At 44.1% G+C, this 133,775-nt stretch overlaps 4 protein-coding genes across 8 annotated transcripts; all 4 read right to left on the minus strand.

Annotated features, from left to right (window-relative positions):
- Window positions 1-16,315: 16,315 nt before the first annotated feature.
- On the minus strand, window positions 16,316-17,898 carry LOC133627517 (forkhead box protein D4-like). The gene is made up of 2 exons (XM_062013267.1): window positions 17,536-17,898; window positions 16,316-16,386 (listed from the first exon to the last, which is right to left on the minus strand). The coding sequence occupies exons 1-2, from the start codon at window positions 17,885-17,887 to the stop codon at window positions 16,316-16,318; spliced, it is 423 nt and encodes a 140-aa protein (XP_061869251.1). The 5' UTR covers window positions 17,888-17,898.
- A 1,470-nt stretch (window positions 17,899-19,368) lies between these two features.
- On the minus strand, window positions 19,369-43,810 carry TMEM201 (transmembrane protein 201). 3 transcript variants are annotated; one of them, XR_009820187.1, is made up of 12 exons: window positions 43,666-43,810; window positions 38,768-38,888; window positions 38,065-38,259; window positions 37,349-37,525; window positions 36,415-36,806; window positions 35,823-36,026; window positions 25,894-26,111; window positions 25,723-25,794; window positions 24,600-24,890; window positions 24,006-24,137; window positions 23,158-23,566; window positions 19,369-20,900 (listed from the first exon to the last, which is right to left on the minus strand). XR_009820187.1 is itself a non-coding variant. In XM_062012845.1 (11 exons), the coding sequence occupies exons 1-11, from the start codon at window positions 43,767-43,769 to the stop codon at window positions 23,469-23,471; spliced, it is 2,004 nt and encodes a 667-aa protein (XP_061868829.1). In that variant the 5' UTR covers window positions 43,770-43,810; the 3' UTR covers window positions 19,369-23,468. The 3 variants fall into 3 exon arrangements, 1 of the variants encoding a protein (XP_061868829.1); XR_009820186.1 differs by having other exon boundaries at window positions 19,369-21,164; XM_062012845.1 differs by having other exon boundaries at window positions 19,369-23,566.
- A 3,775-nt stretch (window positions 43,811-47,585) lies between these two features.
- On the minus strand, window positions 47,586-64,263 carry SLC25A33 (solute carrier family 25 member 33). 2 transcript variants are annotated; one of them, XM_062012879.1, is made up of 7 exons: window positions 64,162-64,263; window positions 56,742-56,921; window positions 53,132-53,209; window positions 51,566-51,666; window positions 50,389-50,455; window positions 48,815-49,098; window positions 47,586-48,143 (listed from the first exon to the last, which is right to left on the minus strand). In XM_062012879.1, exons 1-7 carry the CDS (start codon window positions 64,209-64,211, stop codon window positions 47,941-47,943), a joined length of 963 nt encoding a protein of 320 aa, XP_061868863.1. In that variant the 5' UTR covers window positions 64,212-64,263; the 3' UTR covers window positions 47,586-47,940. The 2 variants fall into 2 exon arrangements, with proteins under 2 accessions (XP_061868863.1, XP_061868862.1); XM_062012878.1 differs by lacking the exon at window positions 64,162-64,263 and adding an exon at window positions 62,264-62,483.
- A 37,485-nt stretch (window positions 64,264-101,748) lies between these two features.
- On the minus strand, window positions 101,749-132,676 carry SPSB1 (splA/ryanodine receptor domain and SOCS box containing 1). 2 transcript variants are annotated; one of them, XM_062013118.1, is made up of 3 exons: window positions 132,508-132,676; window positions 107,388-108,216; window positions 101,749-103,868 (listed from the first exon to the last, which is right to left on the minus strand). In XM_062013118.1, exons 2-3 carry the CDS (start codon window positions 108,079-108,081, stop codon window positions 103,741-103,743), a joined length of 822 nt encoding a protein of 273 aa, XP_061869102.1. In that variant the 5' UTR covers window positions 108,082-108,216; window positions 132,508-132,676; the 3' UTR covers window positions 101,749-103,740. The 2 variants fall into 2 exon arrangements, with proteins under 2 accessions (XP_061869102.1, XP_061869103.1); XM_062013119.1 differs by lacking the exon at window positions 132,508-132,676 and adding an exon at window positions 131,282-132,464.
- Window positions 132,677-133,775: the final 1,099 nt, after the last annotated feature.

Consider the following 133,775-nt stretch of genomic DNA (forward strand, 5'->3'; position numbering starts at 1 on the left):
GTTGGGGTGGGTTTTTTTTTTTGGCAGCAAGACCTGAAATAGCATCACAGCCATGTGAAGGGTACAACACTGATCCACACTGGCTGTCAGAGGTGAGCGGCAGAGCTCACCCGTGTAAATACAGCCACAGGACACATCCTTGGCTGAGAAATGCCCTTGCCCAAATCAAACAGTACTTCAGGGTCTGAAGATCCCCATTTCTTTTTGCATCTTACCCCAAGGGTCACTGTGCTATAGCATAATGCTACACTGCTACAGGCTTTTCATTCATTGTTGGGGTTTCTTTAAACCCCAAGCTCTTGAAACACTTTAATTCCTTGACGAAATTTCCTTACATATATATGTATATTTTGGGCTGCCCTGCAAGCAAGAAATGTGCACACTGAAGGGAAGTTAGGGTAAACTGTACTAAGTATTTCAGCTGCACCTTCTATCCTCCAACTGCTCTACACACTCATTTTCACATTATGAACTTTCCAGTTCTCCATCTTCAAACATCCAGAGCTCTCACAGCCTTACCAGTTACCATGAACTTCATAAACAGCTTCATATTGCTGTGTTTTATGGGTGTTTCTTCAAGCATGACACAAGACTAGACCTTCATCACTTTGAAAATCAGCGTTAGTGCTCCTAGGAAAGCGCTGACTAATCTAAACCAACTGCACATCCAAACCCTCCTAAACTTTGTTGAGGAAATTCGGGTAGGAGTTCTCAATTTTCTTGTCACAAGGTGGACACATGGTACACAAACCACTCAACTAGCCAGAAGTGTTATCAAAGCAAACACTCACCCCAGGGAGACCAAGTTCTGATGTAGCCCAACCTAATTTGACCTGAATTTGTGTTGGACGGGAATATGGCACTACTGCTAATAAAGAAATGTTGTTAATCTGTTCAGAATTCATACACTTTCCTTTGTACTGCTTAAAAAACTTCAGCAGTATGTACTGTAAACTCTGCATGGCCATGCTCTTCCTCCTTGGTTCTTGACACGCAAACAAACCAAGGCACAGAAATTAATTGACCAGAAGTTACATAGAGGGGTGGTAGAAAAGTCAGATTAAATCTCTGGTGTCCTTCCTAAAGGACTTTTGTTAGGATAATGTGAACATACTTGTGGAACACCTACATATTCAGTGAGGAGAAGAAGAAATGGAAAGAAATAAGAAGAAAAGTGGAGGAAATGTCAACTTAAAAATAGTATTAGGTCCAGAATAATTCTAGTAGGTTGAGATGTACCAGGACAGCACGTGCACTGGGAGCCACAGCTGGTGGAGACGTAGAGATGATGGACAACAGCTACCCAGGAAAGAGCTGCAAGGAAGATGACTCCACAATCCCTATGATAATGTTGGCTCCTGCCAGGGCTGAGGAAGGGAAGGAAGGGGGAAGGAGGCTGTGAGGGCACAAAGCATTTCTCTGGGCAGAGCAGCACAGTCAGGAAACACAGACTTGCTGTACCAGCAGAGCACGGAGTGCAGGGCAGTAGCCTCTGACATGGGTCTCGGGAGAGAACAGAAACTAGCAAAAGGCTGTGTTGAATAAAACTGAGAGGAGAAATTCACCAAACCACCTTCTTAAAACAACGACAAGAAACTACCACCTCTCTCAAGAGGTCACCATCACATCTCGGGTTCCACTTTCTCCCAGCTCGAGTCCCACAACAACAGCATGTGCCCTGCTAAAGACAAGGCAGGGGACAAACACCAGGCAAGGATATTTAGGGGAACAAACCCCAAAGAATCCCAAACACATTTTACCTGGCCTGGGCTACATTAACCCTAGGGGACCACAGTAGGACAAGGGTCCTGCTGAGCACCCAGCTCTCTGCCAACCATGCACTGCCAACCTGTCACACCCTGAAGCACATACCCTGACCCAGCCCTGAAAACAGATGCTGTTTTTCTCCTGTGCTTCATCTATGCTTGAGCAGCTTTCCCAGGAGGAGGATATTTCTCAGCAGAAGAATGCAGCAGTTATTTCATAGCTTGGACTTTGGGACAGCTGAGTGTACCGTGGTTATAACACATTGTTTTTCTTTCAAGAACAAGGCCACAGTTTGCCTGTTGATGTTGTCACAAGAGATATTTCAGAGAAAGCCACGACAAAGCCTCAGCACATTTTTCTTTCTGTTTGTGGGACATGCATTCAAATGAAAACTCACTAAGTGAAATCATTCCATCAGCTGTGCAGGAGCTGATGGTGAATTATTAGGGGGGTGGGATTCAGGGTCCTGAGCAGTCTGTTTGTTCTAAAAGCCTCTGAACAACAGAGAGAAGGGAGAATGATGACAAGGATACTCAGCTCTCGCACTCAAGGCCAGAATGGTGTACTCTGGTGTCCTTGCACAGACAAAAATACTGGTTTATTTGTGTGACTACGCATTTAAATGAAGGCTATTGCAGACTCGAGAACAATGCATTCCTCCACGATTTCCCCATAAATGTTTGCAGAGGAAAAATAAGCAACAAGAACTGACCTGAGTTAGCTGCAGCAAGCAGCTGAGATCTCTATCTTGATCAGCAGCAGCACCACAGGACTTGTAAAGGAGAAAAATCCCTGGAGGTACTTCTCCTTAAGAAGTTGTCAAAGTGAACCAGGAGGTTTTGTCTGAAACCTCCTCAGTTGTTGCTTCATCAGAATTTCAAAGTTCCAACCCCTGCCCGTGCCAACATATTGTGTTAAGGAAAAGAGCAAGTTCTCTTAATTGTTGGTGTCACAAGCAGCACAACATCCCAGAGAACAGAGTGGAAGGTATTAGTCAAATGCTAGAGAGGAGGAGATGCTACTGACCCAATTCTGCAAGATATGAGGGATACAGTTTGAGTTACTGCCTGCAAAAACGTAAGACAAAACAGTTTGGGGGAAAAACACACGAAAACAAACCAACACCAACAAAAATCCCCACCAAAATTACCCAAAGCTTCACGCTTTCAAGGACAGGACCTGGAGTAAGGTACTCATGTACTCCTCTTCATAGTGGCACTGATGCCACGGCTTTTAATCAGTTGTTTCACCTGTTTCTCTGTATGCAGAGTCCAATGGTATTACTGCTGTGCTCCATGGGGCATTTTGTGAAGAGCTGCTGTTTGCACAAGTCGGTTGAGGTCTTTAGCCAGTGGTGCTACACGAGTTCAAAGCACTCCTGTCTCAACACAAAACATCCTTCGCTTCTTATCACTTCAAAATATAGCTGCATACACACACACACACAGCATTTCCCCCCACACATAGGGAATGCCTCTCAAAAACACACTTCTCTCAAGGCTTGTTTGATGGATGCAGCACCAAAGGATGTCCAAAGCAAACGGACAGGGGCTGCATCCCTTTTCTGGCTATCAGTTCTTCAAGTGGGACAAACAACTTTCCTCTTTGGTTTTTTTCTGCAATACCTTTTCTTGGGAGTATTTTTTTTTTCCTGGCAGAAGGTGAGTGATTTATAAACCCACAAATTTCCATGATGAGCTGTAACTGCCCGTGTAACTAAAACGTACCATTTGATTGTGAAATTACTGTGAGGGGATTCTGGATCCTTTGCTGCCAGCAAAGAAAAAAAGCAGCACTCAGCCTTCCCACACTCAGAAGTACAGTTCAAGCTCACATGAGTGTTGGATTCTCAAAAAAACCATAAAACTAGACTTCAGTGCTAAAATCAGAGCACTGAAATAAGGTCCTTCATCCAGTTTGGGAATGGCAGGGGTCCTTACTGCTTCCAGTAAGACTGGATCTCGCAGACCCTGGCGTGGGTGGCTGTCTGTACACTGCAGACACTCAGATGCAGGTGCTTGCCTGCACTAAATATTTTGCACAAACTCATGAGTTTGCTATATTTGGGTCAGTTTTATTTGTTTAGTTTCACTCCATGCTTAAAATGCTTCTTCCAAACCAAGCAGCATTCAGAACCCAAACAGATGCACTTTCTGCATAAAAAAACCCCAAATTGTTACAAAATGAGGCAGATGCCAGTGACAAATGCTTTAAGAATTTTTTAGCAGCCACCTGAAAAATCACTTAAGAGTCAGAAATAAGTAGCAAAGGCCATGGCATGAGTCATCAATGACAACAAGGAGAGAAGGAATGGGAAGGGAAATTTTTCTTCTTCTTTTTTTTCAAAGTGAGAGATGAGTTTGGCTGAAAGAAAATTATCATTTCTGCTGTTACCAGAGTGAAATTTCCATTTGTGAACAGGGGAATTTCCACCTGAGACATGTTGATGAAGAATCATTTACATAGCTGGAGGTAAAACTGCAACTTTTACCCTGGGAACAGTGTTGGAGGAAAAACAAACTCTTTTCAGTAGCAGGAAAGTGCAAAATTTTTGTCCTCAAATTTTGGTCCAGAAATAGATAATGTTTGTTTTCATTAAGTCTTTAAAAAAATACTTACAAAGAAGAGAAGATGTATTTCACAGAAGCAAACATTCCAGCCAGCCTAAACAGGACTAAGACTGGGAAACTACACTGAACAAGTATGAGCTATGGTTAATATATACTATATACCACAAGGGTGAGTGTGCCTCAACAGAAAATGAAGCACTTCACTGCTTATTGTTACAGCATCATGATGTGAAAATGTGGCAGCAGCCAGGATTTGAGTGAGGCTGGTCTCCCCTCACATCAGCTAGATGCACTTCAGCAGCTAAATTTGCTGCCTCAAAGGATTTTTGCAGGTCTCCCCCCGCTCTTTTTGATGACCCTGTCCCTGCTGCAAGCTCACTGCCTTGATTTCCCCTTCAGGACAGTGGGAACAGCAACATTTGGTACTGGATTACGCTAGAGATTGGCTTCTTTATTGTTCCTCCTGTCTTAATTTCTGGCTTTTCTGTTACCCTCACACAATGGGAAGCAGCAGAGGGTACTACAAACTGGCAAAGTCTTTGGAATCAGTGGCCTCAAACCAGAGAGATACCAGACTCTGGGGAGAAAGAGCTTTCAGGAAAGTTCTCCAGCCCCCAAATTCCTGTCCCACTCATTTAACTACAACATTAGCTGAGTCTAGAACATAGTCACCTACTCCTAAACAGATAACAAACCCATCCATACTGGTAAACAACATTGAATATTCATTCAATTACTAAATGATGGCAATTACCATGTGTGATCTTAATTGCTTACTAGAAGAGTTTGCAGTCTGTCTTCCTATTTGTACTTTTCTCAGCCCTGAGCAATGAGGCTTCATCTAAGGGATTTTTCCATTTTAAGAGAAGTACAGTGATAGAACACAAATTCTAGTCCAGCTTTACCCTGGCAGGACTAAATCAGCAAGCAAAAGCAGTCATAAAGCAGCTTCAGCCTGTGCTGCTGGCAGGAGCTCAGCAAGATGACATCTTTGCACTGAAGTTCCTATTTTATTTCCTTGTTACCTGCAACAGGGAAAAAAACTCAACTTCTCATTTCCTTCCTCCTACACACTTTCTGTTTAGTGCTCTGAGTGACTGGTGTAAATCAGCTACAGTCAGGAGCCAAATTCTCAATTTACTCTTCTTCTAAAGGCCACAGGTAGAAAGTGAAGCCTCCTGGATAAAATGGCAAAGTGACAGGGTGAGGAGAGGACAGAGACACACACAGGGTTAGCAGAGCTCCCAGGCAGCAAGAGATATGATGCTTGGATGCCTACAGGAAGAAATAAGGTGCATGCCACTGTCAAAAAGGAGATGAATTGTGCCACAGAGTTGGTGCATAACTGTGGCAAGGTATTAGGTCTGGAAATGTAATGGAAAAATTGGGTGAAATCTGTGCATTCTCTTTGTAGGGATAAGCACCAGCTTCACAGGTATGTGATACCATGTACAGTAACAGTGCCAAAGCACACTGCAAAGCCACTCTGCTTCGTGTGACTTGAAGTTACCTGAAGTTCTCACTGGAGATATCAAGAAACACAGAAACCACTTGACAACAGACCAAATACAGCCATGTGCAAGAGTACCACAAGAGGGGATGTAGCTTGTTTTCAATGGCCTGACCAGAAAACCCCTCCTTCTAGAAAGAAAACTTGAAAAGAATTAGCAACAAGAAACAAGGTACCACAAAAGGGAACTATTCCACTTATGCTACAGCAGCAGAGTCTCTCTTTACCATCCCAAGTCAAACTGCTGTATTATCAGCCAAAGAGCAGTATTCTGGAGGTATATGTTTTATATACCTGTGAAAGTAAAACAGGACTAACAATGCCTCTTGTTGTGGTTAGCTACCTGCTAGGTGTGTGGCTCACCAGTCAGATGCCCAATGAGCCTCCTGCAGACATATAGCAGGGCAGCCCAATGAACCCCCAAGGGCAGCATGTCCTACCTACTTCTGTGGCAGCCACCCACCTGCTGATCCTTGGGATGCTCTGGGGAGCCAAGATGCTTGCTCAACTCTCCAAAGAATAGTTTGCAAAGAAAAGAGGCCTTTAAAGACGTTTCCTCACAGCTTCAAAAGCCCCAGCAAAAATATACCCAGCTACTACAGATGTGATTCCTTCTGTGGCAAAAGCAACAGAAATTTGCAAGCCTTTTGACACTAAAAATACATCCTTCCTCCTCCTCAGACTTCTCCTTTTACAGAGGCATTTCTTTCTGTGCCGTTTCCCAGGCTGTTACACTTGTCTCTTACTCTCACCCTGGGGCCAGAAGAATGCTCTCTCAAAGCACAGAGCTCCTGATGATACCATCTGGGCTTTGAGCCACAGCACCCACTTACAGACCATTCAGTGCTCACAGGTCATGCCCTGACTATTCCTCCATGCACATTATTTATTTACCACCCTTGTCTTCCCTCAATGCCTTATTGATTGCTGCTGCACTCTGCTTGTGGGTTCCCTGTGCTGGGAGGTCACATGCAGCAGCGAGGGAATGGAAGCTGGCACTACTTTCTATTCCTGTTCCTGAAACACCAGACAGTCTTTTCCCTGTGATCACATAAATACTCACATAGCAAACTTTAAGATTGGAACATGTCCCTTGGATTAGCAAGTGACAAAAACCCAACCAGCTGACCTCTCAAAACCCACACCTGGTCTTTTTTCCTTGCTGAATCAGAACCAACAACAGCCCATAGAGATTTGAAATGTATTTTGCCAAGACAGATGCACAAGTTCACTCATCTGATCTCATTTATCAGAATGGCTGAGCTCCTGGCCCCACAGCTCCTTTGTCTTCCCTTATCTCTGATAACAGGCAGCCCAGCATGTTTGGTGGCAACAGATACTGCTCAGTCCAGAGCATCACAGCATTTTTTCCTACTCCTCTTCCTGAAACTCTTTTGTGAGATCCAGCTGACCAAAGGAGGGAAGGCAGCCAAACATCTACTCAAATTTACAAACTGCTAAAAAAATAGCAATATATCATAACTGCTAAAACAATCATAACTGCTAAAAAACAGTGAAATCCTGCTCTGTTGCAAAAAAAAAAGATAAGGACACTTGACAAACTTGCACAGAAAAGAGAGCTCACAGAGCAAAGCCTTTCCCCTTCAGGCACTTCAGATAGCAAAATGAATAGTCATGGGGCAATCAAACCCTGAAGAACTTTTTATCACCTTCTTGAGGATCAGTATTTCCAGCTCATGGACACACAGTGCTGCCTGCTATCTTGTCTGTGCTTTGGAGATCTTGTAGCTACAAGCTGGCATGGGTAAACACATGTCCTGGTAGTTCTGCCCACATATTAATTAGCAAAGACTGAAGGAGCCCAATAAACTGTGCTCCCATCATCTGGGCCCAGGGGAAAGTGGTCTTCTACTCACCAAGTGTGAATTGTCCAGCAGTACTCACCACTAACTCCCTTGGGATCAGTTTTATAGCAGAACATTAAAACCAGTCACACTGCTGCTCTTATGTGGCACAAAATAGAGGAAGAGGTCATTAAAAAAACCCAAACATTAGCATAACTGATTCTTAAAATGATGTTTTTCTGGGCTCTGAATGAGGAGTCATCAGCTCTGATTGCATGTGTGCAAATTCCCCCAAAGTTACCCTGAAACTTTCCATTACAGAGAGACAACTGAGCTCTAGTAAAGACAACCATTAAGTTTATGCTGATACTTGTTTATTTACTTCAATGAAGATATCAGTTAGATCTCATCATGGGTGACTGAATCACCCTCTGGTACATCTGTGTGTAGTCAGCTCTCCCTGAAGGAGAGGAACACACCAGCAGCTGTACAGAATGCAAGTGCTCTGAAGTCTGGCTGTCAGGGGGCTTCTCCTGCAGTGCTTTCCCCTCCTTTTTAGCTGATTGTCTTAAACTAAGAACAATGTTCTGGTGGGAGGTCTGGGAACTGCCAAACTGCTGTTTCCTTTCATGTACAAGACAGTTGTAGCTTTTAAGCTCTGTGCACAACACAGGTTTTAAATATATATATATATATATAATCAGCTTAGGTAATATAGAAATAGATCTCTGCAAGAGATTGCACAGAGACAGGTGAGACACCAGTCAGATGCAGCTCTCCAGGAGAAGAAAACACCTGCTAAATTCTAGACACAAGTGCCTGGAAGAGTTGTTATGGGAATCAATTCCAGGAGGATAACGACCAGAGGAATTAACCTGGATGACACAGACGGGCATCACCGTGAAATCACCAGCGACAAAGCTGCATTCATCAAACAGTAGAGACTCACTGTTAAATCTTATTAGCTACACTATATCACAGCAGACAGCTCTGCCCACAAATCAGAGCCCACAGCATTACAGGGCACAAATGGTTCCTCTGCTTGCTGGTGGCTCTGGAGGGAACTGTAAAATGAAGGAGAAAATGGAATCCTAATGGAAGCCTGTTCCTGTCACTTGGGAACCTGGGCTAACCAGCATTTTGGCCATTTCATGTACAGCCCTGGTACCAGTTGATATGTGGAAAAGCCAGGTAATCCTTCTCAACAAACCTTTGTAGAAGCTGTTCTTGTTTCTCTCCTTATATCACTGGGCATAGCTGGTACCACTGGTTTGAGAAGCCTTGAGAACAGCATTTAATCTGCTTCCTTGGTGAAAGCCAAGAGCAGACACCTGCAATGAGGGGACATCCCCTCCCTCCTTGCCCTGCTCTAATGTGCATGCAAAGCTCACACATTAATTTTTCATCTCTCTCTCCCCAGCTGCTGATTAAAGGGATGCCTTACCCAATTCCCTTTCCTTTTTTACCTCCAGTGAAGTCCTATCTTTCCATGCTTTGGCAGCTGTTTTTCTCCTCCTCCCTGCCCATTTGCCTGCTGTTGTCTCGCTAATTATTTTCACAAGGCTCCATAATTGATGTCATCTTCCCTATTTTTCATCTCCTTCCTACAGCACTGTCTGGAACTCAACAGGCAGCTGTGCTCAGCTGGCTGCCCATCCGCCTCCTGCAGACAGGAACCGCTGCCAGAACAAGACTTTGCAACCTAATCCTCTATTTACCTTTTGCTGGACTCTGCAACTGTTGTCCCGAGGAGCAGCTTTTGAAGTCACTGAGGAACACAAACCCATAAAACAGCATCTCAGAAACACCCATTTGTCTCATGCCTTGAGACAGCTGCCAGCAGCCATCTAGCTCCAGTCCTCAAAAAGCCTTTTCTTCTAGAGAATTTACCTTTGACTCACCAGCAGACAGGGTAAAGTGGTCTCAGATGATTGTTAATCTCCCATTCTGCAACAGTCCCACTGACTAGAGCACAGGACTCCTCGTGACTCTCTCTAAAATGTGTGGCATTGAAGAAGAGATGCCACAGATCAGATACTGAAATGAACATGATACTGGTCCTACATGGCAGGCACTGTTTGCAGGTCCTGTTGGGAGGACTCTGCTACAGGTCTGACTCAAGCAGGACCCTTCATGGTGCAGCTCCCTCATCCTGATGACATCCTAGAAAGAGATTTTCCACATTTTGCCTTTTACTGATGGCCAAACAAACCATTTCCCCCTCTCTTAAAACAGAGGGGAGAAAACAAAGCAGCAAATACAGGAATGACACCAGCAGCCAGGTTCCTAACACAGCTTGTTTCCTACGAACCCCATCAGGCCTCTGAAAAACAGAAGTCACAGTTCTCAAGAATTCTGAGCTCTTTGCAAGCCATTAGCAGTTGCTGCCTGCCTCACAGTTTGAGAATCACTTCTCTGAGCTATCACTATCCTCCCCAGCCTTTGGATAAGCTGCCAGCTGCCCAAGGCTGTGGAAAGGCAGGGCAACTCCTGACTGCTGCACTCCAAGCTACAGGCTTGCTCATCACACACACAGAGCAAACTTGGACTGCATGGGGTCCTTTTGAAGCACAAAATTCCACAGGAGTCAGCCCTGGGGGTTCATCTTTCAGCATTATTCTGACACTGACATCTGACTGATTGTCACAAGATGCTTCAGTATAGGACAGATTCTGGTTTTGTCCACTCAAGAGCAGCTGCCAAAGAGGAAAATTAACGGGCAGTTCTATTGCTACTGTGCCAGACATCAGTCACCCCTGATGAGTGCATGTCCCTCAGCACCTCCTCCCCAGAGAGCCACTTCTGGGGAACACAACGGTGGGATCACACAGAGAGAAGCCCATGAGCATATAGCGCCTTTCCCAGAGCCTGCACCCTCTGCAAGGGTTGCCAGAGGGATTCTTCCAGTCTACTAACCTCCACCCCCTGCCCTCCTTGCTTGCTTGCAGCTTGTTGTTTCAAAGAGCAGTGGTGTGAAAAAACAGGAAGCCATGCAGAGAAGAGAGAGAATACAGATTGAGGCCTGAAAGTGCAGCAGCAACAGCTCCCCCAACACGCACTCCACCCCCTCTTCCCTTCCACCCCCTTACCACAGGCCACGTTCTTTGTGAGAAACACTGTACTTGCTCTTGACGGGAAACTGGTTACAGAGTGGCACGGCCAGAGAGCCACTGAGGGAGGGGAAAGCATCAGCATGAAGGGAAACACGTCTCACTTAGCCTCTGCTGGTCTTGGGGAGTGCAGCAAGAGAAACAAACTGAACCCAAAGGTATGAGAGGTTCCTGGAGCACTCACTGTGCCTCACCATGATCACCAGTCCTGGCACGTGCTGCCAGCTCCTGAGTGGTGGGAAAGGCAGATGAGCACCAAGAACTGCCTTCCTTGCACTCCCTTCTTGAGGAGGCTGTGCTGATGGGTGAGGCATCCAACAGCAGCCCTGCATCTTGCAGACAGGTTCTGGCCAAGGGTCTGTTGCAGATCTGCGTGGGGGCTGGGGGGTCCCTGCCACACTCAGGGAGATGCCAAACTGACTGCAACCAGCAACTGTCCTCCAGTGCAGTAAATAATGACTGAGGGACTTTGTGGAGGGGAAACCAGACTGGAGAAGGTGCAGGACACCCAGAACAGCTGAGGGAATGAGAGTCGTATCTTATCTCCCTCCAGACAATGAATTGAACATGATTTCCTATACATCCCCCTCTCAGACCTCCCTTATTGCTGTCACTGGGAACTGAGATTGCTGCTCACCTCTCCTTCTCATGCATTGCTTGCCCCTTGCTAAGGCACCTCAGCCTTTCTAACATCACTGTGAGCACACTGGGCTCAAGAAGTTCAACAAATTTTGCTGCAATTGTTGTGGGCTAAAGCAGGATTTTTGAAGGGAGACACGAGACTGAACTGTTGCCCACCTGTCCCTTTCCCAGCCTCTGCAGCAGGCCACTCACACTATTACCTCGCTTTTAAAAGCACTGCTTTCTTTTCAGCTTGAATAAGGTATTCTTGGACTTTCATGCATAGGAAATATCCTAAAGCTAGGTTAGCTTTGGGAGCTAACACAATGTTAATTCCTGCTCTGAAGGTCCCAGGGCCATGGAGCAAAAGGAACAGGTCAAAACAGACACTACTCCACAGCTCTGCATTGATATTAAGCTCTAAGCTTCAAGGAGAAGTATGTTATCCCCTTATCCCCAAGAGTTCAGATTTGTGGCTTTAAATATCTAAAAAGGACCATTCTACAGACTATTTGAGCTTTATCTATGACTTGATGTATTCAAACAGCTCTTAGCACCATTTTTCTGCCCATATAGAACCTGTTTAAGGGATAAGGATTGAGACACATCTATCTCTTGAAGAGGTACAGTGGGTCAGCTTGTCTACAGCTCTCAGAGTTCACAGAGCTCCCAACTCAACCTCTGGTGTCAACTTCTGACAAAAAAAGTCTCTATTTTGCAGGAGTCTTCATTGCTCACATCCTTATCTTTTCAGTCTTCTGCATAAGGCTCAGAGATTAAAAGGGTGGAGATGAAGAAACAACGGTTAGGGGCAAAAACACTCATAGGGGATGGAAAGGCCAAGCCAACTAGTGACAAGCAAACACCCTGGCTTCTATTTCAGATAAAGTATTTCCAGCTTTATCTCTGCAGGAGCCACGTCTGTGTTTCTGTCCACCAACTAAGTGGATGAAACAAAAGGAAAAGGAGGAGTGTCACAGGAATTCTGGTGATGGCGAGAGCAAGGGAAGAAGCCAAACATGAAACACAGCTCGGCTAATGCTTCTGGAGAGCAGTGCCCCAAATTTAAAGCTAATGCAGGCAGGATAAGTGTGCAAAACCTGAGCCATAGTGGGAAATGACTTACAACATGAACCCACAAAATGACTTCACGTATCCCACCATGTGTGACAACTCAGGATCAGTTATAGGCCTTAACAAGCACCAGCACAGCATCTCCCCACCCTGTACTTAGCTGGGATTTTATCACTCAAAAGCCTTTTCCATCTGTACAGATTCGGCACTGTGCACAGGTGAACTGTCCTTTTCTACTGTTTACAACATAGAAACCCATTTTTCTGTTTAATTGCTAAAGCCAAAACGGGAAGGAATGAAGACAGATGTGATGTGACACAATGGAGAAGAATTAAACGGTCTGATATCTACTGGTGGGAAAGGAGAATGCAGTATTTCCTCAGTAACTTTCAAACCCTCTGTGTTTCTTGCAAAAGGATATGCTGTGCTGTGGTTTATTTATAAAAACCCTATAAGAATGTTGACCTAAGGCTATAAATTGAAGAAAAATAAGCAGAGGTCAAGTTTTCTACATGCAGTCCCAAACCCAAGAGCCTTACCCATAAGACCCTCTGCTGTTAGAGGGATGCAAAACACAGGAGAGGCCTCCGGACTCGTGAGGTGTAAAAAAAGCTGTGCAAAGCATGAACAATCCCCCTGCTTTAAATGCAGCCAACACTGCAGTTTTCTGTTCCAGTCCCAGAAGGCAGGGAGGGGAGGGGGTGCGAGGGTGCCTGAATGAGACTGAGGAGGCTTCCCAGCACCTCCCTTGGTTGGCAGAGCTAGCCAGCTCTTAGGGGTTGTTTTGTTTCTCTTTTTCAATATCTGATGAAGAGAGATGGTCCTACGAGCAGTGACTCAGAGCAGGGCCTTCATCTAAATGCTTTGAATCATTCTTTGGAAATGACCATCTCTGCTGACAATTGAAGGAGCCTCTGGAGAAGGCAGACAGATATGATTAACCCTTCTGTGGCATTTACATCAAGCTACCCATGTAAGAGACCTAGCTACTCACTACTCGGGCTGTGGCTTGTTGTCCAAAGCTGCCTAAAAGAAGGACAAAGCAGGTGCAATAAAGAGCATGAGAGGAGGAAGAACAAGGCACCTTACAGTGTGGTCTGTAATCCAGATACTGGAAGCACAGACAGCTCAGACACGTGCATCCTTACTGTTCTAACAAGGAATACAATAAATTCCCCCTACACCTGGGGGACCTGCCCACAGGCTCCATCACCTTAAGAAAAATTAATCAAGCCCAGCATGATGGGTGATGCTTCTGGCAGGGGGCAAGCGAGAGAAACCACTGCGGGTGAAAATGGCAGCTGAACTCCTATTCTCATCTCCATTTGCAGACTTTTAGAACGTCCCTTTGACATTGCTCCAAGGTGCATCCAGCGTTTCATTTTCCAGAGGGGATGGAGGTTACCAACCATCCCTCCCGTTGGTGCTGGCACCATCGCACCATCTAGCGGCCATCACAAGGAGAAAGTGCTGGCAAATAAATCACCTGCCAATTTAAACAGGTTGCTAAAGGTAATGAAGGGCAAACATAACACGTGAACCTGCTGGAGAGAGAAGACAAAGCTCTTCACTCTTCCAGGTGTCCTCAAAAGCTCAACAGGCCTGTGCATTTTTTTAAGAGAGATGAAAATCAACATAACCAACATAAAACTCCTGCATCTGTAATTACCTTGTATAATTTGACAAGTATTTCTTAATGCACAGAAATCTTGTGCCTGTTTACTCACAATGTTAAATCTTAAACCAAGATGTAATGAGAAGATGACACTTCTGTCTTATGCCTGATCCCTGCCTTGGGATCGTGCAGCACAGCTACTCTGCAACCAAAGCCCTGCAGATGCAGTGAAGCTTGTAGTAGCTCTACACTGATGGTGCTCAAAGATCAGGAAACAAACTGTATCTCAGGAATTGCTAGTCCAGTTTGTAACACACAGTACAGGATTTAACCCCACCCGTATCTATTTCCTATTAGTCAGGAACCTGACGTATAAACACAGCTCGCACAGCTCCCACTATGCATTTGCAATTATATCAAGCTTGAAATGTCACTTTGAGTGTCTATAATGCAAGTTTTGAATAGAACAGAGACTTTTATACTGACCACACTTTCCCTTTCTAGACAGTAACACTTTTTTTGGATAGAAATGCAAGGAGCCTGAATGCTGTAGCTGTGAAGACTATTACACAGGAGTCTGCTGGTAAACTACAGCTACAATTAAATACACCCAGAAAAAGTGAAAAACTACAACTGCTTCAGGAAATCCTGAAGGCTTAACAAATAAACCCTATAAAACAAAAATACCCCACCCTCAAACACTAAGAACACCTCCTTCCCTCATCCCCTTTAAAAGCCAAAGTTAATTGGGAAGGTCATTTATTTACTCAATCACAAAGATGAAGGGTGGCCCACTCTCTGAAAGGATTCCAAACATACAAAAGAACCTACAGCTACTGAATCAGCAAAGGCAGGGGACTGATAAATTAGTTATTCCCACAATGAAGTACAACTCTAGATGTCCAAACTGAAACACTTGTAATGCTTTACATGCAAAACCCTTGAGAGTATCATGTTCCCGGGACCCACGTTCACTCGTTAGCTTTGAAAGCCAGGTGTAGCTAATCATTTCCACTGTGTTTATGTCTCTTGTGTGAGAATGGATCCCTCAGACAAACAAAGTCACAGTCGTGTGAAATTTGAAACAGGAAATAACAATAAACAAACAAAAAGCCACAAAACCAAGAATGACATCCCCTTTTGAGTATGATATGTCTGTGTTTCCCCACGCGGTATTACACGAGCTGGACAAGGCCTGCAGTAAAGCACTTGCTTCGATGCAAGTTGCTGTAAATGGTTCAAAATATAAACCATATTTTATTCCTCTTCCTATCTCAGATGGATCCTGGCACAGGAATGAAGCCTGAAACTGCTACAACACCACACATGAAGCAGAAACTAACAGCATCTCCCTCTGGACCCACACAAAATCAATGCTCGTGAGGGACAAATAGGCTGTGGGCACGCAGGCCCCTCCCTGAAAATCACCAGGCCTGCTTTCTCCAGCCCACAAAATTCACTTTATACACTTCTTATAACCTCATATTTTCAAAAGAAATAATGGAGGCAGGAGTGATCTTGACTTAAAGGCACACAAAAGTAGCATTTGGTAGGAGAACACATAAGGCAACACCCACAATGGGGAGGGGAGGGAGCTTACCTCATGCAGTCCTCTGCGGGTACTGAGTCACAAAATAGGCCACTGTGGAAGAAATTACCATCATACCAAACCATCTCCTGCCAGGCAACTTCTGGGGTCATGGGCAATCCCTGGTTCAGATCTGGTTTCCTTGCAGAGGCAGACACCTCGCAGAAACCAAGAGCAAACTGGAACTCACGGGCTCAGGCCAACAGCTGATCCTGCACCTCCGGGTAGTGTGGGGTTACCTCAGAAAAATAATGAACTGGCCCTTCAGAAAGCAGAGGAGCTGTTGTCTCTCATGGGTATCCCACGTTCAAAAAACATGAGAAGTTTTCTCAAGAAGTCCCCTCAGGCCGTGGCTTTGTGGCCTTTACCGTGTTCACACAGGAGGGCACCATTCCCTTAAGAGACTCTAAGAGAAATGACACCAAAAAGAAAACAAAAAGCAGCCTGAAAACCCCCTGACACTGCAGTATCTTTAATACATCGTGTCATCTTGTAAGAACAACTGTGAAGTCATTGCCCCAGCTGACTCTAACAGTTTTCCCAGCATTGTTTATGTCACACTGCCACAATTTAAAGATGATATTTAGAATCACTTTGCAAGTGTAAGGAAGCATAAAAGAACAACTACAAAACTGGATTTGAGTTGCACCTTCTTTCACGGATCATCAAGACGGTATCTAAACGGTTTAAGCATCATCTGAAGCCACAACTCTTTAGGAATGAGTACTGTTTATTAAACAAATAATGAAAGACAACATTCAGCAGGTGCTGCTCTTCACATAACGGTATGGGAACTCTCATCTCCCTTAAAATACACTTCTTATTAGAAGCATATTTCTTCTCTGAACCCTCAGTTTGAGCACAGAAACTACTCCTTCTTAAATCAGAAGGGGGAAAGATCCTTATGTTGTAATTGTAACATCATTTATAAGAAACAGGTTAACAAGGAACATATGTAAATGTATATAACAGGCAACACTAGAACACTTTGCTGTATGAAAAATCCCATATAGCTTCAACCTTAAAATACAAGACTAGAAGGTTCTCAGTGTTTCTCTCCAAAGATCTTTGGGTAACGTGTTTTATTGTCAGGTTTTTCTCCCCCAAACCAAATCCCACATATATTGCTTTTTCACAAACCCTGAAAGAAAGGCTCCAAAATCAGATTAAGGACACTTGAGAATCATTTTTCCCTGCTGCATAAACCAGGTTTCCCTTTCTCTGGCATCTACATGACTCTTCGTGTACTTTGGAGAAGACCCGAGATGCTGGTTCACTTGCTCGAGTTCTGTAGCCTCTATTCAGCCTTGCCTGAAAGGGAGTCACACCCCCTCCCACATCCAAACGGATGAAGCAGGACAAAAGCATAATTCAGTCTCTTCTGAGCACAAAGAAACGAGGTGGCACATCGCAGTCCCCGCAACAGGAACTTTTCAGACCAACCCCCCTCCAGCCATTCTTTTCCCCCGCAGTTGCCCGTTTTTAAGTGTCTTTCTCAGAAATCCAGTCGAGGTGGAGCGGCACCCCGAAATCCACACCAGCACCCCAGGCTGTGCCAGCGCACCTCACGCCGCCGGGTCTATTTGAAAGAGAAGGACGGCTTCGCCTCCGGCTCGCAGGTTACCCCCAGCTCCAGCTCCGCCGGGCGCACAGCCGCCCGCGCCCCGCCGCCCGCGGCCAGCGGCCAGGCGGTCAGCCCGTGCGGCGGCCCCAGGCAGGCGGGCGGGCCCCAGGCGGGCAGCTCGGGGCAGCGGCAGGCGCGGGGCAGCGGCAGGGCCGGCGGCGGCCAGGGCCCGTGCGCGCAGGCGGCGGCGGGCGGCAGCGGCCAGGCGGCGGCGGGCGGCGGCGGCGCGGGCGGCGGAGCGCGGCGGGGGCGGCGGCGGCGCCGGCGGTAGTCGCCCCCCGGGAACATGTCCTGGAACGCGGGGTCCAGCGCCCAGTCGCCGCCGCGGCCGGAGGCGGACGGGCCGGTGCGGCGGGGCAGGCGGCGGAAGCAGGGGTTGAGGCTGAGGTTGTGGCGGACGCTGTTCTGCCAGCCCTTGGAGCCGCAGCGGTAATAAGGAAAGCGAGCGGCGATGTAGGCGTAGATGCCGCTGAGGGGGAGCCGCTGCTCGGGGCTGTCGCGGATGGCCATGGCGATCAGCGCTACGTAGGAATAGGGCGGCTTCTCCAGCGCCGGCGGAGCTCCCGCCGCATCCCGCGGCTCGCCGGGGTCCGCCTCGCCCATGGCCACGGCTCCCCTCCTCCCACGGCCCCTCTAAACCCTCTTCCCCCCATCCTCCTCCCCCCTTTCCCCCCTCCGCCCCCCGGGCCGCTCGGGGTCGCGGGAGGGTCAGGACGTCGCGTTGGCATCCCGAACCCAAACACTGCGGAGCGGGTCAGAGGCGGCGCGGGACGCGAGCGCAGAGCCGCCGGGGCTGCGGTGGGGCAGCCGAGGGTGAGGGCAGCCAGGCCGCGGCGAGGGCAAGCATCTGCACAAAACCAGGCAATGAGATCGATTCTTACCGTGTGAGTGAGACTCGGTGCTCAGCTGCACCCTTGGTACTTAGGAGAAGCAAATGAAGCTCGCAGTGATGCACCACACACCATCCTCCTCCCTGTGGCCGCATGGGAAGTGCTGGCCTGGCACATCCTTGCAGGTACGGAGGGGGAAGGCAGCAGAGGAAAGCTCTGGGCTGCAGAGATCTTGGTTTTATCACTGTCACAATTGTGTGAGCACTACAGCTCACCCAACGCTTCAAAAGACATCCATGTGTAAAGAATCGTTAGTGGGATCGTGTCAGTAATGAAATTAAAACACATCCTCCCTTCAAAAGTGTTTCTTTGATCCACTCTTAAATAATTTATTAAAAGATAAAACCCCAAAACTCATCACCAACCCTTAATTAAAAATCCATCCTAACTCACTAGTCTAGAAGGAATTGGTTCTTCTTTACCAAAAGTTGTTCAGAGCTAAGAAACATTGGTGACCATCGGGCTGTTGTTCCCAGTTTACAAAACCTACCAACATTAGCTCAACAGGGGTGGGTCAAACAATGCTGTCACTTCTCACAGTTCAAAAATAGCACACAGATCTTTGAATAGAAAACTTTCACTGGGCTAGATGGGAATATTTCAGTGATTAAGAATGGAACATCCTACTGGTAATAATAAATCTCCCAACAGCAGAAGGAAGCTCTTTGATGGAGCACAGGAAGCCTCACTTGCATGACCACAGCTTAGTTCTTTTTTCTGCTAGCCCTGTGTAACGGAAAAGAAAGGAAACATGAAAGCAAAATCTTGGAGAGCCTCTCAGCCCTTAAATCCCTTAATCCCTTAAGTGCCAAACAGACACAAATTGTAAGCTGTACATGTAACTGGACCACTCTGACACTTTGTGGCGGTATCTTGGGATGAATTTTGGGGCTTCACTGAGCATCCCTAAGTGTGTCCAGCCCTTACCCATATAAAGAACCCTCTTGCTGACACACGCACATTTCAACCGATGGAAAGCCTTCAAAGGAGTCTACTTCCCCTTCCATCTCAAATCGTGGTCATGAGCTTCTCCTTGCTTCGGGGAGGCTCACAGAGCTTTGAGCTTTCTCTTGCTCTCTTTAAAAGTGAAGAGATCAAAGTTCATTTGACCAAACACACATGCACAAACACACATACCACCTCCCTTTTCCCCCCAAAATATTCAGCTCCCCGAGAAACAGAATCACACAAAGGTGAAAACTTACTCATTTTTATTTTTTAAAGAAAAATAATCCTCTTTAAACACAAAGCATGAACTAAAAACCTCTGAGGAACAGCTTCTCCTCCTTTGGAGCGCATTTCACTAAACTGAACAGTGTCAGAGCTCCCCAAACAAGTACACACACATGATATACAGTATTTCTTTCACAGGAAATAAGGTTTAGGACTCAAAATTGTCCTTCTCACACTCTCTAGATACCCGCTCCAGAAGTACTCTGTCCCTTACTCCCACCACAGGACACAGTGATGATCATTTCTGGATGCAACATATATTTAAAAAAAACCCCTAAAGTCTTGGCCAAGCTGACCCTAACAAATGTCTGTGAGAGAGGTTAAGACCATAGTTATTTCCAGGAATGGTGCTTGGAAGAGAAAATGTAGCAGCATCCACAGGCCACAGAAGCTGTTGATTCCAGCTGCCCTGTTTTAAGGAACCCAGTCAGTTCAGCAGCGTTTTACAGATGCTCCCATCACCCAAGGAGAGAGAGTGGGAATAAAACATTCACAGGCCAAACTTGTTGCTTGAGCACACAGCCTAAAATTCAGTGAATCTGGCCTCCATATGCCAGCAATGAGGGTTTTTTTCCACCTTGCCACAGTGACCAATTTCATGCCCAAGATCCTCCATAAAAAGATATGATGGCCTTCAGAAATCAGCAACTCGTTCTACCAGTTCCCTCTATCCCATCAAATAGATATGTGCATCATATTTGGCACACCTGCCAAGCTACACAGACTGTGGAACTGGAACCAGATTAAATTTAGGAACAGCAAAATCACTGACAGTGTCTGCAAGGTCTCAGAACGTGCCCAACAAGCTGAGAGCCAAAGAAAACGTACCAGGGTGTATTGAAGGGAAGGCAGGTAATGGAAAAGGTTTGGGAACCTTTTCTCATTTACATAGCCCTCCTGATCATTAATTGTTGGTAGTATCAAGCAGTGCTCGAATCTTTACCAGAACACTCAGTAAAGATCTTTTCCATTCCATACACTCCCAACAGTTTTAACAGTAGGAAAAACATTAGAAAAATAAAATGTCACCCCTGAACAACACTGTATGGACATCAACAGCATCAGCCACGAAGACCTTTACAGGGGGACCAGATAATCTTTTGTTTCCTCCAAACCAGCTTCATACAGGAAAGAGCAGCAAGATAGACACAGTATTTAAGAGCTAGATTAAGGCTAACAATATAGAGACAAATATGGGCTCAAGTTACTTGAAATGAAGAAACCCTCCAAGTGTTTTGATATATCTGCATGTACATGCACACACACACACACATATATATATACACTCGTGTGCACTATTCAAGCAAAGGCTTCACAACTGTGAAAGCACCACTGGAGAGTGTTCTAGCACCAGAATGAAAAAGTTGGTGGTCTTTCCTCTTCAGCAATAAAATCCAAAGTCTTTATATTGCTTTGGACAAGGTGAGCAAAATACCCTTCCATCAACAGTTTCAGGGAGCAGATTCAGAAGTATGGTGACAGGTTGAAGTGTTCTGGAATACAGGCAAGAAGAGGTGTGTTGAGAGGCTGCAGCTCCTGGGTTGCCAGAAAGGAGAAGAAAATTTTGTATTGCAATCTGGTAGAGACCAACATGGACTCTGGGTGAGCATGATGGTAAAACTCAGCACAGACTGGGAGGTGGAAGTGGGAAGTTTGCATACATGAAGTCACAGTGCACATCTGTTGGCATCATAAAGACAAGCAAACCCACAGTATTCTCTGGCAGGCTCGTCTCTGCATAGGAGGCCCCTGGGTAACTGGAAGTTAGGACAAGGATCCATGAATGGGATGTCACACACTGCACAAGGACATCATCAAACTCAAACAGCAAAGGTTTAAATAGAAGCTTGTTAAGTTGATCTGCTGGCATCTTGCTTACACGCAGGTACTCAAGTGAGCCTGCAGAAGCTTATAAAAGGGACAAAAATCTCTTAATAGCAAGGTTACGGGAACAGTTGGACTACAAGGAACAATTCATGCAGGTTAGAGAAGAATTAATCGTCAGCCTGCAGCACATTCTTCTGCTGTGGGTCTCCATCCTGGATCTAAGGCTTTGTACAAGGTGCTGTCTGTGCAGCCCATTACTGACCCTCTATGGAGGCTGAAGCAAAGAGGCAGAGTCAGGAATGACATCTCCACAGTCTCTCAGATCAGCATGTGTGGGCAGAGGCCTGTCCTCTGCCTGGAAGATGCAGAGCAGGTGATGAGGTCTCACTAACAAGGGAGGGTGGGGAGCAGCAGCTGGAAGCAGGCTGCTAAACCATGCAGGAAAAAATGGAACAGACAGAGAATTTTTCAGTGCTTGAATCACCACTAGTAAAGCCCTATTTAACCTGTCATATAACATGCTCATTATCACTCATGGTGCACTAAGTGAGGCTGTGTTAGTAACTCAAATCAAACATGCAAGAAAGAAAATGAAGTGAAAAGAATGGTGATCATAACTCTGAGGTGTGAGTTTCAGGTCCAGAGCAGAGAATTATCAGCAGAGATACATTTTGTTCCTGTGCACATGCAAGAGTACAAGAGAGAGAACAGCAGCAGAACTGAAAGAGAGGAAAAGACACAGTAAGCATAATTCAAGATGCAAACATGGGGCAATGGGGTGAGGAAAAGAAGAAAGAAGGTTGAGGTAAGGGAGCCCAAAGGAAGAAACAACAAACAACTCATGAGCCACTCCTGCTTCAGGAAATACATAGTTAATGTTAGTCATCTCTCTTTTCACTAGGTATCCTTGACACACTGGTAAACCTTCTCTCTGCACTTGGGATTTAAGAATCAAAGGACAAAGACCAAGATTTTTTATTTCCCTAAGATGTACTAAATGTTTTTGAGTATTCAGCACAATGCTCTAAATGGCCCCTGAACTGCAAGCAATGCTGAAGACTCACCCAAAAGCAGAAGTGCCCAAATGATACACTGCTTTTTAAACTCTTGGGCTACTTCTGTTGGGTTACAGAAGAGGAGTCTATTCAGAAGGCAGAATTGTCCAGAAGCAGGTTTGGTGTTTCTCATTGACAGCACCTTGGCATTTAACTAAGAAATAGTTGAAATGGTTACTCAGCAAATCCCAATATCAGATTGAGGTGTCAGGTTTGTGGAGAAATACATAGAATCAGACAGCTCCTTAGGCATCTCCTAACAGAACAGGATTTGTGCGATGTACAGCAAGAACAAGCCGAGCCACTGGCTGCTGCAGTCAACACATCAGCAATCAGAGCTGGGAGATGAAGCCCTTTGACTATGGTGCAAATCACATGGGGATCCTTTCTTATTACAGAATTAATTGTCACAGAATTAATGCCTCCTGGGTAAAGCAAAGCACAAAAGGATGTCTGTCCAGGATTTGTGCATACCTACAGCAGCAGTGCTAGTTGGAATATATACAGTTTCTGAGAACCAGCACAACCACAACAGCAACTGGTCGAAGTGGCCTCAGGGCACAGCCCAGGTGAAAGCACATGGACATAAAAGATGCAAGAATATGACAGAGCAGCCAAGGTCACCTATGTGCTTAGGCAAGCTTAAGGCAACTAAAGAAAATTCACTGATAATTTAGAGGAGAGAGTCAAAGGGAAAAGAGGAGCCACTGGGAATACTGTTACAGCAGCCGAAGCCCAGCATCAGTTCCTAAGCCATCCCTCTTCTCCAGCTCATTTGTTCTAATTCTCCTCATTTTACCAGCAGCACAGCATGAGGTTAATATGTCAGAAAGAAGAGTTGGGACAGGTTTCTCCAAACGTAGCTTACACATGTTCAGGCTTGTGTCTGAGGTGAGCTCCTTGGAAAGAAAGCGAGGGGGTGTTTGACTGGCTTCTTGCTTTCAACTGGAGCTTTCTGGGAATTCTGCCTGTCACATCCAGGGACAATCCTGTGAAATGTTCTACCTGGAAGGGATGGCAGCAGACTCCTGGGTTCCTTGTGCTAACAGCTGAGTATACAGTAGTTTTGTCAGAAACCACCATGTACCAGTGGCACAGCCATCAGGTGTGAAGCTGTGGTTGAATTCTCATCTCCTCAGAAGCGGGTGGGACCAGGAAGCAAAGGAGTGTTGGTTCAAATCAACGCAGGCTCCGGTAGACATAGGCTGATGTGAAGATGGCATTGAGAGTCAGGCTCAGGGCCAGCAGACCTCGGAGAGCAGAGCTGCCAAAGTGACCTTAGAAGAAGAGGACAACATAAAGGAAACAGAGAATAGTAGAAAGAGGTTATTAATGAGTTGATGAGATAAATAGCAATGAACACTGTTCTGCTCTTTCACTCTCTTTGCCTACCATTTTCACCAGAAGCAGAAATTGCTGAAGCACTTCTCCTGTCAGGAAAGATTCCAGTTCTCTTTGGTTCTATTTTCATCTCATTGCTCTTACCAGCCCCCACATCCCCACCCCTTTCCTTCTGTCTCAGTTTAACACTCTGTGAGTATATTTCAGACAGTTCAAAGAACAGGAATAGGCTTACTAAGGTCTTAGAATAGCAGGCAGAAGATCAGTTTTGCCACTGCCCATTTATTTGATCTCAAAATCAGATCAGGAAAGATCTCAGTTACCCCCATAGAAATGCTCCCATGTACATGTAGCACTCACATGACTTGCACCTACCTCTCCAGCCTGCCAAATCTTCCCCTTTGGTAGTTGTGTCTACCACACAGGTAGATGAGTGTGATGAGTGATCCTCCTTTTTGATGGAATTATCACTGCAAATACTTCCTCCTTCCACAGCAAATCTCATATCTGCAAGGAGAAAAAGACAGGGAAATTCAGAAAGCAGCACTGAAAACCAAAAGTAGCAGAAGTTACCAGACTAAAACTAGACATGAGTAGTGAATGGTTGCCAGGTAAAACCATGAAGCAATTTGAAGGCAGGAGCTAGGAACAAAAGGCAAATTTCCCTGCTGCATGCTTATCTCACACACTGTCCATATCAGCATCACCACATCATGTTAAAGGAGTTATTAAACAAGCGTGAGGCAGTGTCAGCAGTATCCCTTGGGCACCACTACAGTGAGAGAAGAACCTCTGTTTTGGCAGATAAGAGGCTCTGCAGGCCAATAGATTCTTAAGGGAGCTTTGGTAGCCTAACAATGTTTACCACCTGTGCTTTTCCTGATTTCCCATCTATTGTGTGGCCTTTGCTGGCAAGCCAAGCCCTTCCTACACATGCATTTCCAGGAGTGCAGCAGGCTGCCAGCATACCGTGCATTCCCCGCTCCCTGAGGTTCTTCTTCGGAAAGGAGGAAAACTCGGTGGCAAAGATGTTGCTGTCTGAGTGGGTGTGCTCCTCTGAGCTGGTTGGGGTGAGCAGTGCCTCATTCTGTGATGGGAAAAGCAGCAACTTCTGTCCTTTGAGGTTGAGGCGGGCAGGGCTGATGAGTGGCCGGCGGTACCGCAGGGAACCCGAGCTGGAAGTCACAGAGCCAGCGACCGACGGTGCCGGGGAGGGGATGCGGGAGGGAGCAGAGCTGCCTGACAGCAGGGAGAAGTGCTCTGAAATGGAAACATCCCCCAAGAGAAAACGAGATTACAACCCCCAATACAACAGGCACAGTTTCCTTGAACGATTCTACATGAAAAGGTAACAGGAGTTGCAGATGTCCACCGTATCTTGTACTAGAAGTCTTTATTCATTCCATCCTCACACTGCAAAACACGAAGGAATTCCACTTTGGTACACTCAAGGTTGATTTAGACTAGAGGTGGGTTTATGGGGTGAGCTTTCCTGCTGCTCCAGAGATGGCATGACACATGCTGTTCTGCAGGTAAATTAACTGTTCTGGCACATCCTTTTAAAGGCTGTTGGGAAGGTGTATTAGGATTCAAGGAGGTCTGCATTTAGCCCAGGCTGTGACTACATTTCCAAGAGCAAACACTTCAGCAGCACAAACATGATCCATTTGGGGTCAGAAGGGCAACAGACAGGTCACTGGAGGACAGGGGAGCAAAAGGGCAGAGCCGACAGGGCAGCCAAATTTGCAGTTCCTTGGGCTGGGGAAGAAAAGTGAAAAGAGCTGCCCTAGGAACAGTTTAAAGTCTCCTATCAAAGCAATCTCGACTGTAGAGCAGGGAATGGGATCCTTGCTTTGTCTTACGGACTTCACTGTGAGCTCTCCCAGGGAGAAAACATCCAACACATACAGCACCTTCTTTTAATGCAAACTCACTCTTAGTTGGAACTCTCCCTGCAGCATTTTTAACGGTAAAACTGCCACTGTCACTGGGATGTGAGCAGGGTGGAAAGAATTAAGCTTGGACCATGTGTTTCAACCCCCTCACTGAAAATCCTGCAAAGACAGTCGCTCTGGAAGGTTCAGTGCATTACCTGATGTGGGAGATTCCTTGCATTGAGAGGACTGTGAGGCTGGTCGACTTCCACTGAATAAATAGCCAGAATCTAGAAATCGAAAGAGAAACAGAAATGATCTTCCTCTCTGAGGCCCTGCATCACTCTGTTGTCATTTCCACTGAGGCAGAAAGTTTCACACACACTTACCTGCTCTGGCCAAGGAGGGGATGGTACCCAGTGAGAGTGCCCTGTTGAGACGGCCGGGAAGAGAGGAAGAAGAAGTTCTGTGTGGAGATCTGAAGAGCTGTTGGGCTGTCAGCTGGAGAATACTGGGTGGTGTTGGGACAAAGAGGGACGTAGCAGAGGAAGGGAAGCCAGTCCCAGAGCCAGTGGGAAAGAGAGTAATGGAATCCCCAGAAAGGTACCTGCAAATGACACGCATCACAGACACTTAGCAATGAGCACATTCTAGTAACTCGCCCTCTCAGTTGTACTTCTTGCATGAACACTTGCTTTGTTATCAGGTTTATACTAATCTTTCAGTGCAGGAGTGCAAGATGCAGAAAGCTTAAGAGTTTAGGAGAATGTTCTTTGAAACTGGGGAAGGAAGAACTGTTCAAACTTACTTAATGTGCACCAACCTGTCCCCAAATACAATGTGGAAAAAATGGTGGAACAGTTTAGGAACTTGGGTACAAACAGGCACAGTACCTTGGTTCCCGCCCTGAAGAGTTCCCCGAGACCACCAGAATGTTTTACAAAGTCCAGATACACACAGGGCCAACAATAGGTTACTTCTTGTTCTGTGCACATGCAAACACCATGCTTAGATACGTCATGACTGTGAGAAGCAAGTAGTCACCTAGTAGTCTTTTTTTCTAGTCTTTAGAAACCAGAATCAACATCTTTCCTCTGATGCCAGCACAGAGAAAAATGTTTTTATGGGTACCTAGATAAATCTTTAGGCACAAGAGCTCTGTTTCAAAACTAACACTCAAACCTTTGCTATGCTTGCCTTTATTATGTTTCTGTGAGGAATGAAGACTTACTACCCTCATTTTACAGATAGCACAGAGAAGCAAAAAGTGACTTGAGGGTCACATAAAAATCCTATGATTTAACAGAGACACAAACCTGGGTTTTCCAATCCTAAACTGAGGCCTAAACCATTCCATTGTCCTTTCACTGCATAATTAGCCACAAATAAGTACTAGCATAGCTGTTCAGAGGGAAGTGTGCTCCTGTAGCTTACACTCCAGGAAGTCAAAAACAATCTCTATTACAATGCCTGGAAGCAATTTAACTTGGCAATAATAATAGTAATTGTATTTCTAGGTGTGTGGGTTGTTTCCAATGGGTTCTTTCCAAGGGAAGGAGTGGAGCTGTAGTACAGCATGTGCAACTTGAGAACACAAGACTAGAGATAACAGACAAAACATGCTAAAGGTACTTGTACCAGTTAGCTTCATTTTTAAGTGCTACAGACAGACTTGCACTCCACTGGTAAAACAACAGTAAAGGGGGGATTTGTATTTTAAGCAGTTTTTGCAGCTAGTACTACCACAGTATTTCCCACTCAATTACTATATGCAAACAAAATATGCAATTAGTGTCTGATATCCCCATTTCATCACCTGCCTTTTCAAGTGGCTTAAAAATTAACCTAAGCTAAATGATCTGTCAAAAACTTAGTCCTATTTTTACCTTCTTTCTATTCTTCCTTGCAATCTCAGCCTGATCTTAGTCTACATGTATGGTTTAGTTGACTACATTGCTTCAGAAACGAGGAGTCAGCTTTGGAGTCTCACTTGTGTCCTCACAGCATCAGAATAAGCAGAAAGGTGCAATGGTGAAAGCACAGGAATTTTATAGTATTTGCAACAATTGGATAAAATATGTTTGTTACCTAGAAGTCTAAAGAATGAATAAGATCTCCCAAGGACTTTTGTTTAGTTAGAAACAGGTAACACACTTGTCAAGTAAGTCACGATGAAGTACTAACAAAGTATGAAGTGTGTGTATTTCAAAATGGAGATATCAGACTTTGCAGCACAAAATCAAGCTGAAACATTTGGAGGTTTAATCTCACTTCTGGTGAAAAGAGAGACAGATGAGAGCTTTTTCTTCTGTCAGAGGAAAGCCAGTAGTAAATCAGAGCGTGAAGGAATGTGTCTCAGTCTGTGAGGTGGTTTATGTGCCATTCACTCTTGGAGATTAAAGAGGTGATGCAGCCATATTATGCAGTGCTAACATACCCAGAAGAAGCAGTCTAAGAGTTAAGATTACAACTTAAAATATCTTATAAAACTACTTATCTGCTAGTACGAGGCAGACATCAACAATCCCGACCAGCTTAATCAGGCTGAACAACATCTGAGCCACCCAGCTTCCTGGTGCTTGCAAGCAGGACATGCCTTTAACAGCAGCAAGGAACTCATCAGTCTTGCAGCAGAAACTGCCCAACCTCTTCAGGTTCCAGAGGACCTGGGAAGGGTGTCATGCTTCGCAAACGTGCAGAGTCCTTAGGTGCACATACATAGACACATTTGCCCCACCACACACACAGGTGTATACAGCAGATGTACATGTCCATCTCAGCTTTGTAAGAGAAAACGAATGGGAAAGGAAATTAGAAGTGTAGTTCAGGTCTATGATATGTACCATAGCAGAAAGAGTGATACCTACCACTCACTGTGCTGTGGCTGTGAAGGGCCAAATCAGAGCATCACCTGTGAACAACACAGCTAGTTTTTCCTAACTTTGCATCTTTTGTGTCTTTGGGCTAGGAACCAAGTTTTCCATCTCCTTGCTGCAGTGGAAAACAGCTTATCTCACTTAATGGCTTTTAGTAGTTCTTCACTTAATGATCTGGAAGATATTATAACATTTTATCACTCATAACCAGTGTCTGTCCTGGGATTGTAGTTTTTTTTGGATTGGATTTCTATGAGCTCTGCTGCTCAGCAGCCCCACTGCTCATCCTCACCAAGTCAGTGCAGTCAGATCCTCTGAGCAGTTGATGAATCACTTATCTTGCCCCATCTAGAAAAGGAATTTTTCTGGGTAGCAAAGAAGTGCTGAAGAATTTTAAGTATAACCTTACTAATGCCTTGGGACTGAGTGCTGACCAAAGAATGGCTGAAAATACTGATCCTTTCTCAGCAAAGTAACTTCTGCAACGTGCAAAATCGTGTTCCCTTTCTCTGTGTTCTTTAGTGTTTGGCACTGTCATTTTAAGAGGACTAGATGCTGCTAAAAAAGCACAGGTGCTTCATATCTGAGACGCTGAGTTGAACTAAAACCTCTTTCACAAACAGACTAAAGAAGGTGAGGAGATCAAGAGGATCATAAGACAGAAAGCAGCCACTTCACAGCCCTGGAGTGGAGCAGTGCAGCTGCGTCTTGGCTCTCAGACTACTGCATTGCTCCAAGTCACTTGTGCATGTGATAACAGTGGGTCTGGTAACAGCAAAGAAAAAAAAAGCAAACAAAAATAAGGAAGAAAGAGGGGGAAAAAAGGGAAAAAAAAAAAGGCTCTGGAGTCAGACAGTTTGTGGAAACAGTCAGGGCCCGGAAGCCGTTTATTTCAGAACTTGATACTGAGAACATCAAAAACTGGGTATGTTCATTAGTGTTTACAACGATCACAGCGTTACGAGACAGCTGGGCACAACTCTGCTACATTGATACTTTAAAAATAAATAATTAGAAGGTTAAAGAAGAGTATTACATGGTATGGGACTGTACACTGTCCTGAAGAAACACCTCCTGCCAGCAGAGCCTCCCCTCCTCTGTCCCAATACCTCCCTTTTCTCCACAGACATCACCATCTGTGACTGCCTTTTTGATTCACATTTTAACCAGAGATGCTCTATCACCTCTGGGATGGAGACATGGAAGAGGGTAGACTACAGGGCTGTAAGATGGACCAACTCCTACTATCAGACAATTCAGGACATGAATAAAAAGGTAAGATGTGGCTGCAGTCAGGCAGCTTGCTGCGTGTGCCCACGTTCCTCTGACTGGAGGCAGCCAGGGGAGTGTGTGTCAGTCAAGTGGTAAAATGCTTCCTCTGGTCTTGAATCTACTGCCTTACTGCTGGCTGCAAGACAAGCAAGCTTCTGTGAGCTCACATTCAGCTACTTCTCTGGCCTGCTGCATCACACCAATCAGAGGCTTAACCTATGCCTCTGGTCAAGTTGACAAAAATCAGGAGAAAAGAGCAAATAAAAAACAGGCATAGGGAGAAGGGAGAAAAATGCTAAAAAAGGGCAGAGGTCTTGGACACATTAAGACTGTGAAATGTGACTTAGAGTTAGAAACTTCATCTGTCAAGGCTAAGAATTGTTTTCTCCTACATGTTGCCCTGCTTCAGATTAAAAAGGAGGGCTGAATTATAGTTGAAAATGCTCCAGCTGCCAGGTCCTGCACTAATACCTTCTAGACTACAGAAGGATGTTTGGCATCAATTTTACCTTCCCTCCTAGTTGGTAGCACAAAGGTGGTGTGTGTGTGTGTGTATGCACATCCCATGTCTGCAAAAATACAGATTTGCTGGCATGACAAAAACATTGCAAGGACCTCTTCCCTGCCTGTGCACTCAGCTGTGGTCCCAAATGAGGCTTTACAGGGGATGACTCAAGGTACACTTCAGGACTGAGTACTGCCCCTTTCATATGAGAGCATCTGCTACAGCTCAGAGAGGCCCCAAGTGTGGCTGCAGGTGACAGCACGCCTGGAACCAACTGGCAGGTTGCATGTGACAGCACACGATTCCAAAAGCATCTCTTTAAAAACCAAAGCAAAGCCATATATCACAGCTCTCTGCTTTCATGAGTGGAGTCAGTCTGGAGCAACCATCTGGCTATTAATGATATTAATTTTTAAAAGAGGATAAATAGTTTGCCCACAGTACATCAACACACACTTTCTATAGTATCTAAGCAGGATTATTAGCTTCACATAATTCCAGCATACTTGAAAAATAGTCATAAAGCCAAAATAAAACACCACAACACCATTTTTACGTTCCCCTCTTGTCCTCACCCTTTGACACACCCCAGTTCAGCTCACTAAGGCATGCAAAGCACGGTACTGGGAAAAGAGGAGTTAATAGAAAGAATGGGATATAAATATAGCAATTCAGAACCATAAAGGGCCACAAAGGTGTCAGTTTGCATGCAGTGATGTCAGTAAGGGCTTCAGGAAGACCAGGAGTAGCAGCAGCAGAGATGCTTACTTGGTTGCTAGCTCTGAGCTCTCCCTCAAGTCCCCTGTAGGCTGCAGAGCTGCTCAGAAATTGAAGAGTGCAGCCCAAGTATTCTCTTATTCCCAGCGGAAACAAAAGACAAAGGCTCTGGCCTAGCAGACATACAGGTACCCCTGTCCCAGGCTGCAGCTGTGTCAGTTCCACTGAAGCAGAGTGACATAGTGTTGTTAAAAAACTCATCCAGTGAAAGGCACTTAATGAACCTACATCAGGCCCTTCACACACCCAGCTCTGCTGGGCAGGGCACCAGATGCTTTTGAGCTGGTACATCAGCCATGGCCACTGTGAGAGCAGATCAGAATCAGCCACTTTGGGTTGGAGCAGGTTTGATTTCAAGTGACATACAACCCTGCTAACAATCCCTCCTGACCTCAGCTCCGTTCTGTAGTACCACCCTCTGGTCCAGACACCAGCATATGGCCAATGTTAAAAAGCAGCACCTGAAATTAGAGGCTTTGGGGCTAAAATCCTCTAATATTGTTCAGTTAAGATGTTTGTATGCTCTGGGCTGCATGGCTGAGAGAATCCTCAGGCAGCAAAGCTGCACTTGGCGACCACAGGTTACCATGTGTTCCTCTGTCGCCTCACACAGGAGTCCAGTCAAGTGAAAACAAGGACCTCAAAGCACCAATCAAGTGGTTCTAGATTATTTTTGTGTCAGCTGTGTGAGTTACCAGCCCTTTGTTAGCTATTAAACCCCTCAGCAGAAGGAAACGTATACCAATGTGTCATACAAAATAGCACCTCAGATTCATAAGGGTAGTGGCTTTGTGCTCAGATGTTGGACTTGCACCAAAACACCTGAGCTGGAAGCACACATTTCCCTCTGCTGGACTCACTGTGGGGGGGAAGCAACCAGAGAGTTAGATGGCATCTCTAACTACTGAGACACTTCTTGACTGAATCTCAAGTGAAAAATGCAAAGTTGTCAAGAGTACCTTCCATACAGAACCCACAGCATAGCACAGTGTTGAGAAGAATCTCTTTGCCATATAAATCTGGTACTGCAGGAACAGTTGCAGTGAAGGCAGTGGTGGTTTAACTGATTTTTTTTTCCAAGAAGAGTAGACAGTAAAATATTGGTAACTTAAAATTGATCTTCTTCCAGCCTAATTGTCTAAGGAGACACAATTGGTACAGTTGAATGCTAGTGGTTTATACATCAGAACATCTCTGGAAGACAACACCTTTCTCCTTCTTTCTTCCCTCTCCTCAATCAATCATCATCCATCATCACCAAAAGCATGTGAGAAGAGCAGAAAGAGAGGAGGCTGTCAGCATCAGAGTCTCTAGAAGATGAAAAATTCAATTGTTTTGAGTTTGGTTTTGAGGCTCTGAGGTTCTTTGTTGTTTTTAAAAGCAGCAGCACAGACATGCTGAGGCACCACGAAGTGGGAAAATAAGCTGACACCTGAGCAAAGACAAAAGCTTCTTTGGCATTAAAACTGAACCACACTTCATTAGGTGTTTTGTTAGTTTGTTCTCCCCTTGAAAGTTTTCCAATTACAAGTCCAAAATTTCTTTCAACTATAAGTTTTAGACAAAGCACCACAGAACCCAGGGCTCCAGTTGTAAAGTTTGGCTATAAAACAATGTAGCTTTCTGATGTTCTGACATATAAAATTAGTGCAACTTGTAAATATACTGCATTTGGATCAATCTGCATAAAGCAAAGGTAAATGGATTTCTTGCTTGCAGGTTAATGACAGTTAACACATCTCCCAGATGAAAAGATTTTCAGCTTTGTATAGTTTTGCACTTGCTGTGCAAACAGAGCTAAAATATTTCCTAACAGTATTATTCAGGCTTCACAGTGTAAATCCCACTCCTCACAGTTCTACCTACTGCCTGTTCCTGATATCTAGTGTGTATCCTCCCCATTCCAACACAGAATTGGCCAGGAAAAGAGACAAGAGAAAAGAAGAAGAGGCACAGAAAAAACAACATAACACTTCACAGCAAAACAGCATAAAAGGCACCAGACCCCAGGGAGCCCAGAGATGGGGTATGTTTAAATTGAATAGAAAAAAAACCATGCTACAAAAAAGAGAGGAAAACAGCAGCTCAGAAGAGACAGGAGGCCACATGAAATAGGACAAAGTGAAACCTAATACAGCCTTGACTTTCAGCTCCTGAAAGCGAAACATCTGAAGCTGTTGCCACTGAAGATGTCCTAGACGTACTAGATTCAGTTCCAGTGTCCATTTCATTAAGTGGCTTTGTCCACTTTATCAGTAGATGGGCTGCAGGACAATGCTGTTGGAAGGGTCACTGCAGTGAGGAGGTTTCCAAGGGTGAAATCACTACAATCACTACACTGAAAGGAAAGCTGCCTAGACAGGGGTAGCATGCCCATACACAAAACTGTTGTGTTCCCACCCCCCTTTTTTTTCCCCCCCCGACACTTCTTGTCCTTTCACCAGCTTACTACTGCCTGGCTTAGCACTGCTCCCTGATCCAACAGGGTGACAGGTACAGAAGTGAGACTGGATTTTGAAAGGAACGTTTCCCACTCCATCTCCTAACGGAGGGTAGGAAAGATGCACCAGAATGACTGTGAAACTCTAACCCAGAACCAAGGGCCCTGCACACTTCTGCTGGGTTTTTCCCTGTTTTGCTGCAGTCATGGGGCTCTTGCAGTGTTTTCTCTGAAACAATTCTCTAAATTTAACAAGTGTTCCTATGGAAAATGGGACATCTTGGTTATCATGTGGCATTTGGAAAGTCTGAGGCTGGAACAAGCAACAATCTGTGACTCTGAGCTGGAACACAAACTGTTTTTGGGGTCAGGATTGATAAATGATGGGAACACAGAAGAGTGGAACCAGATGCTGCAGATGCTGGATTCCTTTTGTGGACAAGTAAATAAACAACCCTCAGAGCAGTGTCATTCACAAGCACCAGAATGCAGAAGGGTGTTCTGTTGGCTTGGAGGTGGATATTGCATTTATCTGAAGGCACCAGAGAAGAGCTCCAAAGCAGAGCACACATGGGAAGCAGGTTTGTGTGCCTCCTTCCAATGCCAGCTGTTAAGTTACAGGCACATGGTCCTTCAGCCAGGATCTGTATGTTCCTGGGCACACTCAACTCAGTTTGTTAACAAATCTCTATAGAGCTTTTGGCAGTGCAGTCTTTCTGCTTTCACAGTGAAAATCGGCTTGAAGAACAGTAACTGTGAAAACCTAGGGAATAGCTTTTGTTTCCTTTAAAAAAGCTTCTATATTTTCACTAGCATCTGCAGCATCCAGTAATGCCTGAATTTGTCAGCAGGAGATGCAGATACTTCACAGTGAGAGCTGCATTCTGATTATTTTAGAGCTTATACGCAGGAAGATGGAGACATCCAATTAACTTCTACCAGACTATTAGTGTGGCAAGTTCCACTGCTCTACTCTCAACAGAGGAAAACAGCACATCTTCTGTAAATGCCATTTCCTCTTGAAAGCACCAAATCCGGACGTGAAACTCAGCGGTGTGCCTTGCAAAAACCAATGCAGGATAATCAGGCTGCTTATCCTAAGAGGCCCCCCGTGAAGTTAATCCTACAAAAAGCCAAGCAGCTGAAAGCTCCTTCCTCCCCACACAGTGACATGCAGTCATCCCAGCTTTCAGTGGAGGCCTGCCAGGCACTCAACCCAAAGTCACAATTTCCAGACCTCTTTCCTCAGCAGCGTTAGCACCAGTGCCAGACTTCAAAAATGAACCCCTCCAAGCAACAACAAAAAAATCCATCTCTCTTGCCACACAGCACCAGAAGCTCCCACCCCTTCCTGTAGCACATCCTTCTTAACCTGTGTTCTCAACATTGACTAAGTAGTGATGTACAATGAAAGCTGACCATATACCACGGCATGATATTAGTCCCACCTTTGCTCTCTTTCTAAGGCTACAGGAACATATGCATTGTCATGCAGTTGTGTTTTTACACAGATGTTCCTTGGGCCAGGAGATGGGTAAAAAAGAAAACCAGCACTGGAAGCAACAGCCACTGGTAGATTTGAAAACTTAGCCTAAAACAGCGTTCAGATATTCAATCAAGACATCCTGAGCTACATAACCTTTTAAAGCATCCTTCTCAGGGCATTACTGAAGTTGCAGTTAAAAGCACTTAAGGATGCCTGTCCATTTAAAGCAGGAGTCATCAGAGAAAGGCAGAGCAAGAGAGCATGCAGTGAAGTGATGCTACACAGTGGAAGGCAAGAACCACCAGGTTATGGACCACGTGTGGTGGTCTCCTCACGTGCTTGCACACCATGCAGTGTTACTGCAGCACACGTTATGAGGACGTTACGAGGACTCGGAATCCAGAGGCAAGTTCCCATCAGTTCAAGATTAAAATGATCAGCACCATTAGAAAACTGAAGGTGGCCTGGGCCCCATGGAGGATCAAGGCAGAGGATTCCTCTGTGACTGGCTAAGGATGGACAGGCAGTGAGAAGAACCCGAAGGACAGGAGAAGCCAGAATCTCTTTGGCTGGAGGAGCAGAATGGGGAGAAGGCTGCATTTATGGAGCAGTTTGTGAAGCGGCTGCTGGAAGAATTTGCTTTGGGGAAGCTGGATATTTGCACTGCTGACGTAGGATGCAGGAGGAAGGGAGAATGGAGGCAGCAGGAGTAGCTTCCATGGCTAGCACCAGCAGTGGAAATGCTCCAAGCAACCAGCACAGTGGGAAGCAAGGATGGGAAAAATTAAATATATATATATATGAGGAAGAAAAGATCTTCACTGCTTATCTAATTAAGAAAAACAAAAGAAGAAGAAACAGAAGTGGGAAAAATAAAAAGAGGAGAGAGAAGCACCAGTTGCAAAGAGTTCACAAGGCTTTTTTTTTGCTCCTTCCCCCAGCGTCACTGCTCTGGCTCTGACCTTCGGGGCCGGAGTCTCCGATGGCCCGTTGATTTCCGCGTGGCCACTGCTGCGGTGAAGCCCACCAAGCAGCACAAGGACGTGGTGCCAAATTTGGCTGTGTCAAGCCAGTTGGGTGTTTCTGTCTTCAGGTACCTCTCAGCTAAATGCAGAGTCATCACTACGAACCACAAGACTGAAGCAAATGCATCGATCCTCCGGAGCCTGCAATGCCAAAAAGAAACCAAACAAGAGACAAGGTAAGAGTTTAAAACATCAATAAATCCCCTTGGTCCTGAGGAAGAAGAGGGAAGGTGGGGATGGTACAACACACTGAGCAGGTTATGTACTATCTCTTACTATGGTTCTATCATCTGCAGCCTTTCCATTCACAGTAATTCAAGCTTAAATTGAATGAATCAAGGCACAGATCCAAAGTAAGCTCTGCTGTCTCCACCCAGCTGGCTGGCAACCCAAAGAGTAACAAGGAGAACTGTGCCACTCAGTACTACATGTGCTAAACATTTATCTCCCAGCTCAGTGAATCAAGACAGGGCAAAAGACCTCAAAATAATGCAGTTTTCTTCTGTTTCATTTAACAGAGCACACCCACCTGATCCACCCAGCCAGGAACATGGCCAGCAGGCAGGTGAAGAGCCCAAGGACAGCGACTGCCATCTGATGATTCTTCCCATAAGCCCATGCAGCACTCAGGTTCTCCACCACCTGCTTCGGCAGCAGGCGGAGCAGCTCCCGCCAGCTTGCCACCACCACGGAAGTGTCATTGGCCAAGCCTGCATGTGAGCTTGTGTCAGTCCTGTTCCAAACAGACGCTGGACCGGAGGAGACCGGAGCAGGGACTGCAGCACTGAGTGAGAAGGGGTCACCTGATCCATACACGGCCATCAGAACCAGGAACGCGCAGCTGAGGAAGGCCAAGAACCGCAGAAATATCACCTGAGTCGGTGTCGTAATGGAAGCAGAAGAGGATGATGAACATAAATTCTGCAGAGGAAGGGAGAAACACTTAGAAGCTGACTGAGCCATAGCTATGTTTTGAAATGGTGGTTTATGAAACATATCCAGACTGTATTGTTTACTGACCAGTTTTGCTCATTTAAGCCTCCACACCAGGCTGACACGACACCACACGGGATGTTGCAGAACAGCAAAAGCAACAGTGGAGCTATGAGCAGAAGCCAAGGGCAGGTAGAGCAGTGAGGCAGGGAGGGTCATAACTCATTTCCCGTAGTTCTTACTTCCTCTTCCTACCCTGTACTCTGTAGTTTCTTGCACCTTACTCTTCCCTTCCTCCCCTTTCCTGCCTGTCCCACTGTTTTCCTTCCACAATGTTCTTATTACATTAGACTAATCTTCTGGCAATTGCACTGAATGACATCAACAAGAGGAAAACCACAAACTAACATCAGAAACATCTGTGGCAGCACAGAAAATGCCAAGGCTGCTGCCTTCCCTTTCCAGCAGTAAAGCCAGGTGTAGAGGTACCTAGTTCCCTCTCAATTCTCTCATCCCCCCCCAGCAGGTACCTGAGTATAGTTCTTGTCTGTCTCACGGCGTTTGAAGTGGTGGTTGAGCAGCAGTGCCCGGAGCTGCCGGTTCTGATGTTTTATGTAATACTCCACCGCAGCCTGGCATGGACGGCACAGCTTGTAGGTCTGTTCTAGATGATGCTTATACACCTCAATCTCCTCATCATATTTGCCCTGGTGAGAGAACAAGAGAGGAAAAGTAGGTGAGGACTGCAGGTCCCTCAATCAGTTATACTTGCTACAGACACATGAGCGACGTGTGCTTCCAGTCTCAGATGAGCAGCTCCCTGAAACCAGGCTTGAACAGTGACCAAGCTGGAGGCCAGTCATACAAGTCAACTTCACATAGAGGTAGACTCAGCTCCCATGTCCCAGAGGAGACAAAATAGCCTTTGGAGAAGGCTGCTGTGGCCCAGCTTCAGGAAGCTGAATCTCTGTAGCCTGATTTCGCTATCTTTGTCAAGACCTTATGAACTCAACACAGAAGATCAGACAAACAATTAGAATTGCTTTTCCTCTCCTCAAACGAGGGGACACAAAAGACTTGTTGCCCCTTTACACCACTGTGCTGGAGAAAGAGACTCAGCTCCATGCTCGAAGGCTGTCAGTGTCTGAAGACCCTGGTGAGAAGAGCTCAGGGAAGACAGCAGGAAGAGCAGATAGACACATGGACAAACATTCTCCCGTGATGCCAGGCCCTAACAAACACTTACCTCCTCCCTTGGTGAGAATGAAGCCAGCTGTTTGATCTTCGTGGTCTGATGGTTGTTGCACTTCTTGCAAAGCAGAACTTGGCTGCTCACCCACTGCTGTGGTTTGGTAGGATCACAGAAAGTCGTACCACCTGATACAACATGGTTAAGGTGTTCCAGGTACTGAGCTGGGATGGGCTTGTTGTAGTCTCCATTCTGACAAGAAGCATGGAAAGCAAACATGAGATGACAAAATCAAAGCTAAGTTCGGAGCTTTATGCTTCTCATATTCATCTACATACAAAAGAAATAGAGATAAAATGCTTTAAGTCTTCTTCCCCTCCCCTGTTCTGTGCACCTACTGCAAGCAGCTGGTGCCGATAGATTTTGGCTTAAGGCAAGCTTTGTTATTTAATACTCTAAATACAGCAATTTGCTACTCCAAAATACAAGACCAGAGAAGAATCATTCCATGTATTTAAAAACCAGATTCTTAAGACATACTGGTGAAAATGTCATTTTTGCACATCCCAATAGATTGGGCTCTTTCTCAACTTTGATCAAGTGAACAGCTCCTGAGTTTACCAGTTCTCAGTAGAGACCTGCCAGCAGTCAAACTGCTGAGTCTGGATCATCTCAAAAAGAGAAGCAGGGTTCTCCACTAAGCACCACTTCACAGGGCATGCACCCTCCCAGCCACCCTTCAAACAATTTGTCACAGTACCTCTTGGAACCCGTTGTACTGCTCACAGTTGGGGCAATCCCAGCAGTTGCGATTCCCATATGGCACTACCGTGTCCTGGTTGCAGAACCAGCAGTTCACTGTCACGTGTGTGGGCTTCTTCCTGTTAGCAAAAGAAACATGTCAGACATGAACACTGAGTTCAGTTGATGTAGAGAAAAGCAATGGCTTTCAAAAAGGGAAATGCAAGAGAGGCTGGAATAACAATCAATTGGTATGAGTCAGAGTAACAACTGTAGCAATGAAAGGATGGACTATTAAAGCAGAAACAAATTCTGCCTGATGCTTGTATTCTTTGTGCTAGTACTGTGAACATGCCAAAACTTTAAAACCACCCTTGTGAATAACCCACTTAATTGTTTTTCAGGGGCATATTTGCAGATGTAAGTCCTCTCCATAATCAGCAGTCTTAATGTACGCAAAGGGTGCAGGTGAGTCGCTGCTTAATACACAAAATTATGGGAAGAGAGGTTACAATCCACAAAAACTGTATATGATAGTACATAGAAACTCAGGGAATGGGCTCATGGTTATAGTTTTATCTGCTCTGCTTGTTAGAAATCTTTTCAAGGACAAGTGCATGTTGAACTATCCCAAGGTTCAGTCACTATACCTTGTCACAGATTCAGATACGTAAGAAGGAACTGAGGAATCAACACATCTTCACCAGTTTTTATGCACTAGAAGTGAAGGGACAAAGACTAATGACCTGGATCCATGAACTCCTTTTTAAAAATCACTTCAAGAGAAACAACTGTGACAGACCCCCATTACAATGGGTTGTGAGAGACGTTTGAGTCAAGAACTTCAGCAGCCTGGCCTTTGAGCTTGCCTGCTCAAGGTATGCATTTGTCTTGAAACTCAGCGCAATATCTAAGAGGAAGCTTCCTGGCAGGTCAAGGCAACACAGCCCTGCTGTCTGGGTTTATCAAAATGTGTCCCAATCACACCTCTGAGAGAGAGCAGCTGTTCAGGCAAAGCCCAGGCAGGGACTCGCTATGGCAGCTATGCAGACAGACAGACCCAGCTGCCACCAGCTCTGTTTGCTGCCTAACCCCACCAAGCAACCAGTGTGAATCAGCTGAACAGCTTGGAAAGCAGCACTGACAGCAACTGAGCAGCACAGAGGCTCACTCAGGGCCTGGAAAGCAAATAACATTTAGCCAAAGTGCTCACCAGTTGAGAGCAAGTTCTTTCTGCTCTAGGAAATGTTCTCTGCTGCTACGATGTTCTGTACCAAAGCGTCTTCTGAATGCTGTAGAAATGTTGTCTGGCACCTTACAACCAAACAGGCAGGTGGTTGTCCCCTAAGATAAGGTGGCTTCTCTCTCAGCCATCACCTTTCCAGTTGGATGCCTACCATTAAGGTTCTTCCCACTCCCATTTCTAATGACAATGTCTTGAAACTTGATTTATAAAAGATCAAACCCCCAAGTGATGCTTGGGCCTCCTGTTTAAGTACTAATGATGAGGATAAACTTTAAATGAGGTATCAGAAAGGAGCCTAAAAAAGCTAGAGCACACAGAGGATTCCCTGCCAGATGCTGAAAGAAAATGGCTTGAGCTATCAGGGTGACAGGTTCTCATCTCAAAATAGATGTAAACACCCACACCCCTCTTAAAATGAATATTCACTGCTCAACTTTCTTCACTGCCAAGAGAGCTCAAAGCAGTAAGTGATCCGAGCTAAAAATACCATCATTGAAACTGACAGGCAAAAAAGGAGAAATTTAAACCAGACAGAAACGTAGGTCCCTAGGCCAAGTTATCCATGAGCCACCACTGTGTGAAAGCCGAGCAAACCACAGGTCAAAACAGCCATGTGAAGGATGGACAGCAATACCTGTTGGTGCTAGTTTCATCTCACTATCATAGGTGTAAAATCTATGAAAACACAAGTGCAGAGGCTTCAGCACATTAAGCACCAAAATACAAATCCTGCTTGACAGCAAGCACAGCCTAAACTCTGTCCTCTGAAGCAGGTTATTGCACTGTACTGCATCAAGTGCAACGATCCCACCTTCACACTGCTGTGGCATCATCCTCTGGCACTTCACACACTTCAGTCTAATTTCCATGGCATGACAGAGTAGGTAGACACACTCATTTCAAGGATAATTCATAAAATGAGCAAAGCATGCAGGCTATAAAGCAAAATAAGAACAAATGCCAAACCCTGTTTGAGAACTTGCTAATATCAGAGACCAAATCCCTGGTATACTCGAGACCTTTCCATCTTTCCCAAACGGGATTCCATTTCTCATTCTCGAGGCTGAGGAAGCGCTACCAAGCGTTAAACGGCAGCCCTTCATTCTCACAATATATGCAAAAGTAATTGTTAAGTCCTGGATTATTTAGGCTAAAAAGCAATAATCCTTTCTTTTGTGAACCTGTAATCTGTTGCCATGGAAATACAAGCAAAAAAAAATCACAGGTTCCCAACCTGCTGGATGAAAAAGACAATAAAAGGTCATTGGAGGCAAGAACATGTAGGTAGGGCACTAGTTTTCTAGTAATAGGGCAGGACTTAAAACCAAACACAAGTGCTGCATTCAGAAAGGCTCTCAATTACAGATTTAATGACTTTGGACTATATTGTGAGTGAATTCAGGCAGCAGCTGAAGGTAATAAGCTAGAGCACACATTGCTACTGAAGCCAGACATTCTGATATGAGAAGACAGACAATGCAAAACCCATATAAGTATTTGCCACGTGCTCAAGCCCTTGTAAAACACCAGGCAAATCATCTCTAAGAAGTTTATAATCTAACGCTGTATTAACCTGAATTAGGACAAAGAACCACCCTGCAAAATAAAGCCTGAGCAACAAGAAGTGATTGAATTATTGCATACAGAGATCACATCACCAGCTGACTTGCTGTGCAAACCCGATATGTAGCCTGAACACCCAGAAAAAAGCTAGGAAAAATTCCCAGGTCTGGACAAACTGTTTTGGAGGTAGAATATCTTTGCTTAAGATGACACTGGGGGGACATAACTGGAGTAAACTCAGTTATGAGTTCAACACTTAACTGTGACACTGCTCAGTCAATATGAGAAAATGTTCCTTTGCAAGAGGCTATCAGCCTCCTTTATTTTGCTAACAAACGTCAGCCTGCAGGTGTACCCATTGATCAACACTGTTTTAACAACTATTTTGTGCCTCTTGTGTAACATTAGAAGGAACTCTCTTTCCTTCCAACTCCCAACACTCTCCATTATTCCCATTTATACACACATTTAAGGTCATGCTCAAGCCCACAGTTTTAATGGACTGTCATATCAGTCTCTCCAATATGTGCTGGTCAAATCACTCACCTAATAATAACAAACTGGATTTCTAACTATTTTCATAGAATCATAGAATGATAGGAGTTGGAAAGGACCTTTAGAGATCATCTAGTCCAACCCCCCCTGCAGAAGCAGGTCCCACCTAGATCAGGTGGCAGAGGAACACATCCAAGTGGGTTCTAAAGATCTCCAAGGAAGGAGACTCCACACCCTTCCTGGGCAGCCTGTTCCAAACACACTCATTTAGCAAAGTAAGAAATTAGAGAATACCAGAAGAGTATTGAGAAACACAAATGTGAAGCCCCAAAGAATTATCAGGGTCACTTTTTGAAAACACTTGCAGCTCACCAGCAGTTCCAAAGGAACTCGGCAAGAAATGCTTTCCATTCCAGAGATCTTTGGGTAAACTTAAGCAAAATAAATCCAGTCTCTTACCTCAAAAGGCAAGTCAACCTCAGATGGGTCAAAGAAATGCAGCCTGTTTCACTGGAGGCTGCTTTAGGCCACTAGTATTTCTTAGGTGTCCTAAACATGCCATAGAATTGCCAGGTCTTGAATATGGGCTAATATACCGCTGACAATTTATTGGTTCTATAAACAGCAAACACTTCAGAGCAAGCCTTAAGTATTTCATTGTGGATGTAGAAATAGGCTTCTGTTTGAAAGGCTAAACTTGAAGTGAACCTTAACACAATGAGCCCTTGGGGATTGCCTTTTTCTCCAACAGAAGTACTCAATAGATGAGCAGACTGCTCAAGTCTGTTTTGCTATAAGGTCTGAAGTGCCTCTTATTCCATGTATTCCTACATTCACAGCAAGCTAGGATAGAGTAAAACCTGTCAAATCAAGCCTTACTCCTTTTATGAAGTCTGTACCCTGACTTTTGCCCTGATGCTTTGCAAACCTACCTTTCAATTGGTCTGTTTAAATCTGTTCTAAGGTCAGAAACATTCTGTGCAATTAATAGAAAAATAATGACCAAAGGACACTAATAACCCTGATCTGTCTGTAGTCTTCCCAACTTATAGCATTGCCCTAAGAGCGCTCTTATTTCTATGGAATCTAAATTGTGCCCCCTGCAATCATGCTGTCACCTGCAAATCAATCAACACCAGAAGCAAAATACTCTCCTTCCCTGACTCAAAAGCGCCAAGAAACAAAAGGGGAAAGCCGCACGCCTTCGGCAATCTGTAACGCGCCAGCAGCACCGGCAGCTTCCAGACTACTGCCGGGAAACGCTTCAGCTTCCCTAAGCACAGCTCCCACAAGCCCCTGATGCTCAGTGCTGGCACACAAAGGCACCGAGCGGCTCCAGGGGATACGGAAAGACGTACGCAGCCATTTACCTACAAGTTTTTGTTCCCGCTGATAATTCGGGCGGGATCCTTTCCTAGACACGCGCCTCACCGCTACCACCACAGGGACAAAACCCAACCCGTCTCCGCAGCCGGACCCCGATCCTTCTCCACACGCCACCGAGGCCGCTCCCTCGCCGGCCGCGCAGCTCGGCGTGTCCCGCGCGGAGCCTCCCCGCCGGCGCGGCCCACCCCCACCGCCAGCCCCGACCCGCGGCCCGGCGCGGCCCCTACCTCCGCGCAATGCGGTAGAGCAGCAGCCCGGCAGCGGCGGCGCAGACGGTGACGCCCAGCCCGCCGGCGGGGCAGCGGGCCAGCAGCGCCGCGGTTCCCTCCATGCCGCTCCCCCCAGCACGGGCCGCGGCCGCGGCGACTGTGGCGGTGCCGGCGCTTTGTACGCGCGCGGCGGCCGCTCCGCCCCTCAGCCGCGGCGGGGGCGGGTGAGTCACGCCGCGCGGGGCGCCGCGTGAAAGGCCGGAGTCGTGCGGCGGCGCCGCCGTGAGTCAGCGCCGCAAAGGCCGAGATCGTGGCCGCGGGGGCGGGGGCGGCCCGCCGGGCTCCCTGCCCTTCCGGGGAGCGAGGGCCGGGACGCAGCCCTGTCGTGCCTGGCCTGGCTCCCGACTCCACACGCTTCGTTTCGGGCTTTTTTTTCCTTGTTTTCTTTCTTTTCCTAAATTTAGACGCGGGACGCTCAGTGTTACAAAAGCAGCCTCAGCCCGTTTAGGTGCTGGCCCCGCCAGAGCGAGAGATGGAGAAGCCCCGGTGAAGCGTGGCTGCAGCACCCAGGGCCTTAGAGTCACAGAATGGAACGGCCCTGCAGAGCTCCTCCAGCCCAACCCCCTGCTAAAGCAGGTTCTCCTCGATCAGGGGGCACGGGGACGCGTGCAGGCGGGTTTGGAAACCGCCTGAGAAGGAGGCTCCAGGGCAACCTGGGCCAGAGCTCCCTGACTCTTGCAGTAAAGACTTATACACTGCTACCGGCCCAGGCGTGGGGCAAGGCTTTTCAAAACCACACCTCCATCTGAGAGGATTTCCTCCCCAAGGCCCAGGTGCACACACAGGAAACAACAGGGTCTGCAAGGCAGAGAACTGGCAATTAATGTACATTTTTGAGGAAAATGGATAGCTGTTCAGAGAATTGTGGAAAGAACAGGCAGAAAAAGAAGTGACAGTTCCAAGAGAAGAGATTTGCTACCAGATTTTCCTATGAAACCACCTAGTTGTAATAGGGAAGATTCCCTAGTTACACTACTGTAGCTCCCCACCCCCACCAATTTTAGAGCACAGGTTATCACCCTTTGGTGGTCACTGATCAGCTTTACCCAGTAAACCACATGCTGCAAAGAACATCTGACTTGAGCCAAGGGGTAGTATGGCAAGTAGAGCAGGAATTCAAGTACAGGGCTTTAGAGGCACTTGGTTACCTGTGAGTCAGAAGTTGAAGACAGCTGCTCTAGACTTTTCCACTCTCTGGATAGACTGATAACACAATTTTGCAGAAAGCTCTCAGGTTTCTAAAGGGAGCAGCTCCCAGGTCAGACCTATTCAGAAGCTTGCTCCTAGAAAGCAAAACAACACCCATTTATGCTCTTCTCCTCTCAGCAAGCAGGGGTGGGATTTACCGTTCTTGGAGAACAAGCAGCAGGTGGTAGTTTGACAGCCATGCCCCTCTTTAATACAAGAAGGTAAGAGGTATGACCTTAGCTTCCAAAGCTAAGCTTGCCAACAGAAGCAGTTCATACTATTCTCACAAGTGTGCACCTGTAATTTCAATTTAACTCTTAATTTATAAGCAGGAACAGACTCAGTCCTGGTAAAAGTTTCATCACCGTACTGATAATTAAGCCACAAAGAGTCTAGTAATGAAGTCTAAACCTAAAGAGAAATTGCCCAGGAAATTCTAACCAGTAACAAGTTTACCTGCCTTCCATGAAACTGACTTTCTGTGGAAATTGAATGAACAGTGAAAAATGCTTTTAGGTTTTCTTTCAAAACTAAAGGAAGGTTATATTTAAATTCAGAAATCCCTTTGCTAAAAGCTACTTCAAATTCACCCCTCTGGTAACAGGCTTATTCCATATTCAGGGACACCAATGGGATTGCTCACAGAGAATCACCTAAAAATGTTAACTCTTTACAGGGTTAATCAAGGGCTAGGGAATTTTCAAGAATCTAGTAGAAAGAGAAAAGGAGTAAGTTATACTAACTCAGAAATTCTGTCTCCCAATGTAGCTTATTAATCTCCTATCAAATGATTACTAATTCTGTCAGGCAGAATGAAGATTTGCTCACTTCCTCATGCTGTTCCTCTTATGAACTGGAGTTCCCTCCCCTCATTCTCAAGAGTTATCAGCAGTCTACACATTTGGCTAACATTTTTAAAGTGCAGAGGAATACTAATTTAAGAAAGCAAATCTCAGAAAATGTTTCAAAAGTAGCAGCACAAGTGTCCTAGTTCTCAAAAATAGAAACGGCAATGTGTGGCAGTTTAGACTCTATAAAGAGACTAAAGCTTTTTCTGTCTCCACAAAAAACACATGCCACTTTTTAGATACTCAACTGTTTCCTATTTTAGCTTAGGGGTAACGTGATACTTTCTTTTCACTAAGACATAATAGAAATCAGTTATTTTTGCAGTTTTGTCTCATAATGAGGTATACACACATTCTGCCCTCTTTATGCTCTACTCCTCCATCACACTGATGTCAGGTATGATCTCAAGTACCAGTCATCAGCTAGGTTCTATTCACAAACCTGAAGGTTTGAATGCAGTTATCAACCCCATTATATTTCTGCAAAACAAAATACTAGCCTGAAAACTTTATCTAAGGCAAGACAGCCCTACTTACTACTAGGCTGTTTCTTAATGCTCTGCACAATCCTTCCAAGTCTAAACACGACCTCTGCTGTATATAGTCCTTGATGTCAAAGATGTCCATAACCACTTGTTTATGCTCATAAACTCAACACCTGCTCAAGTAATGAGAAGCTCATTGTTCAGTTCAACAGCAGGGAAGACCAAAGCTGGGCTCAAATGCTGCAGTGTTTGTCTCAGCTGTCAAAGCAAATAACAGTAGTGAACAGGAGAGCATAGGATGGCCAATGCAACACACACATTTAGTGCTCTGGGCTACTCCTCTGCAGATATTTTATCCTGCACTATCAGTAATAATCCATATAGAATACTGTAATACAAGTGGTGAAGAGACTACTAAAATTAAAGGCATATTCTAATATTTGTGAAAGGACTAATCTCAAGTATACAGGGTATTTGATTTATAACTGAAAGGTAAGACTCCTGTTGAAAAAATACCCCTTGGATATTGTGACTTTGAAGGCAAAAAGGAGATATTCTATCTACATGAAACATGAGAACTGTTCAACAAGCTCCATTAAGCTGAGGAATCCTTATTTCCTTCAGTAAGCAATTAAGTAATGACATAAATAAACTGTGGATTCTTTTTGTATTAACTCCAATGACGTGTCTGTGAGATAACATAGTATCTCATTTCCATCAAAAGCATCACTCTACAAGGGCATCAAATAAATCAGGACATATCACTGAGTGTCATGTTGTCAAGCAGAATCCAGAACTGCATTTCTAGTCTACAGTGTTTATGACTTATCCTTTCTTCTGCTCTACAGACCCCCAGTACTGAAGTATAAGGCAAAAAGCCCTATAGCAGTAAAAGGCTGAGATCAGGACATGTGACTGTTACTGCATCTCACAGAATCACACAGAGTCTTAAGGTTTGGAAAGGACCTCGAAAGGTCATCCAGTCCAAACCCCCTGCCAGAGCAGGAACATCTGTAGAGCAGCCAGGCCACAATCACTGACTCTCCTGTGTGCACTACATGCACATGCAGTACTGTTATTTTTTACCAACAGCCTCCAACAATCATATCCCAGCAATATCACCAATGTAAGTGGCTTTTCTAAGAAATTCTGGTGTGTGTATTTCACACCATCCAAACAGAAATGTGCCACAAGACTGTCCTATTTGAAAGCTCTAGGATGTTTCACTTGCAATAAATGGTGCACCCTGAACAAACTAGAAGAACTTTCAAAGTTATTGGGACATTAGGCTATTAGAGGGCTAAGAAGTTACATGACTCCAGTGCTAAGAAGACAGAGTTTCAGATTTCCAAACCAGTTCTTCTCCTGTTTTAATACAGTTTTAATGAACATCAGTCCAAGAGATCACTTGATAGTATGAGGTACATTCTTCGACCACATATGGCTGTGCTTAAGGAAAAAGACAAACATATACTTAAATTAAATAATGTAATTTAATTTAGTAACAATTTAATTATCATTAAGTTAAAAAAAGTTATAATTAACTATTAACGTTAATGACTTGAGACCTTTCAGAAAGCACGAATCCAAAAGGAAATATCCAGCAGGTGGTCACAGACTTGTAGTTAATCTCACCAGCATTCAGTCTCTTAAATGACTATTTGTTCAACAAAGAAATTGGTGTAGAGTCTGTAACAGGAGCCTCGGCTCTGCTACTTTGCATGGTCTTCTAAGAGATACACGATTAACTCATAGGTGGACAAGACAATGGCTGTGTTTGGTATCTGTCGGATGAGCTGGGCAAAGAGTCCTCTATAGAAGGCGAGATAACCTTCCTCCCGTGCTACCAGACGTGCTGTCTGAATGAAAGTCTTGTATTTAGTGCCTTCTTCTCGCAGCCGTGTCCGTATGACCTCTGCAGGACAGTAAAAACAGAGCCCAAAGTTAGGAGGACAAACTTTCCCACTGAGAAACATGTCATTACCAGGAGAGAGTATGCAAAACCCAGGGACATGAAAACCTTCCTGTACCAATTGCCTGCCTGTACTTTCAGACACGGAATCCTGTACACATTGCCCTTCAGGCAAGAAACAAAGCTAAAGATGAGTTCCTTTTCATGTGGAATAAATGGTTTATTTGCTCATTCAAGCTACTACAGAACTAAATGCTTCATTGATGCTCCCATAATCAATAGTGCTGTTTCTATATCACCATGATAACATTCACGTGTATCCAAACAGAACAACACTGCTCAGCCCACAACTTGGTGTGGTGGCGTTTCCCACCACTTGATCACAGAATCCCACAGGCCGTGGGCACTCAGCTAGATGAGGCTACTGGTGAGAAGAGAAGCATTAGACATTTTGTGAATTGTTTTTAAACTAGGGGGTCTCAATCACCAACCATGTGACTAACTAGGAATGGTGGGACCAGTACTAAAAACACCAATGCAAATGCACACTCCACAGTAACGTGCATTTGGCCATTCCAACAACTAAGTACTTTAGAGCCCTAAACCCCACCATTCATTTTGGATTACAGGCAACAGCTGTTCTACTGGAGCCACAAATGGAAACGTTAACATACCGTGTGGGTAAGCGATACAAGAGGCACAGCCCTTGGAAACAGCAGCAGCAAACATCAGTCCAAAGAAGTTTGTTGTGTTCCTTTCAGTGCCATTAGGAGGAGAAGAGGGCAGTTGGACTTCCTTTATGTGCTTTTTTAAACTTTCATAAATAGCAAAGCAGATAATGGTCTCAGAGATCCCAGCATAGGAGGCAGTCAGGCCCCTATAAAAGCCGCGGATACCTTCTGTCTGGTAAACATATCTAGCACACTGCAAAGCATTCATTGGTTTTGAACCTCTGACTCTGCAAAGCAAACAGATCAGAGCATATAATGAGCCTAGAATAAGAATTAATATTAAAGAAATGTCATGGCTTTCAGTACAGAAATGGTTCTACCACAGAAATGTTTTTTTACTCCAAAAATCTTCTAGGAAAGCTGCATAGAACAGGAGTATCATGGCACAGTGCACACTTGGCTTTGCTAATTCACTAATACATCCTCATAATAATTATTTCAGCTCAAGTTCTATCCAGCCTGTCACAGTTCACACTAGTGCTTTAAAAGACTGTAAGCACTGAAGAGACGTGCCTTTATACTAAATTAGTAATTGCACTTAAATCCATCTTCATCAGGCCAAGAGACAGAGGTCTGCTACATGAGAAATGATCCTTCATTTTAGGAAACAGCACTCAGTTCAAAGGTGCCACCCTGTGAAGTGCCAGAATTAAGTCTTATAAATTATGTATAAGTTGTGGTGCCTTAAAGGAACCTTCTTATATGGCCTAACATGTCCTTGCAGGAAGGATTTTCCATTCTAAGCAGTCTTGTTACTAGCAGACTCCCTCATTGCTTCTTTATCCACCAGTGACTGTGAATCATTCAACTAAAATATATTACTGTCAAATTCCCTCTTTGTCTTCAGGAGGTAGAGTTAACAGTAATACAATGATGAAGGAAACAAAAGAACATTAAACCACTGCAATACATTTTTTTATTCCCTCTAGAAGGTTTTATGAAACTAAACCAACATTACAATTTAAAAACATCACCCTGCCTAGCTGTGTATCTGTGACCTTGGTTTGTTGCAGTCACACATCTGTACAATCTAGGATCAGTACAAGTGATGTTGCCAAACAGGACAGACTGAAACCTCATGCTCAGCCTTCCCTCTGACCTCTTCTGATCTTTCCATAGCCTGTATTATTGCTGTATCAAAGCATTTCAGTCCTTGATGTATTTATCCTCAATATCAATCAATATTCAGAAATACAGAAGACTCTTATAAGCAGCAATCTGGGAGAAAAAGAATGCTATGCCAATTTTATTTAAGATCTACAGTGAAACCAGAGATTGAATGTAACTCAGCACTTAAAGCAACTTCCACGTCCTTCTCGATAGTAACTGTCCATCAAATTGAAGGAGGACACCCAGAACCTTAACCTCTAGTCTGAGCAGGCAGAAGTATGGTGGCTTGAAAAGTGGATTTGAGAGGCAGGGAAACAACCAGATAAAATCTATCAAAGTACAAAAACTTGCATTTTCCACAGGCTTCCTTAACCACTCAGTGGAGCTACTCTCCCTCAGTTACTTACTTCCGTTCCAGCTGCATTCTGGTTTTCACCATCCATATAGGATTCATCAGGGAATTTGTGATAAAGGCTAAAAAGAGAAAAGAAAACTGAAAGTATAGTTGAATCCAGGCCAGTGTATTGCCATTGCAAATGTGAAGTTCATACACTGTGCAGTGAAACAGTTCTAGTTACTGGCTCTATCTGAATGTTTCTACACACATGCAGGAGTGTAGCCTACAACCACTCTCTTGCCAAAGAACCATCACATGTTAAACTTCAGGAAGCATCAACCAATGGCCTTGGAATTTCTTAAAGGGCTCTTCCTTTTTGCATCTATTTTAATATGTACTTCATGTTCCTAAAGACTCCTGCAGACAAGATTCTTTACTTACTGACTGGGTTTCAGAGTAACAGATAAAAGGAAATCTGTGGGGAAAACACACACGTCTATTTTCCCCAAGGCTCTAGGGGGTGCCATTGAGCCATCTCATTAACAGAATCCACCCATAATTAAGGGAAAGATTATTTTTAATGATCACTCTGATGACTGATGCTTCAACTAGTGAAGCTCTTCTGCAGTATTTTTCCTACAAGAACGAACAACTTTGCCTATCTTGGTAGGAAAAATACAACATCCTAAAGCAATTTGGCTAAAACAGTACCAAAGTTTTTTGTGTCTACGATTTTTTTTCTTACATTAAAGATAACATTGCAAAAAATGTAAACAGCACAGAAAAAAGTTCATCTCAAGTTAATAAACAACAATCTAGAATGATTTCAAAGTGCTGAACAGAAAACAGTTCCTCTGTAGACAAGGTAAGCTTGAAGCTAGCAAATGTTTGTTTTCTGGCATTTAACACCTCTAAGTGTACATATTCAGAATATGCCACATTCTGGCCTCTGTGCTCATTCATATACCACAGTTATCCAGAGCTGTCAGCCAAGACTGGTGAGTTAGCCTAGGTCCTGTACAGACAAAGTCCAGTCCATGCCTTATAATTGACTCTGTTGGTTTCCTAACTATTGAGAGAGACAGAAATCGTCTCGTGGAAACAACAGCTTGGAATAAATATGTTAAGAATTAAGGTGCATCTCAGAGCCACGCAGACACCAATGCATGTATTGCCTGTCATTGGTGAGGGGCTGGACACTGGGGTATTGCTGCAGACCATACAGATGATGAACTGCAAACACATACCTGCAGAACCTGCAGAACAGATGTGCACAATGTTGCTGTTGGGCACAAAAATGCCATTAAACCGCTCTTTGGCTTTGGAGTAGCATGCAAAATAAACAGCTCTGTGGGGAAGAAATCCAAGAAATGCAAGGTAATACACAATATCAAATTAGACACATTGCTATTCTTCCCCCTACCCCCTGAAAAAAAGAGATTTCTCTCCAAAGAGGCCTCCACATGACCACTTCCATCTACAAGGACACGGGGTTGAGTGTAGGGTTTTTTTCCTTACGCTACAGTGCCACTATTTGACTTGACACCCACAGAGTAGAAACATTTGACTTTCACACCAAGTCTGAGATGGGAGGCAATATGGTCTTGCAGACCAAGCAAGCTAGACTGGATACTTACACCAGCTCTGGCATTAAACACATTTAGTCAAGTTGGGAATGCCACTTTCCCATCTGGAGCCTATATTTTCCATGAATTTATTGCATAAGCAGCACCTCACACTTTAAACACCGAACCGTGGAGTGAAATGGAAAAGTTTTATACACCTCAAATCCCTACCTAATGCATAGGAATAGAGGAAGCTCAGCTATCTGCAACAGTTAATACAAGAATCTGTATGAACCAACTATGTTCAGATCACAGCTCCTTGAAGTGAACTGCTAGAAGAAGGTAGAAGGCAATCTGAGACATTCCATAATGTAAATTATTCCAATCTTATGGAAGAATACAAAGGAATACAAGAGACAGCATGAGTGAGCTGAATGAAAAAGCAGGCAGTTGTGGATCCAGATCCCTGCTGCAAAGATTATCTGTAGAGAAACAGGATTTCCCACTTCAGGAGGGAACATCCTAATAGGTATAAAGCCAGGAGTACACCACTCTTCAAGTTCCTTTTTAAATGATTTGATTTCAGGCAGAGAACATCTGCCAACTGCTAACAAGTTTTAACATTTGCTGGCACAAAGATCTTCAGCTCTGCCAAGAATGGGTCAGAGGTACATGTGGAAACCATTTAGGTGTCCCTAAGACTTTCAACTACAAACTTTTTAGCTACTTTTGTTGTAGCTGTTTCAGACTGAAAGAAGAAGGGACATCCCCCCTCCTCTTCAGGATTATGTGGCAGCAATGCAAGTCTTTCCCCCATAGCTGCAGTTTTCCATTTAAAATGAAATTAGGCAATCAAGGATCAGATAGGTACCAATCTCCTCTGGCATCCAGCTCCTGCTCAGTGTTTGGCAAGCACTTTTATATATTCACAGGGAAGTAGGAGGTCATATTAGAAAAATGTAAATATTAATCCTACAAATTCTTCTGCACTACTTTCTCCTGCTTTCTAAGAACATGATAAGTAGCTCTTGCAATGACTTGGAACTTAAGCATCTTAATATCTGCACCTTCCAGTGTCAGACAAGTGTAAAGCAGGTTTTCAAAATTATTTCTTGGTATGTGCACTGTGTAGTATACAGCACAAATCTCAGTTTACAGGTGGGGTAACTTCATGACCTATTTTTTTGAATCACAAATACACTGCAACATTTGGGTTTGTACCTTAAATGTGTCTGGTTAACTATTTACCTTGATGGTGCAACTCCAACCAAGTTTGGACCCAGCCCTCGGAAGAGTGACCTTGGTCCTTCTTTTTCCAGAATTGACCTTAAAACAAAAACAAACAGGAAAAAAAAAAGATAGTATTTGGGTTAAAAAGTTATGCTTCTTCTGGCAGACAGTCAAAAACATACACAAAACCAATGAGTATTAACTGTGAAGCTGTTAACTGCTAAGCTACATAATGTACTTGAAAAGTCACAGATCTATCAGTACAGAATAAAAGTCACTATACCATAGAACTTCTGTGCACTACAGGCAAAAGTGTGTCATATGGCACAAGGTTAAAACTTCCATTCTTTGAAAGTTGTCAGGAATTCAATTAAAGTTGTATGGAGAATACAGTGATGAACAAAGAGTATTTCTGGCATTCTCTGTATCTAAGCAATGCACGGGTTTGCTTCCTGTATAGAGACACATCAAAGAAGAAATCCATTTCCCTTTCACAGTTACCTAGTGATATGTTTTTTTCCCCTGAGAGTGAAAGCTGAATGTGGCAATCATATTATCAGGTAGTTCAGGGACATCTGGTTTTGAAGGCGTTCAAAATTTCCTAAGTTAAACTACAGAGATCCTGCTGTGAATCACTGTCTGGATTGGACTTCACGATCAGGTGTAAAGCAGACAGATCACCAAATGATGCTTTCCTGCAGCTCTCCAATTGTTCCAGTTCAGATTTCCAAAGCCATTTCCACCCATCTTCCCTTACACCTTTGGAGGCATGCTGGGCCAGGCCTTCTCTGCAGAAGATGAACTGTTTGGACAGCTTCCCCTGCAGTTGCCAAGCTCTGTACAATTCCTTGCTGAGGTCCCTCATTAAAAAAGAATTATCTTAAAAATTTCTTGCACTATTAACAGCAGACATATTTAGAAGGGCTAAAACAACAGCCAAACACTAGTAAAAAGCCAAGTGTTTACCAGTGAAAGACAGAACAGTCCAGTAATCACTGGGATTTCAGTGCACAACCTGCTAGCCCACTTTAAATTCACCATGTGAAAACCATGCATGAAAATCCAGACTCCAGCAGGCTCCAAGGGTAGTTCATGTGCACCTGCTGCAAATGCCAACTTCTCAGACTTCATTTTCTAGGTTACAACAACTGTTGAAAAGGTTGCCCATAGATTGCAAACCCAAGCTCATTAGACAGGAGAAGTTTTAGGAGCTTCTGAAACACTTTTTCTGCAGCAGAGTTTAACTTTCTGTGTAAACTCCCAGGCTAAATGTCTCCAAGGAGACAGATCCACCAACTAGTTGTTCTTTGTCACTTAACAGTCACGACTGCAGATTCCAGCTGGGATGACTCATTAGAATCTTAAATGGATGAGACAAAACCAGCCTGTCCTTCTGGATTGCTTTCTACTCATCTGCAGGATTAACCTACCCTCCAGAATACCTATTTTCTTTCTATTTACAGCACTTCAGAGGCTTTCATATTTAACATCTTTAACCCTTACAGAACAATTTTATATGTAGGGCTCTAATGGTTCCTTCTTTAGCTACACAATTTTCCTAATCCAGAAGGTTCAAGTCATAGGCAGTCTGGCAGTACATGTATAGCCAGGATTAAGAAAGGTATGCAAAAGTAAAAGCAAGAGACTGAACTTTCTTCTACCAGAAAGATCATAAGCAATGACATTATCTGTTCTTCATAGATGCAGCCTGCAAGAGAATGAGAGTATAAATATTTTGCTTTCACTTCTCAATTCTCTGAAGCAGGTCAAAACCTTGGTGATATATGCAGCTGAGCAATTCCTGAAGTGAAATGAAATCCAGATTGCAGTCACCAAATTTAATGATCTTAATAAAGGTATTAAAAGCTTGACCTAATTTTAATCTATTTCTTCTTTCCCTTAAAAAAAAAAAAAAGAAAAAAAGACAACTCTAGAGAAAGATGAGCCAACAGGATGAACTGACAGCTTACAAGTTTACACTTCCTTCAGTTTCAGACACTTGAAGTCTAATGCTGCAAGGTGAAATGATAGCAAGGGAAAACAACATGAGAAATCAAAGGTAACTGGCACTACCTCACATTTTTAGTCACGAATTGCTATAGACTCACCTCTGAATAGACAAAGAAATGTTTGGCAGGGGAAAGCAGCACTGTTTACAACAGAAACTCAAGTCCCAGAATGACTCTAGTCAGACAGATCTGCAGAGAATTTGAATTAGCACTGTACTGTTATATAACTGTGCAGCTTCTCCCCAGGCAATCTGCCAAGCGTGTTGGCCTTATATAAAATCATTCAACTTACTTTGCTAGTCATTATTTCCTTTGGCATTTCTGCTACCTGATCTAAACAGAACCTCTCTGCATCACCCTGGGGTGCCCAATGATCCAAATAAATTCAATCCATTTGCATGAGGTCTGAACTTTAAGCTTATGGTGCTTTGATTTGAAACACAGGAGCAGAGATTTGGACTTCAGAGTTGCTGGGAAAACTATTCAGCAGTTTTAAGCTAGATAATTTCACATTTTCTCTTCTTTATGAAAACACATCTGAACAGGGAACAGCTGGAGCATCAACTGCTGCAGTCTGAACCACACAGGAGGCTTTTATAATTAAGGTCATAAGTAATATAAATGTAGACAGGTTTGATGCATAATAACCAACAAAGACAACATGCAGTAGCAAACAGAGGAGGGGTCTAAGTCAGCTATAGCTGAGGAAAAGAGAAAAGCTTCCAAGAACTAAGTTAAGACATTACATTTGAGTGAGACAGCTTTTGCAAAAGTGTCCTTCCCCTGCTTCCAGAAGTTTCAGTTATAGATCATCCACACAGACTGCAGACAAGCATAACTTACAATATATAGGACCACAGAATTGTGGAGGTCATCTGGTTCAAAGTCATGCTCAGAGCAGTGATGCTGACATGCATCACTAAACATACAGATTCAGAAACCGGTCCACAAAGGTGAAGGAAATGCTACAGGTTCACACTTTCATATGATGCTCCAAAGACAGAGCATTTCAAGGAAGGAATTAGAGCTTCCCACCATTAAACAGGTGAACAGCATGGGCAGCAATAGCAACACATATTTCTGCTAGATACCCAAATTAAACTGAGGTGGCTCCAGGAAAATACTGCATACATGGCTTACTCAGTCCTTCAATCATTTGCAAAGGTTTGGCCCTACCTAGTAAGGATTACCTGTTCCAATACTCAAAGGAGACATGAAACACGATTAGTCCCAGTAAGAGACAAAGACCACACTTCTCAGTGTAGAAAAAGAGAAACCTCCCTTCCCTCCAGAAAATTTTATGTGACAGTTCCCAAAACCTAAAGCACATCAAGAGTTTGTATGTCCTCTGTATTGATACCTAGGAAGTCTCAACTACCAAAAACCCCTAAATGTGAAGAGACAGTTTAAAAATGACACCTCCAGACACTTATTCAAATCAATTAACTTTGAAAAGTAATGGAAACAAATTTCTGTACAAGTTCAACGGAACACTGAGGAGTGTCTAGGTGTTTTTAAGAGAGTAATTTACCATTCTACTGCTGAAGGCAGAAGCCCAATCAACATGAATCCTGTTCACTGGTGTCAAACACTGAAATGATAGGAGGAGCAGTACTCACTTAAGAACGCTGAAGAGCCCAGGTGATACAGATGTTGGCCTGACCATTCCTTCACCACTGATGGTCCCCAGCTGGACTTGTGGGTAGTAGACAGTCCGGAAGGCTAGCTTTGAAGACTGGAGCCTAGTCTTTATTACCTCTAAAGGACATGTAAAGATAGCTCCAACTGTTCCTCCGCATCTGTAAAATGCAATTTAAACAGAAGACAGAGTCAGGGAAACATAGCTGCACAGATGTGTCAAATCATAGCATGGCATATAGATAAAAACCCAATATTTTTGTTCAGTTGCATCACATTGTGGACAAATTATCAGGAATCAGGGCAGTTCTGGCATTAGTCAAGGGAGACTCTTCCCAAGACCTGGGCAAGAGGAGAGAAGGTTGAGATACTGTTGTAACGATCACGTGTAGTAACAATATTGGTAAACACAAGATGATACCCAGCAGAAACAAAAAAAATCCCTAACTGATCATCTGCTGGTCCCATGTTCTGCAGGACTTGGAATTCTGCCTGTAAAAACTTCAAAGGCATCCCTGTTTCAGAGGTTGTTGCCCTAAAGCAAACATAATCTTGGATGGATTTTTCTTATGGGAAGCAGGAAGCTGGCAGACAAGAACTAATCACTGGGGATTAGGACACTGCAGACTGAAAACACAGCAATATAATTGTTCACCATTTCGGTATTTATGATTAAAACAACTGTCTATAGAAGCAGCGAACAGCAAAACTACACTAAGCTAGGCCCTCTTAAAAACAATGGATATCAACTTTTTTGGAGGTGGAAGGGGAAAAAAGCTGCGAGGACGAGAGAGAGGGTGGGAAAACAGGAGAGAAAAGCTACTAAAGAACATGTTGCACAACTCTGGTAACAGAAGCACAAAACTAAAATATTACAGACACATATATAGGCACCCCCATATATAGAAATATATAGAGAAAGAAGAAATAGATACCTATAATAGGCACATACTCAATGCAGCTGACTTGAGTCTCAGAAAAAACACATCAGGCCAAGAATATAAAGTGTACGTGTCCTAAATTTTAGTCAGTGATCTGGAAAGTGGCTGGTCAAACTCCTTCTCTGCTTTGGTAACTTCTGTCAAACTTCACAATTAAACATAATGCTGAGGCTGATTAAAATATCTAAATCTTACTAATTAAACACTGGGACTTAAAGACTTAACTCAAGATTTCAGTTTTTTTCCAAAGTCATTTATTACAACTGAACCCACAGATAAGGAAACATTTCCTTTGTTTACACAAGTGTCAAAACACGATTCCTTCAAAAACCTGTGATTGTGATTTTCCTTAGAAAACACCAAAAGTCAACAACTTAACTCTCTCTTACGTTCCTGTGAAACAGTAATTTCAATAGCTTTCCACAAAGAAGAGATGAATTAAATAATAAATATCCTCTCCTTTGTCTTGCACAAAAACATTGCTTGCTGGAGTAATGAGAAGTTTACATGCACTCATTTGGAAACAGATATCCATAGAAGAGCATAAATAAAGGTACAAGTGCATACTTTCAAAGCCCCATACATACATAAACTATGTTACTAGTGGAATCTCTTTTTTAAACAAAAGGAAAAAGGCAATTACAGAATAATAGAAAATTCTAAGCTGTAGATACATACTAGTTTATAAATGCTTTACCACTTATTTTCCTAGGTGAAACTGCATGTCCATGTCTTATAAGAAACAACTATTCTTTGCCAAAACCCTGAAGCCCTCGCACTTGCATTTGTTTCACAAAGTTCAAAAGGACACACCAGAACACGTGGGGGGGGGGGGATACAACTTCCTCACTACAGTTATCATGTTCTGCATGATTCTGTCCAAATACATAATCCCACACACTATGCTTTTCAGATACAAACATGTACAGCATCCAACAGAAGAAACTGTGTTTTCACTGAGACTGGCAACATGATTTAACAGCACGCTTTAATGAGTTCCTCCTCTGAGTTCTTGCTTCTTCCTCTGCTGAAAGTGGAAAATTCTAGTGACAATCCATACATCTGAAGCAACAGATGCTATAAGAAAGATTTGCCTTCACCCCTTTTAAACTACCTTTGCTTTGACGGTTGAATAAAGGCATAAATTTGTTCATGAAACTAGGCACCTAGCAGCTGAAGTTGTGTCACTTGGCTGAAAAACGACATTGTTTAGCGAGACTTTATCAGGCCTCTGATTATTTTGTGTACTGAACTAGTGCCTGGACAGGAGCCTTCTGTTGTTTCAATACTTCAATGCAGGACATTACTTCTGTTTATCCATCTCTGTTTTGTCAGATGCATCCCATGCTGCTCACATTTCTCTGAATTTAGATCTTGGGGGGAAAGAGAGAGGTCATGAACAACTTTTCCAGCAAAACCTTTCCTGTTCCCACAGCTCATGCTTGTAACTCAGAGCAGGAGGTGTTTTGGGGATCCCTCTTGCAGATCCCTGCTGCCATCTTTCCTATTATGTATATCCAACACAGAGACATGTATGTACAATTAACGTCTGACTAATGGACATACTTGAGACAAATTATAAAGTCTATGAATAGAATTTGATTGCCTTAATTCCCAATCTGTTTATCTACCAATGCTCCACTACTGTGCGTTCCAACTTCAGTCCTCATTTCACATTTCTGAAGGTTAAAACAATACTTTCACGGTAATAATTCACAAATTCAAAACACTGAAACTCCATTTGCTGTTTATGAAGTACCAGCTGCTCAGTCTAGAGTGACATTTTGCCATACAATGCTTCAGTCTCTTTTGCTGACGGCCTCCTGCATCAGCTGTCTTGCCTCTGTAACCCTCTCATTGCTTTTCATCCTTTTAGTTTGACAAGCCAGTTAATTTATGGAACCTTTAAGTACTTCTAATAATGCATATGTAATGCTCTGATATTCAACCCAATGAGTCGATATGGACATCACCAGTTTCAACAGCTCAGAGTTTACATTGTCAGTGTGACATTAAAAAAAAATCCTATTATGTAACAGCAATTCTCAGAATGTCAACAGGGTGCATACATTATGTCCCAAACACAAATAAGCAGCCGAGAGTTCAAGTGAAGGACTTGGATGTAAAGGGCAGCTTTTTCACACAAGCTGGTTTTCCTCCACATGGGAATTCTACGCACCATACCCTGGTGTTACTCTGTTTCCTGGAAAGACAGCTGATAAACAACACGCTGTGCAGAAAAGAAACACTTGGTATTCCAAAGGCATTCCAAATGCCTGCATGTGGGAAGAAAGGAGAAACAACCAGCTTTCCTCAACTACATAAACAACCACAAACCCTGAAAGTTTTAGATCGTGGATATGCAGCCAAATAAATTGAATTTGGGAAATGTTATGCTGCATTCAAGACAAAACCTCCCAAGTCTTTATCCTGGTTTGAGTAAAGGGGATTTTTTTCTTTATACATCAGTGCAGAACTACAGTTCCAGACACATTCAACAGCGTTTACTGCATTAACCTCTTGCAAAAAGACCCAAACCCAACATCCAAGTTTGTCCTTCCTCAAAAGGTAGAAACCTCCCTAGAAATAAAAGACTGCGGTAGAGTATGTTCAACAGGTCACACAGCAAGCATGTAACAAGAAGCTCCCACCTTAGTTCTGCCCACACTAAAGACACAAAAATCTCTTCTATGTGGGAGACCACCCAACAATTCACCAGCCTATCACGTACTGCCACTTAAACAGCGTTTGTACTTCAAGCTTTAAATGCCCTTTCTAGTTAGATGATGGACCATGTGTGTATCGCCACTGTAGCAGTCAAATACACTTTTTAGGAATAAGGAAACTCTTAGTCTGGGAATAAGAAATATACTTTGTATTTAGAGAGATATGTAACACACTATACATTAACAGCTGCAGAGAAATCATCTACTTTTGGAAAATGAAAAGACACTTTAAAAACCATGCCAAGGACGCAAATCCCAAAATCCAATTCCAATTTTTCTCCTGCTGCCAGCTTTCTATCTTTACAAAGCCCAGCCCTAATATACTAATGATTTGCATTTGAAATAAACTCCACATCCATTAGCAAATTGACATAGACGTCATGAAACTTAATTAAGAGTAGGGCTTACTTCATCTGTCCAAACAATCACTGAGCAATATCCTAATACAAGTAACACCACAATGTTTAGTGTTAAAAGAAGTTCTACAAAAGAAAAAAACAAACAAAAAAAGCATCCAAAACTGTAATGATCTTTCACTAGACTTCCACTGACTTTATGAAGATCACAAGCTGCTTGGTTAGAGCAATTGTAACTTAGAACCCCATCTGATACATTTTGCTATGTGAGCATTTGAAATAACCTCCTCCCTCCCCAAATGGCAGCAGCTACTCTCAAAATTGAACAGTGAATTTTTGATGAGATAGAAGTCAAATGAAATACCTATAAAAGAAATTTTAATGCAGTCTCATCCACAGCTTTTCCCAAACAAAACCAAGCAACAACTGCACTGACTGCAGCAAAGCAGGAACTCAGATTTGTAAACATGCTCACACTTGCTGTGTAATTCAAACACCACTCTCTTTGCCGCTTCTGAAATCTTCCCTGCCCTCAGAGTCATCTTCCCATCAAAATGCCAGGGCCCTTGGGTTTGTGAGCTTTAAAAGGAACTAACAGAAACAAAAGGAAGCCAGGAAGTCTGTCTGCCCATCATGTTAGCTACCAGGAAGCCACCTCTTTCAACAACTGGAGAACACTTTCTAATACTCAAGTGAAGTGCATCACTCCTAGCCTCCAAGTATTAAACACTTCTGTTCTGGCCATTAAGATGATCTGAGGCTGGCCTGACTTCTGTACACATACAAGGATACTGCATTACGTCAGTTTCAGCTTACACCACACCCCATCTTGACCTTCACAGGAAGGTATAACACCAATAATGTCTCTTATCAAAAGTACTTCAAGTACTTCACCTGTAAAAATTACTTTGCACTTGAACAAAGGTTAGCATCTTACACAACTTTATAAAATATTCTGAATTTCCAACACTTTCTTTTGCTGGAGAGGTAATTTTATCCAAGGTCCCAGTTCTGCAAACAGCTTTGGGTCCCAATACAACCCATTTAGTATAGCAAGGCTCTCTAACAGAAAGTGCAACAGTAAAGCTATTTGAAGGACTGAGGAAGGGCCTCAGAGACTATCACTCACACACTAACAATTCTTTCTAGAATTCTTTTGATGACCTCATAGATGTAGCAAAACATTATCACAGCTGAGCTTCTTGAATCAGATTTTATTGAACAGACATCCTTTATCACTACTACTATTAAAAATCAAACTGTGTCAGGGATGCACAGCACAGAGCCTCACATCTGATATGATTTAGGTTTCTGCCTTGCCTATTGACTAGCTGGTCCAGCACCTTTCCACATCACCTACTTCCTACTGCATTTCTTACACGTAGAGAAAGACTTGAGCAACAGGTTCTATCCAGTGAGCCCTAACAAGTCTGCATTTCTCTTTTGAAAAGTAGAGATAGTAGCATTGGTAGATACGTACACACACAGGATGCTGAAGTTCAGGGCCTTGAACAGGGAAATAACCCATTGGGATGGTGTGTGGGCGAGTGGTGAATCAAACACTTCCAGCACTGGCTGGTGCATGAGAAGATAAAATTTGCCGTCGCATTTTCCTTTATCATCACAACACGATAAACTATGGTACACTTTTCCATGTCTCTGTAAATGATAAGATATGCAGAACAAGAACCAGGTCCAGCAATGAACCTTTAAAGGCCTGTATACCCTAAAATACCATCTCTTTCCTCTGTGTATTTTCATTACTGCTTTACAAATAGATCTTATTGTACCAGAGCAGTCAGGGGACATTCCCTGCTGTGTGTCTGTTCCTTCCCCTCATGTTCTCTCAAAAATAAATCAGAGCTGGTGACCTCCTAAGGCTGCTGCAGAAAACAGTTGTTCACTAGGATCCTTAGAGAAGGCAGAGGGTACATTAAATGAGTAAGAAAGATGTTGAACACCCAGTACTAGATTAACACGATGATGAGCTTAAAATCGTTAATACCCAAACAAGTTGCATGTGTATATTCAGGTCCAGTTTCTATCACAGGCTCAAAGTACTACTCTAACGCAAGCAGGAGAGACAGAGGAAAGAGAGAACTTAAGCTAACACACAGTATCCACGTCAGCAGAATCAAGGCAGTGTCTCTGGAAAAACTCAGCTTCATTTGGTTTAATATTATATTAAATGAACTTGCTGCTCTAAGGACACGTCAGAGACTCAAGTTCCTCACAGAACAAACAGTGGTCTGTTATTAAACAGATTTAAGCTAGCAATAGATTTCATGTTGGTTTCCTAACTATTATCAGATGACAAGCGCTACAGGATACTCTACTACATAGTTTAAGCCATTAAAAAAGACTAAACCAAAAGATTTCTGGTAAGAATAGAAACCCATACAACAGCATTTATCAGAAAAACAGATGACCTGGGTTACTTTTAAAAAAAAATTATTCCATAAAATGCTCTGACAGGATTACTATTAAAGTTACCACAGCAAGTTAATTAGTGTGGCTTTTGGGGAGACTTTTTGGTTGGTGGCTTGTGAGTTGGGGTGAGTGGGGTTGTTACTTCAAGCTTCTAACACAATCAAAACCCAGAATTTTACGACTCCTGACAAGAATAGAAAAGCAATAGCCTGGCATGCCAGGTCCCTTACTCAGAAGTAGCTGGACGTTCTCTCTTTCCTCCTATCCCTTTTCTCTCTTTGGAGTACTTGCTTTTCAGTATAAGAATCAGGCAGTTACAGAGCCTCCACTATCAACTGTCACCTAAGCAGAGATTATTCAAACATTGTGCGTATCTATTCTTTTACAAAATCAAGTTATGCTCCATCAAAAAGCAAAAGCCTGCTGTTTGGACAATGCTTTCTGGATGCACTTCTGAGTTCCTGCATGACTGCACAGGATTTACAGTAAAACGTTTCATTTAACAGACCTGGATACCACAGCTATGTAAGATTTTGAAATTAAATATAGCTAAATGTCACAGTAGCCCAATTAACTGCCCAGCACTGACCTCGTTGCTCTGTGATCCCTTCTCACCCTTCCTGCCAGGCTTGCTAAGGATGTATTTTCTAATTCTGGAAAGGCGAGCTGCCTGGCCTCCTTTACACGGCCAGCGAGGCGAAAGCTGCCCAGCTGCCGCTATCATGCCACTATCCCACTACCACTATCGGAAGGCAAGCAGCTCTGTGAGGGGGGAGAAGATGCGGGCCGCGCTCGGCATCCTCAGCCGCTTTTCCCCGGGGAGGGAGGCCTCCGGTCGCACCGCAGCCACTCGCACGCCAGCCCAGCTCTCACCCGAGGCAGCGGCCCAGCGGCGGGGACTCTCCACGCGCGCCCTGCCCAGTCCTCTGCCGCAGCAGCCGCACTCACCCCCCGGCGAAGAGATGCAGCAGCGTGTTCTCCTGCCCGGCACCCGCCATCCCGCTGCTGCTGCCGGCTCCGGCTGCGCGGACGGGAGCTGGAGGCGGAGGCTGGGCCGCGGCGCCGCGTGACGCGTCAAAGGCCGCCTCTGACGTCTCACGTGGGCGCCGGGAGCTGGCGGCACCGCACGGGCGCTGCCGGCTCCGGCCCCTCGAGGATGGGGCCACATGGGGAGCGGCTACACGCGGGCGGCTGCCGAGGACGTCACTGTTTATGGGCCGGTGCCTCGGCGCTGCTCTAGAACCGCCTCATTCTCTCCCCGAGCGTTAAATAAGATGGCGTTCTGAGGCGCCTATTGCCACGGGGACGAGCTGGGTTATTCATGTGGTGTCACCACGGAGAAGTGGTGGCTGCTGTGCTCACACATGTGGCCCAGCGTTGTCACCACTTTTTGTCTGCTTCTAATATAAAAATCCAGAGGAAAACATTAACATCAACGAAAAGGCCCTAGGTCTGCTTATTTTCCTGATACTTGAATTTTCCAATGTCCTCGACAATGGGCTTGAACAAATGGCCTTCTGGCTTAAATTCAGATCCAGACATGAACTTCACTCCTTATGGCACAAACCAGGTTTCCCAGTCCTAACACAGCAAGGTGCTGGAGTGTGAAATTTGAGTGTGCACATTCCCATCCACACTTCAGCCTACTTGGAGGAAAGGACATGAAGTGACACCTGGGTTCGTGCTGGGGTCAGAGCTGTTGGAGTTTGCCTGTCCTGGGTCCTCAGTCTCCAAGGAACAGCCCTTCTAGACCTTTCTGTATTTTTATGAGGCTATGGTGATAAACCCAAGGGAGCTATCAAGAATGATTGCCTTGAAGTGATCTTATGTGGTGGTTGAAGGGTAATGATTTACTGAAGTAGAATCAGTCTAGTGGACAAGGGTGATGAGATCCCGTTACAGAGTTTTCTGAAACTAAGGAATGAATAGAGCATTAGGTGCAAATAGGACCTGAGGCGAAGCTACAGCTCTGACCACATGTACATCTTGGGATCCTGAGAACCCTGAGTTATTCTATAAGGTTACTCTTTGTAATGATATAGAATGGATACCAGAGATCCAGTCAGTAACATGGATTTGCTAGTTGTAAATGTATCAAATCTGTCAAATAGTGAGCTAAATCCCATCAGATCATGCAAACAAATCTAAGAATGAAAGAATGCGGAGAGGAGATTACTCAGAAGAGAGTTGGTAACCATTGGAGGCTTATCAGAATGTGGATGAGTATTGTTTTCTAAGTTATTGATTCAACCACTGTGTAATCTTTGGAGGCCCACCTTGTTTATGATGCCTCTCACTAGCCAAAATCTTATCACAATGACAAGAACTTCCATGTAGGCATTAGCATTGAGAAAACATTGACACAACGAGAAATTGCTGTAAGGACTCCTTTGCTAAGACTTTCAGCTCAACACAACAGTGGTATACATTCACCCTTCAAATAGGTAAGATTCATATAAACACATATATGTACACAGTGAAAGCTGGACCAAATATTCTTATTTGTACATGTGTTTAAACTGCAAATGCACAAAGGCAGGACTGCTAGCTCTTCATATTCACACACACAGGCTTGGCCTAGTGTTTTCACTCATGCCCAAACAAAAAAGCTCCACATACATATCAAAACCTGTTTTGAGCCTCAGTCTTTTGCTCCCACTTCCACAGAGGCAAAGCAACCTTTCTTCCAGTGCACAAATGTTTTATTTTGGTAGCTGGGCAGTGGGCTTTTCTGCAAGGCGAAGGGCCAGGCAGGAGCAAAGGCAGCTGGCAGCCAGGAGCCAAGTGCCAGGCACTTGGGTGGCAGCCCATGCTGGGGGTGTGAGGGAGGCGTAGGCTCAAGACAGCCACTCATCAAACAGCTTCCCAGAAAACCCTCTGGACACAGGATTCTAGCAGGACTGCCTGTGATCTGAGAGCTGAGGGAAGATGTGTGCAGAGCTGTGTTGTTTTTAACCACAGCCATTCGGAGTCGGTTCACTGACTGGCATGGCAGGGTTATGAATGCAAGAGGCAGGTCATGTTACAGTTCTCAGCATTAAAGCTGTAGGGTCTCGTTTCCACTTCATTTCCATGTGAGCTATGCTGAGGCAGGACAGATGAAGGTCAGCAAACCTTTTATACTCTTTATAACTTTGGTCTTATGTACTCTCAGTGTCTTATAGCCCTGTACAAAAGCAAAGATGGGCAGCAATAGAAAATAGTCCTAAGGGCATCCTGCATCCCAGCACCTCCCCGTCTGCCCCTTCTGGGAGATTTACCAGGCCTGGGATGACTTCTTTCAATACTCAACTCACACACTTTATGCCCCTTGGTACTGCCAGAGACACATGCAGCAGTCGTTGAGCTCTCATAATTCATGTAGAAGGAATTTAGGAGATATCTGACTGTGGGCAGTAGAACTGCCAGAACTGGCTCCTCAGCCATTGCATCTACAGCCCAGCATAGCAATGCCTTTGTAGGTTGCAGTTAAATTGAGTATATTGCAGCAGCTAATGTAGGTTTCTCAGGCAATTACCAAGACTGTCTACCTATGAACATTTTACTGCTTAGTTTTCTATTTGCTGTAGGATATGAGACCACATATCCCAGTTTATCCCCACTGAGAATGTTTAGGAACAAGTTGCAAGCTTTTGAGGGTTTTTACAATGTCAGTAAAGTAGTTACAGGCTATTTATGGACAGCACTGCCCCTAAAGAATACTAATTTAAGGGGAAGACTCTACTGCAATGTAACACCGTACTGGTTGGTACCAACATTTTGGTTAAAACTGTAACCAGAACTTTTCACCCAATTGCTCATCTAGATGGGAGGCACTAGGATGACAGTCAGCATAGTGGAAGCAGTAAAGGACAATAATCTAAGACTTGCCAAGCTTATTAAGGAGCCTGTTACACAGGAATCCAGCTGAGTTTCTTGACTGGGCAGCCTGAATGTGCTCCAGGCTGCAGGAGAAGCCCATTGGCCAGGGGACCACTGTCACACCAACAGAACAGCAACAGCTTACTGTCTCCAGATATTTATGCTACCTGCTTCTGCATTGGCTAGAAACTTATTCCTGGAGCACAGTTCAGTCTAGTTTGTACGAGTCGGCCAGAGGTTGTTGTATACCTTCACTGGAGCAATGCATGTGCTAAACTTACACATCATTCCGTAGCCTGCGATAGTTGTCTGTCTGCCTTCTAGGCTAAATGATACTTGGAGCCATGCTTGCCTCTGCCTCTCCTTCCCCAGCAGAGAGCACTATAAGAGCAATGTTAGAAGCAGAGCCACCTTAGAGCACTGAGGAATTAGGCATGTCAGGTTTGATCTTTAGCAGATCCTACACATGTTCTCTTACCGCACTTCCAGTTTTGCCTGTATATGCCTATCATCTGCCCTGGACACTTTGAAGATAATCTGACTTGTGGCTCCTGTTTCCCTTCACAAAACACATCTCAAAGAGGAGATTGGTTCTAAAAAGCTCAGGCATTGATGACTTTTTCTGAAGCCTTGGGAAACAAAGCCATTGGCACTGTTTTGAGCGCCTCAGTTGCTTAAGCCAGACAGCAAAAGTTATTACCTGCTTCCTGGCTGACATCACCTTGACTTTCATTTTCCTCAGCCAGGTGGAACAAGGAGGTTTGTTTGCCTGTGTCTGCTTGCTTCAGCAGCTGCACAGATGGTCTGCACAGTGGGCTGCCTCTGCTTCTCCATCATCATTTTCCAGTATTGATCTCTACTTGGGAAAAATACCAACTCTCAAATCTCCTGCACTGCTTTACAGGCCCACTAGTATATTGTTAGAAAGTCACTCTCTCTTGCTTCAGCCACCCACTGAATTTGAGCTCTTGGGGTAACCCACACTATGATGCATCTGCTCTTCCATAATACAGTGCACTTCACCTATATAGGCTGAAGGAAAGAGCACTGCAGAGTGTAGGTGTTCAGTGCAGGAGATGCAGCTACAGGCAGGGATATCAAAGAGGAAGAGAAGTTTCATAGTTATGACATGAGCATATCACAACACCAGGAGACTGGGCCAGATCTGGGAGAGCACTATGTTCCAGACACTGTTTCTACAGCATATTGAGTATTTCCAGGGAATTTCATGAGGATAAACGTGCACAGAAGCATTGTGACCTGCATAGATCAGACACCACAGGAGCCACATCAGGGGAAGTTCCTAAATTACCCCCTTGCCAATACAGCGTAAACCCATCCAGGAAAGGCTTGAGCTGGCTATTCTTGGGATTTGTTTTGTCTGGTGTCTTCTGACAAACTGTAGTAAGGACTCATCAACTGGTTCCACATCATTAGCAGCTGGAAGCTTCCCAGCTGTTACCAGCATAGTCTGGATTTCACCCAGCAACTTTGAGATGAAGGACGTTGCAGCACCAGTGTACTCACTGTTTCAGTACCGAGTCCAGCTCCCTCTAAGTCAGCTATTCCCACTGAACGCAGCTGGAGCTGGGTCTGACATTTCTGTAGCAGTTCTGTTTCAAGTCCTCAGCTAGCTGAAATATTAGTAAAATAGTCCAACACAACAGATAGATGCCTGCAACTCAGCTATTTTCTGGCATTTTAATTAAAACCAGCAACACACTTGCTGAGCATGAGGTGTTGCGTTTCTTTCCTGAAAACACTGAAAGTCTGAGCTTAGAGCAGCCAAAGCACCTGGTGAAAGGAATCTAGAAGCCTGCATTAAGTGGGTGTCTGTCAGGAGGCTGTTAACATCTGCGAAGCTCTGTTCTCTTTTCCAAAGTGTATCCCTGCCAGGAGCATCATCAAAGACATCTCTCTGGTGGTGATGAAGGTACTGATAGCACTCAGCTGCCTTAAGAATGGATGAGGTCACTGATTAGATTTTGCGAGGAGCCTTGGGAGAAAAGTATGTCTAAAAGAGCATCTAAAGTCCAGGGGTGTAGGGCCATGCAGGATATATATCTGTATTTTTACAAACATAGTGAGGAGATGCCTCACTTGGCTATTCTGTCAGCAAAATTTTGTTCAGAGTACCTGGAGTGATTTAGTGAACATCCTAAAGACTGTAAACTGTACACACATAATTTGCATTCCTTCTATCTATCTCATTCTGCAGTGAGTGATTATTGACTCCTCCTGTTTCACATGTGGAAAGCTGAAGCACAAAGACAGCAGACAGAAAATGAGCAAGCAGAGATGAGGCCAGGACAGAGACTGCCTTGCCCAAAGGTCAGCAGTTGTCTGTCGTAACATGTACTGCCTCCCAGTCAGCTGTGCTCAGATGCTACAGATGGCAGGGCTGGGGTATTACAAGACTTGGCCACTGTTACTAAACATCTTGTCATTGCTAAAGTAGGCTTAGTTCCACTTTCAGGGCCAAGAAACCAAGAAGCAGCTACCATTTTAAATACTGTGTCATGCAAGCACTGCAGGGCTGATCCAACAGCAGGAGCAGCAGGCTGCCAGGGCAGGAACCAGAAGGGTATTCCAGGGAATGAGCAACTGGGTAAAATTAAAATTGGCAAATTAAATTTTTTCCACATTAGCATGGAACTAGATTCAGGAACTTGTGATAAGAGGATGACACTGAGGCCAAAAAGTTAATCTTTTGGTTTTGCTTTCTAGAACAATAGGAGGTGCAATCAGTCAGAACAAGTGACTGAGAACCCTGAGAGCCCTTGGTTATTGGGAGACTGTTAAACGATTGCCTGACAACAGCCTGGCTCGGTGCCAGCCACTGACCGTAGGAAAACCAGCTCTGCTTCTTCTATGAACTTAAGAAAATCCTGGTTACTTTATGCTGTAGGCAAGGATGACCTGTAGCATAATGCTGAGACACCTCAGTAGTTTTCCCTCTAAAAGATACATGAAACTCATGGGGGTCTGTGAGAAATACCAGGAGCCCATGAGAGCCTTTTCCCAAGGGGCAGGAGTACTGAAGTACAATAGATAAGAGGAGTTTCTCCACCCTTGGCAGTTCAGTGCAAATATAGCCTATATAGCCAAATACAGGCAGAAAGAATCCTCATATCTGGAGAATGAAAAGGGGAGCAATGGAAAAGAATGGCAGCAACCCTCTCAGACAATCCACTTCCCTCCATCCTCATGGCAATCCTCTCTGCAGGCAAGACTGGGTTTAATAGGAAAGACACAGGAGGAGAGTCTGTGATCCAGGGCTCTAGGATGAGCAATAAGGAGCTACCTGGACCCCATTCAGGAGTGAGCTCAGGGATCAAACATCTCATGAATGGGGAGTGGGCTGGGTGGGGAACTTAAAAGGTACAGGCTCCAGTTTGGTGTTTCCCACCCTCCCAGGGCAACACGCCAGTCTGAGAGGAACATTCCAGTTCCAGCACAACAAAGCATGAGAATCACTATTCATCTTCCACAAAATATCTCTTTCCTTCCCTACCCAAATTAATTTATATTAGGCCAGTAGGGTTCAAGTTTGCCAGTCTGTTCTGTTCTCAAGCTCCGAAGCCTTAAGGTGCTTCCATAAAGCAACACTGCAAGCAATGGACTGATAGCAAAATCAAATGCCCTTGCCCTTTGGTGAGGCTGAAGACTGAATTCAGAGGCTGTAGCTCATCCTCTCTATGGAATTTGGTGGAGGCAGATTCCCTACCTCACTGAGGACACAGCCAGGGCTCTCCACTGATTTACAGTGTGTATGTATGTACAAATAAACCGTTATCCTCCCTTCTGATCCATTTTTATTTAACCCTCTTTCTTTCTCTTGGAATTTTCTTCCTTTTGTCTGTCCCAGGAACAAAGCAACCATTGTCAAAGCTCATCACTCTACACTTAAATAAAAACCAGTTAAATATCTGACTTAACAAGCAAAGGACAGAGGTAGAATAACTGCTGGAAAGAGTGAAGAGGTCTGTCCTGGATACCAAAGAACTGGTCTGAAGTATCAAGGAGAGACCCTTAGACAACGCAAAGCAATGATGCAGTTACACCGTATTATACATCGACTATGAATCTTGTCTTTGAGTGAAAGAGGAGAAAAAACAGCCACAACTACAATCACTGAATAACATAACTGGAATTACAGCAGAAAAAAAGGTGGGGAAAATGTTTAATATGATAATGATCTGAATACCTTTGTTTGCTCTGTTTGGGCTTCTCTGCAGTAAAACAAAATACCTGCAAGAACTGAATGAAATATGCTTTATTTCAACAATACCTGTCATCTCCCTGGATTTGCACATAACAACTTGATTCAATCTTTCCCTTAAAAGTAGTGGGTTTTTTTAAGAGGAAAAAATTAATTGAAGTAAGGGTGGTTTGCACAGAGGAGATGAGCTCAGTTACGAAATGCTCTGCTGTTTTATTAGCTGACATCAGCATAAAGTGCTTAGCAAAATGGCTGCCCATCCCATCAGATTTATTACCTTCCATATGGGCTCTTTTATTATCATTAGCTTAGCTTTAAACAACCCTTTCCAACCTTTCCTGTCTCTTGATTTTTGCTGTCCTCACTCCAGAATTAAGTAACAAGGTTGTAACCAACATTTTTTCCATGCCTTACTGTACAAGGTTCACTGGGTTATTCCAGGACTACCTCTTTTACCTCATCCCTGACATCCTGATTCTGCCATGAAGCCTGTGCACAGACCCCTTGAAATTAATAAGGCTCTAGCTACAACATTAAAGCTCTGACTTCCAAATTTCTCTCAGTAAACACTTCTGTCCAACATGGCTTTAAAAAAGACTTGGTCTAATATCCCAAGATTAGGATTAAGTTTTATAAAAACAAGAAAAATAATTGCTACAGTTTGAACAGACTTTTACCTGGGTATGTTTTTTATTCAGTGGATGAGAATTCTTATTAAAATATGCTCTGCAATGTTGCAGTCTGGGCACAAGAGCAATGAGCCAACACACATTACAGCAGTAAACCCCACAAGGACTGAGTGTCCCATTGTTACAGCTTTATCGACCCTGACTCTTTTTCTATACATTTAAGACTGTTGATCACCACAACCTCCCCTCTCTGAACAAGCTGATGAGCCTTGAAATATGTCAGGATTTCATTCAGGACAAAATCTGGACCCAAGGATCTTTCAAAGCTCAGTCTTTTCCCCTTTTCCTGATGCTGAAGGGCTGCCTCAGTGTCACTGCTGCAATGCACTGCTTCAGTCACATCAGATGCACTCAGTGATATTTACACAGGGAAGGATATTTACACAGTTTTAAGCTGTGGATCCTGAATGAGCTGTGTTCATTTCACTGATAAGTAGGACTCCGTGAGATAGGACTCTCTGCTCTTTGTCTGTCAGACATTGCACTGTTGTGTGCTGCATACAAGACTTTGGAGCTTTTGCTGTGCTGAGGCCACCTGCCTGGAATGTGCTTCCTCCTGACATGTGTCTCATTGACACTCTAAAGAAGCTCTTCTACTTTTGCTTGATTGTGTGTATGTTTTTTACTCACAACCATGGCTATTCTATTGTTCTTTTAGTGTCTTTGTCTTTTTGTCTCTTTATTTTGGGGGTAGGCTGGTTTTACATAATGAGGAATGGTTTTATGAGTGCTCTGCAGCTTCCTGCTCTCTTCCCAACCTGTGTGCTCTTGCAGCAGGATGGTTATTTATCAAGAAAAGGGTGTGCACTGTAATTGTAACTCCACATTTCAGCACAGCCTGGTGAACTAGCACAGACTGAAGTGCCCACAGAACAGAGACATCACTTAGCTCCAAGTTTAATTTCCTATAAGAGAGAATAAATGGCATGCTAATAGAAGGGGTGGGCTGGTGACTGACCACAGGCATTCTCTAGGTAGATTTATGCAGCAACTGCAGAGGGCCTGCTCTGCCTCCCTCCTGCATGTGGCCACAAAAAGAGCAAGAGAAGGAGAGAGGAAATTAACACAACAGAGAACTTGACATAAAAGTGTTTTATATCATCTCCTATAAAACAACCCATAAATCCCTGCCCTCCTGCTCCACCCCTCACATGTTTTTCATTTTGCTGGCTGGCTGAAAACCAGCAAAGTTTAAGGGTACAAAGCACATATTCTTGGTGGGAGAGGCTCCCCCCTTCCCTACACACTTCCTGCTCACACCTTGTCCCTATGCCTACAGCACGGCATTCTCTTCTGGTGAGTAATAAAAACATGGAAGAATTCAGCATCTGTCTACCATTTGCATACCTCTAATTCCTCCTCCTCAGGATCTCTGCCCCTCTACCAGCATCCTCAGCTGTCTTTGCCCCATGCAGGGGAAAGGCACTCACTTGGGCAGAACTGCTGGGACTTCTCAGCCACCAGCATGACTTCACTGGTGATTGGAAGACCAGACCACCAGCAAGGCCCCCAGGTACACAGATCTGTCATTGCAGTGATGGCTCAGAAGGTGACTGCAGACAGCTGCCTACAGGAACCCACAAGGGTTTAGGCAGTGTCTTCCACATACCACCCTGCACTTGGAGAACTCACAGCTCTTCAGACACATTCATCCCCCTGCATGATGCAGCAGCCACTACGGTTTTCTGAAGAGAGCAATGGGGAATTTATTTCTATCCTGGAATTCACTGACTCATTTAAGTAACTTTTCTGAATAGTAAGTCTGTAATGCTTGAACATAACCTAAACATCCAAAGTGCTGTATAAATACTATTAATTACTTTCAGTAGACTTGGATAAACAGAAATGCTAATGCTTCGATGCCAGCATTTACAGTTGGGAGAGTTTTGCCACTGGAGAGAAACTGCAGCTCAACAGATTGTTAGATCCACATTCTCTGTAGAGTCAGAGGCCCAGCATCCTCTGAAGCTCTCAGGACTTGCAATGCTGTCTGACACTGCTAGCACAGATGCTAGCATGGATGCTTTTTTTGCTAACAAGATAAATCACAGGCAGCAACTAACTTCCAAGATCATCTAGGTTTCATTCCTCTCCTCCTAGCTCCACCCTCAAGCACTCCTCACCAGAAAGAAGGACCTGGTGTAATTCCAGGAGCCGACCAAACAGAGAGAGTGCAAACACCTGCCTGACTTGTGCAGAAATGTAGTCACCGTTTATTAATAAGATCTGGTGGGACAAGCTCCAGGCAGACGCCAAGAACATCTTGTTCAGAGGCAAAGATTTGGAGCGGGTTTATTCCCAGTGTCCTCCCTCACTGGGTGGAGACTTACACCAGCTGATACCCATTTTCTCCAACCAGCCAGTGAGATACACTGTCAGCCCTGGACTATGTCAGACTTCAGTTGCAGCCCTTCTGGGAGGAGACTTGGGTTTTGTTACCATGACAGTTTGGTATGTAGCTAACCTGGTGGTGACTCTGTGTGTATTTGAGACACTCAGACACATACAGTTTGGACCAAGGTTGCATGTGGGTGGAGAGAATGTACTTTAACAGCTTACTGTATTATGGCTTTTGCATTTTCTGCTTCTCCCAGTGCTGCTGACTAGTACCTGAACCAAACCATACCATCTATCCACTAACATGGCCATCCTAACACCCAGCTTTTGCTGGCCTAGCAAGTAACAACCTGCTGGTGCTTCCTCTTGAAACCACTTACACATTTGCTATTTTTAGACCTTGCCATAAATGGATTCAGCACATGGATCTGCTGGCAAACTGAGGAATTGTCTAGGCTCTTCTTGGAATTCTAGTCACTTCCAGAAGTGTTCCTTCAGTCCATGCTCTGTTTTCTAATGTGCTGCTGTCCGTAAGACTGGATGGGCTCTAAATGCCACTGCAGCTGTGGTACCTTTTTATCTCATCCTCGGGATTCCAATACAGTTTTAATGCCATTGTCAAGAGTAAAAGAAGGAGAACTATTCCTGTTTTATACATGTGTAGAGGTGCCTGTGGGAGTTGGCAAGTGGCTGACTGCCCCTGCAGTCAGTGTGAGATCTTATAGTATGTTGGCTATTGTGAGAAACATGCCCATTGCTAATCTGTGGCTGTATGGAAAATGTCATCATTTCAGGTAGTTCACATTTGTTTGTCATCTCTGGCTGAAACAATGAAGAAAGGCAAAGGACGAGAATGAGTTAATAGGGAAGGGGAAGATTGTACAAAATAAATTAGTCACTGCATTCAAGGCAAACGGCAGCCTGTTGATATATCCCACCCGAAGGGGACTGAAACAGTGACCTCATGCAGCTTGTCAAATATAATCCCAGCCCTCCCATGACAACCTAATGCTACAGTTCCATCTGTCTGGAAGCAAGTCCCCACTGCACCAGGGCCAGGTTTACCATAGAGACAGAACAGTGCTAGTAATTTTTGATGACTGTGTGTTATACAACCTACCCTGGTCCAGGCATTTTCCAGGAAATCTAAGAGCAGTAAACAAACATCAAGTCCTGCACTGTGATGTGTATGTGATGCAGAATAGTTGTGTGCTTAGGTACAAGTTTCTGTCACACTACACACACTGTGCAAGAAACCTCAATTGGTCTTGATATTGCTATTGTGCCTGAAGACCTGAGTCCTCAGTGTGCTAAGTTCTGACAAAACAGGAGGATCTCTACCTCAGTTTTGTTGTTCAGCCTGTGCATAACGTCCTTAGGAAATGCAATCCAAACAAGCATGGCAGTAGCTGATGCACCGGGTGCATCTGGTGAACTATGCCAGAACTGACCACTTGGGCAGGGAGTGTAGAGCTGCAGAAAGTCTTGGGTACCCTTATCCAGGAGCATAGGCACAGAAAAAAAGAAAGAAAGAGTGCCATTTCTTCCACAGACTGCTGCTCTTTCCTGCCACCCTCTCATTTCAGAGGCATCTAAAAATCAAGGGACAGCTTTCTGCTTCCCGTTCCAGCCAAACATTTGTCACAGCAAAGCAAGACGTAAGTCATGGTTGAGTTGTACAGAACAAGCTCATACTCTATCCCCAGCTATTAGCACACATACCCATACACTCAGCTATAGTACTGGATCAACACTGGTAGAATTGCAACCTGCCCTAGTACTTTCTATTTCTCTTGCTGTTGGTTTCAAGGATAGAGCTGAAAAGTAACCTATCATTGACTGGCAAGGCTCTTGAGTGCAAAGGAACCAGATTTCTACTTAGAGTGTGTCAAGAGGCTGTAACTGCCTCAGGGAACCTTGGGAAACAGTCTGTGTGCAAATCTTCTCCTTTGGATGTGTTTCATGTAGCCATCCAGAATCTTCTTAAAGCCTCAGGCAACACAGAGAGGTGGCAGGCAGAAGCAAGTGGCTGGATATGATGATGCAGGAGGCCACCTGAAAGGATCAGGACACCACAGTGCCTTTGCCTGTGTATAGTTTGTCAAGAGCTCTGTGCATAGGCTGAGCTTCAGCCAATTTGGCTTGCACAAATAGCTTTTCACTGAGGATTTTATGAGGCTCCCTGGGACCACGGGCAGTGGCAGCTCCCCTCTCCCCCACCTCATCGCCCTGACGCTAAGTTATTTTACAATTATTATCTGAAGTCAGTGTTTAGCTGTTGCCCAGGTAACAGCTCAAACATGCCTCACCTCATGGCCTCCCTGCAGCTTCATATGGCTGCTGGAGAGCTGGGAAGCAGACTTAATGCCAGGCACTGAGGAAATGAGCTCTGCAGCCTCCCCAGGACATCCCAGAATATTGGAGAGCATGGAGGAGAAACATCCCCAGCCAGATTCCTGGGCAGGCACCTCATTCAACACACAGTCTGACATAAAATCTGCAGCACTCCCTCCCCAACTCCTCACACCCTTTGGTTTCTCCAAACACATGCAAACCTGTGAGGCAAATGCAGTCCTGCCCATACCACTGCCATTGGTACCTCTCCCTTACCTGCAAAGGCAGGCCCCACAACATATCCTCTGCAAAGTATGTGTTCTGTCCTCCTGAGCCACTGCCTGAACTAGGATACATGAACTCACACACACTCACAGCTTTTCAGTCCATGCAAGGGGTTAAGGAGCTGGAATGAAGGCTGTGGCAGGCATTCAGCAATCCTCTACTGCAAATACAGGCAACTGGCTCACTGGAGTCACAAGGAATATAATCTGTATGAAGCAGATAGTATCAAGTCTGGTGTCCCTGCTACAGCCTTCGTATCAAATGTGCTCATCTCCCAGGTCAAAACAGAGTTATTGCAGCATCGAGGCTCAACCTGCTCTCAGATAAACAGAGCTGCATGTTGCTTGGTATGTCATGACCAAAATGAGGGTTCTGGCAAAGGAGTGAATGGGACTTGTGGTGATGATGCCTTGGCACAAAGAAACAGACAAGAAGTCAGGTTTACAAGCAATAACACATAGGAGGCAAGTACTGTGCTCTTGGTGGTGCAGGTCATTGCTAGAGTGGAGGTCAGAAGACACATCAAACAGGGAAACCTTTATTCGTTTTTCTTTTCCTCCTCTTCTGCACCTCAAGTCAATACTTGAGGGATCAGTCCCCAAGCAACTCGGAACATACAAATATGGCACCCTGCAGATTCACTGTGAGATTACAAACCAGCAATACTGGATCAGGATTTGCCACTCAGCCACATCAAGACCTGCCCAATCACACTGAGATATTCCACACTGAGACTCAAGCTGCAAAAAAGCTGTTGCTTCAGGGAATGCTGTGACCTTTGTGAGTTAGAGAGGAGCAATGCTGCATAGCAGTGAGCCAGCCTATGGAGTCAGACAGGCTTTACCATGCTGCTCCCTAATGTTACAGTCCAGTGAGATTTCATCAATGTTGGCACAAAATATATTTACATCCAGTGCTCTGATGTGAGATGTGAACCTCTGTTCTGCCATTCTTCCATCACATAACACCCCTACAATATGACAAGAATGCTGTGAGCCTCCAAACAAAACCCTGAAATGGGAAGTTCATGAAGCTTTCCTTACATAGATGCAATCTGGCCTTAAGTGGTCTACCGTCTTCAGCCAAAATACATATTATCACTTACATGTTGCATGGGGAAATGCATCAGCTTTGCTTGTGACTCTCTGTTTACTAGCAGAGGCTCTTGCTACATCTATATCAGCATGTCTTTAACAGGCAGTTAATGCTTGCTTGTCAGCTTAGTCTTGCAGCAGTTTTACCCCCTCCCCGTAATCTCAGTCCACCCTGCCAGCCTAAGCCCAGCCTCAGCTTGGATCTGTCCAGGCTACTGAAGGTGAGTCTGTGATGTTTTGGGCCTCTTGCACTCAATGGTGCATTGAAGCACATCAGGAAAGGATAAGGTCAGGTATTTCCTTTGGGCTTGGTGCCCAGTAGCTTTGGAGCAGGGGAGGGAAGAGAGTTTCCAAAGCCCCTTCAGAAAGCAAGGCCAGTGGTACTCTGGCATGGCAGGAGGAGAAAAGTCTCTTGCCAAGTCCTGTCTGGACTTATGATCAAACACATTAGGGCACCCCCTTTGTGCTAATAGATGAAACTGCTCCTCTCATGAACTTGGGTACCCAATGCCAAGTTTAGATACAGTCTAGACGCAGTAGCGTATTTATAACCTTGGCACATGATGTGGCAGGCAGTGGGGTATAAACAACATTCAAAAACGATGAGGCGCAAAGTTATTTATACATCAGAGTGCTGAATGCAGGGTACCACAGCCCCAAGGGCAGAAGTCACAACTTCCTGGAGGTAGGAAGAAGCTGCCCTACCAGTAGGAGTTGGGGTTTTAAGAATGGGACGCAACAGTAGTTGAGATCACTCTCTAATCCCGTACCTGAGCTCTGACAAGACACTAGATCACGTCTCACCGGTAATTTTGAACTGCAGTAGGTTTTTCTTCAAGAAAAAAAATGGATTTTTATCTGTTGCCACAAGAGATTAAAAGAGTGAGAAGCAGCTGAATGGCTCAGACATTGCCTCTGACATATAAGCAAATCTCCATTCAGTCCCGACAGCAAAGATGTCCATCTTCAGCAGGTAATATTCACAATGAAACTGTACTGACAGTTTGACCCTGTCCAGGGAACTGAGTGGAAGCCACTCACTCTGAAGTCTAAGAACTGACTAATTTATGACAGTTAACAGAAGTCAGCATCTGTATCACATCCTGAATAATAGAGAACATGAGCACAATGAGCCTGCAGGCTGCTCAGGCTATGAGGGAGTAAAACATTTCTGGATCCACAATCACAGCAGCTCCTTGCAATTAATTCCATTTTATGTGACACAGATGCAGCCCACTATCAAGCAAGGTTTGGGCAATATTTTCCTGACCTGACAATGTCAGATGAAGATCTAGTTGAGGAAACAGAAGAGTTATGGAATGATTTGTTCTAGAATCTTAGCCTGTTTATGGACAGAATTGATCTAGTGGAAGGTTAATATCTACACACCTCTGAGCTCTTGGGCTGAAACAGGATGGAGCACAACGTGCTATTATTTGTCTGGGAGCTTGAGCTTTCGGCTAGTTCTCTTGCTTCCTTGGGGAAACTGCAACCTTAGAGTAGGCTCACAAGATGATTTTTACTCCATCTTGGCCTTGATATAAGAATCAGATAAGGCTTTTAACTGCTTATATATCACACCAGACAGTGGCTCTCTGGCATGTTATCCTAGTGTATGTCATGTCAAGTGGCTATTAATATCTCAAACATGGACACCTTGTGAGTCAGGCTGGCTGAGACAGGGATCAGTCAATGATAAGAGGGTGAAGGAAGTCTCCATGTCAAATCTGCCTTCAGCCTTTCAGGGAAAGGAGTGTCAGGTCAAGAGTTGGACATGACTGCTCTTCCCTCTCCTTTCTTCATCTTGCTACAAAGGGGTTTAAATTACTGCCTCTAGGTGAGGAGAACCGGTTCTGCAGGTGATAGTGAGGGAGCAGAAAGGGAAGAGCAAGGTTGGATTCATGTAATGATAAATACCCATCTGTGTCCTTTGTGTGACTTGCATGTCATGAAACACCTCAACCTTCCACCCGGAAAGATACTTTTACCGACATAATTGGCTTTAATAATAGCTTGCACAAACACAGTACTTTCTCCTGAGAATCCCACACACTGGGCAAACATCTGTCCCACAAACCTCTGTCCTGAACAGAGATGGATTATCCAAGCAGAAGGCATACTGCCCAAACGTTAGTTTACCCTCAAAGTCAGAGAAAGGTCAAAGAGTCAAATCCTCCAGGGCTCTCACTAGGAAGATTTCCCTTCTCCTTGCAGACTTTTAAGAAGATTGTTTTCCTAGTCTCTGAGATTAGCTTTATTCATCTTCTCTCTAGCCACAAATATGGGCTCCCGATTCTGGCTGTACAAGACTTAAACTGTGGGGCAAACACCTTTCCCTTAGAGATGTAGTTTTATATGTCAACTTGGCAAGGGTTCAAAACAAAAGACCATCTTTTGTAGTGTGCTACGGAAAGAGTTTCAGCAAAACAAGATTCTCCTTGCTGCAAGAATAAGAACATACCATTTCCCTATGCTAAGTCCCATTTCATACTAGCATGGATGCCACGGCTCTCTCAAGTATCTGCTGCCTTTTCTGTAAAGTGAAGGGAGATGTCAGCAGAGACTGGCTTCTGCAGCATCTAGTCTTTGGAGGGAGAGGGACACAGCAGTCCTGAGATTTGCAGATCTTGGAGCTTTCTGGTGGAAGGCCTCATCAATAATCAGTTCTAGAATTTCCCAGAATGGCCTCTCCCTTCTCTCATGCTCATCTGACCTGTGAGAAATGATGTCAGCCCAGGCACTTGAGCTGGATTTAGAGAGACAGAAGTAGGCAGTGCAGTGAATTGCACTATGGGCAATGTATCTGTTTAGCCGGCTCTTGTGAACTTCAAACCACATACGGTCATTACATACAACAGAAATGTCCACTGAGATGCTTGCTGGCTACCTTTTCACTTCATGCACTGCTCCCAGCCAAATTAGGAAGTGCCTCCCAAAAGGGTAGTGTCATGGATCCATGTGCTTCAATGAAGGGCCATGAGAGCTTGCAATTAATTCCTTTGATCTACACAGTATGTAGATAGCACAAGGGTCCTTTCTCAGTCATGTCTGAGTACACGTATTCTTCTGGACTATGGCCTCACTCACATTGGAGGAGGAGAGTTCTCGACAATTCATTTATTCCTGTTGCAAAAACACCATTTCTGACTTGATTCCTTTCCCTGCTTGGTGTGCAGACACTGACCATGGCCTCGTGATAAGGGAATCATTGTTGAGAAGTTATAAATAGCTATCAGACAGGGGTCACTAAGTCTGTGTTGAAGCAAACGTGTCAGCCAAAGTTCTTCCATCAGGAAACTGCATTTCCCACTGTGTCTGTCTCCCTCTCTCCTCCTTTCCTAGAAGTGTCTGCACCACGGGATATTAACTCGTATCTCTCCAAGTTCTTTTCCTCTCCAGTTCCCATTCCCTTTCCTTTCTTCAGCACAGCAGGGGGAGAAAGACATACAGAGACTCACTTGAATGATGACATTGTTCATCAGGATCCTCTCCTGTCCTGCCACCATGGTTTGGAAAGTGCATTCTGACATGGAATAGAGAGGTGCCTAATCAATCCTTCCTTTGTCATTAATGTCATTAAAGCATTGTGATCAGTAAAGAAGGTCATACTAGTGAGTCAGAGGAGAGAGACAAGTGAAAAAGGGATGGGAAGTCACAACACTGTGTTGCTCAGGACAAACTCCTCAAGTCGGGGGAAAAGGCATCCCAGAGGCATCTACTGAGGAAAGGGCAGTGCTGCCTGTGTGTGGAGCAGTCCTTTGTCACAGCCTATCCTGACCCATGGGAAGCCAGCACTGAGATTAGGCCACTTTGGGCAGCAGAGGGACACAGCGAGATTATAGGGAGATAAACATTACACAACTGTGTAACAAGACACAGGGACAGGTGAAAGGGAGGACAGGGTTCTGTTTTCCCCTGAAGTATCTACACTAGCTATTCTCAGAAGTTACTCAATTACATGAGTTCCCAATATAGCAAGTTATATGATCACAGGCTATTTTTTAAAAACTTGGACTCACATGTTTGTACACTTGTAATGGTAAAGGTCTTTACTCTATGGAAACTCTCCCTACCAGAACTTGAGCTGACTCAGGGGAACATTTATTTTGGGAGACTGTCCTTTAAAAAATAATATAAATAAATAAAACTCTGAGCACTAATCACATTTATTCACGTCTTGAGTAAACTGCTTCCTGTGCAGACAGAGTAACATAAGAACTAGGCAACACCCAAACCCAGAAGCACTATGTTCCTGTGAAGAGAACTCTGGGCTGGAATGCAAGAGATTGTGGCTCAATTTCTAAGTCGAAACTGACATTTTGACTGCCAATTCATTGATCTGTGATGCAGTTTCCCTACTTCTGTAAGGGATGGTGATACAGACATCCTCAGGGATCTACTGCTAGTTGCTTTTAGTGGACTAGCCGAATTTTGCTTCAGCATGATCCATGTTCCTTATGTGTTTACTAGACTTGATTCTTTCTAAAGGATCCTGTAAGTCAAAACACTTCTACTTAGAATAAAAGGGAGAAAAGTATATACTAATAAGTAAAAAAAACACAGATCCGTGAGCCAAGAAGAAAAAAACCAAACAGACAATGAGATTTATTTGGCTAGGTGACGTCCTGCCCAGGAAAATTTCTAATTGCCCAAGAAGCATCTTGTGAACAGACCTGGTTTTGTGTCCTCAAGTAAGGGTGTGTTCAATTTGGGGAGCAGGGGAAGATGGAAACTGCACAGAAATTAACTCCTTTAGCTGGGGAGAATGAGAAAAGCTATATAAAGACAACACTAACATGGTCATGTCAAGAGTCAGCCTTCTTTTTTCCAGATACAACTTCATGAAGACACAGCAGAGGTTGGGCTGACCCTACTGTCTGTCTGCTCTGGCACCCTGAAGTGTGTGGTTTCAAATCCTGTCTGCCACCCAGTCCTACTAAGCAGCAGTGAAAACCAACAGAGAGGGGAAAAAAACCCTGAAAGAACAACCTAAACCCAAATCTCTTTAAAAGAAGTCAAAGGCCAGATGTTCCTTGCTTCCTGTCCGCTGCTGCCACAGTTGCCACAGCCTGTGGTTGTGGTTAGTCTGTCTAGAGCTCATATGTGAGAGACTGTGTTTACTGGAAACTTCCCCCAGCCCTGTGGCTGATCATCTGCAGCAACACCTGACAGCAGATGGCTTTGCAAAGCCCAAGGTTTATCTCAAAATGGGAGGTTTTGTTTCTGCTAACATTCAGAAAAGGTGTTCCTCCCTCAAAATATATGTGTGACATTATTTTTTTTGAAGTGTACTTTGGACTAGTTTTAAGAGAAATATGCCAGAAAATCATTAATATCTTTCTGCATAAAGAAGTTGCTGTATTTCATCTAAGGCTTTGATGTTACACTCCTCCTGTGATAGGGTTGTTTCATGTTTTATGCAAAAGCAGAGATTGACCTTCTAATAAAAATTAACCCTTTTCATCAGGAAAATGCTGACAATCACAGAATCATAGAATTACAGTTAAATCAATCAACAATTTTCTGCTGTGAAATTAGGGAAACTCTTCCCTGACATTTTGGACTGGAAGTAGTGTTTTTGTCATTTAAAAGCTGGTATCAAATACAGCAGGAAAAAAATCAAATGTAGTCTATTTCAAACAAGTAAAGGGCAAGGAATAAGGAGAGCAGTAGAAGAATTACACTGTTTAAACACTATATACTACTAAGGAAGCACAAGACAAATTAGACCAAAGTGTGTTCAAGTGTAGGATCTGCACAATCCTTTTGTTCTTGCCTTACCGTGTATAAATCTAAGTCCAGGTTGAACAGTGGCAGATAACGAGCCTATAGCAGGTGACAATATACTTGGTGGAATTAGGGTAAAACATTTCTAACTGGCAAGCAAAGAAAGAGCATTGATTACTGGATTTTGTTAAATGAACACATAGATGTTTAATGGGTTTAGAGAATATATTTGGGTCTTGTACTTGGGAGTAAAACCAGAGCCTAAAAGCCCAGATAGTGCTCGGTTGAGCACTCCTTCTCTAGTTAGCATAGAGCATGGAGAATATTCATGTGCCAGACTTGCAGGACACCATGAAATCAGAAAAAAGCAGTACACATGTCTATCTGCATTTCTGCTGATTAATGAGCACATTCTTCCCTGGCATTAAGTTACGGAAAACCCTCCCACACAATGCAGGAAATGCCAGGAATGGACACCAGTGCTATTTGCTAGTACCCACTGTGGGTGCCAACACTGCATAATAGCTGTGGATATAATGTGTCTGGCAGCTCTGCCATCTGGGCAACACTGCACTCTTCACTGGAGAACACTAGCACAGAAAGACAGTAACAGCAAGCCTCGTGTTGCTCCCTTTGGCTCTTTCCTCTGTGGAACTGGTTTGATTTAAAGACATTAAATAACAGAAAGGAAGGTGCTTTTTGGGCTTTTTGCAGGTAGCTACTGGCTTTCATACAAAGTGATATACCCCTCTTCCCCTCAAATGAACTATTTCTGTCAGGACTGAAACAGAAATCAGTCCCCACACCCTGCAGAGCAATCTCTTTCCTGTCTTGTTTTACTGTACACAAACATTCTTGCTCTCTTTTGTGATGCAGGTGAATGAAAGAATTATGTTTCAGTGAAAGAAAACACCAGTCAGCTGCTTTGTTGTGGTGAAGAGCAATGAGAAAGTATTTCTTTAAACAGTTGGGAAGCTTTCTATTGGTGCAATGTTCCCGTGCTAGGGAACACTCCAGAAACTAGCAAGATGTTCAGAGCCAGGCATAAAATAATGTATGTTTAGTAAACACCATTATATTGGATCATGTTGCTTCATGTTGCTTCTCTGTAACTCACTGTATATGAACCAAACACAAAAAATAAATACGATTATCTCTACTATAACAAAGAAATTGTAAGCAGGTAGAGCACAGAAAGCAAAGCAGATCAGCTGCATGGCATATTTTGGCCACTACTGAATAAGTGGAGTGTATATGATGGGCCAGCATCTACACACATTGCTAACAACTGCTCACAGGTCTCCTGAGATCAGAGTGCAGCAATCCAGAACAGCTTGGAGAAGCTGGACATGTCTGCAGTGAAGTGGAACCAGAAGCAGACATAATTTATCTAAAATACTGACAAAACCCTGATAAACTCTATTAGCTTTACTAATAAAACCCTACTAGTTCTTAACTCTGCATGCAGAGAACTGTATTTTTTTTCTGCTTGACATATACAGAGGGCAGCAATAACAGTCTTAGAGAAAACATGTGCAATTCCTGCGGGTAAAAAGCACTGTAGAGTATGGTAGTAGTATTTCTCTGTGCAGATTAGGGCCTCAGGGACCTCATGGCCATTCTTTCCTGTCCTTACACAGGGCACTCTCTCTCTGTCTTTTATTTAATTGTGGTGTAATCATGATTAGTTACAGCCCGTTCCTTGCTTCTCCACAAAGCTGTGTGGGCAGCACCACTCGCACAAGGCTGTCTGCTTCAGCTCTCTGAAGCAGAGCCAGGGCAGGAGGAATGAACCACTGCACCGTCTGGCCCCCTCTCTGTCAGGAAGCCATTCTATTCACAGCACTGACAGAGGTCTTCGAGGTGGCTGCAGTTGGATGTCATCCTTTCCACATGTGGTGGGAAAAGGAAGGGAGCAGAGGAGGAGTGCAGAGGAGGAGTACAGAGCTGGGGACCTGCACAGGGAGGGAGAGTATAAAGCAGGAAAGAGAGTCAAGAAAGAACAAAACCAAGGAGGCAGAGCAGCAAGAAAAGTGAATCCAGCTGTTAGTATAAATCACTTTAGAACTGCTGAGATAAACCAGTCTGAGGTACTGGATCAATTTGTGGTATCAATCCAATGATGTCAGCAGACATACTATGCTGTGGATTTGATCCCTTCAACAGGGGAAATTTTGTTCCTTTCAGAACTACCTTCATATGGTATAGCACAGACTTCTGTCAGCCCATTGCCTTGGGACAGTGGGCTTGGACACCTGTGTGCCATTCTGTCTGGTGCACACAGCCAGGCTCACTACTTCTGTACAACATGTGCTCCAGTTCAAAGTCTAATTTGCTCGTGCATCACATCCTCTCTTATGTGTGGGGATAGATAAGAGATTACTGAAGTCAGTGTCATCCACTACACTAATTTCCACTGGCACTTTAAATCAGACCAAAGGATAAGAAGTAAGTGTAGTAAATCACCTCTTCTGCGCTTTTTCCTAGTGGCCAATAGCCATGAACAGTGAACAGTAACAGAGACTCTGGCTCATGAAAAAACACATTTTCCCTAGATTAAAAAGAAATGCAAAGGTGTTGCTGCTAGTTGCAGTTACAAACAGTACTTGTGGCACTTAAATCAGAGGGGAATCAAATCCATCCAAACCACAGCTGCTTGTTCCTCCCTTTTTTGGAGCCATATTTTGCTACAGGACAAGATGTACACCTATGGGCAGAGACTGAGTCACAAGTGAAAGGGCAAGGGATCCCTATACCCCAGTCCTCCACTGAACTGAATTCAAGCACAGGAAGCCTTTAAAAAGCCTGGTCTAAAAGAACAAAATCATAGGTCCTAGAATAATTTGTAGCACAAACCCTGATTTTCTCCAGTGGAACCCTGTCCAAGTGGGGAGGAGGTACAGAAAGGGTGGTGGATGCCTGTTCACTGTGAATTCAGTCAGATGGGCTTCTACAAGAACCCAGAGCTAGATAATTTCCTACAGATGAAACACATGTGCTCCTCTGACATTTCCAGTGTCACTTCTGCTCTTGGAAGAGTCCCTTCTACATTAATGTAAATCGCCAGCTGCTACAGACCTCCCAAGACAACACACATCCACTGAGGTTCTTGCACATTCAGCTGGCTTCCAGCAACCTTGACATATACCTCTTGTTGTGGCTGTATGCTGCACCTTATATCAGTTTGTCTGTATGACCTTAAGAAAGTGATTTGCTAATTAAATACAACATTTTCAACCTACAAAGTCTGCTTAACCAGCATGAACTACTCTGCTTTCAAGTGGTTTTGGCTACAATTCACAATAATTAGGGGGATTTTTCATGCTTGTCCTGCTCTTTTTAAGCTTATTTTTCTGCCTCTTGATGTTTAGCTTGGGTGGCATCTGGCCACCAGCTATGTGCAGGAATTGTATGTATATCCAGTGATCTTAACCTGGCAGAAAGAAGCAAGAAGCAAACACAGGGGTTTGAACTCTGCTGATTCTCCCCATCATTCAGCTCACTTCCTTGGTTATTTATTCATACTAAAAACAGAGACAGTTATACTTCTGTAATGACCAGGAAGGAGTCAACAACTTTATACCAGTGTGAATAAATGACAGCAGCATGGCATTCAAAATCTCCCTAGGTAGCAGTCCTAGTGTTGCAGGAGGTCACAGTCCTCCAACATGTAGAATCACGTATCTTTATCATCACAAGAAAAGCAGGTAAGTTATTTGGGACCTGTGCCTTTTGCCGACTTCTTACGCTGGCTGACTTGCGACCTGACTTGTCTCACACATAGAAAACTGGCTGTGCAGGGGAAAAACAATTCATCACAGAGGCTTCCTCTGGCAGTGGCAAATAAAACCTGGCCAATGCCATGCCACTAGGAAGCAAAGGGTAATCCAAGGAGTTCCTGGATGCAAGTAGTGTCACATCTTATCACTGTCATTTGCCTTGGACAGAGTCAACACCCCCAACATTCGGGACATGTACAAATTAAAATGTTTTGCAGGACCCAAAATCATCCAAGGAGGTAAGGCAAAAGCTCAGTCTACAGACAGGTCTCCCCACCTTCATATCCTTTGTATCCAGGACTGAAATGGGCATCTCTGGACCATGTGTATTTAGGTAGAGATTGATATGTTGCAGTTTAGCTTCAATTTTACTGATGATGAGACATAGCTGTCATCACAATCAGTCATCACCACAATCAATCACGTCATCCCCACCCCTGTCTGGATGTGCACATTGTGAGTAACATTCCTACACTGAATAAAGGCCTGGTGCTAGCCTTGGCAGCACAGAAATGAGTGCTCAGAAGATTCAGATAACAACTGGTAGAAATTCCAGCCTGGGCTGGATAAAACTGAGCTGAGCCAGATGTTTTCATCTCAGAACAGACTTTCTTTCCATGAGCAGCCTGTTTCCACTTACGGCAAGACAGGGACAATGCACAATTTCCCCCTCTGAAGGGCAGGAAGGCACAAAGCTAATTTGTGTTTTCTTTCTGCGCTAGGATTCATAAAGCCACGCTGGGTCAGACAATTTTTCTTGCAAGTATCTTTCTATGACAGTGGTCTGTAGCAGATGTTTAAGGAAATAATACAAGGTGGACTACAAGCATGCAGTGCTCATTCTGATTTACTCCCTTACTCCCCTCCAGGTTAAAACAAACCAAGTGGTAAAAGCCATGAAAATGACCCTCCCTGTAATTAAAATTCATCACTGCACTTAAAGGTCACACATGTTCTTTTGAGGTATGCTCATATTTCATAGCTGACGCTATCAGATCTTCATTCATAACCATGACTTGTGTTCTGCATCTGCATCTCTAACTGTCTGGAGCCAGTGCTGTATCTCAGCATCACATCTTTAATTACAAATCCACTTCCTGGTCCATGCCTTGGGCTTTCTGCATCCCTCTGCCATAACTCATTATTTCATTCTTATGCAGAACTGAGGCTAGCAGCTGATAGAACAGCATTCCATGAGGAGGAAGTTGCACTGCCATTGCATTTCCTCTGCTGGGATTTTTTTCCTCTACATTTTGCAGAACAGTGAAGAAGCTGGGAATTGTTGGTGTTGTAAAGCCTTACAAATTGAATGGAAGGGCAGGGAAAGTTCTTATTCATAAGTCTTCAATATGTGGTTTGGATTATGACCCAAAAGCCTCTAAAACCTATGTAAACATTTGCAGTTCCTTCAGTGTTCTTTGTATTGTACTTCAGGTGAGCTGAAAAGGGGATATTTCCAAGGCCTGGGAGAACAATCCCATGCTGCCCTTACACTGAATGGCTCTACCAGAACTGGGGCTAAACACCAGCTGAACACCATACAAGACTGTATGTTATTATGAAGTTCTGCTGCAAGGGCTAAAAAGGAAAGTATAAGGAAAGCAACATGAAACATAAATGTAACAGAGGGCTGTTGTGATGCTCTGATGCAGATCTGAATTTGTCTCTCTTGGAGAAGCAGCTACAAGCTACTTCCCAACAAAAAGAAACAGTCATGTAGTTCAATATAGCATAGAAAAGATGACAGGATGTTATTTCTGTAATCACAACTTGCAAAGATGCCACAGGAAGAATTGCAGTCAGTGTAAAAGTGGGAAGAACTGCATCAACCCAAGCAGGTTAAAGCATCAAGACGTCAACCCCTATCAGGGGGGAATTGAGATGTGTGTGCACAGGTAAATCTTTTAGCTTCCCCATGCCTCAGTTTCCCCAGCTGTGAAATAGAGATGAGAGCCCTTCCCTCCTATATAGGGGCACTGTGAGGCTAAGCTCATTAGTGTTTGCCAAGTTGCTTAGAAATCCTCCGACGGAAGTTGCTGCACAGCGTGAGCACAAAGCTGTTGTTTTTTGGGTTAGGGTTTGGTTTGGTTTCTTTTTTGAAAGACTAAAGAGAAAAGCAATTGAAAGAGTAACCAACATAGTTCACTGCCTCTTTAGAATTGCCTGGTGAAATCCTAGCCAGCAAGGGAAAACGGTTTGCAAGGGAGATGAGAAGCATGCTGACACCAAGTCTTCAGTGACAGAGATCTGGCAAAAGGAGGATGAAAGCATCCATCGCCTCCCACACTTGCCTGGTGAGGAGAGAAAAAAAGGAAAGGAAAAAACACACAAAGAAAAAAGGAAAAGAGAGAAGAAGAAGGAAAAAAGGGTGAAAAAGAGAGAGAAAAAGAGGGAGGGTAGAGCAATCCAACGTGGTTGGAATAACTCTGCTCACTGTAGCCTGTCCAACAACAGCCCTGGCGGATCATAAAACAGCCTCTCACATCCATGTGGGTTTTGCTGCTAGGAAACAAGGTACAAAACACACAACCTCACGCCGGGCTCTATAAAACCTTATATTTCCCCTCAGACCCAGAGTTCATCTGAAGAATTTGCATCACCTAATTAGAACCAAGTCAAGTTTTAAAATTAAAAAGAGAAAAACAGAAAAAAAATGAAAAAAACCTTTGCCTTCTTTGTCCCTATTTTGTGTTTTCACTTACCATAACACTTGAAAAAGCACTTTCCTGACCTCTTCCCAAGAGAATTTCCACGCAGAAGCTTTGCTGGCAGGTTTTAGCTACTAAACACATTTGAAGGCTAAAGTCACTTCCTTTTAGTGGTGCCCAGAGGCAGGTGTACCCTGTTCTCCTGTCTCCATGGTGAGAATTGCTGACAGCTCCTGAGAAGCACAAGGGAAACTCAGCTGGTTTTGGCACTTGCAAGGTTGGTTTTTTTGCACAGAGAATGAAAAGCCAATCTCTTATGTTAGCTGTATGATGATTTTTCCTCTTTTATTTTCATTCTTCTTATATCTTTATATTCTTTTTTAGTTGTAAATCAGGCTAAAGCATGCTGTGGCACAGGTGCTTAGGCTGGCGTCTCTCTAATAAAGGCCCACACAACTTATGTAAGGAACTTTCTGCAATGCATTTTCTTTGTGCACGAATGCACATTCCCTGATACTCACTATGCAGCTTTATCTACACATCCTCCTGCTAACCCTGTCCAGGGCCTCCCATGACTGCAGGCCATCATGCGTATGAAATGTCATGGCTTTCGATTGCCAAGGTTTGGGAAGCACTTGCTGAACTGTACATCCTGCATCATGGCTGCCCGCTGCTCTCTTGTGCTGTTCCTAATAGCTGGCCAGTCCTCTGGGCAGGGGGCCTAGGGCAGCTACTCCTAACAGTGGCCTGTCAGTTGCAAAGTGTGAGAGCAGGGAGGAGTGCTTGGGAGGAGGCTGATGATTCATGTGGCCTGCATCCAGGCATTACAAGCAGCAGAGGCCATGGGCACATCTCCCCTCACACAGCGCAGGCCTTTCCCGCCATTTTCTGCAGTGGAGCCAGAGCCTTTCCCTCAGAAGATCTATCAGGCTGCATTTACTGTTCCTCTCTGAGCAGATGCTCGGACGCTGCTCCAGTAGCTATTTAGCTTCATAACTAAAAGTACACATTGCATTTTTACTCTCAGTTATCACTTGCAGTGCCCAGGGAAGGGACTGAGGGCATTTTCCCAGCTGGCTGGTGTGCAGGCTTCTCCCTGCCCTCACGTAGCGCAGGCCACAGGCCTTTCCCGACATTTTCTGCAGTGGAGCCACAGCCTCTCACTCAGAAGATCAACCAGGTTGCATTTACTGTTTTTCTCTGAGGGGGAACACTGGGAAGCTGCTCCTGTAGCCTCACAGCTAAAAGCACACACTTTTTGTTGTTAGTTATCACTTGCAGTGCCCAGGGAAGGGACTGAGGGCATTTTCCCAGCTGGCTGGTGTGCAGGCTTCTCCCTGCCCTCACGTAGCGCAGGCCACAGGCCTTTCCCGACATTTTCTGCAATGGAGCCAGAGCCTTTCCCTCAGAAGATCTACCAGGCTGCATTTAGTCACCGAGAACAGCAATCGGGGCCAGTCCACCCCCGCGGCACATCGAGCTCAAGAACGTTTCTCGAAGCCGGGAGACTCGTGGCAAGCGGAGAGGTTTCTGTCAGCGCCGCATCTCTCGCGAAAGGGGCGGGCCAGGCGGGACTGTGGGCATTTTCCCGGCTGGATGATGTGCAGGCGTCTCCCCAGCCCCCAGAGGCAGCGGATAGATCCGGCTGACAGAGGCGGCTGCCTTGTGCCACACCTCGCAGAGCAGGAAGATATCCCTCCCCTTCAGAGAGGCGGCAGAGATGAGCAGAGCCTGCCGGGAAGGCCTTGAGGGCAGGAAGGAGTGGCCAGTTTGCTGTGTCATGGAAAACGGGAGGGGACAAGTACCGTGTTAAGACCTGCAGGACTGTGCTGGGACTGCTTCAGCACAGCCTCAGGATCAGGCTCTGCCAACGATCTACAGAAGCAATGCTACCAGCTTTTGGCAGCCTTGTGCCAATGTGGCCAGCAGCATGCTGTGACATCTATCATACATCCAAGCTGTGGAAAGCAAGCTTGTCCAAGAAAGAAAGAGCAGCAGTGTGATCCTGGGCACTGTCCCTTTGGGCCATCTGAAGGGAACAACATCATACTGATAATGGCAGTGGCTCCAGTGCTGGTGGGACTGAGGAAATGGAACGCTATTACAGCCTTAATCCAATACGGCCTAGCAGCAGTACAGTGAGGCCTGTACGATACCAACACAATGTGTTGAAATCTCAGAGCAGCGACAGGCCAGCTGTTGCTTGGTCTGTGGGACCTAGAATGACACAAAGACACTGTGTGGCTAGAGGCAGACTTGTGATAGATGGCACAAAGACAAAGACAATACCTGGACTGGTCTCTGAATTTACCAGGCCAGTGTGAGGAGCAGAGCCTGAGGCCTGTCCTTAGCTTGCTTCTCCCCATCTACGCTTTATTGCTTTGGCAAGGATTTCAGCAGACGTGCTCTGAGTAGAGCTGTATCTGTGGGTTCAGATTATATTTTGATTACAGAGACTGTGAACAATGTTCATTCCTAGTGGGTGTATCATGGTGATGGTTTCCGGAGAAAGCAGCCATTAAAACAGCAACAGATCCCTGACAGGGAGGGCCATATCCGCTACAGCCTGTACACTCAAGAGGATGCAGCTGTATCCTCCCCACCAGGCTTGCACTTGCATTTTCCTTCATCAGAACTCAAGCGAGTGCTGCACCTCCTCTCTCCTTGCAGCCTCAATGATAACTGACCTCCTCAGTGTGTATGTCTCACACAAAGTGCTCAGGTGGTGCGTGAAAGGTAGTTAAGCATGTCTGCCCTCACATAGCCACCATATCTGCCAAAAGCCTTGGACTGATTGCAAGAGGAGGCAGTTGGTTTAAGAGAGGAGTTACTATAACCTGGTCTCTGCAACTGGAGTCCTCCCAGTCTTTGAACATCCATAGAGACACCAGCATGGACCTAGCCTAGAGACACTGATGTCAAGGAAACCTGATAGACATTGGATGCATCACTGCATTGAGAAGAAAAAGTTATCCTAGGGAGGGAGAGCAAAAGGAAAACAGAACTCGGAGAAACACATGCTCAGAGGATGAGAGGTAAAAGAGGTCAATTCCTGACAAGCAGCCCAAACCAAACCCATTGTTCAGAGTGAGACTCTGTCATCCCTCTTTCAGGTGTTACTTGGAAAATCCATCTGCCCATTCCCCCTTCCTTTGCCATTCCTCTGTCCTGGCTGCTTAGCACAACAAGGAAATTTGTGAGACAACTGTAATGATCCCAGCTTCCTGGCCAGTCTCACCTTAGCTTCCTAGATGCCTGGAAGTGGAAGCATGCCCTGGACTAGAGAACTCAGTGGGTGAACTGTGCACCACGCAGTTCTGAGACAGACTCTCCTTTTGGCAGAAGTGCCAAATCTCATTGTAGGCCACTTATATTTCATTATTTGTGTGGTTTTTCTTGGTGTATAGATATATATGTTTGTTCTGTGGGTTCACCAGCTAGAGACTGCCCTGTAGTAACACGTACCAGGTTTAGAAGCCATAGCAGCCCATGGAAATGCTGCTGTCTTTCAGACCTCCATACTTTTCCCACTATCTTCTGTCAGCTTCTGAAAAGGCTATAAAGGGTCAGACAATTTTCTGGAATAAATTAAAAAAAGACCCAGACCTTCAACTTTCTCTGTATGTGAGAAAAGAAGTCAAAATCTTTCCCCTGCCCCAACTCCAACTAAAAAAGTCCTTTCTGCATCTTCTCTTATATATTCCAGGGCTTATCTATAAGACATTTCAGTTCAGAGAGAAGTGCTAGTCCTGTATTTTGCATTCTAATAAAGACTGCAGACTATCAAATGATGCTAAAACACACTTCTTTGTCATGTCCATCACCGCCCTTGCATCACCACCACTTCCCTGAGTGGTGCCAGGCCCCATGGGTACACATGGAGTAAATAAGCCTTTTGCATACAATGGCTATTTTAAATATTCCCTGGGATCATAGAGCCAAAGGACCCTGCAGAGGTTAGTGGTGCATGTAAAATGAAAACATTACAGTCCCCAAAATGCTGTTGTGGGGGAGCAACACAGAGGAGAAGGGATTGTCATGGCTGATTTATGATTGCTTTGGCTCACAGTCAGCTTGGAATACCCCAAGCTTTGGAGAACTTATGGAAATGAAATGCTGAGGAAGGTGTACATCCTCTCTAGAGTCAACTTAAAGTGCAGGTTTTATAAACATGCTATGTGTACACTATTAAAAGACAGTCTTTCTGCTGGGTTTTGGCATTGTGTCTAACTGCTGGCCAGAACGGCTGGTTGGAACTTGGAATTTGGGGATTTCTTACAAATGACAGTGTTGGGAAAATGTTGAAATGTTGACCTTTCCCACTAAATGAGAGTTAGGAATTTCTTTCTGGTCTGGAACCATCAAACTGTATCATTTTACTTTTTCTTTTGAAATAATATTCACGTTCAATACAATTGTTTGAGCATGAGTCTTCCAATATTTAAAAGAGAACATGAAAATGTTAACCTTTTTTGCTCTGTAGTACATAGCTGTCTCTTTACATGGCAAGAGAAAAGGAACCCACCAAAATATTTCTAAGGTTTGTGATTTTCCTGCTTTTTTCTGCAATAATCTCGCTCTGGGGACAGTAGCTTTGAAGTGGTGATAACAACAAAGTTAAGAATCCTTTACAGAGGTGACCTATGTGCATGTTTAAATTGGAGCAGGTGCTAAAGCCCAAACTTAGCATGTTCCTGAGCTGAGGCCAATGGAAGGCAAACATTGAGATCACGGAATCAAGTTTTGCCACTGACATCAACAGGATTTAGCATAAACCCATTCCTACTTATAATTGTCATTAAAATTGTAAGGCAAGTCCTTGTTTTTGTGATACCTAAGAACTGTTGCATGCTGTTCATCCCTTGTTGATGTGACTGTGTTGGTCCTTAACAGATGGCTCTGCTCATCTGTTTTTTATAAAGTACAATTACTATTTCAGATTGGAAAAGAATGTGTTGTACACACAAGTGTCTTGTCTGCTTCAGAGCACGGCAGTTTCCAAACGGATGCCACTTTGGCTCCTGGCCCTGCCTTCCATGGTCAAGCAATAAATTCCATTCCTTCTACACAGTTTAGCAAAGGCCATATGAGTCATCACTGGGTGTAAGGACAATGATAAATGTTACTTTAAAATGGCTTCTGCTCAACTATTACTTCTTTAAGAGGTCTTTTGGGAAGATACAATCAGGTTCCTGGAAAGAAGTGCTGCCTGGGGCCCTGACAGGCTGTATAATGCTTTCTGCTGTGAAAATCTGAAAAGCCCCTTCTCCGGGTGTCCCGCTCCCCAGGGATATTTGCAGTTAGGCTGTTTGTTGCATGGTCTGGTTATGGCTTGGCTGTGATGGATCCAGTTGCTGGTAGATAACTGTGTGGATCCAGTTGGCTATCTGGCTGCTTCTGCTCTAGTCAGTAAGACTTGGGTGCAAGAAGCAAGATAATTCTCAGTGGCTCATTGTCTCAAAAAGGTTTGGTCTTTAAATTAATGCTAAAGACTTCCATGAATCTTTTGGGTAGAAGGAGATGCTACTGCCAGGCAGGCAGGGATTTCTTTATTTGTACTACAAAAGAAAATGCAGGGTCTTTGGGGTTGCAGGTATGTAATTATTTTCATGTGTATATAATACCTACTTGACTGGTGCACTTATCTGGAAGATTATCTGAAATTATTTTAAACACATACGGGTCATAAGTTTGTTGATAATGGTGAGAAAAGCGCAGAACTATTAAGGATTCACAGCTGACCCTATTTTTTCATTGCAACTTCATTTTCCTTCCCTTCAATCTATATCACTTTTACATGAAGTGAAGATAATCGCGTAGCACACAAAGCCTGCACGGGAAGGAGCCACAGATGGTTCTGAAACATGAAAAATAAACATGCAACAAAATATGAACCACCTCTGTTGCCAAGTAGCTAGAGAATACAGTTTTTTAATGTTGAACAGCAGAGAATGAGCATGTACCTGCTAAAAAGATACATAGGGAAAGCTATGGGAGACATGAAAAACATTTTCAATACTCCTCTGTGAAACCTAGGAGATGTGCTATGTAATTATGAGCTCCATGCCCTGATTTCTTGTCTGGAAACTATTTACATTTCTGAGACACCAAGCATCCCTGGCATGGCCCCAGACAGCTCCAGTTCCCTCCAAGAGATGGCAAAGGAGGTGAGAAGTGCACTATGCCTGCCTACACATAGCCAACCTCTGGCTCAAGCTAGTTTCACAAGAGAAAGAAGGTAAAAAACCCACAAAAAACTACAACCAAATCCCCAAGATTGTTTTTATTTGTGGTCATGTCCATAGGACACTCTTTGTCTAGACAGCTGGTATATGAAGCTGTCCTGGAATCCTATTTATTTACAGGAGAAAAAAGCCCTGGATTAAACAGTTAGTAAAAATTATCTCAGAACTTCCATGGGGCCCAAGTAGACCAAAGGTAACAAGATCTAAGCAGGCATCTTTGTCTTGGCTGTAGAGATGTTTTCTCAGAACACAAAACAAACCAGCTTCCACCTCCTAGCCACCCCCTCAAAGCAATTTGGCTTCAAGAGAGTGTTTCCTTTTGTTTCCTCTCCTCCCACCTTTGTTTGGATGCTTTAAACATATCCCCATCCAGCTCCCTAACAAGAAAGCTTCCAAACAAACTGGTCACCCAACTGAAAAGTGGTACCTGGATCTGCTCCCTTTCTTCTTGCATGCTCTCTGCAATCTTTGAAGCATCTGCTAAAGTACAAAGAGGGCCAGTTTCTGCAGAGAACAACTGAATTTTAGCTACTGTTGCAAGACTTTAGTGGACCACGATCCTGACCCAAGTTAGCTAAACTTGTCATAGTATGGAGACACTGCTAATGAGATCAGAGTCTGAAAAGATAAATTCCAAAGTGCAAAGAGAAAAGGATGTTTTCTTTTCCGCTGGACAAAACACAACTTTTCTGGCAGGCACAAGTAGGACAGTCTGTCCACTTTGGCAATACCCTGCATGCCTGGATGTACACAAGTGTGTTTTTACATGCAACCCAGTTTGATTACACAATCTCCCTCCAAGAGAATTTGGCAAGACAGATATCCTAGAGACTTCAGAAACTGAGCAGTCTGAGCATGCTGCTTCCCTCACACTATTTCCAGCACCATTTGGAGCAACTGACCACTGGAAAAACAACCAAAGAAAATCACCCCAACTGTTGACTGGGTACTCAGCCTACCATTTTGGATACACAGCAAGGTTGCAGGTTCAGCCCCTTTTGCCAGCTTTTACCCTACCAACTTTTATCAAACAACTAAGAGCTGGGTAAATGATCAGAACACTGAACCAACCCCCAGGCTAAAACTTTTCTTTCTCTGTTTTCCAAAGAACAATTCTGAAAGAGTAACATGTCAAAAGCTTTTCCTGACCAACACTCTTTTTGCATTTTAGCTTCTTCCAAAGTTGGATCTGCTCTTTCAGTGTTCACCCCTTCCTGAAAATAGTTTAACACTCATCTAGAGAGATAGTATGCAATGCTGGTGCCCAGTTTCCCTGGACTCCAAGTTAAACTTTCTGGGAAGCGCATCGTAGCTTGTCTTGGGATTCTCATTCTTGTTTAGGTTGCAGGTATCTCACCTGTGTGACCATACTACTTTATTTGCACTTGCTGTTTGTAGAGAAACATGCATGCCTTGTGCTTACTGAAATATTCTTGAGGTTAAAGCTACTGTCAGACAAAGTTTATTCTAGTGAAGGTCACAATGAGTCTTGATTATGAAGTTTGAAACGTAGTTAAACACAAACATAAACACAAGAAAATGCAGACCTAAAACACACTTGGCACAAGCCTCTTACTCTAAACTCCTACTTAGGCATCCTCCAAGGCATCACTTGCCTGTGGATCTGCAAGTCAAACTCAAGAGTGTCTCAATCCCAGGATGCAGTTTCTCAAGAGTGGGTTCCTGTCTAGAAAATCCACTGAAAACCTCATTTCTAACATTCTGTAAATGTAATTTTCATTGCTGTAATTTCCTATTGTGCAGCACCACTTCAGTCAGTTTTCATTTAACAGCATCTCACAGAGACCCCATGTGATACATCAATACAGCTTACTGTTTTTTAAGGGTTTACTGTATCAGTGTTGTTATCAAACATCACTGCCCATAACTACTGAAATCCTGAAGTTTGTGCACTGTCTATATGAAGTCAGAATGAAAAATACGAAAACATCAGCCGTAGTGATTAAATTTCCCCACCTGTCTGCTTGATTCACTGTCTTCCCCTGGGTTTCCATATAGCTCATTAAACAAACCAAACCAAACTAGGCCTTTATAGAAAGAAAAAGTTTGACATGATTAACTAGCTTTGGTTGTAATGCAACCCACCCAGGTGTCTAGACAGTTTGAAAAATATAGATCATCTTTAGAAGTAACAGCTGTTACTCCTCAAGTATCTCTCTGCTGGACCACAAATTAAAGTAGGAACAGACTTTATCAATGTTAGGTGGTCCATTTCCAAAGGAAACATTCAACATGTTGCAGGAAATTAAGTTACTGGTTCAGGAGGTGGCACATTAGAGATCAACATACCATTTGTGCAGCCCGTGAGAAAGCTCTGCACTCCCTAAGGTACCTGCTTGGGGAAGAATGAAGGGTACAAAAAGTTCAGACCCTCAGTTATGGGAAATCCTCAGCATTTTTTCCATAAAAGGACAAAAAAAATGAACATCCATGTCCTAGCCAGATGCCAGTTTATGCAGGTGTTTCTTGCCTGCTCACATACCCTTTAAGCTGAACATGTTTGCTTATTCAGGTTTTAGACAGTAGAATTTTACTATGTCTTCCTAAGAAATAGTTAATGGCTTAACAAGAGGTCTTGAGGGGGAACAATGACAGACTCTGGTAGGAATAAACATTTTTTGAACTTCTCCTGACAAATAAAGCACTCTGTAGAAGATCATCTAGAAGTAGCATCAAATTTCTTGCCCTATGTCTCCCTCAGCCCTACTGCATAGCAAAGCTTCCCCAAGCCATAAGCTGTTGACTACAGAGCAGTTGTGCAGGATGTTAGAAAAAAATACAATGCCCAGTGCCTAAGAAGCCCTTTGATTATTAAAAGATGCAAGCCTGAGCAAAGTGAAAACCCGCAGGTTAAACCCTTTTAACAAAGGCTCTGCCTTAAGAGATTGTATTTGTAGAGAAGTGTTTTTGTAGGAGCATGAGTGGTACAAAAGCATAGAAAGCCAAGGATTTGTGCTTCTAAACCAGACTGCTCCCAGCAGGGAAATGTCACTCAAATCACGTAACTGGCTAGGATGCTGCTGGTGCTGGGCAAACACAAAGGAAATATTGTGGTGTCCCACTTCAGCTGCTGTATCTTTCACTTGAGTCAAGTTTGTCAGACTTCTGAAAAAAGTAAGGTCTTGGTCCCGTTTTATTGTATTTGAGAATTTATTGTTTATTCATGGGGGAGGAAGAGATTTATAACTCAGCTAAGTTGCAGCTAGTCAAAGAGGCTGCCCAAGCCATGAACTGTGGGTGTTCAGTGTAAGGCTGTTTAGCAAGGCCTAAATTCAGGCCACAAGTGCTTTTATAAGAGACTGTAAATCACCTTAACTTTTATACACTGTGGCAACATGTGAGCAGAGGAATGTGGCCAGTCTGTGCTAGTCCCAGAAAAGGTCCCAGATGAGGCCAGCAGATTGGGCAGCAGACATAAGATGCCAAGCCTTTGAGTAAGGTATTCAGACTTGTACCTCCCGTGTGCTACGTGAGTATGTGATTAGAGCAAAGGACTGGGAAACCAACACAGAGGTGCCACAGGAACAGAATGCATAAGGGCAGCTCAAACACCCAAAGGGAAGAGCATTGCTAAACCGTAAGCAAGTTGTAAAACACAAGTCAGACAAAACAGCTGGCAGCTGCTTCAAATAGTTTTCTGTCTGAAGGGCAGACAAGCCTGCAATAGTTTTGAATGAAAACATGTGCAAGGACAGGATCAGTGCTCTGATGTGATCTGTACAAGCACTGAATGAGTTTTGTTCTCTTCAGCACTGTCTGGTATGCCAAGAACAGTTGTGCTTTGGGTTAGACTTTAAATTTTAATAAATATTTGTAAATAAATCAGTAAGTATTTCCTTCTCCCATCTAACACAACTTAGTCTTTGGCACAAGATCAGCAGCATTAGCTCTGCATAGGAAGCATATGGGAGAGAAGAGGGGGAGCACTCTAGGAAATGTTTTTCATAATTGTCTTACCTTATGCAGGAGAGAAAAATGTGAGTGCCAAAGTATGATGCATATCCTAAGTTTGCATATCTTAGGCTCAGGGAAAGAGAACATTGCTTCGCCCTGCTACTGGCTAAGGACTCGACATGTACAGACTGATGTCTAGGCTCCCACAGGGAAGCTGTTTGAGCTCCAAAAAACAACCCCACAACACACTTTTGCAAGTAAAGAACAGGACTGACAACTATCCTGTCCTCCATGTCTCTCCTCTGCACCCCACATCAAGTTTCTCTGTCTTGACATTGTTATATCTTTGACCAACAGTCAACAGGTGTAATTGCTGGCACAGATATATTGCACAGGTGCATAACCTGCACCTAAGACATGCTTTTCTTTTGAAAGCAATTGTGACAAGACCACTGAAGGAGCATGGCACACTACAGCATATAAGCTACTAAACTTCTCCACTGAACGCTTTCCCCCTTGCACATTTTGCTGGACTCAAGTTACTTCCACCAAAGCCTCAACTTACAGGAAGAAACAAAAGCTACTCTGCTGCTTGACTAGAGTATCAGGACGCTAAGATCCTCTGCAAAAATTGCTACAGCACTTGTGTAACACCAGCAAGGCCACAGCATGCAAACTATCAATGCCAGAAGCCTCCTATAAAATGTAGGAACAGTTCCATATGCATAAACATAATTAGTCAGCAACAGTAGGAAGATGAGATGCTGGCCAGGGTAACAAGGTTGGTTTTCAAGGAAGCCCTGACACAAGTAGAACTTGCAGTTTTCAATGCTCTTCAGAAGGAATAAGTCTGCTTGCCACATGCCTATGCTTGAACATAGGCAATAGCAGGAGAAGCAGAGAGCCACTGATTCATTAGTACTTGCTAATCTGTGATATCATTTGTTGATTCCATCAGGTCCAATCTCCATCTCATGACTCCCTCCTCTGTTGCCATAGCACTGTACATAAACACTGCAGGCTCCTAGCCCTGAGCAGGTCATTTGTTTCAAATATTCCATGCAGCTGGAACATGAGCCTGTTTGGGTGTCTGGAGCTGAGCATGAACTAATTTCTCAGCCTTCTGCACCCGCCCCACCTTCTACACCCTCCCCAGCCTGCTGCTCTCCCAGAACCCTTCCAGCCACACTTCCAGCAAAGCAGAGGCAGCCTTCCACTGAAAGACAAAGGGAAGCTGGCCTTGTTCACATACACGCAGAAAAATGTTTCACTATCTGCAGCAAAACAGAAGTGATGACTGAATGCACTGGATCTTTAAGCTTAGAACCTACCCAATAGTCCTTGGGAATAAGCTCGCTATTCATGTGATCATTTTATGCAAATAGAAACCAGCATCAAGTAATAGTTAATAAAGTTTATTAGGTTACTGAGTATTATCTACAGTCATAAAACAAAGTTAGAAGTTAAAACTGTACAACACAATGTACTGGAGAAGTGAGAAGAGATGGAAACAAGGGAGCACAAAGAACATTAGAAGTAGGGAGAACACAGCTGCTTCCCTGGAGTTCTGGAAGACACTGGTTCAAGTTGAAGGCAACCAAGTAAAGCTCCATATACACTGAATTTTCTTGTATCTCACCCTGTAACAGCAACTAGTACAAACTCCTACATTAAAAAAAAATCATATCATATTAGATTAAAAATGGGGCACTTCACACCCCAGCCAGTCTTGGCACCAATTCTGTGCTTTAAAAAATATACTATGCAAGTAGTTTATTTTAAAAAGGTACCCTACAGCAGCTGTTTAAAACATGTTCTTATACGTACACCACAAATATATATATTAACATTTTCAACAACTAAACTCATTTGTACCTACATAGAACTGAAGGGATAACTCAAGAGCAAAAAAACCAATCACACAAACATTTTTCAAGACAAAGAAATGTGCAAAATAACCCCAGAAAGGCAGCATAGTAATCTGTGGAGAGGTCAAGAGAGCAGCTCCTGCTAGTAAAGGACTGTCATCCTCTTTACTTGGCTACTGAGGTGAGAATCTATTTGGGATGTGCTGATTTTGCCTGAATTGCTTGTCCTGCTTATTGCAGTTCTCTCCTTCCCCCACTTCACAGCTCTGGAGAGGTTCAGTTTCTTCTTGCTGTGTCTGAAGATGACTCCTCTTTTAATGTCTTACTAGCTACATTCTGCAGCAATCACCTTCTGGATTTCTCATCTGCTGATGGTAGTTCTGCAGCCACACTGTCACCACCTTTTCTCTAGGACAAATTCCCACCCCCAAGCATAAGAGAACTATTCCTACTGCATAGTTAAGTGGAGGTTATGCTGACAGTCTACAACAAAACAAAGCCTGGTTTGAATGACTTCAAGCACCTTATGTAAGAAAATTCCCTGGCAGAGACAGAGAAATACATTAGTGTGTTTTTCTAAAGCCTTAACATGGAACAGGCTATACAGAAGGCAGACCTAAGACAGCAGGATCTACAGCTGTGTAACAAATCTCAGCTCACACAGCCTGTCTCACTCCACTGCAGGAAAAGTTTGTCCCTTTCTTGTCCCAACAGCAGCAAGGAACCCCTGATCCTAGACTAAAATCTGTGGTTTTAAGTCAGGGAGAGTGCAGGTGAAGACATAGTATGACTGCTCAGTCAACTGAATTAAACTCACTAAGAAGAGGCAGCATAGAGAATGGAGCAAGAGAACTGAGAAAGCCATGGTGATAAACAAGGAAGCAGAATTCATTGTCTACTGAAATAACATTAGAATATGGTGAGAAGTCCTGGCAGAGATACAGACATCAGCAACATAACCACCTTCTCCAAATTAAAAAGCATCTGGTGGAAGAGTTCTTGGTTTTGGTGTTTCAGGGCTTGGGTTTGTATTTTTTTTTGGTTTTTAAAAACTCAGCAATTAATTCTTCTCAGTATTCCAGACTCTTCCCAGCTGTGCTGACCAGATTGTGCCTTCCCATGTGTAGGACTTGGTCTTAACACTTGTACTCCCAATGCCTTCCCTTCCCCCAAGTTATCTTATTTGCTTCAGCTCATACTGAAAAATCTTTCACTCATAGGCTCTACAACCCAAAGGATGCAGTACAGCCTTTTCTCAGGAGGAGCGGGGAGGCACAGAGCTTCTGTAAATGTTCCTTTCCTAAGTGTGCTGGAGAAGGGCTTTCCAAATAACACTCAGTTGTGAAACTAGTATTACTTGAGAGCTTGCTAGTAAGGGCACATGGAGACTTAAGCAGAGAGAGAGGAATACTTTGGCCAAGGAGTTCCAACAGTAGCGATGACACAAGGGTGGAGAACCCATTGTTCAGTGGGTCAGCTCCAATATTCTGCCTTGGTTCCAACTCTGTCCTTGAACATGAAGGTCATTGGTAGAGCAGGTAACTCTTGAGGGAGGCTGGCAGTGGCAATGTAGGGATCTCATTTAGTCTTTCCTTGCCCAGAGCAAGCCTCACAGCTCTTCGACACAAGTCCATCAAAGGCAGTGGTTCAGCTGGGGAAAAAAAGAGACCCAAGACATTAACATCCCAATCCAAAAGTTACACATTCATTTTGCTAGTTATAAAAGTTCCCCAAAAAAGACTGAGCAAGAAAGTGAAAGCCATTCAGCATCCACACAACAACTTAAACTCAAATACACAGGCAAAGTATGATATTTCTATAGACCTTAAGCCATACATATGTGTGAATGAAAAAAAAAAATACTAGAACCCCTAATGGAAATGCCCTCTCTGCATACTATTCCTTCAAGCCAGAACACACCTTCTAGTTTGTGCCTCTTCCTGCCATATCCAAAAACCTTTTGATGAGGTTCACTGAAGTAAAAGACTGAAGCAAACAGTCTGATAGCATCATGTGATATGGCCACCCAGAACATCCCATGATTTGTCTCATAGCAGGGTAACAGCTGTCAACCCCTTAGCACCTAGTTCTCATGAAAAACAGCCATCCATCAAAGCTTCATGTCACTACTTATATTGTGACATTTTCCATTAAAGGATTCCCTCCCGTGTCAAACCTGGAAAGCTACAAGCCTTTGGCTATCTTTTTTGCATCCTATACTTATAAACACTGAACAAGATAATACTAGTTTTTCAGGAACAGTGTATGTGAGTCCTTTCATGCTGAAGAGTCAAACATTGAGGGAACTAAGGTCAAAGCCAGAGTTAACACATCACAGCTGCACAGAAGGAAGATACAGATTAGTTTCTCACAGCTTCTGTCACTAAGTCTGTCAAAGCTCACCTTTACACATCACACTACTCAAGCCTAAGGGGTTTCTCCTCCCCCAGTCAAGGGTTAACACAACCACATCCCAAAAGAAGCAGATCCTTCTAATAGCCTGAGGGCTCAGTGTGCACCATTAGAAAGCCTCCTTTACAGACATCTCTGGCTAAAAACAGACACCTAAAAACATCCACAGGAAAAGTTTGGCCGAGAAATTGCAGTTTTCAGGAACCTTGATGGATGCCAACAGCTCCAGCTTCCACTACCACAAGCCAAATTAATCTGACTGTTCATACAGCTGTTTTAAACAGCTGAGACACAGGGGAAAGCTTAGTTTTTCTGAGCATGTTCCATCAATAAGGTGGATACAGGTCTCTTCTTTCCCAGTTCAAAGATAACAACTAACACTGAAAAGCTCAAACACAACAACGTTATCAGTAGCCTCTGGTCAGGCCACTCCTGATTCTACTTTGGAGTAAGTAAACATTCATACCACTCCAGGTAGAAAACACTTCCATGAGGGAAGAAAGCTAATTTTAATGTATTTTTTGGCAAAAAGTCTATGAGAAGGAGAGTTTGTTAGCTGAGGAGAGACTTGGTAATAAAGTCAGGAAATGCATGTTTGAATTGGTTTGTCTCCTCAAGTTAGCAGCCAGAGTTGCAGCTAATGTCCTGTTTCATCAATCTCCTTCCCTGGTATGGATCACAAGCTATTACTTGCTCCAGGAGAAGCTGTAGGGGAATGTTTTTTCTAGGAGTTCTCCAAAGTTCTCCAGTGCTTCAAGCATGCCTGAGCAATCATACCTCGATAGACCTCTCTGATAGCTAGGTGGCAAACAAACACATCTGTCAGGGCAGTGCTATTGCTTCCCAAGGCCCCACCATTTGTCACATTTTCTGTGCCTCAAGTGAGAACATGGCTGCACTCAGCCCAACATACTGCTGGTCTTACCTGCTCATGACCTACATCAGGATCTGCCTCATGCAGCTGGACTGCACATCTCAGCTCTGGCTGTGATGCTGCCAATGAAGCCTATTACTGACAGGACTCCTTTGGCACATTTCAATGTAGCTTGTTTTTAAACCATAGGAGTACAAATATGCTGTATTCAAAGTCTGTCCCAATTCTTCCTGCCCCATATGGAGAGAACTGGGACAGAGGCATTCTCATGCCAGCATCCCAGAGGACAGGGGGCCTTGGCCTTCAAAGCCTATAGACATTAGCATAGCACATGCATTCCAGTTTAAAGGCCTTAAAAGGAGATCTTCTTCGAAGAGATTAAGAAGAATTTTTTCCTCATCTAGTTTGCACTGATAACCCCGCCTGACAGGAGACCTCCAGACCAAAAGAGAAAGCGCACACAGATCTGACAACCTTCCGTTCACAAGCCCCACAATCGCTGGACAGCGTTGCTATTGAATGCTCACAAGTGGTTAGAGCCAGACACCTTCTTTCTGTCTGTGCCAGAATAGCGTCCTGTCATTCCTGGCCTCATGCCCACAATTCGCTCCTATGCCGAGAGCACGTTACAACCAAATCCAGTACTGGAGGTGGCTGTTTCCTTGCTGAATGCAGTTCTGTGCCAACAACTCCACAGACTTGCTAGCTTTAAGGGGAGCTGCAGATCTTGGCTTTCACCCTTCCAAAAAAACCCTAGTTACTGGAGCTGCTATCATTGTGTGAACTGTTGTGGTAGAGCGAACTAGGCTTCTTTCTTTTGGTGAGGAAATGTTCTGCCCAGAGCTCTCTGTTTGGTCTTGCTGAGCTGAGGCGTGTTTCTCAATGTACTTGGGGATTTTGCTCCTATCCCTTTGCAAGGCTTTCCTGGTTATTCTGACAGCTCAGTTTCTCTGGTGCCCATTATCAGCTTTGTTGTACCTCAGTGTTACCATTGCCAGGTGTTTGCCATTGCTGGTCCAGCATTAGAACATGTTCCAAGGACCAATAAGAGAGCCCAGTATGCTACAGCCTTTGGGTAGATACTGTTCTGGAACGCAAGTGAAACACTACTCTTTTCATTTCAATACTGCCAGACTTACTTCACTAAAAACATCATTCCTGACTTTAATCCACTTCCTTCACCTCTTTCATCTACCCTACCCAGAGGACTGAGTCAGTCTGGCCCCACGGGAACTTCTGACCATGAGAGATAACAGACTTTAGCACATTTGGACATCCAAATTTATTACTAATCTTAGCTAGAGATTGATGTCTCTTAGTAAAAGGCCTGGCATGCAAGTTGGGCTGGCCACAATATCTAGCCCCACACTAGAAATGAGCACACCCTGCCCTGAAAGCAGCAGAGAAATGAGCTACTTTTCTAAAAGAATAGACATTCTCATTTCCTTCAGGATAGAACTTCCCACTCTTGCCTGGAAGGGATTTTAAAAGTCACTTCACTAGCTATTTAAGGAAGGTGATAGTCCCTCAGAGAGTTCCTGTGTAGAGACATCGGGATTACATTGCCAATAATGCAACTGTCAGGAGGACATTCCTGTTGACACTTTGGTAGCAATAGAGAAAAAAATGGTAGTTGGTATCACTTTCCCCCATCATACTACCTCCCCAAACCCTGCTGTGCCTTGGTAACAGTACACATGTACGGCCAGAGATGCTTTTTGAGTTTGCCATTAAGAATTCAGAGCTGTATCCAGCAATCCTAATGCTAACATGAAATACTTCTCTAGAAAAATAAAAGCCTTCCCTAGGATGATGTAATAAGCCTGCACTTTAGGTAGCACACAGATCTCTGCTGCTAGAACAAAGACGGGGATTTATACTTACGGTCAAGTCCATTCAAGTAGCGCATCCGTATTTCACAGTGTCCCCACACTGCGCTTACCACTGGATATAGCTTTTTCCCTTTGAGTCCCCGAAATGCAACACCCATATATTGCCCATCAACAATGAAGCTCAGTGTCCCATCATCCATGTCCAGCACCACCAGGAAGGAGTCCGGCACAATGAAAGTTTCATCTGGTTCTAAGAAGGCAGGATAGGTTTTACTTGGCTGGTTCTTGCCATCGTGGTACAGCCTGTTGCGCCCGAGGTCCCACCCCCAAGATTCATGGTTATTTCCTACAAGCGTCGTGTACCCTACAGAATGCAAAGGGGCATCTGCTGTTGCCACCCCAACCACTGCATGTGTGCCTCGCTGCCGCATCGCCCACGTGATCTGCCACACATGCAGTCCTCGAGTATATCCCACTTTGCCTCTGATGGCATCTGTACTCTGAGCCACCGGATGCCGGTGAAATATGAGTTTGTCATCCTCTTTTACAAACACATTCAGCGAGCGATCGTCATTGTTCCACGAATGCAGTAACTGGACTTCGTATGATACTGGAGGCATGTCCAGTAGCAAGTCCAGACGTGTGGGTTTGCTGTAGTCGAGTCCTTGGAGTTCCTGTTTCAATGGCCTGTATACAGGGTCCCTCATGTCCACAGTCTTTATCCCACCTGTGACCTTCTGACCCATGGTGTGTTCCGATTTTGCCTATTTAGAGGCTCCCAAGGCAAGCTCATTGATTTTCCCAGCTGCTCCTACTGTCATTCAGCCCTACAGGAAAGGTTGCTAGGAGATCTCATCAAGATGTGCACCAGTCAGTATTGCCTAATGGAAAGAAGGAGAAACAAAAGACAAGTTAAACATGTACAGCCTTTTATGCAACTTTCAGAGCACAGTTTTAATCTGTTTATTCTAACAACTTCTTTTCCTCCAGCAAGGAAGGGTAATGCATACTACTCTACATAGCAGAGGGAACATACAAATCAAAGATAGGTACTAAATTTCCAATGCCCCCTTAAGGTGGTTGAATTTAATTTACTAATTTACTGCCCTGTAGTAACTAACATGCTACAGCTGACTAGTAGTGAGGGATTGGTTTATAGGGATAACCGCTCTGCAAGTCTTTAAGTCTGAGCTGTCGCTAGCAGGAAACAGTGCCATTTCTGAATAAACTTCTCCCTCTGCTGCTGTATAGAGATTGGAACTAGCCTCCATAACACAAAACATTCATAAGTATAAGCTTCTACTGTAGGGAAAGGACAGTGGGCTGCATTTCATAAGGGATATATTCTACAAGAGGCGGACTGCAGACTGGCGAGCAGAACAGGCACTACGAAGAGGCTGCCTGCAATGTATTTCCAGGGTCCAAAGCAGTTTCTTTGTGTGATACAATAGATTAGAACTTTGTGTTCTCCTAGCTGGTATTCCAATGCTTCCTTTGCAGTGCTCCCAGATAAAATAGACATTAGCCTTCTTTTTTTTGGCTGACAGTTGTAAATTGAAGCTCTTGAGGGACCTCTAGGATGTAAGCATCTCCTAAAGGCTACATGCTGCAAAGACACACCTCAGTATTGCCTGTTGTTATCCAGCCATAAATTATTTTCTTCCCTCAGAATAAACAGTTCCAAAAGAAAAATAAAGCACTGAATACAAACCATCTCCCCATAGCAGTCAAATAAGGTAGAAGTCAGGCAATGGAAATGAAAGCTTCTCCATCTGGAGAGTTTACAAACCTTCCACAGATCATCTGGCAAAGCAGCTAGCAGCCACCAATACAACTTTGAGATAATTCCCTTCAACTCCACTAAAGCTTTGTTAAGTACCTTGGAGGCCTAACTGCAATTCCAAAAGAGCAGACAAAACCTGCTGGGTCCAGCCTTGAGGGACATCCATTCCAGCAGCTACTGGTACTGTTGGCTCCACTGACTTACTATAGTCAGGAGAGCAGATAAACCTGCTGTATAGTTTGTCTCAAACAGCTTCAGTTGGGACAGTTTCTCTTCTCCAAGAGGAAAAAATCCCCATCTTTATAGATATAGTCCAGGGGGAGGAGCAAAATACTTCTCACAGTTTAGCAGTTTTCCTTCCAAATTTCAGAGAAACTTCTAAAAAGTTGAAGCCAGCTTGGCTAGAGACACTAGCTCACTTTGCATACCTTTCCTCCAGCACTGAAGAGTCTCTGCTCTCACTCAGCAACACAAACAACCTTCTGTAAGCCAGTTGCCAAACTGGGGGCAGCTATTAGAAGATTTAGAAGTGGGAGGGGAGCAAAATAGCTTTCTAAGAAAAAAAAGTGTTATTTTAACATTTCCTGAAGTGAGGCAATCATGCAGGGCTCTTGCCAGCTACAGTCACAACACTTATTCACAACCTAAGACCTCATCTGGCATTGAAAATGGAGCATGAATCAGATCTGGTTTAAAAATAAGCTTATGGACATAAGCAGCAAGGCTTCAGCTAGAAGGTGACCGTAAAGATTCATGCATGCTCTGGGATTAGGAATGAATTCACCAGCTCCCTACATTTTTTTACTACTGGCCCAGGGTATGCCACTGGAACAGTGACCTCAAATCTTGTACTATTACAGTAAAAGGAGACAAGACCTACTTTTTCAACTCAGCACATACATTGTATGCAGTTCCTCATAGATTTAACCAGTTAAATTCATCGTCCCACTGCACCATCTTTTAGCCCTCCTGTGTCTGTACTCAAGTTCACTTTTATATCTCAAAGCTGAGACTAACTCTGTTACAAAGAGATTTGTGAAGTTACTCTAACAGGTGTCTTCCATAGGAAAGGCATATTAATGCTGACCAGAGGCCAAAATATAAGAACTTTCCGTTTAAGTCATTTGCTTAGGTTGGGATCAACACCATTAGGCTGCTGAAACAGAATTGCATCATCTGATGTTCTACAGAAAATACCAGATGAGCTACCTGACATTGCCAAGGCCTACAGCATATGGACCAAAGATATCAACAAGGCACTGGCTAAAGCACACTTCCAAGCCTACAGGCATATTGGAGCTTTAATTAGGATAAAGGAACAAAGCATTGGCAGAAAGACGAGAGGCAGAGACTTCCCGAGATGTACAGTACATGTGAGAACAGTGCATAGGAAGCAAGAAGCAAAACAAAGCAGACTGCCAGACTGTAGAAGTATTGGTGCAGATTGCCTTGAAGCACAAAATGCTCAAGACAAGAGAATACAATTCTGTGTTCATTAGCAAAACAATGCCTCATTCATTATGACTCTGCTTTTTGCCAACATAAGCTTCATCGTAGACTGTTCCACTAGAAAGGAAATCACCACAGTGAGAGACAACAGGGGTTTCTGAAGCATAGGGGATAGGATACCGTCTCACTGCCTGCTCCAAAGAGAAAGCAGCTTTTCCTCAACACAAGCACCACTTACACAAGTTATGACTTTGCCCAGGCAGACTATTAACACTAGATGAAAGGCAATACCAAGAGTAAAGAAAAGAAAAAAGAGGAAGTCAGAAAAAAGATTGGAAGAATGGGGTCAATTAAAGGGAGAGCAGGTCAAATAAATCTTGGCATACACTTCTCAGTAAATACAACACAGCCCCTTATTAGGACAAGACAACAATGCCTTCACAGAGCTGGCTCCACTGTTCCTGGCACTAGTTTGGTCTAGAATTGCAAAGTGGCACCTTGTCCTACAGTCAGGAAGCACAAGTATGCCAACATTTTTGAGAAGGAAAAGCTTCTTCATCTACAAAACAATACAGGCACTTTCCCTTAGCATGACGGATATAGAAAAGCCTACCCTCAAATTAATGTATTAATGACCTAGGCTGCTTGGTATGAGATACAGCCAGTCATAAATGAAGAGATATGCTAGGAAATTAGGTACTTCAAACTTTCAACTGTTATAGGTTTAAGTGTAAAAGTAAGCACTGAAAGTGCTTTCATCTAATCATGTCAACAGTTCAGGCTTGCTGCAATTCTACTCTGCTTCATAAACATAAGCTCATCCTTCTGATGCTCCATTCTGCTCCCATGCTATTTTCAGTTTCATTGTTAACCTTCTAGGCATAAAAGCTTTGGAATGAAGTAGTGTCTCAGAGTAAAGTGTTCAGTGCTACTTTCAGTGAGAAATAGATTTCCTTTCACTTTAGCTGTTCAGAGCAAGTAGGCAATTTGCCATACTAGAAATACATGCCAGGTTTCAAAACAACTGCTCACTGCAAATAGATCAAGGCAGCAGACAGCAAAGACGTTTCAGTAGAAATTGTCAAAGTCCCTGCTGCCAAATGGGAAGAACACAGCTTTGCAGAGAACGCACATGGCAGAGCGAAGTTGGTATCCAAGTTATTCTGTTTAGACATTGACATGAACCAGGCAAAATAACTGACTAGCACACACCTCTTCATCTGAGGCAGTCATCTTTGTTTCTTCCAGTCAGTTTACTGTGGCTCAATTTTCCCTTCCATAATATTTATTGAGTGTACTTATACAGATAAGAGGGCAGACCTTTAACACCTAGTGTACTCTCAGTGCTTTACAGGCAATAAGTCTGAGCCCTAACCTAAAGATATCCCAGCTGGAACACGTCAGAAGAAAATAAATGTTCCATACATGGTGATTTAATTGCTTACAGCTTTGGAAAACTGCACTTAGTTCTCCCTGGTGTTAATTCTCAGCATTAAAAAAAAATATCTATACCACCTCACATGCACTGTGTATTTCTGCCTACTGCAGAAACTGGTCACAAGAAAGCTGTGACTCCAGCCAGCACTGACGCAATCACTTCACCAGCATTCTGGCTTCAGTACCCTTCCCATCCCAATAAATACATTGGCTAAACCTTGGGAAAAAAACATAAGCTCACTGATGCTGTTGAACTTTCCCACTGCTGTGTTAGCAGAGACCAAAGAACTACAGGAGAGATGACAGGAACAACTGCACTAGCTCTCACCATGTTGTTCATTTGGAAGTGTTGCAATTCTGCTTAGATCACTGCTGAGCAGGCAACACTCAGTGCACAGCACTGGTTTTGGCAGCACTGCCAGAGCCACTGCTATCTTGCTCTGGATTGCTTGCAGAATTGCCATAGGGGCAACTTACTCAGCCTCACCTACTGAAGAGCAAAAGCAGTTTGGTTCAGCAGGTTTAGCTGTTGGCAGCACTGCATGGCCTCCACAGAAAGTGAAACTGAAGTTACTCTGAGATGACAAGAGGTTGGGCAAGAAAGATGGCATGTGTCCCAGACAACAACAACAACAAAGGAAAATCCTCCAGCAGATTAAGAGGACTGAGAAATCACTGTGCTCAAGATAGGCCAGGGAGAGGGCAAATAAGACACTAAGCTTTTGACAATGCTTGATTTACCTAGACTACAATATTAATAAGTTACCTTGTTAAGCCAACAGCTTCATTCATCTACTAAGCATATACAAAGAGTTCTGCTGTTCTATGAAGCAGGTGGCAAAAGCATGCCCACCCTCAGACATACCAGAAAAGGCTCTGTCCAAGGAAGCCATGACTATGTCATCATATAGCACTGCTAAGACTTGTACTCACTAAGAATCATCTTATCTATATGTGAACACAGTACTCCAATTTTGTTCTTCAGATGATTCCAACAGTTTCTGCAGACGTTTTCTACCTATTTTCGCACTGCTAAAAGGCAGCATGATGAAAGCATCGTGCCCTCTAACACCCTGCAAGCTGTAAACTAAAACCTGAAAAACAACCACCACTCATCCCCAACTAAGCACTTAATAGAAACCAACACTAACAAGCCTCCATATTGTCCACCTACCCAGCCAGTTCCTGTTAGCTACAGTGCTGCATAATCTAGCAGAAAGTAAGCAACAGAAGAGAGGTTAGCTCACAAAGCATTTGTAACCATGGAAGTGTCTCAGACAAAGGAGTTCCACAACTTCCTGACAGAGATCTTGTCTCCTATTAAAGACTAGTTACAAATAGCAATTTCAGCTGCAAAGAAACTAAAATACTTCTTCAAATGAAAAAAGTAAACCCACCGGTTTTCCTCATCAAGGAAGTGTAGCCAATATTTCAGAAAGGTCAGACTCTTTACAGCTCTGTACAAGGTAGCTCCCAGGTACCTTATGAATACCAATGGCATGTTGAAGACTAGTCACAATGTTTCCATGAGGGTCTTCAAAATAGCTTCTCAGAGACAGATTTCAGCCATCCATAGTGCGCACCAAGTCTTTAAATGGTCCAATATTTGGAGTTAGGTTTTCCTTTTCACTAAAACCCTGTACTTAAAGTGCCAGACACTTCCATAATAAGCCTTCAGGAGCACAGTAGAACATGTATTCTTCCACAGCCTCTCCTACTTGTGACTAACATGTCCTCACAGGCACAGCACTAAGATCAGCATGCCATACTGATGTAATGGCTCTGTCCACCGGCACATTCCATGTCCTCTCATCCATCCCACATGCCTGAGCATACTTTGTAGTGTTATGAAAGAATCCTTTCTGCAATACAAGACATTGAGCTGAAGACTTTCCATCTTCAAAGGACAAATAGCAGTAAAGTATCTCATCAGGACCTCTGCTTCCTTGCCTCCCTCAGAAAGCAGAAGCCAGTCTGAGTACTAGTAACCTGTATCCATAAAGAAGCTGGGATCAGCTATAGAAGACTCAGTCACTGCAAGTCATCATGTACTTGGCATGCAGGATCATTAGTCTATCCTCCTATAGTCGGTTCACTTAGACCAGTATTCTAAAGCAATTCTTTTGTACCTTTTCCAAAACTATACCTTGAGGATGCTTTGTCCTTGGTATTCTGAAGACAGCAGCATTACAAAGCTATATAGATTAAACAATTACTACTGCTGGCTTCATAATCTGCTTACCAATAGCACTTTCTCCTCCTCCCCTTGGCTGATGTGGCCATTTCCTTTACACCCTTACTCATTGTCTGTGGCTTCTATAGAGTAAAAACTGTGTTCATGTCAGGACAATAATACTCTGGCTAGTAACAGTTCATTTACTGGTAGTCTAACACAGAGATGTTAAAAAGATAAGCCATTTGCCCTAGTTTCCCAACAAGCTAGTTGTACAACACACATACTCCAAACATGTATCCCTAATACTGCAGAACACCGCCACCCAGGCATACAAGTGCCTGTACTGCAGAGTAAGCAGCATTTACATTGCACAAGAAGGGTTGCAAAATTGACCACGGGGCTTGAGAGAAGCCATAGTAACATATTCACAGTGAGTAGACACTGATTGTACAGGCCAGAAAGCCAGCAAAAAAAGCTCTTCATCCATAAGGCAGGATGGAGTCCTGAGTACCATCCCATATAGAACTGACAGCTTTATATCTTAGCACTGAGAACTTCAGCCTGAACCCCTTCCCATGTCCTGCAGCTGCAGCACTGACCTTCCTTATACCTCTCTCCTTTGCTCCTCTCTAACTTCCTGTTGGTCTATAGTATTTGTTTGCATCCAACTGGTGAAGTACTATTTTCCAGAATCAGCTTGAAACTCTATATTGTAGCAAATATTTACAGGCAGTTGTTACAAACACAGGAGACTGATTTGATGGAACGTTGGTTCCAGGTAGAATTTAGCATCTGAATCACACTTGGTGCGACAAAACACATTGTCACATGCTCAGGTGACAGTCAGCTCAGCTGGCAGCCTAACCATTTGCCTGTGGCTCTGAAGTTAGTACTACGTGCAAATGAGTTGCAGACCTCACTTGTTTTTAATGCAGAAGTTGTAGACAGGCTATAGTGGGGACATACTGCTGATGAAGATCAGATGTGTCAAGTTCAGCTTTGAGACCTAGATCTGCACTCCACAGATTCTTTTGGAGGAAATAGCACAACAGCTGCGGTTTGGCAGTTTGGTCTGAGCTGAGAAAGCACCTGAATATGGTGTTAGACAAGCAGCAAGATCCTCACAGTTCCTATCTTCTGAGAAACTCTAGAGTGACAGCAAGGGCACAAAGCAATGAAGTCACTTCAGACAGAGAGCCTGGAGAAAAAAAATGACTAAGTTGTTGCAATTACTATGTCTTTATGTACAGCCATACTCCCAAAGTGTTTTGCTCTCTGTCATAAGCACAGCCATTCTGGAGTGCAAGCTGTTTACAGCTGATGCACTGGTTTGAGCAGCTTATGGGAGGCACTCCAGCTACAGCATGTTCCACCAGCATAGCAAGTTCTCTGCATGCTTCAGCAAGCAGATACCCAATTAGAGAACAGCAGCACCAGATCATATGTCTTGCAGACTAGGCAAGACATACTTCCCATACACCAGGTTCTTATGTTAATGGTCACCTTTGACAAAGTTGTGGTTTCTTTAGCTGTCGGTACCATTTCCAGGCTAAATTGATCAGACAAGTTACGCTTCTCTTCATTGTGTCAAGAAGTCATTTTCAGCAGATGAAATTTGCTTGTACTGAAATTAGGACTGTTTGATTCACCTATGGAAGGCTGCTCCCAGGTTGCTTCAGTGTATTCTTCCCTTTAAGAAAAAGGCACTAGTGTTTTAGAAGAGCTTGTTCTAAAGACAAAAAACTAGGCAGTCATAGATACATCACCTGTACAAGTCACCTGCAAAAGGCATATTTTTCAGTTGGATTTCTTTACATGCACTCCAGAGACGGCTCTATGATCTGCTTGCAGACTAAGTACTATGGGAAATAGGCATGAGGAAAAGTCACATGCAACCTTTTCTCACCTTGTCTAGAAGTTCACCTTTCTTACATTTCTCTACCTGTCCAACCATCTTCAATTGATTTTTCTTGTATTGTTGAGACTGTGCACATAAACAAAGCATTACTTCCAGAGGAAGCCTCACATCCCTGTAAGGTTAAAATCTACACTTGGCCCATTGTGAACACAAAGAACAGTTTCATAAACAAGCTACACTTGAAAGACTAGTTTGTGAGACTGAACTACCAAGTACACTAAAGTACTTGTCATACAACTTCCCTGTCCTTCAGCAGCCAAGTCCATCCTGCTTCTCTACTGCCACACATTCTTAAAGAACAACCCAGTTTTTGAAATTCTACTAAACCAAGGATTATTCTGAAGCTTCTATTCAGATGCCATATGGTATTGCCCTCAAATAAAAACTCTTTCAAAGATAATGGGACTATCATTTCATCTGTATAAGAAGCTCAGGAACTCCAAGACAGCCATATGTTAATGCGGCCAGCATAGAAATATCTCCAATGAGCTTAGGTTCAGGACCTGTAAAAGTTAAAGGCTATTCAGGATCAAGTCCTAGGGTCTTCCAAGGATCTAAGTCCATTCTCAAAAGGAGTTAAAAGAGCAAGCATTTAGCAAGTCTAGCTTTTGCACCACACTTTAAAATCTAAATTGCTATGTTACCAACAAAGGGCAATCCAAGCAGTGGTAGCAAAGTGACCGAGAAGGACAAATGACTGAACAGATACCTGCCCTGACAAAGTTAAATGACAAGCCTGGTCTGCTTTGGCTTCCCACTCAGAAGTATTTCATACAGGGACTAGGTTGGTCAGCAACTCCAAAGCTTTTTCTGAAAACCTATCTCTAATACAGGGAGAAGCTGGACACTACCCTTGCATTGTAGCTACTGGCTGAACCAGAGGATGACCACCAAGTCAGGCTGTGTTCCCCTATGATGAAAGTCACTGTTCAAAAGCCTGTTAGCTACTGTTTCCTCTCCTCCAGCCCTTTGCATCCCACTCCCTCTCACTCTTGTACCAATGCAGGTGGTGCAATCACACTGGAAGACTGAACTGGGGAACCAACCCAGGATGATACTGTTCCCCAAGCTGTTTCACTGCCCTATGCTGCAGACATTTGCTTCAGCTCACAAGAGGCTCAGAAGCCTTTGACAGCCACTACCCTCCAGAAGTCATTTAATAGGTGGCACAGGAAACTGTTCAGCATCAGTGTTTGAAAAATAAAGTCAGCACCTGGCCAAGTTGCTATGCCTGCCTAATGTTTCTCCCTCCTTCCCTCCAGCACTGGAGTAACAACCCAAGATAGGCTGCATTTAGAAAGGCATTTCCTCCACAGTTAAGCCACCATAAATTTTCAATGGATGTTTATGTTCAGAACTATTTGCATTAAAGAAGCCCACATAATCCACAATAAGCCACCCTCTTGCACAAGGACTCCCTGCTTTTAGTTATTTCCTAGCTTACACAGCCCACTGCCCATCCCACATGTCCATTTAAGTATCTTGATTCATTTGTTTTCTCTGATAATCAGTAGATAGGGAAGAAAGCAGTGAGTGGAAAAAAATTAAGTTCCATATTACTATCTCCATCAGCCTCCTATTTTAGCTATCCTTTGCCTAAAAGCAAATTTTTGCAAAGCCTCTCATACACTGTGTGTTTCAAGGAATAGGGGAAGGGTTAGGGTTAGGTTTGTTGTAGGCTTAAGAGTCAAACTAAGGTATTCCAGTTGTTGAAGGGGCTGGTTTAAATGTCCAGGATAGCTACTGTGCTGTTTTCTGTGGGTAAAAAAAGGCAATGCACACCACTTCCATAAATATGGTCCATTAGAAGTTCAATGAAGTCATCTAGTACACATCAAGTATGAATACCTGGGGAAGAACAGGAACTGAGCCCCTACAGTCATATATATTTTGGTATTACAGATCTGAAAACCAGCTTTCTCTCAATTATATCGCTTGAAAATATAAGGTACATGGCAGATTGCAAGGACTTCAATCCCTGCTGCTAAAAGCAATACAGCATATACTGTCAGGTGACATGAAGAATCCATCAGAATTCCTTCTCTCAGCAAAACCGTTTGCAGTTTGAGCTCTTTTAATATTAAGGCTGTCTAGCTACTGTCTCCTCCTTCCTCTTTTCATTGAAAGACGTCACAAGTTTTGCTAACAGTAAACCAAAAATCCCCACAACAGAGCAGCTGCCAAGCCCCAGATTACTCAGCCTGTTGCCCTCAAATAGGTTTATTGTGTCTGAAGCTTCAGTACATTTATCTACATCATACAGAGGCATCACTTCCCAGAGGGGAAGTTGTGTAAGTGTCTGGTACCACTCATCAGTACTACAGAAAATGCACAGTTGAAATCTGGGCCATGTGTTAGAAAAAAGTAATTCTTGATCCATTACCACAGTGTCTCTGCTCCCTCCAAGCAGAGCATTAGATTTACAGCACTACAAATAACAGTGTTCTCTGCAAGAGGGCAGGGCAGCACATACACTCACAACGAAGTCAGGCCCTCATGATACCGAACTGAAGTTACATGTCATCCCTGTTTCACTGCTGCCCTGCCTGAGAGGCTGCAGCACATGGGTTCACTGAACCAGTATTTCCCCCATTTAGATGGGCAGCAATACCACTACCAACCTTCCATGTAGGGTAGGAGAAAACACTTTGTGTGAGAAGGTCAAAGTGCACACTTATTGTTGCACCACAGGAAGAAAACTGGGACAAAAACTCAACATGAGCAACAGGACCACAGAGGATGCCCACCAACTGACTGCCCCCAAGGAAGAAATTTCAAAGCCCATCACACTTGATACCCAGCAGGCCAGTATTCAGTTCCTCAGAAAAAGCTGCTAGGTCCCTGAATTTTAAGGAAGCAAAAGTTAGCTTTTCTGTCTCCACCAGTTTTACAACTTACATGTGCATCCTTAGCAACTCAGCTGGTATCCTTTCCTTCATATCCAACAATCAGGCTCTACTTGCAAGTTCACCCCTTTGATCCTCCCCTCTTACAGTCTGTGTTTAGTCCCTGTGCTGACCTCTGCTGCCACCAGCAATCCTACCAGTCAGAAGGATAGATGTAGAAAGACTCCCATCCAACTCTGCACACTTGCTGCTGTTTTTCAGGGAGGAAATAAGCAAGCATCTCAGTCAGGAGCTAATGAGTTCGCTGACTGAGTCTTCTCCACCTCATCATATGCTATGGCAATCAAATCATGAGACTATGAAAATTCATTCCAGAACCCTGAAGCTTAATGCAGTTAAGGACCTCTGTATAATTACTATGTCTTTCTACATATTACCAGTGCTATAGCATAACCAAATCTATGCAGAACTTTAAGTGGAAAAAGAGCAGGGAAGGATGCAGTATACAAGTATAATTTCTCCCCAGCCTCTTTTCTTTCATCATCTCAATGTGCTCCTAGCAGTACCTTGTCTCCAGCAGCCTGCTTCAGCCGGTACAGGAGGTTTCCCTCCACCCTTTCACCACCAGGTCAAGAGATGAAGTTAATTGTGTTCCTTTGACCTATCATGATACTCAGGTCCCTCTTTAGAGAGAGGCTGACATCAAGCAGTCAGGCGAGATGCCAAACCTAGAAGCACTGCAGTTCAGTAACTAGACAAGCCAGCCATGGACTAAGTTTAGGAATTCTTTCCCGAAAGCCACCTGCTACAGGAGCAATGCTGTGGCTCAGCCTTATTCCCCAGCTGCTCTCCCTGTGAGGACAGGCATGCTTCAGTATCTCTCTTGGAAACAATCCTCCCAATACAGCAGTGTAGCAGTACCACCCTTTAGGAAGTACTGCATCTTACAGGAAGAGGATTCAATCTTTTTAAGTGGAAAAGATGAAAGCCAGAAGCTGGATGTTCATACAAACCTCATGCTCAATACAAGTCTTTGAAGGCAGGAAGGCTAGGGAAGGCAGGGTAGAATAGGAAACAGTCTGACTAAAGACTACAGATCACTACCACAAAGTGTCTAAAGATTTAGGTTCTCCTCAGCTTTTTCCTTCTGCTTGGCTCCACCTTAAACTATTTTGGCACACTTATGATAGCATTAGCCATGCACTGCAGGTTATAATCAGCTGGAAGGAACACAATCTGCAGGAACACTGTGCATCAATATCAGTGTCTGCCACCCTCTTACCCATGTACACCACTTGACCTTGAGCAGCTCAGCTTCATCTGTACCTCCCACTCAAAAAGAACAGTCTCTGATGTTCCCAGGCAAGGAGGAATCTGCATGTTAAATCAGAGCAAGCAGGATTCGGGAGCTTCCAGCTCACAGATTTTTTTCAAATAAACAGAGATTTACCTTCAAGATGAACTCAACAGTTTTATTACTGAAGTTAACTAAGTGCTTTACTTTGAAATACATCAAAGGGCTGTTAATTTTAGTCTTGTAGCAAAAAAGTAAGAAATGAAAGCAGCATCTGCATGGAAGAGATGAATGCAAGATAAAGTGTCTGACAGAAAGCTGGCAGGAGTCTTATGTTTCCTATTCAAGTTTAAGAGTTGTTGTTGTTCTGAGACCAAAATATAACAAAAGCTGTGGAAACTCCCTTTCCAAATCCAGCAACATAACCAGAAGATGCAATTTCTCTTCTCCAGTTGTTGCAACAGCAAAAAAGTCCAGACAGATCCAAGCTTGCTATCCCAGTGTCATCAAGCACCTTGGCTTGCTCAAGTCCACAATATCTCCCCTTCAGCTTCCAACTCCCTCTTTCCCTCCAAGTCTCCAGAGGGAAAGCAGTTTCCTACAGATCTCCTTTAGCAAAAAAGATGCAGTCACACCATGGCAGAACACCCCTAGAATGTTTGGGCATAAATGGCTTGCAATCCAGCCAGTAGAGCAGGAAAAAAATTACTATTTCTTCTTTGCCTAGGACAGTCTGTTCTTCACAGAGAGTCAAAACTAGATGATGAGTTTGTTAAAACCACACAGATTTAGATATGCTCAAGTTCAGTCCTGTAACAGTAACAAAAGCACTGAAGTTTGTCACAGAAATGTATCAAGAATAAGACAACTGTGCTGTTTTCACTGGATTTATTACCACTTTAAGCATCAGGGCATGAGATAGTATCTTTTACAGCACTGAGAACATATTAGGAGGAGCAGTCACACTGCAGCATACAATGGGCTTCCACTGGAAACAAACATCACAATTCATGTTCTGCAATGCCACTTGCACCATCTAACTATGGAGGATGTAAGCCCTCCCAGTCCCTCTAAACGTCTTAACTATACAGACTCATTAGCTTTTCTTGAAAGTCACCTTCATCTGCCATCCTGAGGACTGCTTTCTGCCCATTCCCCACGCTTCTTAGGAGCATCAAGCTTCATCTGCTAGTTTGGTGCAAACATCCAGAGAGGACCAGATACCTAGCAGAAAAGTATGAGGTACGTGCACCTCACAAAGCTAGCAATGAAACATGGATCCAAGACAGGATCTGCAGAATTTAAATGCTATAGTGACTACCATACACATGTTGTTGGACTTGAACTTAGGATTTCTGTAGTGTGAATATGGATTCCCATCCTTGCACTGATTAGCAGTTAATATGGAAAGCTACTTCTAACTCAAACTGTTTGAAACTATCAAAGAGAAGCTAACGTTGCACATTCTGCCTCACCCAATCCATTGCCAGTCTCTGGAAAGACGCATTCACCTCATTTCTAAGGCAGCTGCCAGAAGCTATTTAATTCAAACATTGGTTATATGAGCAAAAACACAAGGAAAGAGCCAGATAAACATGTAACAGACTAGTGGTGAGACATTTGTCAACATTCAGGAAAGCACTCCAACAGTATGCTTAGGAAGGTAAGGCCTCCACATCCAGGAATACACACAAGCAACAAGCCACTTCACAGCAGCTCTCCAGAAAGTGCTGAACTAAGAGGATATTCCTGGCAGATTGATTACACAAGAGACAGCTCACATTGCCAGTCTTACTGGAACATACACAGCAACTCTCCAAAGCAAAGCACTCTGGGATGATGCCTCACTAGATTTCTGACTTGTCATTAGCCAAAAAAGTTTAATGACATGGTTGCACTCTGTGTTTAAATGTAATTGACATGGGACATACCATAATTAGGAAGAGAGACATCATAGATCTCAATAAAGCCTATAGCTGAGTACAGTCTCAGCATGATGCAATGTTTTGCTTTCACCATTACCTCAATGGTCACTGGAAATGGCTATGGTGGTTTGAGATAGGCAGGGTACCAAGAGCTTCAGCTGAGTTCTTACATCATCCAGCAACAGGCTTTACATAACATGTCACAATTTTAGAAAACCTCTCTAGCCTGACTGCTTGAAATTTCAGCCCTACACAAGGGCAACTGGACAAATAAGATTTCAAAGAGCAGAGTGCACCAAAATGAGACAGATGAAAGTATATTATACAAACTGTGGCTGCAGGGATACACACACTGCCTTCAGAGGACATCTGCACTGTAAGGTGGCCAGATATCCAAGAGCAAGTTTTTCCTGGAAATAACACTTGTGGTAATACAGAGCAAATGTTTTTGCCAAAAAGAATAACCAAGACATGCACCTACAGCACTGTTCACAGTTACTGCAGTACTGGTTAGTATCCAGATTGGCTGGTTCAAGTGGCAAGGAGCAAATTTTGTCCATTAATCTTCCTGGGACACATTCAGATATACATTCCTAAGCAGCAGTTTCACTAGCTTAAGCTCTGTAAATCCAAGTGACATTTTAAGAGGCTTCCTCACGCTTCCTGTGTGCTGACAGGAAGCTGCATGTCAGTCATGTAGCTTGAGCAACAAAGCAAATCTGTATGATGAGGTCCAACATTGCTAATTTACATAGTGCTAGTATCTCTCCATCAAGACTGGGAAAAAGTGAATATGAAGTAACAATTCACTGCTGCTTCAGTATGTGCAACTGGAACAACTGGTTAGCAGATAGCCATGGTCTGAACCATGCAGAGGGATATATTGCTGAAAAGACAGGTTTGTAAAGACTTTTTAATGGTGAAGAACTTCACATGTCACTTTTCAGATATTACCTGAAAGCATCTAAATTCTTTACTTTGGGCCACATAACTGTAATCATCCAGACTCATAAGATTAAGTCTCGTGTGGAACAGTCCATCTTGATGCCCTGTCACAAGAATATTTCTCTCAAATCATCAACTTCCTAAAAGCCTCCCAGCTCACCAGTTACATCAACAGGCATGATGCTCAAACATGTGAAGACTACAATTAGAAATAACCATAACAACTTGTACATCAGTTTGAGGAAGGATACTGGGAGGATAATTTAAACAAAGGAAATGGAATTGAGCATCTACCCCTTTTCAAGGAAGAGAAACATACCAGAGATGTTTGTGTAGGGCCACTTCTGGCTTTCTCAGTTGTCTTAAAGCAGTCCAATAGAGTAGCTTTTGGAAAGAGCAGGAAAAAGGCATTTAAATATGTTTTGCCTGAAAAAAATCCCTTCCATTTCCACCTGATATGCCCTGATACCACTACAGAAACCTGAGTAAGTAGAGTTTGAAGAACATGCGTGTTCATCATCTCTTCCTTCCCTCCCTAGGGCTTCTCAGCAGACTAAACAGTGAGTTTCCTCTCCAAAACAGCAAAGTTCCAGTATATGTAATTAAGCCAACAGTGCTTTTCTGGATGATTCCAGACATTGCCATCTAAGTCCTTTCCATTAAAGTTACCCATTGAAAACCCTCTCCAATACAAAAGACAAGAAACAGCCCAATGGTCAGTGATAGGACAAGTTTGTTAGACATAAGCAAGCCTGAGTTCTTATCTAAGCCTTAAACAGCTGCCAATACTCTTACAGTTCAAAGGCAAGACAAAGTCTGTGCAGTCAACCTACCCTCCCAACATACTACAGTCACATAGGTCTCTAAGTCAACATGCCTTCTAAGTAAGTTTATATTAAACATTTGTACAGTTACTTAATTCCTGGAGAACTAAGCTGTTTGATGTGGGCCACAGAAAGCTCCCATGACATCGATGGAAAGTTTTCAATTAGGAAAACAAGTTTGAAACACATTAACAGAACTTAAGAAACGTAGAGAAGAAGAAAGCTTGTCAAAACAGTCAAAAGAAAAAGATGCACTCAATATATTCACAAATAAACAGAAATATTATCTGCCTTGCTTTTTCAGAGTTACTAAGAATTGTAGAGATACAAGTAAATACGTTACCTGTTCCCTTCAGTATCTAATACTCTGTCTTATCTCAGGCTGGTCAGTCTCAGTCAACATGTATTCAACTGGTTTTTGGCTTCTACTTGAGTCCTTTCTCCTCTTTTGAAGAAGCTGGATGGCTTAGCCAAGATTCTCTGTGTACAAGCATCAGTTTGGAAGAAATGAGAAGGCCACTGCCATCCAGAAGTCAATGCACCACAACCTCCCAAACAGCAAATAGATGGAAACACCTAGGATATCTAAATGCCTGGAATATCAAAGTCACCACATGCAACAGCATTTTCCTCCCTTAGAAACCTCAAACCAGAATAAAACCCACTTATTTTGCAGTTTCTACTGTCAATTCATTACAGTACTAACTTTTAATAATGGAAGTATAAGTTAAAGTTATCCTACACACTCATCCCCTACAGATAATCCTGGTGTTTTGGTGATAGTATACTAGGACTTGAAAAATCTGACTAGAGATATTCACTATTGAACACTGAACTAGCACAAAAGCTATCTCAGCAGCAGGGTCATTGATGAGCCTTCTGCCATACTGTTTTGCACCTTGAAATGGAGATTCCCTTGAGGCCAAGTGTTCTTCAAGAACAGTCTCAATTAGGAATTGGTGGCTTCTTCAGCAGGTTTGGAGACAAACTCATCCAAATAACGTAAGAGCACGTACCTCTAAGTACTGGTTACAAGAACCTGTCCTTCCTCTTCACCTTAATAACAAGATTGAAAACCGTTCTCTCATCTCAAATACACAGGGGAATTTGTCATCAGCCTTAATATATGATCTATGGCACACTGGTCTCCAGTGTCACTAAGGTGTTACCCATATCAAGGAATCTCTTCCCACTTGAAGCTGTAAGAGCCATTCAATTCTTGTTTCTAACAGAAATAGCAAAGCCAATAAAAGCCATCCTTCTTCATTTTCCACACAGAAATATTGTTATACTTCACCATAAAATACAGCCCAATTGAGGATAAGCCATATATCTTCCCTTGCTCTTGTACTTTCCTAGAGGCATACCAAAAGCCATGCCACCCCTGTGGCCTAAAGCCCAAGCTTGCTTCTGCCTACTAAGCTTAGTCAGGGGACACTACACGTGTCCCATCATCAATGTGCAGTCAATGGAAATTTTCTACCCTTTCCCTTGATGTGCTGCCATGTCGTTGTGCCCACAGCAGCAAGCTAAGCTCTTCTACCTCAAGAGATGTGTCTGGGAAGGGAACAGCAGCATGCACCTTAAAGCCATATCCCTACTTCAAGGAACAAACAATGAAGGCACATTAGACTCAGACAAATTCCTTTCTGGAAAGAAGTACACAGCAGAAAGTCATTATAGAAAAAAATGCCACAGAGTATGTATGTGACTACACGTAGCAGCAAATAGTCTCCTCTTCCAAACCAGTGAAATCAGTAAAGCAAAAGATTCACTACATTCTTTGTAGGCAAACATCTGGACATATCTGCCATCCTGGAGTGACACAGCATATTTGGCAAGTTTCGCCTAGTGGAATAGTGCACTGCTCTGGCTATGGAGCAAGCACGAGGGTAGTTGCACAATCACAGCCTGTCTGCAGTTGTGGGCTACTGCTCCTTCCAGGCTCTCTCTAGTCAGGTGTTCCCTCCTACTTAGTGTTGACACACAGAGCTGTTCCTCTTGCAAATCCAGTTCAGTGTCCACACACCAAGCTTTATCTGATTACTCAGATGAAGCCTTGGGTTTTAATGTTGTTCATGACTGAAGTGCAGAATTGGGCCTGTGGGGGCACACATGACCTGCCCATTTAACCATCTCCTTGGAAGGCAACATCTTACAGTCACTTAGCATGCCTCATACCCAGGTGATCAGAAGCACATGAGAAACATCAGTATCTCAACAAACCAGGAAAGATTCAGCTAGGGAATGCACAGAGTGAACCAAACAAGAAAACTCTCAGTTCCTTCAAAAGCTGCTTCTTGCAAACAGAGTTCAACTATTTAGCAATTTGCTGGTCCTTGAGTAGATCATGTCAGTCAAAATTAACTAAGGCAGATATCAAGAACCAACTATAGTATCCAGATTCCAGGATGAACCTCAGCCACTGTAAATGGACTCATGATAATAAACAAGATAAATATTTGTCCCTTTCTTCCCATCCCAACATGCAGCAGGTTAAATCCACAACTTGGAAAACCAGTTAAATATTACCATGCTGGCCTGCCTTCACTGCCTGGATTTTTACCATTACCCAAGCTCACAGCCACCTCACAGCAGATTAGCTTCCCCTTCTTAACTTCCACACAGCAGCTGTACATTGGCAAGACACATACCTAGTGTTACAGCAATATCCTGCTGGAATCAGTGCCATGTGTGCAGCCCTTCTGCCCTTTCCCTCTTAGTTTGCAGCCTAAGTTTTGCTAGCAAGATCCAACAGATGCATGTGCCTGAATAAATACCAGAGTCAAGTCTGAGTCTGAAAGCACTTATAACCACCTGTCTGATCCTTGTTGCAAGAGGGACACACAGCACTACAAAAAAGCTGTGAGCTGACAGTAAAGAAAGCAATGCCCTCGTTCACAAAAAAGTTAAATGTGTTCATTAAACTTCATTCCTAACTTCATTTTGTTCCAGCTGGAAGTGTACAACACACCACATGGAAAGCCCCAGAACATTAATAGTGAAACTGTGGGAGACATCAGGCAAGGAAGCCATGTGTTTAAGCCAGTAGTGCAGAACCTTGATAGCAAGCTGCAGAGTAACAACACTGTACAGCCTGCAGCAGCTCAGGCCTATCATATAACCCCAGAACAGAAAGTCCAAGCAATTACATTTCCTGCCCATAGGAGTCAAGCCAGGTACTTTCTGTGTTCATACAAACCACAAATCTCTCTGCAGCAAAAGTGTCAACAGGTTTCTTCTGCAGCTGTTTAACAGTTCATCAGAACCAGGACATACAACATTCTCACAGCTCAGCTTCCCCCTTATCAGCTGGTCCATAAACAACTGCATGTTTCTTAACATGGGCATCCCTTGAAACTTCAAGTCCTAGATGTTCTAGTGCTTTGGAGTTAGTATCAAACAAAACGAACCCTCCATCATTGTCTGAATTCAAGAACATGACCATCTTATTCCTTAAATAGCATGGAGAGACTGTGTATCAAAGATACAAGCCCTATATAGAATTGCTGATAACACAGCATATACCCAGTGTCCCAACTCTTCCATATAGACCAAAGACTACCTTATGGAAGCATTTCAAGGGTTATTATTCTCACTGAGAAGCAATGTTTCTTTCCCTGCAGCACAGCCCAAGAGGCTACACTGCTACAGACCCAGGGATCCGAGGCACCATAGGACAATGAATTAGGATATCGAGGTAAGAACTGCACTTTGGCAAACTTCCAAGACTTCTTTCAAGCCTCTGAACACTGTAGCTGGAATCCAGGCATTTCTTGCATCTCTAAACATAGATTTTAACTTCTCACAGGCCATTCAAACTAGAAGTTATCTACAGTGAAGTTCTCAAAAGTTTAAACTAAGAATTTCTAAACATCTGAGACCAACGTAGCCTTCTCATGTAGAGAACGCCTTGGCCTTACCCCTTACTTGCTTTTCTTGGCTGTTTACCATCTGTGGCTCACAGTCTTTATAACTAAGCCGTTTCTGCAGATTTTGTGCAGCCGAGTGCCTTTGTACATTTATGGTGTCAAGGTCTCATCTGGGATCTCCTCAGGACAGATTCCTGACTTGATAACATAACAGCTATCCAAAGAAAGCACTTTGAAACTAACATCTACACAGCTGCTCTGACTTCCAAGCTTCATCAAATTCCCCTGCCAGGCTAAAAGAAAAAGCCCATGTTTGGTAACTCCATTCAGACATTACCACCTTCTGCCCCAAAGCTCTTAGTTCTAGAGCTGCTGCTCTCACTTTGAAATCAGACAGATGGTAGTGGCTTTGGGATTTTGTTGGGTTTTTTTTTTTCCAAGTAAAAAGCTTTCTCCTCTCAGGGAAAGTTGTGCAGGTTAAAAGCCTTTTTCTTACATAGTAGCAGCACTGCTTCAGATCAAAGTCTGCTTTCTCATGTTTTAAAAGAAGAAAAACCAGCAGAGCTGTAAGACAATAAAATGTTAGTGGACAAGCTCTCCAGAGTTAAGGAAAAAAGATAAGGCAAAGGTGTGTGATTGTTTGTCTATTAACATTAGAAAAAATAAGCCTCAAAGATTTTTGGATTAATAAGTTCAATTCTGCTTAAGCACAATACATAATCAAAAGGGAGGATGACAAGATATCTGCCACATGATGGAAACACTAGAAAGTCAATGGCATACTAAGCCCGCCACTCCTAGCTTCCACAGTGGGGACAGACATCTCCCACCTTTTCCACCCCACTGTCAGAAATCCCTGCATCATGAGTGTTTTCTATTCCAACTGCTTTGATGAGCCACAGGGTAGAGACCATTAAATAAACCTGGCACTCATATCCATCCCTGCCAAAGGTGATCAGACAAGGGAAGTGGTAGTTTATTTTCTGCCTTTTTAAAAACCCCAAAGCAAAATGTTGAATGATTGAAGCAAGGCCAGACATCAAGTCAGATGTATAGAAAGTATTAGCCTACAGCTGTCCCTGGCTTGCAGCCCTACACTCATCCCTCTAAACCATACTCCCTGGGGCACACACAATACTGTCAGATTGCCACAAGGACCAGCTGCACTGCAAAGCTCCAGACCTTAAACCCAGTCACAGGCATGACAACATGTGACACAAAGAACCATCCCCAGCAATCCTTAGACACGCATCTCACTAACCAGCACTTGCATCTACACATCCCAGTGGTCCAGGCTGAGCTCAAACATACAGTTAGCATGCTAAGAAATTGTTCTTCCCTCTGTACTCTTTCCAAAGAAGAGGCCTGTGCAAAGGCAGCCAGCAATACCCAGGCAGTCCATTAGACTGGGACTGTACTCCATGCAAGGCTGCATCTTTGTCATACTCAGTACAAAACACTTCATTTCTACGATGCACTAGTTCCTCCAGGAAAGTATCCTGCCATACACAGGAGTGAGTTTCCCAAGTCTCCTATCATACTCAGTTGCCCAAAAAGGCTGTTAGATCTTTCCAAGACAGATCAACTATATATTCTTTCTAGGTTTGGTATTACTTCAGCTAAAGTATAGACACCTGGAAAGACAACTTTCTGATCAATGCAACAGACCACTTCAGCTCAGGAGCTACCAAAGCATTACTTACAAGGACAGAGCAATACAGAGATGAAAAGGAATCTATAAATAAACCCTTTCCTACTTCTTTTAAAGAAATGACACTACTTTAGTAGTCCCTGGGGAATCACGGTTAACAGTGGCATTTCTTCCTCACCATGTGTTTGGTGAATGGCACTTTTGAGCTAGGTTCTCACGCTCAGTACAGCACGTTTTGACATCTCCAATAGCACATATCCCATCTTTGCTAAGGACAACTGCACTCATCTCTCCCTCCAGCAATTATTTGTTAAAAATAATGGGTTTTTAAAATTAAAACAGAGGCAGATGTAGCAGTTACTGACATGCAGTAACTCAAGAGAAGATATTTTTTTCATTTTTGCTCAAAGCAGTGTAGCAACTGGATATGAGTCAACACCTTGACATCAACCCGTTCTGAAATGACCACCAGCAAAGCAGTTCAATGACTGCAGTTTGGTAACCCTGGTTCTTAGACAATTACTCACTTCTACTCTGCAAGCATTACACAGCTTGGTCTGGAAAAAACTTGTGTTTAACTTGTACCAGTAACTTAACTTGCTAAGTCACATCACATGCCTGCTAATATACAGGAGCAGAAAAGTAATTCCATAGCCAGCCACATGCACCAGCATTTTGTAGAGTCAAAGTTAGGGCAACTCTCATCAAAACAGAGCTTGTTAGTGCAATCCACGCAGATCTAATAAGCTGTTACTCCACTGCAGTAGTGCTACATCACTTTACTAGTTAATACATGTACAAGCCTCCTTCCATGGGCCATGAAGATAAGCACAGCCCAGCTGAGGTCATCTCATTGATATTCCCTGCCAACATAAGTTGTTAATCCTCACTCCCCTTGTCAACACAAGCCCTCAGTGACTTCAGAGTCAGTCAGTATACATATACTACAGCCCAAAACTGTAAGCGTGACTTGCATTGCCTGGTCAGCTGCCAACTCCAGTGTATTCAGTGGCACCAGCCACAAAATTTGACTGAGATGCAAATCTCAGACAGCCACAGAGCATACTCCCTTCCACATCTTATATTCCTCAAAAACTACTCTGTGACTTGCAAGACCGTCAGCACATCTGCACTCGTTCCCAAAGCTTGGCATACAGTGTCCTGACTAGCTCAATAGCTACAGATTCTTGAATTCCGGTAATTTCATTAATTCTTAATCAGCTCTCCCAAGACAGACTCCACAAGATAGCCCTTGCAGACTGCTTTTGCTTTTTCTGAGAAAGGAAATACAAGGGGCCAGGGATAGGACTAGGACACCAATGAGCAGAGCACGTTTCCCACATCCAAGATCTAGCAGCGGTGAACTGACTCCACGCAAATGCAGCACAGATCAGCTAACCAGTTCCTTGAACACAAACCCACATCTCAGAAATATCTAACATAAGCTTACCAACTCCAACAACACTACAGTGCACTTCAGTAACCTCTACAGCAGGGGACAGATGATGCAAAAGACTACTGCTGATGTACTGCAACAACACAATGACCCCCAGGGGGAATATGCTGCTGAAGTACATCCTTCTCTTCAAGGGAGGAGAAGAAAAAACTGCTGCTTTATGAATCCATCACCACAACTACTGAGAGACAGGACAGTGTCAGTGGTCAGGCATACTGACAGGGCAGGGAAGAGATAGGCACAGTAGACGCTGGTTGGTCAGGGAAGATACTCTTTCACAAGGCAGTTAAGTGCTTCTCAGCATCACCATTCACTCAGTAAACAGCAACACAGCCCCATCACATTCCCAGTAGTTCCCATGTAAACTCACCAAAGAAATATCCTTCCTCATAGGCTGGGATAGCCACTTTGACTCCATCGATGCTTTTTCTGCAAGCTGCTAAATTCCACAAGCTTTGCTCCTGGTAATTTAGCAGTCAACTTGCACCCTGGAAGACTAAGCTGCCTACATCACCATGCTTTGCAATACAGAACCTGGTGTAGAAATAGACATTAGAGGTGTGGGAAAAGCAAAGATTGCTTCTAGAACAAAAGGTTCATAAAGTCATCCTGCATTGCTATCAGGAAGAAAAGAACTGATCTTTCTCCAAGGTAGCAACTCCCATTTTTACAATCATTTTGTCAACTTCCTTATCTTGAGCAATGGCTCAGACAATTCACAGGTTTCTAATCTGGCATGGCCACTACCAGTCATCAGCCACACTAAAACACCCACTTCTCAATCAGGTAACGAGGAGAACAAATGGCATACTTCACACAAAGCTACAACAAGATTAATCTCATAACAACAGTCTAGGTACTTCAGATGTATGATTATCTAAGTTCCCATTGCAAGAGCATAGGTTTATGTAGTAAAAAACCAGACATATTATTAATGGCCTTGCAAGGTGTGCTTCAAAGACCACCACTGCAGCCACAGCCACTGAACAAACAATCCGACTTCCTTAATGAGCTGAAGATCTCTGAACTGACATTATCAGTGTTTGCTTTTCAAATCCACACACAGCCACGCCAGCTGGCCTCTGGCAGCCACCCATCTCACGGCATCCCCACCGCAGCTCCAGGAGCCTTGCAAACGCTGAGACTTCTTCGGGCCCTGAAGCTTGAGCAACGAGTGCCCCGTTAGCCCCAGCGCTTCGGGCCCAGCTACCGCGACCGGGGCCACACCAGCGCTCCCCAGGGACGGAGCCTTCCACGCTCATCGGGGCTCACAGCAAACGGTGCCCGAGCCACCCGAGGCTTACAAGTGCCTTCGACCCCCTCAGGCGGGTCAGAAAGCCCAGCCTCCACGCCAGCCTGCCGTTTGTTTAGTTGGCACCGATTCCCGGCTGCTCGCACGACCGGGAGACGAGCAGGGAGGAGAGACCCGTTCCGCGCCTGCTAGGAGCGAAGGGAGAAAGGGCGGCAGAGGCCGCGGCAGCCCAGAGCCCGCCGGCCCAGGGGCTGCCACCCCGGAGAAGGGCCGCCGCGGAGCCGCCCGAGCTCTCGGGCACCCGCCGCCCGCCTCGCACCGCGCTCGCCCCCGCCGGCTCCTACCGTTCCCAGGCTGCCGGCCGGACCATGGCAGCGGCCCGGCCGGAGGCTGCTCCCGGGGCCGCGCTGTGCGGCCGAGCGCCGCCTCTCCTCCGCCGCGGCGGGGCGGCCGGAGCAGCAGCACCCCCAGCTCCGCCAGGCGCGGCGAGCGGGGCCCGGCCCGTCACATGGCCCAAATAGCGCCCGGCGCCCGCCGCGCTCCGCCCCCGGCCTGGCCCGGGGCGCGGCCCGCTCCGCCCGGGCCCGCTCCCCGCCCCGCCCCGCGGCCGGGAACGGGGCGGGCAGCGGGGCGGGGCCGGGGCCGCGGAGGAAGCGGCGGGGCCGCGGGGCGGTGAGCGCGGGGGTGCGCGCAGCGGCTCGCAGGGCCCGTGGGACGAGGCTCTCCAATTGGCAGCTCCTGGCTCGGACACACGGGCCCCGGGTCAGCAGCCGGCAACGTCTCTGGGTGAAATTTAGTTCTTTACTGCCCCGCTTGCTCCGAAAGTGGGTAAAAGCAGCAGTGAGTAACGCAGTTCAATGATTTGTGGACAATCTGGTCATTTTGTAGTGACTTGCATCCTCAGTGTCCTTGTACATTGACAGGCAGTTCACATATTTGCATTGCAGCCCCTCCAGGAGACACGGGTTTGCTTTTTCAAAACCATTTTGCTTACCAAAGTAAACGGGGGAAATACGATTCTATTCATTTCAGCCTTTTTGCAAGAAACAGCTCTTTGGACAAATTTGACCCAATAACATTTCTTTGAGATGATTAATATTTCAGTATTCCCAGCCAAAAAGAGTGTGTTTGTAGCAATACTGTTTAGAGCTACCAACCAGTGGATTGTCATAAGCAAGCCATATTGCATGGGATACCTCCAAGGACCACCTAAGAGCTGCAGGAAGCGGTATGAATGATTCAGGAGGTGGCTGCCTGCCATCTGAGTCAGTATGGAACGAATGCCCCTGCATGCTTCTGAAGTTATTGTTTTTCGGTCATGGATGTTAACATTGGACCTTGACCAGTTCTCATCACATCTTGGGGCACGTGTGAAAAAGAAGAGCAGGGGTAATTTGTGTGTCCTCATTTTCATGTTCCTCCTTCCAGAGGACTTTGCTTTCATCTCAACTGCACTTCATTTCCAGCACAGGGCCTTAATTCAAACCATAAATGTTCAAGTGCGTTCACCTTACCTGTCTTTTAATTAGACAGGATACTCAGCCATCTTCCTCCTGGCTGTGGTTCTCTTAGGGAGCAGGAGGATGAGTAGTGAGGGGCAATTACTGTGTGT

The sequence above is a fragment of the Colius striatus genome, chromosome 21 (assembly GCF_028858725.1).
Source record: "Colius striatus isolate bColStr4 chromosome 21, bColStr4.1.hap1, whole genome shotgun sequence".
NCBI classification, from domain to species: domain Eukaryota; kingdom Metazoa; phylum Chordata; class Aves; order Coliiformes; family Coliidae; genus Colius; species Colius striatus.

Coding starts and splice junctions, on each gene's coding strand:
- LOC133627517 (XM_062013267.1), bottom strand. CDS start 17,887: ATGGGCGAGGCGGACCCCGGCGAGCCGCGGGATGCGGCGGGAGCTCCG. Junction 16,387..17,535: donor CTACCGCCGGCGCCGCCGCC/GCCCCCGCCGCG, acceptor TTTAATAAACAG/TACTCATTCCTAAAGAGTTG.
- SLC25A33 (XM_062012878.1), bottom strand. CDS start 62,367: ATGCACCAGCCAGTGCTGGAAGTGTTTGATTCACCACTCGCCCACACA. Junction 50,456..51,565: donor CTGTTCTGCAGGTTCTGCAG/GTATGTGTTTGC, acceptor TTCTCTTTTTAG/CCTTTATCACAAATTCCCTG. Junction 48,144..48,814: donor TTGTATCGCTTACCCACACG/GTATGTTAACGT, acceptor ACTGTCCTGCAG/AGGTCATACGGACACGGCTG.
- SPSB1 (XM_062013118.1), bottom strand. CDS start 108,081: ATGGGTCAGAAGGTCACAGGTGGGATAAAGACTGTGGACATGAGGGAC. Junction 103,869..107,387: donor CTACTTGAATGGACTTGACC/GTAAGTATAAAT, acceptor TTTTTTCCCCAG/CTGAACCACTGCCTTTGATG.
- TMEM201 (XM_062012845.1), bottom strand. CDS start 43,769: ATGGAGGGAACCGCGGCGCTGCTGGCCCGCTGCCCCGCCGGCGGGCTG. Junction 26,112..35,822: donor CGGAGACTCCGGCCCCGAAG/GTCAGAGCCAGA, acceptor TGTCATTTGCAG/GTACCTTTCTGGGGATTCCA. Junction 23,567..24,005: donor AGATTTGGCAGGCTGGAGAG/GTAGGTGCAAGT, acceptor TCTTCTTCTAAG/GTCACTTTGGCAGCTCTGCT.